General features: G+C 38.3%; 1 protein-coding gene across 5 annotated transcripts; it reads right to left on the minus strand.

Annotated features, from left to right (window-relative positions):
- Positions 1 to 5,419: 5,419 nt before the first annotated feature.
- Positions 5,420 to 70,742, minus strand: MTDH (metadherin). Of its 5 annotated transcripts, XM_019714983.2 has the most exons (13): positions 69,983 to 70,742; positions 53,055 to 53,156; positions 34,690 to 34,774; positions 33,793 to 33,963; positions 32,327 to 32,392; positions 30,290 to 30,526; positions 27,715 to 27,804; positions 24,932 to 25,030; positions 19,297 to 19,421; positions 14,220 to 14,327; positions 10,431 to 10,571; positions 7,837 to 7,993; positions 5,420 to 7,147 (listed from the first exon to the last, which is right to left on the minus strand). In XM_019714983.2, exons 1-13 carry the CDS (start codon positions 70,361 to 70,363, stop codon positions 7,077 to 7,079), a joined length of 1,833 nt encoding a protein of 610 aa, XP_019570542.1. In that variant the 5' UTR covers positions 70,364 to 70,742; the 3' UTR covers positions 5,420 to 7,076. The 5 variants fall into 5 exon arrangements, with proteins under 5 accessions (XP_019570542.1, XP_074173042.1, XP_019570543.1 ...); XM_074316941.1 differs by lacking the exon at positions 10,431 to 10,571; XM_019714984.2 differs by lacking the exon at positions 27,715 to 27,804 and having other exon boundaries at positions 69,983 to 70,687.
- Between the last annotated feature and the right edge of the window lie 73,437 nt (positions 70,743 to 144,179).

Raw genomic sequence — 144,179 nt, forward strand, 5'->3', positions numbered from 1 at the left:
TAAAATTTTCGTACCTGTTAATACCACTTGTGGAGGAGAGACTGTTCCATGACGTGACCAATGCCTGACCCTCAAGATAGATCTCGGCCAGACAGAGATTGCTTCCAATAAATCCCCTCAGAGACTGACTGACAGACCCCTCCCTAATGCCCCAGGAGTGCTGGTTCCTACTAGAACAGGTCCTTGCTCTGCCGGCACAAGCATGTAAGGCATTTTCCCCCTATCTGGGGTGAGTCATGCCCCAGTACCCCCATCCATCCAGCCTTGTCCTATATACTCCTTTAGTGCCTGCCACGCCTCTCGTATGTTGTTTCCTTAATAAACTCTTGGTATAATTGATGGAAGTTGTCAGCCTTTCTTTGGTCTCTTGGCCCCAGGAAATTTTCCCAACACATCTCTAAGACAATGTTGGCTAGCAGGTAACCCTGCCTTGCTCTGATTTTAATCGGGATAACTTTAGTACTTCACCTATTTTTTAATCTGAATTTGGAAGATTATTGGATTTGATCCAATACGTCTTCAGCAGTGTCATGATCACATACCTTTTCTGTTGTGTCTGCTCACTCACGGGCAGTGAAAGAATTCAGGAGTGAGACAGAAATGTAGATTTATTAAAGAAAGTGAGGGTTGGCTGAGCAGAGTCTGCTGGAAATTACTGCAAACTACTGGGTCTCAAGTCTTTGGTCTCAAGTTTTGTTTTCCTGTAGTTGGGGAGGGAGGGGGAAGGTATGGTAAAGCTGGTTATCATGAACTTTGCATATGTTACGTAGATTTAAGTAGGAGCCAGGAGAATGGATCCCTTACAGGTGCAAAACCTCTCCCCAGTCACAGGGCTAGCACTGGGCCTAAGGAAATAGAAACACTGAAACTGCATAGTAAATGTATAGGAAGCAGAATCATTAAGAGGCAAAGAAAAGAAAGCTTTCAAAAAGTCCTAAGTTAAATTGCACTTATTAATTTAAATTATAACACAGGTCCAAATCTCAAAAATAGATTTAGTGCCATCATCTTAACATTTTCTGCTTTAATTCTGTGATAAAATGAAATATGTTAATAGATTTCTGGTATTGGCCCACACTTGCATCTTCGGTCAGTGTTTTATTCTTTTGATAAATTACTGAATTTTATTTGTCAATAACAGAAATACCTCCTTGCCTAGTTCCAGTGCTAAGGCAGGTTTTCTTCAATCTTTCATTATTGTGGTCTTTTCAATATTTTGAGAAATGGGAATAACTACAATTTTTCCAGGTAATCCTGTGATATTTTTAATTATTACAGGCAGGGTGGGGACAGAGCCAGGAGTGCTATTTCCAGGCTCTTGGCCCCACGTGGAAAGGTGCTGGCTCAGGTAGTAGATGGTCATCTGCTGTGACTAGTTGGTCATCAGCTGTTACTGGTTAGCCATTAGCCACTGATGTAACTGCCGTTGCTAAGCTAGCAAGTGCGGAGTGTGGATTGAGGATTGCAGAGGCGGATTGCAGTTAGCAAGTGAGGTTGGTTGGCAGAGAAGCGGACAGTGGGTTGCAGATCATGTGTCTCCAACCCAGCCGCCAGCGAGACTATAGTGGTATGATCCCCTACCTATGGCTCTGTGGGTGTTCCTTTTTGGCCTCACCGTGTCCTGGTTCTTATGTGGGGAGCGGGACCAGAGACCCTGCGTGACACCCTGCATGACAAACTCTCAATCTCAGGAAGACCAGGAGGAGCTGCTGCCAGAGAGCTGGACCCCTGTGGAGGGGTGGAAAGACATGGGGAGTTCTCTGACCAGCATAGGCCAGTTCTCTGACCAGCATAGGCTGGAGAAAGCAAAGGTCATTGCGGCCCTGTGGGCTGGGAAGTGCTTGCTGAGGACCTTACCCCCAGGTTGGGGAGGACTTGGAGCTCTCACCCTGCGGAGAGGGTACACGTTGTGGGGCCGGTGCATAGCCCTGGTGAATGACTGTGGACTATGGGGAATTGCCTTCCATCCCTGATTTGATGGACCACGTGACTGTTTGCTTGGGAATGTGCCACCACGCAGTGGAACAGGTGGATGTTTGCTTCCTGTGTAAGCACCTTGGCTGTGAGCCATTATGGTTCCGTTCCAGAAAGACTGGTGGTACCCTGAGAAACCCTGGCTTTGCCCTGAGAATCCTGGCTGTACCCAGGAACTCTGGCTGTGCCCAGAAGGACTGGCAATGCACTGGGAGCCCTGGCTGTGCCCAGGAAGCCTGGCTGTGCTCAGAAAGACTGGTGGAACCCTGAGAAGCCCTGGCTGTGCCCGGGAAGTTTGGCTGTGCCCAGGATATTACATTCACCTCCAGGCTCCTCGCACAGGGCTCCTCGTGGAAGATGCTTTGTGGGGAGGGAGCAGCGGGGGCCTTGCTATCCATTTTCAAGGAAAGGCTGCCATGTTGTGTCCTCTACACAACTCCGGGGGCACCATTCATAGTCAGTCATTGTTCCTAATATGTTTCCCAACACATCAGTATAATGACTTGCGGAAGGAACGCCAATGGGGCTGCCTGACACTTTCCTGAGATGAAGGTAGATGTCACCTGAGACCCTTAGCCAGTTCTAGCACCAAAAAGAACCTGTGCCAACTTGGAGCATTTGAGAGCAGCTATTTTCATCCATGCCTTTCCCCCCTTGATCCTGTTACCAAACAACAAAGGTCAAGTTCATCCCCAATATTTCCCTACTGGTAATGTTCTACTTCTTAAGTGGAATGGTGGTTTCAAAGGTATTCATTTTATTATGTTATAATTTATGTACGTTACATATATTCATTTTGAGTGCTTTGATACAATAAATTAAAAAAGCACACATATACAAATAAGAATGCCATTATCATGGGATGACCTTGAATCTGCTTCAATTTTTCTTCAAATTAGTCTATTATAAACCTCAGCACTGTAAATATTATTATTAGTTAGCAAACACCTTACAATGCACAACATACACCTGTCTTAGTGCTAGGGGGTAGAAATAATTCTCCTGTTACATAGAATAGTAGTGATGCCTTTTCTTTTTTAAAGATTATACATCAGGGTGATTCTTCTATTGAAACTTGTTATAATCTATACTGCGTATAGGTGTGATAGCAGGCTACTATTTCTTTCAGCTTGTCTGAAATTTAGAGGTCAGAGTGGCAGAAATTTGTTCCAGAATCTATTACATAGAAATAGGAACCTTATTAGATGTTACTCTGAGCATCCAAGAGATTTCAAAATTTCTGCTCAGTTGGAAAAGCTAAAACCTGACCTTAAAAATGATGCTTCAGTGCAGGATACACAATGTATGTCAGCCCTGTGACAGACAACAGCTGTGTCTGATATCCAATTAATTCTCTGCCGCTTCTTCAGTAATGAATCCTGAAATGTTAATTTGGCCCATGATAGCCCATAATAAAGATTATTTCCCATCCCTCCTTGTAGCTAGGGATCAAGTGATTAAGTTTGGGTTGATACGTCTATGTATGTGGTGTAACTAGTAAGAAGTGTTCTTAAAGGAAGGGGGCAGAAATGCTGATAGGACATTTCTAGCTGGTGCAGCGATCTGTAGCCATGACATGAAAGCCGCGTGTTGAGAACAGGTAGGAGCAACACAGAAGGAACCTGAATCCTGAACCTGCGGTGTCGCAGACTACCATCCCAGACTTTTACGTGTGAGAGAAATAAACTTCTATCTTGTTTAAGTTGATATTGTCTGGGGACATAGACAAACTAATACATCACGCCAAATTTGAGTCTAGTTTCCTTAACCTAAAAGGTTAATACAATTGATGTATTAACCTTTTATACAGCTGGTGGCAGTTACATGTACTGCTAACATGATGTGAGATGGGAACTGTTTCCCAGAGAATATCATGTTTCACAAACAGGGGCTTTCTAAGAGGCACTTAACTCCAAGTATGACTTCCCACTGGTAAAGCCTGCAAGTGCACCTATGGTTTTAGAAAGAAACATCAAGAACATTAAAAAGTAACTGACTTTAGACTACCTTAGGATGCAAAATGACAGGAGTCCTTTCCCATAAGAGAACTATAACAAGCAATTTAAACAAAACAAAAATGTTTTCTTTTATTTACAATACTCAATGCATTTTACAAATAACATATTTGCATTCCCTAAGTCTTTTGGAAAGTAATTCCAGTTTGTGCAATGAGTTTACAGGAAAGACTTAAGACATCTATTAGACATCTTAAACCTAAATTCTAAATTTTGAAAGATATTTCACACTAGATTAATAGAGGACAGTTTTTAATTAAGAAAAACTAAACTCTGTAGTTAAATATTGCCCTTCAATATCTAACCCAAATACAAAGCAGATTAGCCTATGAAATAATACCATTAGATTCGGATGAATTTCCACTGCTCCCCCCAACAAAATGCATGCATAAAGTAAACATGGTAAGTTACATTGACATTTTATTTCAGTACTTTTTTTGGACTCTCTCAACTACTGTTTTGCTCAATCCAGAGTATAGATAGGTAGGATTTCTGTCTGGGGAAATCTTAAAACTACTCCCTGCTACAAAATTTTCATAAATACTTGTTTGTGGAGACAGGAGGGCCTAGGGTGATTTTAAGTAGTTTCTCTAGAGTCTTATTTGCTAATCAGAACAAGGTTCCCATCCAGGTCTGATGGAGCCTAAAGGGATCAGTTATTTCCCTACTAACAGTTTGGGGGGCATCTAATCCAAGCCTCCAGAGGACAATAGGCTCCTCTCTGTCCTCCCTAAATCACTACCTTGATTTTAGTGCCTTCTAAGTTGATGATGGGGAACAGTTTCTGTGTTCAGATTCCAGAAACTGCTTTCACGTCACACAAAGACCTTCCGGGACAGGTAAAGAGCAATGAACAACAATACTTTAATTGTGCAAGAATTTGTATCTCATGCAAGTGAAAGAGAATAAACGTATTCATTTTATCACTCAGAGCTATCCTCTCATAAAATCTAAAATCCATGTCTTAGTTCTTGAGCCAGAGAGAAGGAACAGAGACATCCATACTGAATCCACCCCAATTTAGCAATGCACTTCTCCATCTGCACACTTCATCTCTTCTTAAAAGACAGTGTCTCTAATATCTGGTGTAGGTGGATGAATGGGAGATACTAAGGTGGAGAATATAAGCTGGAGAAATAAAGTCCAACACTTGACACTGCCAACAAAACTCTAAAATAAAGAAAGGGTGAGGTAGAGTTGAGAGAGTTCAATTAAACTTTGTGAGCACAGATCTTTTGGCACATCCTAAAATTACAGACTCCCTATGAATTCTTCTTTGTCATACCTTTACAAAGTGCTGGCAACTTAGCAATCCTTGGATCTTTCTAGGAAACATCTATGTAAAGTTAACAGAATAAGTCACTGAAGAAATCCATTCCTGGCACTTTAGCATATTTACCCCGATATTGAAGCAAATAAAAACAATGCTATCCATTTGCTGAATTTATTTAAACAAATCAATTTAGAAATATTATAGAATTAAACAAAACTTCTAACATGTAAACATACTGCTATGTTCCTGAAACATGTTACCACCTGATAAAGAGTTAATAATCGCTTGTTAGGAAAGCTGTCCATTAATAAGGCCAGTCTTCAGCAAAACTAAAACCATTTTGTTCCTTTAGCTTTCCTAGTATGACAATGCAATACTATCAAACCACAATCAAATATAATGAAGACAATGTTGGATGGATAGATCAGTACCATTGGTGACAGCTAAACAGGGTCATTCTTGGCGCCACATAAAAACAAGCCAATCACATCAAATAAATCATGGCTTTTTTTCTTCATCACAATTCACTAAATGATGATAATTATGGTCCTTGTCAAACACGTTTGGTAAAGGCTATTTACAGTGTACATGGCTGAGCATGCACTATTTATAGTTACAAAGATACCTGCCAGTTTATTACAATAGTTACACAGTGCCTGAAAATGGTGAAACATCTCACACATTTAAATCAATACAGTTTCAAGCAGGAAACGTTCCTTATTTGACCATGATTGCAATAATTACATGAAAATTCTTATAAAAACACGAATCCCCTTCAAGAAATTGATGCATATTCTACGCACTACAGGTTAAGGCAGTAAAAAAATGTATTCCTGATAACTGGAGGTCTTGACAATGTCAATTAAAGCTGTCTGACTAGTTTTTTATTCTCCATCATATACTCAAACTTCTGTCTGTATAACTAGTTTGTGAAAGATCTCATTTTTAAAGTCAAAGAAAGTATTAGTAATGAAAAAGAGCTGATGCTGGAAAAAAGTAATTGCTAGGGGAAGAAAAAATGTAAGTTGCATTTTGCCTGGAAGTTTTCAAATCATAAAGAACATCATTTGTGAGTCTGATCCTTAAAAGCATAAAACAAATACATATAGCTTACCTTTCTTAATTTAAAATATACTGTACTTTGAACAATTCAAGTAATGAAGACTATCAAAAATAACTTCAAAAGCCATATAAGTGTCAACTACATTTTCAATGTTTTAATAAAGAACTTTTTAAAAATTGTAAACTAAACCATGACAGTTTAGTTAAACAAATGATAAATGACTTTTTATTTGCACTTGTGATTCCTTTAATACAAATTGCTACCAACAAATATGTAAAGATATGGCCTATTACGCATTTGATCAAAGCACTTTGACTTAAGCATAAAACAGATTCAAATGGTGTAAGTTCTGTGCATAAGATCCAAGAAGCTGCCTACTAATTAGTAGGCAACATTCTCTCTCAATCAGAATCCTTTATTCCTCAGCTGCAGATGAGATAGGGCACAATCTGTTGTAAACAGGGCACTGTTGTAAAACCAGGATAATATTCTTAAATTAAGATCATTTTCGTTAAATTGAAAAGACTTTTCCCAAGTGTCTTCCAACACTGTAGTATATTCTGCTGAACTCTTAATTTCATAAATTAACTTTCCTTTGATTCCATTTTTATGGTGGTTGTGTTCACAGTTTTGTTTTAAAAATTGGTTTAAATTTATATAAAACTCTGTACATGTTCACAAATTATTGCATAAACAGCATAATCTTCAAGACAGTGTTTGCAAACACATGTCCAATTCAGGAAAAGAAAATTCACGTTTCCCGTCTGGCTTTTTTCTTCTTTTTTATTTGTTTGGGAGATTCCCAGCTAGTTTCAGACTTGGCTAAAAGAGAAAAGAAAAAGAAAGAAAAGAAGAGAGAAAAAAGTTAGGATGGTAAAATACTGTTACGTCTCAAACATATAAAAGGAGTATCAATGAAAACATGCTTTGAAATCTACTAAGAATGCCTCAAATTTTATGTTTAAGTTTTTAAGTTCTAGTTACATGTTTTTAGGTTATTCTATGTCTTCCTTCCTCTTTTTCTTTCAATCCCAATGTAGTCTTTGGTTTACCCATATGAACCATATGGATAATATTTCACTAGTTTTGACCTATGATAGAAAACCATCATTTAATATGGCTCTATGTAAGTAATAAACATAAAAGTGGGTAAAATGGACACTAAAGGTAGCTGAGGGAGAACGGGGAAAAAAGGCACAGACCAATCTGTAGTTTCAAGAACATGTGCACAGAAAAGGCAGGGACCAGGAGGACCAGGGCAGGTACCAAGTAGTCCTCTGTGTAGGTCCTTGGCTGCCTATTCTCGCCTGGAGTGATTTCAGCAACTTGGTCCCCAAAACTGAGGTCCACAAGGTTCCAAGGAATTGAGAATTTGCAAAGGAAGAACAGGCTGCTCTATTAATCCATTAGACGTCTAAGATCAGAAGTCTAAATATCTTAGACTTCTAAGATATTAATATTTATGAACAGTACAGAGAACACACAAAAAAACCAAAGATGAGATTACTTACTCTGTGAAGGAGGCACACTATTTTGCTTAGTATTTGACTTGGATTTATCTGACTCTTGTAGCATTGGTGGCACTTGGGAAGAGCTCTTATCAGAATCACTTTTTGATAAAATAACAGATGGCTCGGTAGGAACAGCAGGTGGAAGAGATTTGATAGGCTATTTTGGAATAAAATGATAGATTTTTGTAAAAAATTTCCAATAAAATTAAGTATCATAGTAATACCAAGAGGTTGTTTAGCAGCAGGTAAATACTAAGGTGCTTTCCAGAAGAAGGACTACAACTCATGCATGCCCTCTAGTGACATAACTAAATAGATCTTTCCCTAAAATATCCACAAATATAAGTTGGGATAAAAATAGATGAAGATTTAAGATGACTGAATCTCAAGTAGGAGTAAATAATTCCATTTTCATTAACATTTATATTTTTCTTTTTCATTATAAATTGCACGATTTTATATTTGTTAGCAATTTAATGTTTCTGTCCACTTCTCACCAACTCTCAACTCCTCAAAACCTTTTCATGTGAAAGACAAAAAGAAAATAGCTAATTTCAGAACCATCAGTAGGTGATACCTCCTTTTCTCCTTTTCTAGAGGTAGGGCTATCTCAAACAGCAGCAGCAATAGCTTCAGTTTCCTACCCAAGGGAACAGATGGCCTTAGACAAAAGCTGACTATTGGCTACTAGTTTTGCCAGTTAAAGCAACTATTAAACTCAGGCCCAAATCTTTAGTTTTATCCAGTCTGGTGCTTAGGGCCTAGATTTGTGAACTTTGCTTCTCCTTTCAAATGGGAGCAGAAAGCAGGTAATCGAATTGATATACCTCACTGAGGTCTGTTAATTAATGGTTAGAACCAGGTAATAATAGATTCTCCAATATTTGGAGCGCCTTGAGGCTGTAATAGATGAGTAGGAGATCATTTCACCCTTTAGCTTTACCTGTGATCATTATTTTGAATACAGAAACAAGGGTAAGTAATGTTTCTCTTGCCCCTTGTATTTCCAGGCTCCATAGCTTCAAGAAAGCACAACGGGAAAGGAAACAAAAGGAAGAAGCTATGTGAGCCCAGGTAACTACTAGGATTGTTTCTTCCTACTTCAGGTATTTGAAAAGAAGCATTTCTGTTATTCAGTTTAGCTTTCTTAATGTTTCCTGTATTTATTTCGTACCCTAGTTTTATTACTTTTCTTTTTTTTTTTTTAAAAGGGAAATCGCTTTATTTTTTTCCCCTTCTTCTGCCTCCCCGCCGCACTCCAGTTCAAGCCATTGTTTCTCAGTCTAGTTGTGTAGGATGTAGGACACAGCTCCCTGGCCCATGCTGGTATTATGAGACTTGCGCTCCACTCCGGCTGAGGCAGTCAGTCGGCGGTTGGCCATTCACAGAAGCTCCTGCAGGCCACCAGCCACTCATGCTGGCCGCTGGCCATTCATGGCAGCACATGGTAGCCCACAGCAGCACACAGTAGCCTGCGGCACCTTACGGCAGCCCAGCTCCAGGCAGAGTTGTTGTTTACAATCTTAGCTGTAGAGGGTGCAGCTCACTGGCCCACATGGGAATTGAACCGCTGTCCTCAGCGTTAGGAACACGGCGCTCCAACCACCAGGCCGGCCCCATGTTACTTATTTTTAATCTCCTTTCCCCCCACACTGTTCTCTCACTTATGTATGTTAAATCACAAAAGGACTCAAATATTCTTTACAAGATGGCTTCTGAAAATAACTTAAGCAAAACATCAAAACGTCAAATGACGCTTTGTAGTCTTGCTATTAAACCTATGGACATATTGGGATTGCATCCTTTTACCTTAAAATATGTTTAGGGAAATAAAAGCATCAAATTCAAAATGAAAGAAAGGTTAAGATTTTGTTTTAATACAAGACTGTTACAAATTCTTTCTCTTAGTGGTAATTCAGGTTCTTGCCTAAAGATGTTTTATTATATATGTAAGTTCCACAAAGGCACAGATTTTTTTTGTCTGCTTTGTTCTCTGATGTATCCCCAAATCTAAAATAGTATGTAGCATGTAGTAGGTTTCCAATACATTTTTTTGAATGAGTAAATAAATGAACGATGCAACTCTAGTAGAACTTAACATATTTCAATATGATATAATTCACCTAAACAGAAATCAGAGTTTAAAGAGCTATGGTCTTTATGTCACTCGCCTAGACCTTTTGTAAAATGGTGCCTTTAGACACATCAAAAGTTTCCACAGAAAGCACATATGTATTTCAAATTTAAACAAATGTTATATTTTCAGAGGTTGGACCATAGTCAGATTATGTGTATGCTTTGGGGAAAATGAAATCAGTTACATTTTCTCTATCAATCCCTTGTATGCTTAGATATTTAACAGTACAAAATATAGTCTAGCAGCTCTGGTTTTGCTGTTATGGGACTTTGGACAAGTTTATTCAACTCCTCTAACTTATTTTATATAATGGATCCTTACCTTTTTTGTGGGGTTGTTATGAGGACTAAATTATTTTGATTATTTTAAATGCTTAGCACAGTACTTCAATAAAATATTAATTATGATATAAATCTCAAGTCATCAAAATTTTATTCCTTAAATATCAAAAAGTTACCTGGCTATTTTTGACGAGTGCTTCAGCTGGATCACTAGTGCTTATGGTTTTCAAAGAAAAAGTTTTTTCCTGTTTTGGACGGACTTTAGAGGTATTCACTGGAAGCTCTTCTCTGATCTCTTTTTCTAATTCTTGTGGGTCCTACAGAGAAAAGTAGTCTATTAATGATATAAATCACCCATTTTTACTAATTAAAATCTATTTGATTTGTTGTACTAATATCCAGAATATATTAAAAAAATAATTTTATTTCAGAAACTGTTCAAATAGCTTAAAAGAACATAATTATTCAAAGATTTAAAATACGTAGGTACATTTGGAACATACATTCATCATCCCTGTTTTCTGCAGGGATTGATTTAAATCAATAGTAAATTAAAAAACAATACATTCACATTCCAAAATGGGAATCACACTAATTTACTAAACCAACTCAAACAGAATAAAGTAAACTCGTATTTTTTCTTTAAAAAAAAGTACACAGTGAATAAGTTGATACTTAAACTTTAGACTTTAGAAATAGACAGGAATTTCAATTTTGGACATGACACAATCTATCTGTATATTCTCAAGGACAAATCATTTAGTTTCCCTGAACCTTACTTTTCTCAATTATAAAATAAAATTTGCCTAGATAATTTCTAAGGTCCTGTCCAAGCTTTAAACAGGTCTATTCTTAGGCCTTCAGACTTTAAAAAGCTTCAACAAAATAATTCTAAAGCACACTACATGCTTAGGTATGTGAAATAAGTAAAGTATGAACTAGAATATATTAAATAGGGCCATCACTGTGAATTGTACTGTTCTTTAGCAAACTCATACATACAAGTGGCCATTCTTTTTATTAATAAAACTGGCTAAGATAATCTTGAAAGTTTCCTTCCAACACTGATATTCTACAAAATTTGTTCAGGATGATAGTGGGTTTAGACAGTAATTAAAAATTTTGATGCGATCTTAAGCAACTAGGTTTGGAAGTATATATGTAAGATTTACAGTCTGTACAAAGAGAGGACATAAGTTAGTTCCATGCTAAGCTGAACTCTAATAGTAAAAAACCCCACCAAACACATACCAACAACTAAAACAACTTTAATGAAAAAAGAACAAATTCAAAAATGTAATCATTTATGGATACGATACCACGTGCTATATACCTCAGAAAGAACCTCACAGATATCTCATTTAATACCAAAGCAACCAGGCTGGCCCGGTGGCTCAGGTGGTTGGAGCTCCATGCTCCTAACGCCGAAGGCTGCTGGTTCGATTCCCACATGGACCAGTAGGCTCTCAACCACAAGGTTGCCAGTTCGACTCCCTCAAGGGATGGATGGTGGGCTCTGCACCTCCAACTAAGATTGAATACGGCACCTTGAGCTGAGCTGCCTCCCAGATGGCTCAGTAGGTTGGAGCGCAGGCTCTCAACCACAAGGTTGCTGGTTCAATTCCTCGAGTCCTGCAAGGGATGGTGGGCGGCACCCCCTGCAACTAAGATTGAACACAGAACCTTGAGCTGAGCTGCCGCTGAGCTTCCGGATGGCTCAGTTGGTTGGAGTGCATCCTCTCAACCACAAGGTTGCCGGTTTGACTCCCTCTAAGGGATGGTGGGCTGTGCCACCTGCAACTAACAATGGCAACTGGACCTGGACCTGGAGATGAGCTGCGCCCTCCACAACTACGATTGAAAGGACAACAACTTGACTTGGAAAAAGTCCTGGAAGTACACACTGTTCCCCAGTAAAGTCCTGTTCCCCTTCCCCAATAAAAAATCTTAAAAAAAAAAAATACCAAAGCAACCTATGTAGTAGGTAAGGAACTTGGGCAAAATAAAACAAACAAACAAAAAACAATTAGTAAATGGCAGACCTGAAATATGAAAATAGATATGACTCTAAAGTCTGTATCTAATTCATTGTATTTTATTTTTTTATTTTTAAGATTTTATTGGAGAATGGGAACAAGACTTTATTGGGGAACAGTGTGTACTTCCAGGACTTTTTTCCAAGTCAAGTTGTTGTCCTTTCAATCTTAGTTGTGGAGGGTGCTGTTCAGCTTCAAGTTGTTGTCCTTTCAGTCTTAGTTGTGGAGGCTCAGCTCCAGGTCCAGTTGCCATTTCTAGTTGCAGGGGGGCGCAGCCCACCATCCCTTGCAGGAGTCGAACCGGCAACCTTGTGGTTGAGATCCCGTGCTCCAACCAACTGAGCCATCCAGGAGGCAGCTCAGCTCAAGGTGCCACGTTCAATCTTAGTTACAGGGGGCGGAGCCCACCATCCCTTGCGGAACTCGAGGAGTTGAACCAGCAACCTTGTGGTTGAGAGCCCACTGGCCCATGTGGGAATCGAACCGGCAGCCTTCGGAGTTAGGAGCATGGAGCTCTAACCACCTGAGCCACCAGGCTGGGCCAGTTTTTTTTCCTCTTAGATCCACTGATATTAGTCACATTAGCCCTAATGCCCACCAATTACTACTAAAGAGAAAAAACTAGTATCGATAATGAATCGGTATCATTTATGAAGGGTTGTGCTTACCATGACAAAAAAACAAAACAAAAACTGAGCATTTATTTCCTTAAGAAGTCATGCAGAAACTTTTCCCAAAATAGAACAATAAATAGGAAAATTATATGTAGGCCTCTAAAAGTTTTGGCTATCTCCTACATTTAAAGGAATGAGGGGCTGGCCCAGTGGCTCAGGTGGTTGGAACGCTGTGCTCCTAACGCCGAGGTCACTGGTTCGATTCCCACATAGGCCCGTGAGCTCTTCCCTCTACAGCTAAGATTGTGAACAACAGCTCTCCCTGGAGCTGGGCTGCCGTGAGCAGCCAGAGATTAGCGTGAGCTGCCAGGAGCGGCTGGTGGCCAGTGTGAGTCACCGGCAACCAGCGTGAGCAGTTGTGCGCTGCTGTGCTGCCGTGGGCTACCGTGTGCTGCCATGAGTGGCCGGCAGACAGGGAGAGTTGCCGTGAGCTGCTGTGAGCAGCTGACCAACAACTGGCGACCGACTGCCTCAGCTGGGGGTAGTGCAAGGCTCATAATACCAGCATGGGCCAGGGAGCTGTGTCCTACACAACTAGACTGAGAAAAAATGGCTTGAACTAGAGTGGAGAGGGAGGCGGAAGACGGGGGGAAAAATAATGAAAACAATTAAGTTCATGATTGTAAGTAAGGAGTAAGATTTTCATAAGTTGCAATGTAATGGTGATATAGTACTTTCAAAAATAAATTCATGAATATTTCTAGTAGTCTAGTATGTCTGAAATTAAAATTTGTTTTCATCTATATTTTAATCTAAACATTTTTCCCCAGGTAGGAAAGGGCAAAGAAAAGGAAAATGTTGGAGCGATAGAAAGTTTCTATTAGAAGCCAAAAAAGCAGGAAAGAATACTAAGTGGAAGCTGACAAACTCAGAGTCAAGGAAAAGACTCTACTTGTTATGTACAAGGTTTTCTAATTGTGCTAAATTTCAGTTACCAAAAGGGAATTTTTGTATGTGTGAAGTACTATACCTCCTTTTCCATTTCACTACAATATAAACCAAAATGCATATGACTAATTTAGAATTTTATTTATTTACTTTTGGGATTACAAGTTTGATATGATTTTTTCTTAGAGCAACAAAGTTTTTATTACAGTATGATGTAGAAAATCTTTAAAACATTCTGTGACTTTCAAGTAAATTTGATGTCTCTCATTGTGTCTTTTATCTCTACATATTCTTAGCATCTGCATATTTTCTTTTCACATTTTAGCATTAGGTGCTTAATGAATGTTTGTTGTTTTGATATTTTTACCTGTGCAGGAGAGTTATCTTCACCCTGCTTCTTCTTTTTCTTCTTTTTCTTTTTAGATTTCCCAGTTGGAAGAGTTCCTTCTTCCTTTTCTTTATCATCATCTGAAACCTGATTTTTTTAAAAACAGCAAAAATGTTAAAGTGAACCAATTGGTTAAGTTTTCATTATTTAGAAAACTATTATGAAATAATTTCATTCATTAGGTTCAGTCTTTATCTCCTAAATACTAAATAAGAATTAGTAATAGGCAATAAAACTGATCTAGTTACATAATTAACAAATAAAGTACATGGAACTTCAGTCTCTTATTGTCTATGATCAATGACTTTTTATTACATCTGTCATCTCACTATAAGATCAATTAGCTGTGCAAACTTGGTTTTTAAAAACTCATTGGATAGGTAGTTCTGTTTTATTTCAGAGTTTAAATGCATCACTATTTGCATTACAATTGAATTTGACCCTATTAAGAGAATGACAAGTTACAGAGTGGGATAAAATATTTGCAAATCACACATCCAACAAACGACTTGTTTCTTGACTATATAAAGAACACTAAAAATTCAACAGTAAAGAAACAAATACATTTAGAAAATGTGCAAAAGGTAAGATGGACATTTCATGAAAGAGGATAGACAGATGGCAAAGAAGCACATGGAAAGATGTTCAACATTGGCCATTAGGGAAATGCAGATCAAAACCACAATGTAATACCACTACACACCTATCAGGATGGCTAAAATAAAAAATAATGACAGTAGCAAGAGCTGACAAGGATGCAGATCAATTAGATCACTCATGCACTGCCAGTGGGAATACAAAGTGATACAGTCACTCTGGAAAACAGTTTGGCAGTTTCTTAAAATATTAAATATGCAACTACCACATAACTCAGGGACTGTACTCCTGGGCATTTATAACAGAGAAATGAAAACTTATGTTCGTACAAAAACTTGTACATAAATATGTGTAGCAGCTTTAGTATTTACAGCCCCAAACTGGAAACAGCCCAGATGTCCTTCAATAGGAGAATGGTTAAATACAGGCATACCTCAGAGATACTGCAGGTTCGGTTCCAGACCACCAAACTTAAGCGAGTATCACAATAAAGTGAGTTGTAATCTTTTTGCTGTTGGAGGGTCTTGTCCTCAATTTGTGAAAAAAGGAAACATCTGTGAAGCGCAATAAAGCAACTCGCAATAAAACGAGGTATGCCTGTAAACTGAGGTCTTCAGTTGGTGCAAAAGTAATTGAGATTTTTGCAATTTTTAACCTTTTAAACCTCAATTACTTTGCACCAACCTAATATATCCAGATCATGGACTACTAATAAGAAGTAAAAAAGAACCAACTAATGATATATGTAATAATCTGGATGACTCTCTAGAGAATTATGCTCAGTGAAGAACAAAACAAAACAAAACAATAAACAAAAAACCCAACAGTACCAAAAGGTTACATATTATATAATTTTATTCACCGAACATTCTTGAAATGACAAAATTATAGAGATGGGAAACAGATTACTGGTTGCTAGGGAGGTGGGGATGGGAGAGGAGAGAGGGTAGCTATGAAAAAAAGGGCTACCTGAGGGATCCTTGCAGTGAGGGAAATGTTCTACTGTTAAATTCTGATAATGAGGCACAGGGAATTCTAATTAGAGAAACAGGCTTAGGTTGTACATTCATGAAACATTCAACAAGTACCAGAATGACTGCTGTGTATTAAGGTACTATACTAGGAAGCTTTTTTTTAAAAAAGTAGACTATATTTTAGAGTAGTTTTAGGTTCACAGCAAAATTGAGCAGAAGGTACAGACTTTCATATTCCCCCACTCCCAAACATGCAGGGGCTCCCCCATTATCAACATTACCCTCCAGAGGGGTATTTTGTTATAACCGATGAAACTACATTGACGTGTGGGGACAGAGTCCCAGAGAGCAGTTTCCAGGCTCTCGGCCTCACATGGAAAGGTGCTGGCTTGGGTAATGGATGGCCATCAGCTGTGGCTAGCTGGCCGTCAGCTATAACCAGTTAGCCATTAGCCACTGATATAACTGCTGTGGCTACGCTAGGGGGTTGGTTGGCAGGCAGAAAAGTTGACGGCAGATTGTGCATCGTGCAGCTCCTACTCTGTGTGTCTCGCCTGGCCACCAGAGAGACTGGGGTGCAGGAAGACGCCTTTGCTGGGGTACTGGGCGGATGTTTGCTCCCTGTGTCTCCAACCCAGCCACCAGCGAGAATATAGTGGTATGACTCCCCTATCTATGGCTCCGTTGGTGTTGCTTTTTGGCCTCACCATGTCCTGCGTTCTTGTGTGGGGAGCGGGAGCTGAGTCCCTGCATGACAACACATCATTATCATCCAAAGTCCCTAGTTTACCTCAGGGTTAGCTCTTGGTGTTGTACATTCTATGGGTTTGAAAAATGTACAGTGACAGGTATCCACTGTTATAGTGCCACACAGAGTACTTTCACTGCCCTAAAAACCCTCTGTGCTCTGCCCATTCATCCCTCTTTCCTCCAGCTCCTGGCAACTCTAGGAAGTTTTTGTAGGTCAATCTAAAACTCATTTTTTTCTTTTCCTCTCAGACTTTCATTTTACCTGTTAACTGACTGCCCGTCCCCCCACCAATTTATTTACACTCTTAGTAATAAATCCCATCAGGACCTCTCTCTTTCTCTGGTTTCTGAAGCTAAGAGGTACTACAGCCAATTAAAAGCCAACACACAAGCTACTTGTACCTAAGGTGCACCCCCCACCTCCTGCCAGGATCTGACACGCTATTAGTCAAATATCATTTAACTTTTACTTTATTCTAGATCCTTTCCCTTTCTGTCCACAGAAATGGTAAAGGAGGGGTAGACAAACTACAAATCGGGCCCAATGGCAGTTTTTATAGATAAAGTTCACTTCCATGTTGTCTATGGCTATTGCACTACTGCATGGCCCTTTAATAAAGTTTGCCAAACCCTACACTAAAATCTCTCCTACCATTAAAATACAAGAAATGTCCAACAAAACCCTTCGTGATACCACAGTTCGCTATTGTCCACTACCTCCTCTCCACTCCTATCCAAACTTACTCTAAAAAAAAAATCTTTACTTGTTACTATTTTTAAACCCTCATTTACTCAACTTACTGCAATATGGCTACTATTTCAAGATTTCTGATGAAACTTCTTTAAATTACCAGAGAGCAAATGTCTCAGCCACTGTGACCCAGAACTTTCCTTCCTCAGGTCTCTTTCATGGTCTCTTATTTCTCCTTAAAAGTTGGAGTTCTCCAGATTTCTATACTCATTCTACTGATCTTTTCAACTCTACAGATTTTTACTAGATTCACCCATCCTCAAAATTTTAACCACCATATACTAGTAACTTCCAAATACACATCTTTCCCCTAAGCTTTAATCTGGTACAACCAACTTCTTTGAGGCACGACTACAAAACATCCCATATTTAACATATCCCAAACTGAACCAACCACCTTTCCACCAATTAATTAGCTTTGGTTTTATATTCTCTGTTGGAGCACCACTTTCAGCCTCCCGGTTATCCATGCTACAATCCTAGAAGTCATTTTTGATGACTCCTTTTCCATTCAATTCTAATCACATGCTGTGTTATTTCACTTCAATTTATTTTTCAAAGCTGTCCTCTACTCCATACACCACTCTTCAGTGGTCCAGGACAGTAGTTTGGACTATTAAACAACCTCTAAATTGGTCTTCTTACGTTCACATATGCCTCCACTCTTTTTTCTACATGGATTGTTTACAGTAGCCAAAACAAAACAAAACAAAAAACACTTTAGCTTAAAATTCTTCCATTATTTAGAGGATGAAGTCCAAGGTTTCAAACATGACATACAAAGACTTCTAGAATCTGGTCCCTGCCTCCCTCTCCAGTCTCATTTTTCACTACTCTTTGCATCACATTCTGCTTTTATCTCTATGTACGTTGCCTGTGCTGAAACTCCCGTGCTTCCATAATAATACCCAAGACATACGGTAACACTACTTTTATCTGTTGATTGCATGTCTCCTTCCTCTGCTTCCTAACTGGACTTATAGGCTCCTTGAAGGCAATAATTCTGTATTATTTATCTTTGCTTCTCCACTAGCACAATACCTGACCCATGGTGGATGCTCAATTAATGTTTGTTGAATACTAATGGTCCTATTAGCTTCAGAACCTCTTTGACTTTTCACCCTTATTCCTAATAACCAGTAGCAAGTTTGATCAGTAGCTTTATGTCTCTTGTAAATACGACTTCCATTTATTTTTCAAATCTATCAACTTAGTTCTCTACTCTGATTCATATAATGTCTCTAACGCTTTCCCAAAACAGTACACAACAGCCTCCCAAACTGATCTTGTCTTTCTGCTATATCCAGTCTAATTTTCCTAAATCTAGTGATGATTAGGTTATCCTTGGTTAAAAGCTGTCAACAGGTTTCCATTACTTATAGAATTCCATAAAAATGTGGTAACGGTCAGGGTCATCCCTTTCATTTATTTATTTACTTACTGAATAAATGTTAACATGTTGCTAGAGCTACAAAAATAAACACTTCATGGGCAGCCTAGAAGGGGGAAGACAGACATGTAGATAATTGATCCTATCAGCAATTGATTCCACACATGTGTACTACTTACCTCTCCACCGTTTAAGTGTTACCTATTTTCCTGCTTTGGAGCCTTTTTCATGATGTTCTCTGTCTTGTCTGTCGTTACGAAGCCTTCCCTAATCTTTCAGTTGGAAGCAATTTACTCTTCTCTAAAACACACTGAGTTGGTAGGCTAGTATAATAATTCTAATAAAGAGGACAGGAACTGTTTGTTTTCTTATCAGTGTCTAGTGATTCTTTCCACATAAGAGTCCTCAACTTGTGGAAAGAAAAGTGACACAGAGAAGGCATGCAGGCATGACGACTGACATAAATATGATGAGAATGCCTCTCTGAAGGAATTCGACCACTAGATATACTTATAATACAGACTGTAACCCCCAATAACTCTAACATAGTTGGGTCCACAGAAATATAAACATACCGCCAATCCTTTTACTCACTTTTTGATCATCAGGAATTGGTTCCTGGGACTTGAGAAGCGAAGCTCTTTCTTCATCTACCCAGTTCCCCCACTCTTCTGCTGGAGCGTTCCAATCAGAGCTGGGATCAGCAGAAGACAGACCATCTAAAATTTAACAGTGTGAATTAGGTACCTATCATTTTTGCCAAAAACTAAAATGCAAGAACTAAAATTCCTTATGTTGAACTAAGCTATAATTTTAACTATTGTTCTTCTTTCTCCCAAGCACATTTTAAGAGCTAGAAAAAAACCAATAACATGATGGTAAAAACCTTTACCCAACTTCTGCTGGGCCCATTGTATGGCAAATTAAACGGAATTTCTGAGAAACTCCAGAAAACTTATGAGTTAACCATTTAATTCCACTCTCCCTACTTTGTTAGGTGTCCTAAATTTGCTCTTTTCACTACTTATGTCTAACTTGGTTTAGGACCTGGTCAACTTTTTGCCCTGATTATTATAACATTTTTGTAATTAATTTAATTTTTAGGGACAGAATTAGTCAGTCTTTAACAGCAGTGCCAAAATTATGCTTGCCATCTGTCATTTTTCACTCTACATTCTCACCTCCTCATGAACTTTTCAAGATTAGATTCTTCTTCAAATTCACCAAGTCATGGCAGAACACTTAACGTCTTCCTTTTCCTGCTCCTCTTTTAATACTTAACTTGTACCTTCTTACATTTTTCATCTTATTCAGTATTACTTTTATCATTCCAAAATATGTGAGTCACTTTCTGGGCTTCTACCATCCTATTCTCACAAATAAGTTTATTCTAGCCTTCCAAATTCCTTTCACTCTAGGAGGCAATGAATTTTACCTCCTTTGGGGAGCTGTCACTGGTTATTCTAAAAGGGAAAAACATTCTTTGGGTTTACCCTGGTTAAGTAAGTTGCTCTCAAAGTTAATTCTTCCCTCCTCTTCCAGGACATCCTATACACTCCCATATGTACTCCTGTAATGACTTATAGTCCGGTTTCATTTATACTAGTTTAAGATGACAGATATTAGGCTCTATTTCTAAAAGTTAACAAGTCATTCTAATGTTTCTGGAATTTCTAGTCTATTCCACTGTCTTATTCCTGGAGTAGTGCCACACATAACATTAACTCTGTAATACATTTTAGTATCTAGGACAACAAATCTGTCTGCATTACTCTTATTTTCTTTGCTATTCTTATTTTTCCCCATGAACTCTATAGAATTTGTTTAAAGGGGAGGTATTATGATACTTCCTCATGAAGGCTTTAAAACCCATGCTTTGGAAGAATATATAATGATCCAGGAAAAAGCTCACAGAAAAAAATCACAGACAAAATTATACAGTATAATCCCAAATTTATAGAAAGAAGAGATACAAGAAAAGAATACATTAATAATAGATATTTTAGTGGAATTACATCTTATTAAGCAATTATGCACTAGAACTTGAGGTAGGTAGGTACCAGAGATATAAAAATCAGTATGACATAATCCCTTCCCCACAGGGAGCTCAGTCTGTCTACTTAGGAATTGAGATAGGTCAGTACAACAGACAGAGTGATAGACTTTACAGTACAAAGTGATAGATTCTGTCACAGTGGGTGTGGAAAGGAAGAAGAGGGCAAAACCAGTAGAGGAGGGGGAAAGACTGAAAACGTAGGGAAAAATTTATTATAGTCTAGTGGAGGAAAAACATGATACAAGTGACTACAAGTATGAAATGTGTTACAAAAAAGGAAGTCCCTTCCTACATTTCTAAATGTACTACCATAGGCAGGTATCCTAAGCCAGTATTATGTAGTATTAACAGAGGTTAAGAACATGGACCTGACAGTCAAACAGATCTACATCTGAATATTGCTCTACCACGTAATAACTATGTGGCTTTGGTTAAGTTTCTGAATCTTAATGGGTGATATACAGTCTTTACAGGATTGCTGAGAGGATTATATGAGATACATGTTAAGGAGTTCATAGCAATGTAGTAAGTGCTCAGTAAATGTAGCTAGTTTTTACATATTACTGATGACATTAACAACAGAAAGCCAGTTTCTAAGTTATCAGGCATATACAATTAAGAATTTATTTTTCATAATCCTGATAAATCTCAATAAGATACACTTGGTATATCTTAATGTAGAAATCATTTTTACAAATATGGAATCTAGTAGATGTCTGGAACCAAGGGCTCATCTTACACCAAGTACTCATTAACAATACTGTTAGGAGATTTGAATGCCAAAGCTCTCCTTGGTTTTGCTTAAACCTCACAAATAAGAAACCCAGATTTGGAAAATTGCTGTCCATATGCCAGGTCTCCAAAGCCTCTTGCCAGAAAAGAAACTTCATTTTCTTTCATTAAGAAAACAAAGTTTAGGCAAATGAATGGGCAATATACTAACATTTAAACTATCTTCTTAATAAATATGGTAGGGGGTGGGGGATAAAAAGCTAGTAAAGTACTTAGTAAAATTATTTTTTCAAAGGCTTAGATGGCCATAAAATTTGAGGAATAACTGTAGCCTATGGTTTAACTTCTATAAGAACATTAAAGAAGCATAATCTCTATTGGCTTTATAAAGCTTTACTGGTGATTGTTCCATATTTATTGACTTCAGATTTTTTTTTTTTAATTAACTGGGATCAAATAAAACTACTTTAAAATAACAGGTCAATCATCTAAAACTAAAAACTGTCACCAGGAGACTTCTCAACACATAATTCTTAAGATTCCTGGGCCTAATGTGCTAATAAATTTCTTAGACATACGGTAGTTTCCTTAAAACTGTATTGTTTCATTCATAGTATAGTTCTCTCCATTTATAAACAGAGACTCACTCATTTCTCAAAATTTCCCCATTAGTTTGCCACTGTCTTTTCAAAGAACCATATTAGCTGTCGTTCAAAATGGTAAGAAATTTGTCTCTATTTAATTTGCTTGTGGAATGTTTTAGGCTTAAGCATCTCATAGCTAGTCTTTATTTTATCTCAATAAGAAAATGACAGTCAGCTGTTTCTTGTCAGAACTTAATTCAGTATTAACTTTAATACAAAACAATTGTGTTAAAAAATCATTCTCCAGTGTTTATAAAGATAATACTAATTAACTCCACTGAATAGACTAATTTTGCCCGTAGAAGAATATTAACAGCATCACTGCACTTACTAAATATTTACTATGTATCAGGCAGTGTTCTAAGTGCTTTTATATACTGTATCATTTAATCCTCTCAACAACTCTGGGTGGGGGTGGGGAAGAACTACAGTTTTCACAGATGATGAAACTGAGGCATAGAATGATCATGTACCTGCTAAAATTCAAACCAAGGTAGTCTGTCCTCAAAGCTCATGCTCTTAGCCCCTTCCCTATGCTGTAGCTAACTCATTCACTCTGATGTGCCAACAGAAACAGTTCTATCCAAAATCTGACCTTTTACAGAGGTTCTGATGATAATGTTCTTTTATGGCTAAGATAATTGATAGATTAACTAACACCTGCCTTTAAAAATGTTATCTTCTGTGCTTTAGCATCTTAACCTTATATTCAAGTGCCTGGGTAGAATCAATACCTTTTTGTCAGATAATGATGTCTATGCCTCAAACCAGAGGGTCAATATATTAATCATATTATACTGTTAAATGTAAAGCTAGTGTGTGTTTGTGCATGTATGTCATTATACACACACACACTTTGTAGTTCAGTGATCTCAAGTACTAAATCATGCATTCTACAAATTTAGAGGGAATAAGTAAATTCAAGTACCAAAATTAGACACATTAAAGATGGTAAGACAAAAAATAAAACTCATAGAGGAAATGACGTTAAACTTTGGACTTAAAAGACTGCCATACAGCCTAACAAACTTGAGAAAGACGGTATTCCTGATACTAAAGTACAGTCATGTGGATACATATTTTCAGTTTTTTATTTTAGCTGCCAATCATGTTTTTCATATTACAAGAATTCTAAGAAACATAAAAGTGGAGCTATTCTACCCAAGTTGAGAAGCCTAGAGCCTTGTTTGCTCCGATTTCCTCAGCCTCAACCCACAGCTGCCCAGGACACCTCACTGCTATTTTCTTAGTTACTCCTACTGTTCCTATAATCACTGTTCTATCCTGCACATACCTGATCATTCTTCCCAAAGTACAAATAGACTATTTTTTCCAAAAATAGTGCTTTCACATCCTTGTAATACCTTGTATTTATAAGATACTTTATAATTTACAAAGAGCTTTCATGTTTATTCAATTAGTTCATTAAAACCTCACAATCTATGGAAGTAGCTAGGACAAATTATTTGCTCCATTTTACAGCTCAATTAATCTAGATTCCAAGATAAGTGGCAAAGTCCAAGCCATATGAGGTACTATATTTTAACGTTAGGACTAGACTGGGATCTACCTTCTAAACTAGTCACTCTAATCCCCACCTCCCAGTTTTTAGCCAGCAATTCAAGGCTTTTCACAGTATGGCCCTCCTTAATCTACCTTTCCAACTTTACCTTCTTAATCTGTACGAATGGTACTTCAACTAATCTGTACAGAGACTAATTAATGTACAGACTGATCCTTGTGTTGTGAGCTTACCTTCATGATTACAATCATCACCAAGGCGGTGCCTGCCATGTAGTGGTTAAGAGTATGAACTCTAGAGCCAAACTACCAAAGTTTGACACCACCTTCTCAACTTAACTACGTAGTTGTACAGCCCGGGGAAAGTTCAATAACTTTTCTTTGCCTCAGTTTCTCAATCTGGTAAGTGTGGGGGAAAAAAATGTACCTCATAGAATTATTATAAGCATTAGTTATAAATACACACAAGACTCAGACCAGTGCCTGGCAAACAATCATGCTTTTATCATTATCACTACCAAACACCTGTGTAAAAAGTGCTGCACTAGGTACTGAGGATATAAAAGTGAAACTTCCTATCTTCAAAGGATTTCAACTCTACTTGAAGTAATGAAACATATTCTTAAAAAAATTTTTTTACAAAGACCAAAATGGTAGAAAGTCCCAAGAGGTTAAGTGCTAAATAAATAGCAGAAAATAATGTACTATAAAAATTCTGAGAATGGAGTAAATTCTGAGGTTTGGAGTTGTAGGGAAAAAAACCACAATCTTTTTTTTTTTTTTAAATTAGATGGTATGGGCTTTCTGAACATAAAAACCGTATTATTTTTCTCTTCCTATTTTTTATGACTCTTGCCTTTAAGCTTTTTATATTTTTACTGGAAATCAGGCTAAAAAATGGTTTTAAATGCTAAAAAAAACTTGCACACCTCACAAATTCAAAGCCATTCCTGTATATTCTATTTATTATATTAAAACTAGGAAGAGAAACAGAACATTCATTTAAAACAAAACTTTGAACTAGAGCAACTATAAGAAAACTTCATGTTTAAATATTGCCTCAATCATGAAAAGTGAATTTAGTTTTAATCCTATAGGTATTCAGTTTACAAGTAGTACATTTGGTATTAAATTACTGACCTAAAAGGTAAGAAATTAGGATTAAAATTATAACATAAAGTATGAATTCAGGGCACTAGAAAGAAGATTCTGAAAAAAAGAAACAAAAAACAAACAAAAAAAAACCCCCAAACTGATAATTTTTAAAAGGACATACTTAACCCAGACCATTCATCATCGATATAGGGTTGATTACGGTTAACATCCCACTGATAATCAGAAGTGGTAGACTGAGAAACTGGCTCAGCAGTAGACCCTTAAATGAAAACGAATGCAATAAAATTAAAAATGGAATTTTCTAATGATGTTTCATAACAATAGTTCTACACTCTGTACACGGACACTTAATTTTTTTTGTATTTCTCCTAAAAGGAAAAATTTAGACATTATAAAAAGAGTTAAGATAAAGTAGTATTAAGGGTAATTTTAGACTAAGCAAGATAATAACTTATCTAATTCACTGATTAGAAATATATATTTCCCTGATACCAATCCATTAGATTTTTGTCTTTTATAATATATTCTTCAAACTAGTTACCTACAAATTTCAAGAAGTCAAAAAAAGTTGTTTTACTTTTCTTCTTAATTGAAAATAATAAAGCACAAAAGAAATTCTGAATGTTTCAGGGTAGCCTATCCTTAGAACCCTGAAGGAGAGAACTAGAAAATGTCTGAGTTTGCTAGAACCTTCTGTCTAAGGAAAAGGTAAAGAAATAGATGGTTATTCTAGAGAGGTGAGGCAGAGAGAAGCCAAAGACAAGAGTTAAACTGCTAGTTTAGAGACCAAGTTAAATTTAGGTGCATTTAGTGCGAAGAGAATACAGCTGAGCCTTGAACAACATGGGTTTGAACTAAGCGGGTATACTTATGTATTTTTTTCCAATAAATACTGTAAATATTTTTTCTTATGATTTTCTTAATATTTTCTTTTCTCTAGCTTTATTGTCAGAGTATAGTATAATTCATATAAAATGTGTGAATAGACTGTTATCGGTAAGGCTTCTGGTTAACAGTAGGCTATTAGTAAGTTTTGGGGAGTCAAATTACACACGAATTTTCAACTGCATGGGGGGGGTCAGCACCCACCTCTAAAACCCTCTCATTGTTCAAGGGTCAACTGTATTTTCTTCTGAGTTTTTTCCGTTTTTATTTTTTTTATGGGGGGGTGAGAATAGGGGGGGTAAGAGTTGGGGTCACACAGTCCTTTAGGAATCTATGAAAGCTGTGGTAGATTACTAAATGTTCCAGAATTTACACACAATTTTGCATATAGTTTTGGGGGCATACAAGTTCACTGGTGCCAGATCAAAAACTGTTGCTCTATAGGATATATTCATTTCAGAATGCAAATGTAAAGCAGTGGTTCTCCGTCAGGATATATACAGAGGGTGCCAAAAAATTTATACACATTTTAAGAAAGGAAAAAAAAACTATTAAAATTATAATACTTAATATATACTGATAACAAAGATGAATATAGATCATGTGTATACATTTTCTGGCACTCCCAGTATATACCCTAGACCTTCTGAATCAGAATTTCTGTCTGTCTGTCTATCTATCTCAGAGTCCTTTTGGATTCAGAGCCACTGATATAAAGAAAGGAATGCCTGTTAGTATAGAAGACACATACAATCACTTCTGATCAAAGTCCTTACTAACTTGTAAATTTAACCTTGGTTATAAATAATTTTACTAGCATTCCACTAATGTAACTGCTTGATACACACACACACACACACACACACACACACACACACAATATATTCAAAAGCTTTATATTTTTATATACATTTTAACAGAGTAACACTGTAAAATTCATACATAATTAGCACATTTGCAGCTTAGAAGCACTACAGTAACACTGTTGCTATTTCTTTAGCCGCCCATGTTGCCTTCTCTGAATATATGAAGAGAATAGCATCGCTGTTGTATAAAGTCACCAAATGAAGGAAGCAATTAACTTATACCTCTGGAACAGAAATGTAGTCTATGAGACCAGGGGTTGGCAAGGTACGACCCATAGGCCAACTCCAGCCACCCCTTCTTTGTATAGCCCATGAGCCAAGAATAGTTTCACATTTTTAAATAGTTGGGGAAAAAAGTCGTAATAATAATAATAATTCAGAACCAGACTCAGTCCTCTGTTTATGTATCGTTTCTAGCTGCTTCCTTGCTAGTACAATGGCAGAATTAAGTAGTTGCAACAGAGACAGTGACCCACAAAGCCTCAAACAGTTATTATTGGGCCCTTCACAGAAAAAGTTTACTGACCCCTGTTCTAGAATGGTGACTCCAGACACTGTGGAACTATATAATTAGTACACTGGTCTATGAATCCCAACATGAACCAAGCATTACAAACTAAACATCTCTCATGATTAAGTAACATTTGTTAAGTACATATAGCTTCTCTATGATTAATAAAAGGCATATCCATTTAAGTTATGCTGAATTGAAAGTTTGTTAGTTAATAATGTACTTTCTAATCAACATATACTCAAAGTAGAGTTGTTATATGAATGTCCATAAAACCTGAAAGGCTTAGCTATAAACTTATGATGAATAAGGGCAAATAGAAATAAAATGCCACATTGCAAGGAGAAATATGGTAGGAATACACTAGTAACAGCAGAGTATCATGACCCTCAAAGGAAGACCTTCCATTTGCAGTTGTCTGTGTGCCAACGCACTTTCAGTTACGTTAGGCTACTGAAACTTCCTACCCCCACTACAGAAAGGAACTAAGTCACTTGCAGATTAAGAATTTAGGTCTTTCTCCCCCTTTTATTAAGGCCTCTGACACTTTTTATTACATATCTATTATTATTTATGTTGATAGCAGTACTTGACGCTGGTTATTTTTTCAAATACAAGTGCTAAAATTAATTTAAACAGAAATTTTTTTTGTTAACTAAATGAAAGACTGTTTTCACATACCAGAAACAGCAGAGTTAAGTGTGAGAGATGCAAAAGAAGCAGAATTCTGTTCAGAGGTATTCATTCCCCTATCCACACTAGACCAAGCAGCTGTTAAAATAAAGAACGTCACTTGGAACCTTCAATTTGCAATGAAACTTGAAAGATATGTACAGATTTAAAACTATGATAACAATATTTAAAGATAACCTTAGAAATTAGAACCACTTAATATATTAATAGTTACTATTTATTGAATGTCTGTTATGTGCTGGGCTCTTTACACCAACCATTTTTAATCCTTAGGGCAACACTGCTAGGCAAAGTTTCAGAGGAGTTAAGTTACTTGCCAGAAAACAGCTGAGCCAAGACTGGAACTTGGGCTGATTTCCAAAGTCTATGCTCTTTCCACTATAGCTACTAGCTACGTTATTATTTATCATAATTAAGCTATGACTTTGGGTCAGGCACTGAACTTTGTATTTGACTTTCATTATAGACAATCCTCACAACTACTTAAATATGAGGTTCATACAGGTTAAATAACATGCCTAATTTCCATAAAAGCTAGTATGTGGAATAGGGATTCAAATCAAACAGATCTATCTGAATTAGTCTATCATTCCACTACACCATGCTATCTTCTCAACATTTTCAAGAGATTTCTTACTTATATGAGCATTTTAAGGAACATATACATCCGTATACCAGTCATATCTCTCTCTTCTGATTCACTGCAAACCTAATTTAATATATCGTGCGTTCCCTTTCAATTTCAAAAAGGTCCTAGTCCATCTAGGCAGGAACTCTAATCTGCTGCTTAATTTTATCTGTAGCAACATTAAGTAAGTACCATCTGACCTGTGTCCTAATTATGAAAACGCTACATAGCTTTTATAAGTAAATTGCAAATATCTTAAAAGGTCAGAGTTCTTAACATTACTTGGTAAAACTTGACCATTTCTTTTATTAAATGAGAAAGGACGCTTCACAGCATAGAAATTTGTGCTTTCTTCACTGCTGAAAATGAAGCTGGGAATTTAGGGATTGTCTCTTCTTCCCAACAAATTTTTGTATTTCTACACAATTTTTGGACATTGCGGAAATGGGGCTGGGGTAGAGGAGTGGAGCGGGAGTGGAGAACAAGCTTAAAAACAATATTAGTAAACGACCTCAAGTTTGCATAAGTCTTTCTAAGCTTAAAAGTGATGGTAAAAGCAAATAACATAGGAAGAAAATTTTTTCCACTTAAACACTAAAAAGTCTGTAGTATCTACTGCTCCCCCAAAATTAAAAGAAATATATTAACAAAAATATCTGAAGCAAGCACAACAGAAAAAGTGTATGTTTAATGTACAGGAATCACAACTTAAAAAAAACAACAGTAAACAGGACATTAGACAAATGGGCAAAGAATATGAATAGACAATTCATAAAAGAAATAGAAATGATAAAGTTGTGAAAAATATTCAACCTCATTAGTGATATAAAAAAGGTAACCAGAACAATTCTGTATTTTTTGCTTACCAAATTAGAAAAGATTTTTAAAAATATGAATACTCAACCTTGGTTAGCATATGACAAATGGCATTCATATTGTCACTGACATATAAATTAGAACAACTCTCTTAAAAGAATACTTTGACAATATGCCAAATAGCATTGTAAACATTCATATTCCCTTTAACCTAATAATATCACTCTCAAGAATCTATCCTAAAGAAATCACCCCAAAGCAAATATATTCAATGCAATGTTATTTATAATGGCTAAAAAAAAAAGTTATTTCTCCTATAACATGGTAGTTATTTATGTTATACTTATACAATATATTACAGGGCCATCAAACAAAAACACTTACAAAAGGTAAGAAAAATATTTATGTTACAATATTAAGTGGGAGGTGGGAACATAAAAATCATATCTGATTTGGATCACGTTAAAAAAAAAAATTGTACACAGAAAAAGACCATAAAGAAATACAAAAAACAGTGGTTGGCATTGGGTGGTGTAGTAACAGTGGATTTCTCCTTTTCTTTTTAGTTTTCCATATTTAACATGGATTTCTTTTCTATAATACATACAACACACCTGAAATTAAGTTGCTTTTAAGTTGGTGGCTCAACAGCAAAAAGCTTCTCAACTACTATTCTTTAAAATCCAGGGGGAAAATTAATTATAAATAGGCATTTTATAAACAGTAAAACAGTATATAAATGGATGTTATAAACTGTACTTCTGTTTACTGATTTTTATTTAAGCCCACTATAACTTGAAATTAACCAAAAAGACTGCACACACATTATACTTATTATGTCACTGAAAATACAATTATACCAGTTAACTACATCGATAATCAAATGTGATAAAGTATGTGAAAACACTAAGAGCAAATAATAAACGCTATTATTTACTTATTTAGTTCCCACTTTGCTCCATATGAAGGATCTGAAATGAGTTAATTATTCCTATTATTTCTGTATGGCATTACTAATTTTTCTACTCATGGATCTTTTTTTCATTCCTGGAAAATTCAATATGTACTATACCAGATAAGCAATTTTAAACGAACTTAAACATTTCTAACCGTTCTTACCAATGCCAGAAAATATTGAACGGTCGCTCCAACTCCTTCCCCAGTCTTTTCCATTCGCATTAGCATCTCCAGTGTCTTGACCCCAAGCAGACGGCTCAGTTTTCCTCTTGCCCGCAGAAGTAGGTGGAACAGAGTTCCACTTCTCCTCACCTGCACTGATCTGAGAGGAGACTTTTATAGACTTTTCATTCCAGCCTCCTCCATTTACAGTGAGGTTTTCATTCAGTCCTGAAGAAACTTAAAGAAAATAAAGATTAAGAATTGATACATGACTCCTTGTTATGGAATATTTTCAAATTTTTATGATTGCTCAGTTTATATTTATCGCTCACTTCCCTCCTACTGTCCTCTAAATAGTTGGAGCTTTAAAGATAAAAATGAAGAATTTAAAAAGCGACATGACCACCATGAATGACTTTTATTTTAAAAACAGCAGGTTTGAACTTTATATATACTGTTTTCAACAGCAGAATGACTAGCTCAAAGAAAGTACCACAGAACAAACAGGAAACACGTTCTGCTATACTCAGAATACTTACCAACTAAGAATATAAAGACTTCTCCTTAGTTACATGTTTTTTCTTTAAATGTTTACATATATTTTATGTATAAGGCAATAATTCTAAAACCTGGCTGCACATTAAAATCAATTTAAAAATTCTTAAAAGTAGATACCGGAGCCTCAGCCCAGACAAATGAAAATCAGAAACTCTAAGGGTAGAGCCCAGGCATCAGTACAGATGTGTGTATATATTTGTATGCAGGTATATGTACATATATATATGTCTCTTTGTATATGTAAATACATACAGGTGTGTGCATATATAAGGACATGTTTCTTTTTAAATACATGGTGCGTTGTTTTTCTAAGCTTCCTAGATGATTGTACTGTGTAGCCAGGATTGAGAACCATGGGAATACAGGAAGCAGACAGTGCCCAGAACAAGCCTAAAATGGGGTGACTTTTCATTCCTGAATTTATGTTTTACTACAACACTATAGCTTTTAGGTAAGGTATATCACTCTACTTAATTCAATCTTTATCATAAACAAGTAAATAAAGTATATTTTTTCTATTTGTGAAGTACTGTATAACTTCATTTTATTTATTTGGGAAGGGGAACAGGACTTTTTATTGAGGAACAGTGTGTACTTCCAGGACTTTTTTCCAAGTCAAGTTGTTGTCCTTTCAATTTTAGTTGTGGAGGGCGCAGCTCAGTTCCAGGTCCAGTCGCTGTTGTTATTTGCAGGGGGCGCCGCCCACCATGAGTCGAACCGGCAACCTTGTGGTTGAGAGGACACACTCCAACCAACTGAGCCATCCGGGAGCTCAGTGGTAGCTTAGCTCAAGGTGCCATGTTCAATCTTAAAGGGAGTTGAGGAGTCGAACCAGCAACCTTGTGGTTGAGAGTCCGCGCTCCAACCCACTGAGCCATCTGGCCACCCAGGAGCTGAGCAGCAGCTCATTGATTTCATTCTAGTTGCGGAGGTTACAGCTCGCTGGCCCATGTGGGAATCGAACTGGCAGCCTTCAGCGTTAGGAGTATCGAGGTCCAACCGCCTGAGCCACCGGGCAGGCCCAGCACTGTGTAACTTTATAATCCATTTACTGTGAAATATTTGATATTATTTAAAAAGCAGAATACCAAAGATTATTGGTATTAAGGCTTTTTTCTTAATACACAGTGGAAAAGTCTACATTAAACACAAATCCAAAAAAAAAAAATCCCTTTTCTCCAGTGGCTTAAATTATGCAAGCAAGAACCAAAACTACATATAAACTATTACTAAAAGAATGTTTTTACATATGGGGGAGGTGGAAACAACTAGAACATACCAAAGACTGTTAGAAGTGTGAGTGATTTTTCTTTTTATCTATTTTCCAAAATCTCTGGACTGTGATTATGTTACTTTAGCAATTAAAAATCATTTTAAGCCTTTTTCACCCCTCTGTGTCATTCATGTGAAGAAAAGGACATGTACGTAAGTTTCCATTTTGATGGGTCTTCAATTTAAGTTACATGTAATTTCTCTCACCCTGAAGTGTAGAATCTCCTCTTCCAGACTTAAGGTTGCTAACTTGAACATTTAGATGAGAATCACCTGGTTGAAATAGAAACAAAATTTATTTAATACTAAATAGGCCACTGTGCACATTAAATCAGTAGTAACATACAAATTAATTTTACTTACTCTTTAAAATAAATTGCTCCTTCAAGTACTAAATTCTTACACTGGAAAAGAGTCATTTTTACTCACAACGTATTTCACATTTCCTTAAGGAATTGAGTTCTTTAGTAACCACGCTCTTTGTTAACTAAAATGCAAATAAAGGATCTGAAAAATTTCTAAGTAAATATAGAATCTGCTGTTCTATAATGGTTACCAAGATTCTTTTAAGTAGGAACTGGAGAACTGGGCTCTGCAATTGGATTCAACTTTGTCACTTCAACAATACCAGCTGCCTTTTCAACAATCCTGGAAGCGAACATATCAATTTAAGAACTCTGCCAGTACTTGGGGCCAGGACTTATGAAATATGGCAAGAGGTGAAATATGGCATGTTATAACAAAGATACGGTTTCTCTGATACTAAAAAGCACAATGATCACAATGTATCAAAAAACCAGCATGACAAAGGATTGTGCTAGCAACAAAGGCATGCATAAGACAATGAAAGAGGGCTCCCAACAGAAACACAAAAGCATGGCTAATATGAGATAGTGAAAATGGATCAGTAGAAGTCATTGCTGTACCAAAGCAACAAATTCCACTAAGTCATCAAGCAAAAAAGTAAAAGGCTAAGAAAGTAGTCTAGAGACAAGTGTCAGGTGGGGAGGCATTTAATAAAAAGGTGAAGGAAGTAAGTCAATGCCTTGAAGCACGTTGAATAGTATCTCTCTGTAGACTAACATCTCCAGGGTAAAAATAATGGCACTGTAAAGAGCTACCAAGAAGCCATCAGTGGTGGATAGTTTGAGCATTGGAGATACTTGGGAAGAACATTACCTCAATAACCTTTGAAGTTCCAGTCTAGCTTTATCAAACACCTATGGCATTCTCAAAAAGTTGGGGCAATAAGAAATCCTGCACTACCCAGAACATGCTTGTTTCTTCATCTTGGAGTGAAAGCACCCAACGTGCAGAATGATGACAAATAATTCCACTTAATAAATGTATTGTCCACTGTAAGAAATGGAGATGTAAGAGAGTTGGGGCAGAGCAATACACGTGGGAAAAAAGAGGCAACATCATTTTCTCATGTGACTCAAGGTGGAAAGGCAATTTTAATTCAATAGGCCATTCATTAGGCAGTATGTAACAAGCAACACTGCTGTTATCAGGTAAACTAATACACGGTCCACAGTGCTCACACAAAGAAGGGTATATCAGCCAATGACGCAAGCAGTTCAAAATAGTCAGATTTTGGCGTAATGATATTTTGTACATCTGATTAAATGGAGTTGGATTTGAAGAATCACTTTTATGTTCTACTAATATACCTTTATTCTTCTTGGAACCAACAGGAAATGATGCAGTTGTCAGTTGCTCAGTGGTAACTGTGATGGTATTTTCTATCCCAGGGATAGCTGAATCCAATGAATCAGTCTGCACCTTATCACGTTTACGCTGCTGTCGTTTCTCTCTGTGACTAATTTTAGTTTCCCAGGCTCCTGACACAGCCCCAGAAAAAAAAACAAAGATATTCAGTAAGGGGAACACAAAAGAGTTGTAGCTTTTGAGGGGGAAATGGGGCAGGGCAAACAAGATATCATGATAAATTTAGATATTAAACTAACAACCAAGAGTGCTGATTATATTAATTTATCCTAAGATTTATTCTAACCTCATTATGTTGTTTTAGGCAGCTAACTGCCATTATTTATTCTCATAATTTTTAGCAAATCTGTCATCTATGATTTAGGAAAAATGATATAGAAATCATCGTGTATATCTTTATCTTGCTTGATATAACTGATAGGAGTGTTTTATATAACTACTAATAAATGGGTTTATTAGGTGATAACAATTAAATGGCTTACTCAAAAATTTTGTACACAGCTTTCTAGAGACAGCATAACTAAGAACAATGAGGGAAAAACCCAATCTGTTCTTCTTGGAAACAAAAACAAAACAAATGGCTTTTCAATTGCTCAAGATATTGAGTTAGACCTTAAAATTTAAGGCAGCTCCTTTTAGGGAAAGCACTATTAGATTCTTAAATAATTTAGATAAAAAAGTGTTTCCTAAAAATGTCACAGAACTGTACATTAAAATCTATAGTTATTAAAAAGAAGAGCTAGATACAAGATTAAGCAAAACAAGTGCAGCTTTGTTATAATGCACCTTGGTAAAAAAGGATTAAATTTTTTCTATAGTCCTTTCACTTGCTCAAGTACCTTCATCAACTTCCTTTCCATCATGGCGTGAACTGTTTTGCACTGCTTTAGCATCTGACTTTGATTTCTTCTTATTTTTCTTTGACTGAAAGTAAAATAGAATGTTACTTAACATTCAGTTATGTTTCTGAAAAGGTAAGGAGTCAGTAAAATACGTAATAAAATGTATGATGCTGACAACCAAAAAGTTTAGTGTTTGATTAAAAAACTTAACATATTAAATGGCAGTAATACGAGGTTACCATTTATTGAGTGGTTACTACGTGTTAATAAGTACTTTACACTCATTTTATTTATTCCTTAAAAAAACTCAATGGAGAAGGTATTACCCTGTTTCCACAAAAATAAGACCTAGCCGGACAATCAGCTCTAATGCGTTTTTTGGAGCAAAACTTAATATAAAACCCAGTCTTGTATTATATTGTATTTATTATATTATATTATATTATATTATATTATATTATATTATATTATATTATATTATACCCGGTTTTATATTATAGGAAAATAAGACCAGGTCTTATATTAATCTTTGCTCCAAAAGACGCATTAGAGCTGATTATCTGGCTAGGTCTTATTTTCGGGGAAACACGATAGTCCTATTTTAGAGGTGAAAAAATGAAGACAGAGTTGTTAAATATTAAATGTTAAATCTTCTGGGTCACATTAAGTTAGTAAGTAGTAGAGTCAAATTAGGAAATAGGTTTATTTGGCTCCAAGTCTGTGCCCTTAGATGTCATGCTACCCTAACTTAAGTCATAAATGAACTACTATAACATGCTGTTTTTAGAGCAATAAAATAAAAATCTATTGCTAGTGTTCAGAGAGAAAATTATGTACTGATTATTGGTTTTGGATTTCATAAAGCAGACTGTTGGCATACCCTATGTATAATAAATTAATGAACCAATTGTACAAAGTAGACATTTTGTCAGTTTCAAAGTAATATGAAAATACCTAGGATTTGTATTTGGTAGATGTTTAATAATTCATTTAAGAAATAAATACACACACAAAATATGGACATTTTGGAATGGCCTTTCAAATCCCTTCTGATAATATTATTTTCTCTTTTCAAAATCTTGCTAAAAACTTCATGAAGCCATGATTTCTGTATTTAGATAAATGCTTCCAGAAGAGAATATTCATAAAATAGTGATTTTATTTATACTTTGTAGTCACTTATTTATTTATTGAAATTGGCTACGTATGTATTGTTGTGCACTATCTTGTAGTTTACAACTAAACAGATTGTATCTTCATAAGTCTTTTTTATGGGTAAGCAGTATATGGGTTTGAGTAAGCAATAAATGACAGCTAACTGCTTTTCCTATCAATAAACTACTTGCAAATATTCTCAAGTGGCATGACCTCTTTTTTTTCTGGCATGACTTCTTAAAGATGATTAAAAATTATCTTTGACTATGGAAATATATAAAAAATTATTAAAAAATTTTCACATTCCCATAGTTGATTTGCATTTGTTTGTTTCACTGCATGTTCTTACTATCATGAACATGTATCATGTTTAATGTACTGCTTTATTACATCTACCAAGCCAGGCTCATAACTACTTTTTTAAAATTAAGATATCACCCACATAACACAATACCCTTTTTAAAGTAGTGTAGTGGTTTTCAGTATATTTGAAGTTGCACAATTATCACCATTATTGAAGTCCAGAACATTTCCATGATCCCAAAAAGAAACGTGGTACCCATTAGCAGTCCCTCCCCACTGGCACCCACCAAGAATTTTCTGTCTGTCTGTCTGTCTCTCTCTGATATCCGTTCTTAAGTAAGGATAACACATTGAGCACCTGTCAATACAGTCCAGAGCACGGGTCAGCAAACTTTTTCTATAAAGGATCAAATAGTAGTAAATACATATATTTTAGGCTTTGCAGGCGATATGGTTCTACATGTACCAGCCACACAACTGCTACTGTATCATGAAAGTAGCCAGATACAGTATATAACTTAATGGGTGTGACTGTATGCCAATAAAATTTTATTTACAAAAATAGGCAGCTGGATGGATTTGGGAAGCCAGAGTTTGCCAAACCCTGATTTGGAGAAGCACTGTCAAACATAAATATAATACCAGCCACATATGTAATTTAAAATTTTCTAGCAGACATATGTTAAAAAGTTAAAAGAAATAGGTTACATTAATTTTAATATTTATCCCAACACATCCAAAATACTATCATTTCAAATGTAATCAATAAAAAACTATTAATAAGATAGTATGAAAAAGAGTGCTAAATAATCACGTGACAAGTAGCTACCCTGCTGTACAGTACAGAACTACCTAACAGTAGGTACCCATTTTACATATAAAAAAACTGAGGCCATAAAGAGATTAGCCAGCTCTCCCAAATATTCTGCTACTCTTCTTACATTTAACTTCAAATACAAATTTAATCATACATTAGGGGCCAAATCACTCTAAACCCTTTTCTCCAACTGTTACCTGGGACAAAAGTTCCTACCATGTTTCCCCAATAATAAGACTAGCCAGACAATCAGCTCTAATGAGTCTTTTGGAGCAAAAATTAATAAAAGACCCAGTCTTATTTTAGTGTAAGACCCAGTCTTAATTTAGTATAAGACCGGGTATAATATAACATAAAATATAATTACATAATATACTACAATACCAGCTTTTACATTAATTTTTGCTCCAAGAGACGCATTAGAGCTGATTGTCCGGCTAGGTCTTATTTTCGGGGAAACACAGTAGTAACCTCACATAATAATCTTTTAAAGATTAAATAAGATGTGAAAGCAGATTGCTAACTACAAAGCAGTACACATAAATAAGATTTCTTTTTTTCTTCCCCCCTTCTTCCGCCTCCCTCCTGCCACTCCAGTTCAAGCTGATGTTTCTCAATCTAGTTGTGTAGGACACAGCTCCCTGGCCAATGCTGGTATTAGGAGCCTTGCTCCCCCCCCCCCCCCCCCTTTTGAGGCAGTCTGTCACCAGTCAACAGTCAGCCGCTCACAGCAGCTCACGGTAGCACACAACTGCCTACAGCATCCAATGGCAGCTCACGGCTGCCTGCTGGCCACTCACACCGGTCACCGGCTGCTCAAGGCAGCATACGGTAACCTGGGGCAGCACTCAGCAGCCTGTTGCAGCTCATGGTAGACCATGGCAGCTCATGGCAGCTCACGCCAACCTCCAGCTGTTCATGGCAGCCCAGCTCCAGGGAGAGCTGTTGTTCACAATCTTAGCTGTAGAGGGCGCAGCTCACTGGCCCATGTGGGAATGGAACGGGCAAATTTGGCATTAGTAGTGTGGCGCTCCAATCACCTGAGCCACCGGGCTGGCCCTAAATAAGATTTCTTAAAGGAGGGAAACCATGAAAAAGGGATACAAATTACATTCACACTGAAATATACCATGATTTGTCACTAAAATCTGTAGAAAAACAAGAAGGATTATTTTGTTTTTTGGCTTCAGTCTTGTTTTATTTTACCATTACCATTAAAAGTAACTAAAAAAGAATATCCAGATGAGACTTAATAACATTTCATTAGACTTTAAAATAAATATGCATACATACTACTAATTTGCCCAGCCATCCAATTGAGGTGAAGGTCTCACTTCTGAGCAGCTCCACTACGTCTAACAGTCTGGCTTCTTTGTTACCATAGCTTCCCCACCCCAACCCCCACTTGTTGTCAGGCTCTACCACTGAGCTGGGTGAATTATTAAACTAGCCTCTCTTAAATAGTCTTCATGCAATCGAGATTTCTTAAATACCTACTATGGATCAGATACTGTTTTAGAACCTTAGTATATAGGACTGAATAAAAGTTTTACTTATGGAAACTGTGCTATAATCTAATAGGAGAAGAGACAGGTAAATGAGACATTAGGAGAAATTCTTATTTTCAAGGGCTTCCCTCCCAACATATCGATATCAGTCCAATTAATTCACATTCCCATTTAAAAAATTCCAGACAAGGTGGCCTCTGGATTGCAACCCTCCTCAGCTCTTCTCTGCCTGGTGCCTGTGCATCCCGCTGCTCCTGCTGGCTGTACTGACCCTGGTCCTGGCCGTGAGCCCGGCAAGGTGAACCACAAGGTGAATGAGGAGGATGTGGAGGAGGACGTGCAGCAGGTGCTCAGCTTCGCCCTGAGCCAGTACAGCAAGGCGAGCAATGACGCCTTCCACAGCCGTGCCATTGGGCGGTGAGCACCCACAAGTAGTCATGGCTGGGATGAACTACTTCTTGGGCTGGAGATGTTGAACACCTGTACCGAGTCCCAGCTCAACTTGGCCAGTTGCCCTTCCACACCAGCCACAGCTGAGGAAGAAAGCACTCTGCTTTTTGCAGATATAGTGTCCCTTGGATGGGCAGGATCTCCACGGTGAAGTCCCGCTGCCAGGTTCACAGAGGACACTGACAGGCGGGGCTGCGCTGACTGCCTCTCATTTGCAACCTCCCCCCACCCAGATCCTAAGCCTTAGATGGGTGACCCCACTCTGCTGGAGTTCCCTCAATGTGCTGGTCTCAGGAGACAAAGTAGAAAAGGTTTCTTGAGCATTGTTTGCACAGCTGAGTGGCTCTAACTTGTTTCTTTCTTTCAATTGCTTTCCAGATGCACCTGTCCCTGGTGCACATGTGCTGCTCCTACTTTACGCAATAAAAAGTAACGTACCTAAAAAACCAAAACCAAACCAAACAAAACCCCAGACATCTACCAGCTATAAAGGCTAATAACTTCCTTATATGACACAAATTAATCTCAACCTTATATTCTTTTATTCACATAATCATTTGGTTCCAACAAGACTGTCATCTCTAAACATTCCTGTCTTTTGCCCACGTACTGACTGCGGATTTTCTCTCAAAATAAAGTGCTGCAGCCAGGACGTATAGGGTACTAAACCGTTTCCCTACGGATTGATGTTCAATGCTTGAAATGACCTGTACTCGTTATTTTTTCTTAACCCAGCTCAAGTTCCAGAAACCCCGTTTATTTCACCCCATCACTTCCCCCCTTTTCTCTCCCCTAAACTTAAGTAAGTAAAATTTTTGTGGGGGCAGAGCCCCATAAAGTAGTTTACAGGCTCTCGGCCTCACGTGGAGGAGTGCTGGCTCGGGTAGTAGATGGCCGTCAGCTGTGGCTGATTGGCCGTCAGCTGTAGCCAGTTAGCCAATTAGCCGCCAATATAACTGCTGCGGCTACGGAGGAGAGTGGAGGAGAGTGAAAGAGAGTCATTGGTGGGTTGCAGACAAAAGGGACAGCAGGTCGCACGTCCAGGGAACCCAGCCTCCAGTGAGACCGTAGTGGTATGACTCCCCTACCTATGGCTCCGTGGGTGTTCCTTTTTGGCCTCACCATATCTTGCGTTCTTGTATGGGGAGCGGGAGCAGAGACCCCGCAGGCCTCCCTGCACGACAAATGGCGCAGCGAGCAGGGTCCCCCGCATGACAATTTTGTATCTCTAAACATTTAAAATTGCCATGATTTTCATCATGTCACCAATTTCCTTGTGACATTTCCAATACTGTTTTACTGTGCGAGTGTTCTGGTTTTCTTTTAATGATAACAGAACTTCTTGAAAGCAAGAGAATAAGAGGTTATTTCATTATATTTTCAACAGAAAATTTATTTTGCTTTATTTGAATGACTCATGACAGGTACTGATATATAATACAAAGATGAAGAAGATGTCTGCTCTTGAAGTCTGTGTAGCATCAGATATTAGCAAGGGCTCAGAGGTAGCACAAAGCAAACTACCCTTAACCAAAAACCTCCAACATTATTTGAAATAGATTGTCACTTAAACATTAGAAGTGATTCGAAAAATTTGTTTGTAAAGGAAATCTTTTCCTATTGGCTTCCATTGTAACTTCACATTTTTTCTTCTCTCCATCTCATACACACCTCTGTAAATAGTACAAAAAGTTTAAACTCTAATATTCTCATTAGAAGAAATCCATCAGTGTTATATGTTAAATATATATGTATACGTATGTATACACATTATCTGTGGGTCTATACACAGACACACAAACGTATATATGAACAAATAATATAAAGACTCCTGAGAATGAGTGTATAGATGTAGATATGAACAAAACTAACTTCATCTCTGTGTCCCAGATTTCATTTTTAAGTTTCACGCTGTGACCTCTGACCAACTTCATAGTCCCTAGGAACCATATCAAAGCCTTCTAGTTGATGATTATCTGTGTTCCTTAAAATGTAGCCATCAACTATTTTCGTTAGCAACAGCCAAAATGGCAAGACAACCGAGATAAATATCAAACTGGTAATAGTAGCGATCATAAATAATCACCTGTCTATCACAAAACCACCAGGAAGTATGGCCCCTGGCACTACTGCATTCTTTGCCCTTGTGTCTTTTCAATCCTTAGTACCCGAGTTATATATACAAGGTCAGAAAATTAAGTTTGCGAACTTGTTGCAATGATATTGTTAACCTTTCTAGATATCAGAGGGGATTATTCATTATGAATTTGTCCCAAGTGGACAAAACAGTTAACCAAGTTTACTATTTGGAAGTGCTGAAAAGGCTGCAGGAAAAAATTGGACGACTTGAACTTTTCACCAACAATTCATGGCTCTTGCATCATGACATGTGTACCAGCTCATACTATACTGTCTGTGAGGAGTTTTTAGCCAGTAAACAAATAACTATATTGGAACACCCTCCCTCCTCACCTGATATAGCCCACAATGACTTCTTCTTTCTTTACTCGAAGATAAAGGAAATATTGAAAGGAAGACATTTTGATGACATTCAGGATATAGTATTACGACAGCTCTGATGGCCATTACAGAAAGAGTTCCAAAATTGCTTTGAAGGGTGGGCTAGGTGCTGGTGTCAGTGCATAGCTTCCCAAGGGGGGTACTTCGAAGGTGATCGTAGTGATACTCAGCAATGAGGTAGGTATGCAGCACTTTTTCTAGGATGAGTTTGCGAACTTAACTGTCAGTCCTTGTACTATTAAAAAAGTACTGTTAACCCGTCTGTAGGCAGAGAATAATTTGCACAAAAGTGCTGGGCCGTCTGTCTGCTCCTGCTCAATTTTCCCATAAGTAAATTACCCTATAATAAATTCTGTTATAGTCTATGGAGTCTTTCAGGTCGAAGATACCCTCCCATTACAATGGCCATTACACCTTTGCCTCACCGTCGGGCAAACGAGTTAAAGAGATAATGAATACACACAGTATTTAGCCGCTTGGGACTTAAAATATTTGCACTTAGAACAGCAAATGACTTGTTTTTAAAATTTAGACAATGAAAAAGATTTGATAATTAATCATTAGATCCACTATTGCTTTTTTAAAAAATGCTAAAGAATATACACAAAATACAATGGCTTGATAAAGTATTAAGAAATTTTGATGCCTATGAAATTAGATAATTCTAAAATCTCATTAGGAGTTATCCAAAAAAGCAAATAAGCAGCACCACTACCCAGATGGCAGCCCATGTATGGAACATGAGGTTACTCAAATAAAATGTCCGAGTAAGCATGCCAGGTAGAGCAGTTTGCTGCTCACTCCTACAGCGGTGGGTTAAACAAGCTTGTTGCTCTTATGAGAAAAAAATTGAGCATATACTCTAAAGTGTTTATTTGTAAATTTTATACATATCCTACTACTGATAGTATACACATTTGTAAAACAACTATTTTTTATTTTTTTAATTTTAATTTTTTTATTTTTTAAATTTATTGGGGTGACAATTGTTAGCAAAATTACATAGATTTCAGGTGTACAATTCTGTATTACATCATCTATAAATCCCATTGTGTGTTCACCACCCAGAGTCAGTTCTCTGGGTTCCATCACCATATATTTGATCCCCCTTACCCTGATCTCCCACCCCCCACCCAAAACAACTATTTTCAGCAAGAGCAATACGATCGACTATGCTTCAATATTTTTGAATAATCTTCTAAATTCATTCATTTTAATACTTGGTATTAAAACTGTCATATCTGACAAAGGTAAAGAGATCCCAATGGAGGACATATATTAATACCATCATGACACAAATTCTTCAATCTAATACTCTAAGTATGCAAAGGTTTCTGTGGAAATTTAGTAAAACGTACTCTTCCTCAACACCAATCAGTTGTTCCTGCCATCGAATCTGAAGATTCTACTTTCTGGGGGTGTTGTTAACAAATGGATTCACTAAAAAGATTCAGAAAGCTTTAAAAGACTGGTGGTATTGCTGTCACTTACTATATAGCTCTTTCTAATAAACTGAATTAAGTCTCAAAATGACTCTACGAGGCAGATGCTATTGTTTCCACTTTACAGATGAGAAAAGGGAAGCACAGAGTGATTAATCAACTCCAAGATCACATAATTAGTAAAGCGCTGGGGCTGGGATTTTATCTCATATAAGTGTGCTCCAGAATCTGGGCTGCTATGCTATTTTTCTGTCAGAAAACTGCTCCCAAGCTGTTAAATTGAGCAGATATGAGAATTTTCATAAGTAAATGACAAATCATTTCAAATTACAAAATCACATAATGATATCAACATCTTAGAACATATTCTTCATTGCATGAGTTTCTTTAAAAAAATCAGCTACTTTCTGACCCCTTGTTAAACTTTCCTCAACATTGAAGTGACAGATTAAGTATATACTTTTTGCAATAGTATCAACTAAGTAGACAACAATTTGTCATTTGTTATTATGAAAAAAAATATTTGAAACTCTGGGTTTTTAGTAAGAGAAATGTGTGGCTCACTTTTAAAGCTGTACACTAAACCATCTTCTAACCACATAATACATAACTACCTTATAACCAAATAAATAACCACCTTAATAACCAAATATTTAGGCTGGCCTGGTGGCTCAGGGGTTGGAGTGCTGTGCTCCTAATGCTGAGGCTGCCGGTTCGATTCCCGCATGGGCCAGTGAGCTGCGCCCTCTACAACTAAGACTGTGAACAGCAGCTCTCCCTGGAGCTGGGCTACAGTGAGCAGCCGGAGGTTGCCGTGTGCTGCTGTGGGCTGCTGTGTGCCGCCATGAGTGGCTGATGGCCAGCATGAGTGGCCGGCAGCTAGCATGAGCTGCCGTGGGCTGCTGTGTACTGCTGTGGGCTACTGTGTGCTGCCATGAGTGGCCTGTGGCCAGCATGAGTGGCCGGCAGCCATCGTAGCGGCCAGCAGCCGGCGAGAGCTGCCGACCAAAGACCGGCAACCAACTGCCTCAGCCAGGGATGCACAAGGCTCGTAATACCAGCGTGGGCCAGGGAGCTGTGTCCTACACAACTAGACTGAGAAACAACGGCTTGAACCGGATGGGGCGGGGAGCGAAAGAAAGGGGGAAAAAACACACACCAAATATTTATAAAAGTATTTTGCCAAAATGTAATCAATGAATCTTCTCTTACTTTTTTAGAAATAATGTAGTGAATGAATTTCATGCATGGTGCTTGCTATATCTATAACCTTATCTCTATACCCTCCAATTTTTTTCTTGGTTTAATTCCAGTCCAGTCCAAGTGGCCCTTTATCAGTGGTTTTTATTCAGTTTTTCACACAAAATTTTTTAATTAAATAAGTGATCTAATGTTGAGAATGTATCTCTGTGCATCTCATTTTCAGCTGCTCACCAAAGTAGTTCATTACGCATTTCATTATTGAAACAGAATCTAGCAAGTAATGTTAGAAATATCTGTACTTTCTCCCAATTTTTTTTTTTATACTTTTATTTATTTTTAAGTGTGTTTTTCCAGGACTTATCAGCTCCAAGTCAAGTAGTTGTTTCAATCTAGTTGTGGAGGGCACAACTCACAGTGGCCTCACGTGGGGATCAAACTGGCAACCTTGTTGTTAAGAGCACAGTGCTCTAACCAACTGAGCTAACTGGCCACGCCCTGTACTTTCTCTCAATTTGCAATTTACTCTGCTATACTAACGTACTCAAATCATTAGTAATGTTTTTATGCTGCGCCCAACAGTATATGTTGGTGAAGGAACGTGTTTTGGTTGACTGCCACATTGTTTTTTGCTAATTCTACCATGGAAGAAAGAATAAGTATTTCCCCATGGCATGTCTTTCCCTTTAAGCAAGAACCTCAAGAGAAGGTTCTAAATATTTATAATCACATTTAATAAAATTCTGTCATATTGAATACTGCATAAGTAAACATCTCTGAAAAACTGCAGAGGTCGGTCTTCACATTCTGAGTGCTTAGATACCCTGCTAATTTGGGATAGTTTCAGAATATCTTTAGCTAAAATCTCAAGGCACAGTATGTATGGGCAAGGTTTTTTACCAAAGTAGAAATACATTCCTACTTCAAAAATCTTCCTTAATTTCAATTTTGGGGGACCAAATCATCTTAACCTCATGATGTGGCTAATAACGTTCTTAGTAGGAATACTAGTGTCTATTCTCTTTTTCCAGTTGTTTACTTGCATTATTATCATCTGCAACCTGCAGCTTCTTAGCAGTCTGTTTACTAAGTTTAGTTTAAACTGAATAATAGAATCAATTAACCCATGGAATTGAGCACACATATGTTGCAATCTGTCAACTATGCTATGTAAGGAAAGAACCTGTGGGAATACTTTTTCAATTGTAACTCCCCATCCTTCTCAGGATTCCTCCTATACAGTGTCTTACTACTACCTCCTCTAACATCCCAAATGAGGGTGCCAATGACTAGCCACATATAAAATATGAGTAAAGCTTAATTTTTTAAATAAAACACTAGGCATAAATAGAAAGTCTAATATTTTCTTCCTTCATCCCAATGGATATTCTTGTATACTCCACTTTGAAAACTGGTCATAAAAACACGTGCTGAAGTAGTTCTAGGACTAAAAATAATTTGCTCTCAAATTCAAAGAACTTAAAATATCAAAAAAATGATGAGTTGGTTATCAAATAACCCACACAAAAACAACTTCCCAATTAAGCTCACCCTTTAATTTCTTAACATGAATGAATATTCCTAAGATTAGACAACACTCAAAAAATAAGTGACATCACTTATTAGAGTGGCAAAAGGTGTATGTTGGCAGAAAAAGTAGATCTACTCAAATGGCTAACTGCTCTTTTAGAAGATTTTTGCCATTTTAAAGAATTGCAAAGTATAAAGAAAGGCAGGGCAGTCCCAATTCATGCTGAAAAGATCAACTTAGGGAGTACAACCTAATATTTGTTTAGCATCAAAACTAACATAAAAGGATACTGTACAAATACTTTATTTTGCAATTAGCTAGTTATACACAAGCTTAAGTAGCCAGTTTCTAAATGTAATCCTTATTCAATCTATTCTTTATTCTGGAAAGTACTGGTCCTTAAAATTTTGGTGAACTGACATCTGCAATATTTATTGTTCTATAACCATCAAGAGTCTCTGCTGGTAATGTCAGGAGTGGTAAAAGAAATGAAGCATGAAAAAGAGGAATGGTGAGTATTTTCTAAAGGTTAGAAGTGGATATTATGATGCTGTAGTCTGCAGACTAGTGTCTGGTGTATAAGTTTTTTCACTAACTCATGGCAAAAACTGTTCTATTTTTTGTTCTTTCTACTTCCATTGTTAAAATTCCCCCCCCCTTTTTTTGGGTAATGGTTGATTTCTAAAATGTACTTGACAAAATTAAAAATTGTTAGTAAAATTAATTTGAAAACTTTGCAACTGCCACTTGAAAAGTCTGAAAATCATTGCTTTAGGATCAATTTCATCCACTTTCTATCTCAACAAATATGGCAAGCCCTATTTTACACTGCCCCACATTTTGCCACTATTTATTTTTCTCACTTGTCTCAAACATACAGATGAGTTGGGCATGGTTAAATGGCAATGGATGGTGGGTGGTCCAAGGGGCACACTAAGTACTTTTCTCTACTTTGTCTATATCAGCAGTTCTTAACCTTAGTAACCTGGGACACAATGTCAGGATGAGATTAATTATGAAAAGTATCACTAATCTTTTTAAAAGTAGAGAGGTTTGCAACCAATTTCCCTGTTTGGGGGGGGCAGGGTGTAATTTAAACTATAGTCAAGATTATTCCACTCACTAGTATGTGATACATTTCCTGAATGGAAGGAAGGAGTAGTTACAGGTCCAGGGAAGTGCCCACAGCTTTCATTTGACCTCTTTCTTTTTACCCTGGTATTTATTTTCTTCCACAGCACTTATCACCAACTGATGTTAGAGAATATATTTGTTTGTTTTTAGTTGTTTTCCCCCACTAAAATTCATGAGAACAGTGACTCTTTTTTCAACCATTTTACCCTGTTTTATCAACGTTTGTATTCTTAGTGCTTAGAATAGTACCTTGCACACAGAAGCATTCAATTAATATTTGGTTACTCAACGAAAAGAGTGTAAAACAAACTGCATTACATATACCCCTGTCTGCCCAACTCTCACTGTCCCCCCAAATAAAACCTCTGAGCTATTATATTTGTATGCTTGTCCCATCATCCAAACCATTCAGTTATTTAAATATGTTTGGTGTGAGCTCATAAACGATGGTACACTGCACAAGCAGCACGCTATCAACTCACAATCTTAAAAAGTTTACAAGAAACCTTTCTTAAGAACTCCTTTTACTATCTATCCCTGAATTCTTTCCCAGCTATGGTTCTCACATTTCCAAAAGCCTAATAAATTAATTCCACTTAGAGAACCCATTTGCACCTCAGTCTTGGCATCTTTAAAACTAAGTTCACCATTTCACTGCATTTCGATCCCCTCTTGCCACTTCCTGCCTGGTACAACGATAGTATCATGGAAAAATGATGGTCTAGGGCAGAAGTCCTGGTTCTGGTCTCAGTTCTGCTATTCGTTAGGAGTTTAGACAGAAAAGTATTGGGGCAGAAAAGAGGTCTCCTTAGTAAGATATTCCTTCTTTTTATATAAACTACTTTGTTTACCTTAAACGGGACCTTGAAAACTAATTCCTTGGGGAACCCAAGAAATGACGAAGCTATAGACCCTGTGGCACAAGGGAGTCTGTCAAGAGATAAAGACCTAGAGAATCAGACCATATCAAAGCACTACAGATAACGAAACATTTTAATGAATCTGAAGGATTATATTAGGAATAGTGCAAAAGCAACCAGACAATAAGTGAATGAGTATGTATGGCTGTGTTCCAACAAAACTTTAAAAAATAGGCAGAGACACAGAATGGCCAGCAGATCATGGTTTGCCAATCCCTGGATTTAAAACTACAGTTTCTGAAATATATTATTGAAGGTAAAACACAAGTACATGTAAGTTCATTGGGCATGCAGGGAGGGATTCTCTTTTTTCTAAGAGGTGCTATAGCATATGCTTGTTTAAAATCTATGCTGCCTCCGAATAATTTTGTCTTTGGTCTTTTAAACACGGACCATCTAGAGCAATGGTTCTCAAACTTCTTGGCCAAATATATGGTGATAGAAGGAGAACTGACTCTGGGTAGTGAACACACAATGTGATATATAGATGATATATTACAGAATTGTACACCTGAAACCTGTGTAACTTTATTAACCATTGTCACCCCAATAAACTTCAATTAAAGAAAAATAAATACTTCTTGGTCATAGGATACTCTTTTAGACTCTTAAGATGTTATTGAGGGTGTCAAAGTGCCTTTGTTTATGTGGGTTACCTATTGATATCTACCATATTATAAATTTAAACTAAGAAACTCTTTAGATATGTATTAATTTATTTCAAAATAATAACTAATTACATATTGTATAATTATAACTATATAAATAACTGTATTTTCAAAAACAAAAAACATTTTAGTGAGAAGAGTGGTATGTTTTATTATATTTGCAAATACCTTTGATGTGTGGCTTCGTAACAGCTGGAGTCGCGTATTTGCTTTTGCATTCAATTTACAGATATGTTATTTGATTGAAGCACATGAAGAAAATCTGGCTACATACACAAAGATATGTAATTGGAAAAGGGAGGAATCGTTTTTTTAGATAATTGTAATATTATTTGATATTACACCAAAGATTAGTAGTGGCCAGGGGCTGGGGCTAAGGGGAGGAGAGGGGAAAATAGGGAGTGACTGCTGATGAGCACAACATTTCTTTCTGGGAAGAGGCTACTGTTCCAAAATTATATTGTGGTGATAGGTGTACAACTCTGTAGATACACTAAAACTGCACATTTAAAAGAAGTGAATTTTATTACCATAAAATATCTCAAAATAAGGCTGTTTAAAAAGAAAGAAAACCAATGTGTCTGGAGCTTGAGAGGACAAGAGTTAGGAAAAGAGAGTGAGGTGCAAGCAGGACTTTTAGATTATGGTCAAGATTGTGGAGTAAAAAAGCGGAAGTCACGAAGGGCTTTAGGTTGAGGAAGGAAAAAATATTACACCAAAACCTGTGAGTTGGTAGTTTCTTAAAGATTGTTGCAATATGGAATCTGAAACTGCATCTACGAACTTTCCATATTCTATTACATTAAAATCCACTGGTCTATCTTGCACTTTGAATGACTCTTTTTCACTTGCCTGATTTTATAACATGCAGGCATTGGTCATTTGGAAAATACTGGTTCATTGAGTTATATACATCTTCCAAAATGTTACAACATTCCATTATATACGATATTTTAAAAATATCCCATCTGTTAGTATCACAACTGATCTCATCAGAAATTCTTTAAGTAATGGGATGTTGTCAAGCTCATGGTAGTGAAATACAAATTTTCCAAATTTTGAATTTTTAATTGGCAACAAATCATTTTATCATTTGCAACAAATACCATCAGTCGTTTTTCTTGAAGTGACAGGATCATCTTGATTATTTTTGAGGAAATGTCTGCAAATACCCAACTATAAATAACCATGGCCTGTCTCCCAGTTGTTCAAGTAAAAATGAAGTAACATAAAAATAAGTGGTTAGTCCAGCTTGCAACTAAATTGCACAAGGGTTTTTCCTTAAGACAACCATTGTTCTTCAGTATGCAGCATACTTTATGCATACTTCCCATTTCATCATACAAAATAATTAAAAAGCATGTATTCAAAGGTCAAGATTTAATAAACTTAATAATTATTTTTACTGCTTCATCAAAGACACTCTTAAGTGAAACTAGCAGGGTTTTTTGTTTATTTGTTTGTTTGTTTTTAATGAGTGCATTGCAATAAAGAATAACATCACTAGTAGTTTGGTGTCACGGCCTTGATTTGTGCTGAGTCAGCAGTTTTACCCACCAGTGCTTTTGCATCATAAGTGCAAATATCAACACAGTGAAAAGGGTAAATAATGTTTTAGTTATTATAAAAATAGTTTTGTTTTCTGGGACCACTTCTTAGGGGTTCACTTTTAGAACTGCTGCCTCAGGGAAAGTGAGAGAGCATTACTTACTAGCTACGTTATCTTGGGCAATTCACTAAACTCTCTTTAATGAGCTGTAAAAAAAAAAAAAAATAGTACCCTCCCCCCGAGTTGTTAACCAGGGTTAAGAGATGTGAAAGTATTTTGTACACTGTGTAACATCATAAAAATATAAGAGCTTATTAATACATATAATGAATGATACCAATATTTCAGCAGACACAACTGACATCCTCTTGAACAATCTGATGATGACCAAATTTTATACGTTTTTGTTTCTGTTGTTTCTAACAATTTTTACATTTTTATATCAATTCAGACCCTTACAATCATAGATGCAAGACTGATGTGTCAATCATAAATGTTGTGCCATGTTTTACATCCTGATACACCCAATCTATCTATATCCCCACCCCACTGTGACCAGTTAAACTTGTCTAGGGCTTTTCCTTGAGCATGTCTGAATATGTTGTTTTGTTTCAGCTGAATAATGTCTTATTGTGTTCATTTGTTTCCTCCCCTGGCAAAATTGGTCTCCCCCCTTCTACTTACTAAAATACCCCCCCCCCCCCCGTAAGAGTCCAATTAAGTCCATCTTCTGGCTACCCACACATGAAAATCTACCCTGAATACCTGACACTCAATGCCTCATGTCACCTGGTATCTCTCTTGCCCTTGCCTTTCATTAACTAGACTGTAATCTCTCTGAGGGTAAGTGTATCTTACATTTCTCTTTATTCCCTTCAGCATCCAATAGCACAATGCGTTCAGCCTGGCTTATGGTTGGTCCTTTGTATACTCTACTAGAGACTAACATCAATGAAGCAACCACCTTCACATCCAAATAAAGACCTTCCTAGACCCAAGATTTGTAACTCTTGTCATATACAGTTTTTAGACAAAGTTTTATCTATGAGCCTTATTCAAGCCTCATAGGGCAAGGTATTCACTATCACAGCTTCAAGTGAATTATTGCAGCTACTGCACGGGCAAAATCAAACAGGCAACAAACCAAAGGTAGAAGCTTTGCACTGAAAAAGCAACAGCAACTGAAAGAAGGAGGCACTGTCAAGTGATAAAAAGTGCATGGGGCTTTGGCATCAGAATGAGCAGGGTTCAAACGCTAGTTCAGAAACTGGTGAAATCAAAATCTTTCTATACCTCCAAGCCTTTATCTGTAAAATGGGGCTATTACTACCTGCCTGGCAGTTTTTGAAAGGATCAGAAATAATACAGAAAAGTAAAAAGCACAGACTTTGAAGTCAGATGGGTCTGGGTTAGAAATGACTATACTTTTAACAGTTTAGGTAACTTAAGCCTTAGGTTTCTTATTTGTAAGATATAGGTATAATGCCACCCCCTCAGCACTCTTGTGAGGATAAAATAACGTGTATGAATATTCTATAATGTCTTAAAGGCATACCCAGTAAATGCTCAATAAGTTGTCTCTACTAGGTACCGTGTTTTCCAAAAATAAGACCTAGCTGGACAATCAGCTCTAAAGCGTCTTTTGGAGCAAAAATTAATATAAGACCTGGTCTTATTTTCCTGTAAGACCGGGTCCTATATAATATAATAATATAAAACCGGGTATAATATAATAGAATATATAATATAATATAATATAATATCCAGTCTTATATTAATTTTTGCTCCGAAAGATGCATTAGAGCTGATTGTCCGGCTAAGTCTTATTTTTGGGGAAAAACGGTACATGTAAATATGTTCATACATGTATACATATCTCACCTTGCACAATGCCTGTCTTATTATAGATGGCACTTAACAAATGTCTATTATTATAATTATTTCCTATCATAAGAAATTTCAGAATAGTTATAAATTTCAAACTGTGGTTTTACATCCTGATAGACCCTATCTATTTATGATTAATCAATCAAAGATAAATAGTAGTTCATTAATCATTTCAACTACAAATTTTACAGAATAATCCAGGGAGTGGAAGCAAGTGTAAGTATAAAATGTTCACTAGTAGAAAGTCCAGAAACAAGCAGACACTAGATGTGAGAAGTATAGATATATATTAAGCATATAAACTATTCACGGTATAAATTCACAATCCTTAAATTGTATGCTTATGTGTTAATACAAGTCATTTACTATTTATTTTTCTGCTAAAGACAAAGTCAGACATAAATGTCTTTCCCACAACTATCCTTCATATTAAGCCATCCTACCTGCAGCTGTCTTAGCCCTACAGCAATTTCACTGGAGGGAGAATTGATCTCACCAGTCCTTCTGGATATTTTGAAATTGCAAGCATTAAGAAACTGGAGCAACCATTTCATACCACTATTCTATGGCGCTGGAGCTGCTGCACCCTGGTTCCTAGAAACCACTTACCTATCTATGGTGGTTTTTTATTTGTTTATTTTTCCTGAAAAATATATGCACAGGATTAAAAAAGGAGGGTGGGGGAGTATTTAGTGTACCAAAAGGTATTAAATGAAAAGTCTCTCTCTTCCATAGCAGGTAGAAACACTGTTAACAGTTTGTTATACATTTTGCCTACTTTATAGATTAAGTCAAGTAAAAATTGGTCAGTTCTAACATTGGCAACTGGAAAATGAATAAAACCCCATGTCAGACTGGCTTATTTGAAAACTCACAAGTGCATATCCATCCAAACTTTAATAGTGATCTGAGTATAGAATAGTCTCCTTTGTTAAAAAAAGTCAAACTATGTCTAATAAGTAGACGATTATGTCTCCATCACAAGAGAAATCTATTTTAACATTTAATACCATAGGGCAATTTTGCTAAGCTTTTAATGTCAGAAATGTACTACTATTAACAAAAGTAATACAATTGTTTTCAAATACTAGGAGGTATGTTACATATCTGGAACTTTCACCACCCATCCGTCCACTACGATAACTGGATTTTCAATTTTCCTTAAATGGTGGGCTGTGGGGGGGTGGGGGTGGGGAAGGGAGAATATGTACAATTCTGTGAAATAGCATCATTTTTATATGTCACTCTCTTAAGAGTTTTATATGTTCCCAAACTTACCTTTTCATTTTTCTTATCTGTCTCTAATGGCTGCTTTGCTGTTACACTTCGAGGAGTTCGGACAACTTCCTCTTCAGCCACTTCAACAGTCCGCCCATTTGGCTGCATAGGCAACAAAAAAGAATCTTGTCATCAAACTGCTTGGCAGATCCAACCAAAGATCTGTACTCAAGAAACAGAATATACTACAATCAAATTCTACCCCCGATCCAAATTAAAAAAATTTTGTACAGCCATTTTATCTAATACTTGATGGACTATTTATTCTCCTACTGTGTTTTATAACATAATAAGAAATTTATAAACAAAATTCTGTACCACAAATGAATTTCCTGATCTCATCCTGGTATCAGTCCCTCAAACACAAAATAATGGAATGGAAGCAGGAAAAAGGAGAACTAAACTATATTTGCACTGTGACCACCAATTAACTGTGTACTCTCAGAATACTTCACTACCTTTGAGTTTTATTTCTACATCTATAAAATGATAGGTATGATCTATTCAAGTGGGTAAACTTTTTCAGTAAAGAACCAAACAGAGCCATAGATGATACAAACAAATGAGTGTGGCTGTGTCCCAATAAAACTTTATTTACAAACACAGGTGGAGGGCCAGATTTACCTATGGACCACAGTTTGTTTGCCTCTGTATCAAATAATCTCTAATGTCCCCAGGTATTTCTATAACTTAATGATTCTACTGTTGTAGGATTAAAAAGTTTATGAACCCACTGCCACAGCTTAAAAAGGCTAAGCGTTCCTAACATTCCTAAAACAAAATGATAGCTCTTAGAGGTGTTCATGAGTAGAATTAAGTCTATGAATCCTAAATTTGGTTTTTAATCATAATCATTAGTTTTGAGGATTTATTTTCTTTTTAAATAAGCATTTCCGAACCCCATCACCAGAAATGTATTTAGATTCAGGAGTTTGAAGAATGGGGCCCAGTACCTGTACTCTTTTCTTAAAATAATTTTTTTTATTTTTCAATTTCAGTTGAAACACAATATTATATTAGTTTCAGGTGTACAACATAGTTAGACATTTATATAATTTACAAAGTGATCACCCCAATATAGTAGTACCCATCTAATACTATACATAATTACTACAATATTATTTACTATATTCCTTCTGTTATACTTTACATCCCTATGACTACTTTGTAACTACCAATTTGAGCTTCTTAATTCCTTCCCCTTTTTCACCTATCCCCCAACCACCTTCCCATCTGGCAACCATGAAAATGTTCTCTGTATCGATGAGTTTATTTCATTTATTTTGTACTTAATTCCAACATATAAGTGAAATCACATGGCATTTGTCTTTCTCTGACTTGGTTCACTTAGCACAATACCCTCTAGGCCCATCCATGTTGTTGCAGATGGCAAGATCTCATTCTTTTTCATGGCTGAGTAATATTCCACTGTATGTATATGTATATACATATATATGTATATGTGTGTATACACACACACACACACACACACACACACACACACCGCCTCTTCTCCATCCATTCATCCATTGATGGACACCCAGGTTGCCTCCTCATCTTGGCCATTGTAAATAATGCTGCACAGAACATATGGATGGATGCACATTCCCTTGTAAGTAGTGTTTTGGGTTTCCTTGGATAAATACACAGAAGTAGGATCACTGGGTCCTTCTTTGTTTTAAAGTCTATTTTGTCTGGTATAAATATTGTTACCCCAGTTTTTTCCCCCCTATTTCTGTTTTCATGAAATATCTTTTTCCATCCATTCACTTTCAATCTGCGTGTGTCTTTCAATCTAAAGTGAGTTTCTTTTAGGCAGCATATGTAAGGGTCTTGTTTCCTTATCCATTCAGCTACCCTATGTCTTTTGATGGGAGCATTTAATCCATTTACAATTAAATAATTATTGATAGATACGTAGTTATTGCCATTTTATTATTCATAGTTTTGATCTTTTTTTTTTCCCCATCTTAAAGAAGTCCCTCTAACATTTTTGGTAATACTGGTTTGGTGGTGACAAACTCCTTAGCTTTTTCTTGTCTGGGAAGCTCTTTATCTGTCCTTTGATTTTAAATGATAGCTTTGCTGGGTAGAGTAATCTTGGTTGTAGATTCTTGCTTTTCATCACTTTGAATATTTCCTGCTAATCACTTCTGGCCTGAAAGTGTCAGTCTTATGAGAACTCCCTTGTGGGTAATTGCTTTTAAGATTCTCTCTGGGGGCCGGCCCGGTGGCTCGGGCGATTAGAGCTTCATGCTCCTAACTCCGAAGGCTGACGGTTCGATTCCCACATGGGCCAGTGGGCTCTCAACCACAAGGCTGCCGGTTCAACTCCTTGAGTCCTGCAAGGGATGGTGGGCAGTGCCCCCTGCAACTAAGATTGCACACGGCACCTTGAGCTGAGCTGCTGCTGCGCTCCCAGATGGATCGGTTGGTTGGAGTGTGTCCTCTCAACCGCAAGATTGCCGGTTCGACTCCTGCAGGGGATCGTAGGCTGTGCCCCATGCAACTAACAATGGTGACTAGAGCTGGGCTGTGCCTTCCACAGCTAAGATTGAAGGGACAATAACTTCACTTGGAAAAGGCCCTGGAGATATACACTGTTCCCCAATAAAGTCCTGTTCCCCTTCCCCACTTAAAAAGTCTTTTTTTTTTTAAAGAAATATTAAAAAAAAATTCTGTCTTTAACTTTTGGCATTTTAATTATGCTTTAATTATGCCTCAACTTTCTATGTAAAAACTTGGTGTGGGCCTCTTTGGGTTCATCTTGTTTGGGACATTCTGTGCTTCCTGGGCCTGTATGTCTATTTCCTTTCCCAAGTTAAGGAAGTTTTCCATCATTATTTCTTCAAATACGTTTTCAATTCCTTGCTCTCTCTTCTGGTACCCCTATGATGCAAATGTTGGTATGCTTGATGTTGTCCCAGAGGCCCCTTAAACTATCCTCATTTCCTTGGGTTCTTTTTACTGTTCTGATTGTTCTCTCCTACCTTATATTCTAAATCGTTGATTCAATCCTCTGCTTCATCTAATGTTCTGTTGATTCCCTGTAATGTATTCTTCATGTCACTTATTGTATTCTTTATTTTTGGCTAATTCTTTTTATTTTTCTTATCTCTTTGTTGAAGTTCTCACAGAAGTCATTGAGCATCCTTATAACCAGAGTTTTGAACTCTGCATCTGGTAGATACTTGTCTCCATTTTGTTTATTTCTTTTTCTGGAGCTTTGTTGTTATTTCACCTGGGGCATATTTCTTTATCTCCCCATTGTGGCTGCCTCCCTGTGTTTGTTTCTATATAGCAGCCCTACCTAATATATAGAAACAAACACAGGGAGGCAGCTACAATGGGGAGATAAAGAATTAGGTAGGGCTGCTATGCCTCCCAGTTTTAGTAGAGTAGCCTCATGTAGTTGGTGTCCTATGGGGCCCAGTGGCGCAGTCTCCCTGGTCACCTGGGCCAGGTTCCAGGTATGTCCTTATGCAGGTTGTTCGTGCTCTCCTGTTGTAATTGAGCATCTATTGCTGTTGGCATGTCAGTGGGTGGGACTGACCCTCAGGTTGATTGGTTGTGAGGACTGGCGTGACTACAATGGAGGAGGTTTTGTGCAGGGGCTGACCCTATGGAGCAGGATTCACTTAAGCAGGACTCTGGTGCCTGCCCAGTCTTCCCTTTGGATGTGTCTTTTGTAGAGGTGGTTGGGCGGTGCTCTGGTGTGGTCTGAAGCTGGCCACCAGTTGTGTTGGAACTGGGGCTTCTTGGGAGGAGCTCTGTTGCAGGCCAAGTTCAGCCACTGCCTATGCCTTGCCCAGGACCACTTGGTATGAGCTACAAAGTGATCTGCAAATGGTTGCCACTTGTGCTGGGGGTTGGAGGTGCCTCGGAGAGGCTAAGCTGTGAACTGAGGCTGGCTACCTGCTGCTAGTGCTGGGCTTGGGCCTGCTCAGCAAGAGGTATGGGGCACACTGAGGCTACATACTGCTTGTTTGGGGATTGTGAACCTTTGAGAGATTTTAGGAAAGTCTTCACCATGAGCCAAGACAGGCCATTTGTATGGAAAAGCCACAGGAAGCGGCTTGTAGGGGGTGGGTGGGGTGGTCCACAAGTTGGGTTGGGTGGGACCTGAGAGAATCACCAGTGCAGGATGAATGGTGTCATTTCGCTTGATAAAGCACTCAGATATGGTGGCCACCTGTGTATGCACGCTGGGAGGGGGAGGACTCAGCAAGGAGCAATGGATTCTGTCAGCACTTCTGTCTGGGAGAAAGCTGCCCCTACAGCCAAACAACTCAGTTCTTTCCCGTTTCCCTATGTCCCTGGTGCTTTTTGAGTTGTGCCCCCAGCATGTGGCTCAGAGCAAGCGAGTCTGTCATTGACTGAGTCCATGCACTGGCCCTTTAAGATGATCGCCTGAGATTCCAGCAGCCCTCTTTCCAAGTGGCTTCTTGTATATGTCCTTAGTTATGGGACTTCTGCTCAGCTAGACTTCAGGTGATTCTCTATGATGGTTGTTCTGTAGTTTAGTTTTAATTTTAATGTAGTTGTGAGAGAACACAAGCATAATGTTTACCTACTCTGCCATCTTGACCAGAACTCTTTGGACTTGAATTTTTAAATATTTTCTTTGAAGTCTCTTCCCATCAATACACTAGGTCCTGAAACTAAGAAGCCCAGCCTGCGGTGCTGCACAACTCCAGGGGAGTCTGTATCCCCACCTGATCTCCCAGGTATCTGTACTGTAACGTCTTTTCTGGATCCTATTGTTTCACTTGCCCATTCTCATCTTCAACACAGTAAGTTAGTAAATCAATATACTAGTTTCAATTGCTTTACTTCCAGTTCTCACAGAATAGACTTACATCAGATTACTAATTACAACAGAGCTATACAATAAAACGTGAAAATTCAAAGTTTCTATAATGTGACTATCAGCATTTGTTCAATATTATCAGGGATATGCATTAATACTCTAAAACCCAACTTGTAGGCTTCCCAAAGATTCATGGCACAAAAATCAAAAGAAAGGCTGTCTTTTAGCTGATTAAATTCCTAATTAATCCAAATTTAATCTGCCAGGTATTGAGCAACTTGCTCAAGTTGGACAGCTAATGCCAAAACCAGGTCTTCTCACTCTTGATTTAGTTTTCTTTCTTCTGTCCTGTTTTGCCACTTTAATGCTGCCTCTTCTAACCTTTGAGTGTACATATGGGGGTGGGGGCAGTGCACAGAGAAAGGTAAGAAAGTCCAGAAAACAGTTCGGGATTAGAGCCATATCCACCTCTGGAATCTAAAACTTTGTTTAATTCAATATCATCTTTTCAATATCACCATCTTGTCAATCTGCAGGCTATTTCTTAGTTCACACTATCCTCTTTAGCCAAATTTACTTTTTCTGATTTCCTGTGGTCAGCCTCACCTTTCTATGTAAGTCTTACCAACTCAGGATCTTGAAGCTCCAATTCGTTTCCCATCTCTAACTGGCAGCTCAGAAGGTTTACATCTGCAAAACCTTCATTTAATTAAGCCCTTTTGGAAACTCTCCATCATAGTCACTTATATAGCACCCCCATTTTACTCATGTAAATGACTACATTGAGTCATTTAAATTTATTTACTAACTGATAAAAGATGAGAACTTAACTGGTTGAAAACTATCTTAAAAACCTACTAAATCAATGCAATTCCTTTGAGACCAACTGCAAACACTGTTGATACAGCCTCCCAAGTGAAAGATGAAACAATCTTTCCTTTTTTTTTTTTAATTGGAGAACATTGGGGAACAGTGTGTTTCTCCAGGGCCCATCAGCTCCAACTCACTGTCCTTCAATCTAGTTGTGTCACCATTTTCAATCTTTAGTTACAGGGGGCGCAGCCTACCGTCCAATACGGGAATTGAATTGGCAACCTTGTTGAGAGCTCCGTGCTCTAACCAACTGAGCCATCCGGCGCCCCCACAATCTTTCCTTTTAAGCAATACAAAATCTGAAGTCCTCAATCAGGGAACACAGTTTTCATTTCAAAGGCTCTGAACTGATCAGCAAGGCAAAGGTAGTCCCATGCTCCAACCTGTGCCAACTTTCTTCTTCACAACATCAATTTATGTAAAGGCTTTAACTGTAGCTGTTCTCTCTGGTCTATGCAGATTTCTCAATTTTTCACTAACTCTTGGGCTTTCTATAGCTCTCATAATCTCTGGGATTCCGTAAGTCATCAACAACTCCCCACAAATCCCCACCTGATACCACGAAAACAAAAAGCCTCCTATCCCAAGAGAGTAAAGTCAACAGAATTCTTGGGTAGCAGGAAAAAAGGATACACTATGGTGGTTGTACCCCTCTTACCCATCAGCAACACTCATCTGTCTGCTTATTCTGCCATTACTAGTTGGTCAAGAAGGCCTTGTCCTGGAAAATTATTAATCACATTTAAATTAGCAAATCCCTAAATGAAAGCATATTATATAGATCTGCTCACATGAAAAGCAACTAATTGCAAAGCCAATGTGACTACCAATCTGGGTTTTATATGACAGCATTATTTTCTGATCATGGAGCCTACATGGGCCTCTTATTGTACCAGTTTAAAATTCTCTGGAAGACCTTGAGGTGTTTCCCTCCAGGGCCAACCAAAGTTAATTTCATATATAGCATACAATCTACATTTTAAATTAGACAACCCTCGAATGTCCTTCAAATTTGGTGAAAATCAACCAGCAACAGAAAAATGATATAATCATTTCTTATATGGATAAATTCCTTGTAGGCAATGCCATGTCTGCATTATTATTATTATTATTATACTGTCCCCCAACACCCATCTCAGATCCTTTTTTTTTTTTTTTTAAATTTAATTTGTTTCAGTTTTTTATTTTTTTATTTTTTTTATTGGGGAAGGGGAACAGGACTTTATTGGGGAACACTGTGGACTTCCAGGACTTTTTTCCAAGTCAAGTTGTTGTCCTTTCAGACTTAGTTGTGGAGGGCGCAGCTCAGCTCCAGGTCCAATTGCTGTTGCTAGTTGCAGGGAGTGCTGCCCACCATCCCTTGCGGGAGTCGAACCAGCAACCTTGTGGTTGAGAGGACGCGCCCCAACCAACTGAGCCATCCGGGAGCTCAGTGGCAGCTCAGCTCAAGGTGCCGTGTTCAATCTTAGTTGCAGGGGGCGGAGCCCACCATCCCTTGCGGGACTCGAGGAATTGAACTGGCAACCTTGTGGTTGAGAGCCCACTGGCCCATGTGGGAATCGAACCGGCAGCCTTCGGAGTTAGGAGCATGGAGCTCTAACCGCCTGAGCCACCAGGCCGGCCCTCAGATCCTTTTTAAAATGTATTCACAAAAGAACATTGTGTGCGTGTGTGCGTGTGTGTTGGGAGGGGTAGTGATAAGCCAGAATGAAGACACATGGCTGACAATCAGGAAATTAAAACGGAGGAGGGGTCCACGTACTATTTCCCAGAAAATTAGACCCAGCCGGACAATCAGCTCTAATGCATCTTTTGGAGCAAAAATTCATATAAGACCTGGTCTTATTTTACTGTAAGACCTGGTACAATATAATATAAAATATGATATGATGTGATATAACATAACATAGCACTGGGTCTTATATTAATTTTTGTTCCAAAAGACACATTAGAGCTGATTATCCAGCTAGGTCTTATTTTCGGGGAAACACTGTAGTAGGAGAGCAGGGTCTTATTAAACAACTCCTGATTTCAAGGAAACAAAACCCTTCATGTGAGTCAATCTTCAATTTATTAATTCCATACAATTCCACAAACATTTATTAAGAACATAAGTACCAGGCACTGGGCTAGGGACCTCAGGAACAAGGACATATGAAAGAAATTTGCCCTCTAAGCGTTTGAAAGTTCAGAATAATTGAAGCTTAATAAGACTTTTACTTCATTTAAGCAGCCTTTAGATATTTACTAAATTGATTCTAAATTGTAAAAGAATCTATATCTAAGGTAAGCACATATAAGGTTTAACATTTGACATCTAAAATAAACTATTTAGGGGCCAACCCAGTGGCTCACGCGGTTAGAGCTCCATGCTCCTAACTCCGAAGGCTGCCAGTTCGATTCCCACATGGGCCAGTGGGCTCTCAACCACAAGGCTGCCAGTTTAACTCCTCGAGTCCCTCAAGGGATGGTGGGCTCCGCCCCCTGCAACTAAGATTGAACACCGCACCTTGAGCTGAGCTGCCTCCCAGGTGGCTCAATTGGTTGGAGCTCGTCCTCTCAACTACAAGGTTGCCAGTTCGACTCGGCAAGGGATGGTGGGCTGCGCCCCCTGCAACTAGCAACGGCAACTGGACCTGGAGCTGAGCTGCGCCCTCCACAACTAAGATTGAAAGGACAACAACTTGACTTGGGAAAAAGTCTTGAAAGTATACACTGTTCCCCAATAAAATCCTGTTTCCCCCCCCCAAAGAAACTATTTAAATCCTATTTTTACTTAATTATGCAAATTTTATTTTTAGCCACAAAATGTAAAAACCATGACTTCAAATTACTTGGAAACTTCTTAAGTTTAGAAAGTAGAAGGACAGTCTACCAACTACCAAAAAAAAACGGAATATGAAAAGACCATGGACCTTGGAGTAGCACAAACCCGAGATTAAGGCCAACTTCTATATTTAATCACTGCAACTTTAAGCATTTTCCTTGACTTAACCATTAATTCCATCATTTGTAAATATGCAAAGGAAAATATGTACTTATATAGGTTTCTTGTTAAAATTATAGTAAATGAGAGAACATGTGAAAGCACACTTCATTTGCTCAAGAAACAGTTTCTTCCCTTCAATATCCTTTCCTCTCCAAAGCTATGATGGCCCATATCTCATTGTCATGTTCCAGCATTCAGGTTAGTTTTCATATTACCAAGCTCAAAATAAATGTTAAGTTCTGATGATCAAGAGGGTTGAAAACAGTACATGTATCCATCAGGCCCAATGCTCCAGACACAAATCCTTTGGAGAAATTAACACAAAACAAATGATAAGTAATTATAGCCTCTCAGAGGTTGTAGTTTCATCATTTTCTTAAAAAATCACTTAATATTCATTTGTGTTCATTCATGAACACAGTGGAGTAACATGTAGAAAGAACCTTTAATACCTTGAAACAAAGACAAGTGAGGTACAATCCCTTCCCTCAAGAAGACAGGTATACAACAGTACACAGCACTTACTAAATTACAAGACAAAAGTTATACCTCTTCTCCCCACACTATCCCTTAAAGGAGGAGTATGGGTTTTGAAGGCAAGCTGAGACCAGGGATGAATTCTCAAATGTGAGTCATCCTGGACAAGTTATTACTTCACAAGAGCCTCAATTTCCTTAGCTACAAGTTATACAGAGCATATAGGAAGCGTAGTATACATATTACGTCCATCTAAAAAAGGACAAAAGGCAAGCAAGATATAGAAATTCAAGAGGTGTCATCTTTAGTAGATAGATTAGACTATCAGACAGCCTTACAATAACTAATAATTTTCAAGAATTTGCCATGTGCCAGGAACCTTGCTAAATGCTTTATATGCATTCTCATTTAATGGACAAGAACCAGTTGGTCAGTTTCTTAGTTTTAGTTGTGAAGAGTTCTCATACAAATTCAAGATAGCACAATTTCTCGTCATTTATTTGAAAGCACAAACTGTGTTTTTTCTTCTCTACCAAATGTGCACATATTACATAAACTAAACATACACATAAACCATAGATTCAGTCATATAGTAACTTACACAGCATTTTTAAATTCAACACCAAATTAAACTCTAAATAACTGAGAGAACAATCTTACATACCTATAATTCAAAACCTTGCTATATATCCTCAGATATCTCCTTTAGTGGTAAAGATCCTTGTGCTTTCTAAACACATAGCCAAAAACTCAACTCTCTTCAGGGATTTCCAAACTACCTGCTGCTGACGGCACCAGGGATGCTCAGGGCTACTTTTAGAGGATAGAGAGCACATGCAATACCCGCCACACGGCCAATTTATGCTCAAGGTGAAGTTTGAAAACTAAATACAACATGGTTTTCAAGGTTTTACGTCTGATGGGCACTGAGGTAAGGACTACAGGTGATACAGCAGGCACATATCCATGTACTTCTTTCTTAGGTCCTGATGGATGCTTTCTGGTATATTGGCATTCTATGGGACAGTTTGAAAACTACTAGCATAAGTGGAGAGAAAACACAGTAAAATTTGAAACTGGTCGAATAACACCAATTCCTCATTTAGATCTCTTGATTTTTTTCGAATAATACTAATAATTTTAAAATACTTTCAAGGCTTTCACAACTTCAAGAAATAGTACATTAATCAATAATGTCGAAGCACAACAAAAACAAATGTTCAGAGGGTTTATTGCTACTCTTGGTATCTAAGACTAGTGCAACTATTAAAGATATTCTCTGTCAGAAAAATTCTGTCAGACCCCTGGCAGAATAAAATGACAAGATGAAAAAATCCTGTCATATAACCAAACAAATGGAGCCAATTCTGGAGCTTCTGTGAAAGTCATTATAACTTTCAGCAGAAACTTCTGATTCTAAAAGTAAAATTTAAAAACAACAAAGAAAGTTGTAACTCACTGGGAAAATTGGATTTGCTCTCTGAATACAATGTAATATGCTGGAACATGCTACTGAAACCAGAGAGGTACAGTGGAAATAACACTAGAAATCAGAAATTAGATTTCTGGAGTCTTTGAAACTTTTTTGCTCTATGACCTTGAATAAATCACTTAATCTCTATGAATCTCAAGATTTCTTTTCTGTAAAATCAGGATTATTTGTTTTACTCAGGATTTTTTAATCAAATGATTACCCTGCTAAGAATTAAAACTAAGGGAGCCACAGACTTAAGACTTAAAGCTAAAAAGAAAACCCTGTGGGTGGCAAGTGATATATTAGGTTAGTGCAAAAGCAATTGTGGATTTTGCAATTATTTTTCACCTTTTAAACCGCAATTACTTTTGCACCAACCTAATAATTTACCTTTACTAATAGCTGGGATAATATGACAAAACTATTACCTAAGAATAAAAAACGTAATTTTATTGGCAACATTTTAAAAGACAAATTTATTTAGCCCAATAAGACATTATCCAATTGAACTGTGAGATGTCATTTTAGCTACTTTGTTCACCATTTAGTTCAACAAATAATTATCAAAGGCCCTTATATGCCAGGCATTGTTTGCCATTATATGCGAAGGCTTACAATCTAGTGGAGGGGAAAGACTCCAGAAACGTAACTGGATAAATAAATAAATAATTTACAAACTGTGGTAACTACAGTAAAGGAAACACACAAGAAGTTGAGACAGAAAATAGACGAGGATACATATTTCAAATTGGATGATCAGGAAAAGATTTTTCTGGGAAGGTGAGATCTAAAGGCTGATTAGATCAGTGAGGACGAGATTGTTCCAGAAGTGTTAATAATAGCTCATGTAAAGGCACTGGGTTGTGAAAGTGTTTGAAGAACTGAAAAAAGGTCACTATAGTTGGAGGCAACAAATGAGAGGAAACCAACTCAAAATAAGCTTAGAAAGAAAAGCAGGTGCTGGGCCATATAGGAAAGAAGTCTAGATCTAAATTCAAAAGTTACTGAAGTGTGGGTTTTAGACAAGATGGTGATTCATTTATTTAAAAGACTCCTTATTAGGGTTTTGAGAAAGGATTGGAGACAGTCAACAGAAGCTACTGCTGTACAAGTGAACCAGAGTGACAGTAGAATGAGAGTAGTCAGATTGAATATATATATATTTTGGGATGAAATTGATGGTACTTGCTGATGGATTATATATGAGGTGAAGAAGATATGAGGAGGTGAGGAAAAGGGAAGAATCAAGAATGATTCTTAGATTTTTGGCTTGAATAACTGAACCAGCAGCAGTCATTTACCATTTACGGAAGTGGGGAAGACTGGGAGAAGGCAGGGAATTGAGTTCTGTTTCAGAGATGTTCAAGTTTGAGCCAAATGTCAGATTTCTAATTGGAGAAATCAAGCATACACCTACTACACATGAGGTTCGGAGATGAGAGGAATGGTCTGGTTACAGATACACACTAATAACACAGTTGATTCCCATTATTTGGGGATTCCATATTGGTGATTTCGCCTTACTAAAATTTTTCTTCCCCCTCCCCCCCATCTGGTTCAAGCCGTTTTCTCAGTCTAGTTGTGTAGGACACAGCTCCCTGGCCCACGCTGGTATTACGAGCCTTGCGCTCCCCTGGGTTGAGGCAGTCGGTCGCCGGTCGGCCACTCATAGCAGCTCACAGCAGCTCTTGCCAGCTGCCGGCCAATCATGCTGGCCACCGGCCGGTCATGGCAGCACACAGCAATCTCTGGCTGCTCATCTGAGCCCAGCTCCAGGGAGAGCCGTTGTTCACAATCTTAGCTTTAGAGGGCGCAGCTCATTGGCCGATGTAGGAATCGAACTGGTGACCTCGGTGTTAGCAGCATGGGGCTCCAACCACCTGAGCCACTGGGCCTGCCCTAAAATTTATTTCTAACCCCAAAATCAACACTTGAGGTACTTTCCTGATCACGTGCAGACATGTGGAACTTCAAAAAAATCTGAGTTGCCCTCCAGGCATGTTCTTAGGGAATGCTCTGACTTCTTGTTTTAGCTCTCATAAGAAATATAAAATAAACACAGAAAAAAAGACTAATTTTAGCCGGAGAGCTAGAAAAGACTTTATAGTAAAGGTAGCAACGTAGCTGGGCCTTAAAGGATAGGTAGAAATTATAGAAAGAAGGACCTTTTAATAGAAAAAAATATATGAATAGAGCAACAGAAGTCTGGCTAAGGCTAATGTCTTAAGGATAATGGTAGGAGATAAACCTAAGATGAAGTAAAATCATGAAGAGGCTTGAATGCCATGTCATAGATTAGATTTTATTTAATAGGTGATAGGGAAACTACTGAAAAGATGTAAACATGAAAGTCACATGATTACAGATTTAACTGGCATGAGTGGGTAAAAAGGATTGGCAACAAAGAGATTGGAATCAGGAAAACCAGTTAGGATGCTGTAAGAATAGCCGAAGCAAAAGGTAATAAAGCCCAAAAGTAGGGCAGTAGCAGTGAAACTGGAACAGAAGTAATGACTACAAGGCACTGCATACTATTAGAATGGCTGTAGAAAGACGGACCTTACAAAATTTTAGCCAGATGAGGCAAACATAGGCATTTTCCACTATAAAAATAAAAAGGTGGCTCATATAGCTGTTTACCAGAAAAGAAGAATAGGAATAAGTTGTAGAAATATTTTGATGGGACATCTTACCATATTATGCATTTGATAATTATTTATTGAGCACTGTGCAAGGTTATACAGGAGCAAACAAGACAAAACACTACTCTTTCATTCACTGAGCTTATAGATATAGACAACTGCATTATGACAAATCTTTATGATAATTTCCACATTAATAGAAAAATAACTTGTTTACTAAAATGACTTTTCTTTGAAGTTGATCCTCGTTATGTGCTTCCAGTTGAAATTCAAAGCAACAATTGTTCAAGACCAGTTATTGGAAATCTCATATCCATCTAAATCATTGCTCAGATGAAGTCAAGTGAAAAATATTTACCGAGAGCTATTTAATGCTCACATTGAATGAGGTGTCATGGAAAATGCATGCAAGATAACAATGATTTCCCAAAATGCCAAGAACTAAGATCAGGGAAACGTGCTACCCTCTTCACTTTAATAGGGGAACAAACTACAATTCATGCGCTTAAAAGACCTATGGCAAGACATTATTAGAAGATAAAAACCAAAGTAATATAAGAATTTCAAAAAACGTTTATGAATAGGTTTTAAAAAGTCAAACACCACCCACTCTAAAAACAAAAACAACCTACAAGAAGCAAATTTTGAAAATTTGTGTTGCAAAATTTGGAATATTTAAGAAAACTGAAAATAATGAAATAAAAGAAAAAACTGTAGTAGTTTACATCACTGAATCACTTGAATAAGTATATCCTAAAATGTTTATTAGAATGTAGTAATTAAGGGATGGATTAAAAGATTAAACATGATTCTACTTAGAAATCTCTTATACTATGGTTCTTATGGCTCTGTTCCAGGAAGTGGTTTTCAAACAGGCAAAGATTTACCAAAGGAGCTTGTTAAAAATGCAGATTCCCTACCTAGGCTGTTAAGAGATTTTGAATTTATAAGATCTGTGGAGGGGCTCAGGAATCTAAAAATTTTAAGAAGCATTCAAAGCAACTCTACTGCAACTAGTCAGAGATAACACTTTGAGGAATCCAGCAGTGTTTTAACTCAACGAAGATCTTCAATTTATAAACAAGATAAGCTAAACAAAACAATGTAAATGCCTTACTCAAGTTTAGAGTTCCCCGTTCTTGTTAGGCTGACAGTTAAGTTTCTTTCCCTGGGCCTTTGCCGTTTCTTCAGCCTCTCCCACTATCTTGCTCTAACTGATTTCCAAAGCCAAATTCTGTGATTAAGTCTTTCATTGCCATACTTGGGGTCCCACTGTTAATTTCTGTGAGTATACCTTTTTTCCACAACTGGAGTGAAAAGCTCCCTGGGGAGAAACTGAGCTTTTACTTTTGTATTTCCTTCATAGTGAGACATATGAATACTGAATTTCTTTTCACTGCCTTCAATTTGGAAGCTGTATCCTGCTTTTCTGCAAGTAAATACTTAACACAGTGCAAAGCATATGAGTACTAAAAAAAGGCAGCTTATACTTCTTAGCCCTATAACGCAGTGCTTTTTTAACTGTGGGTCATGCCTCACAGGCAAATGTGAAACCAATTCAGTGCGTTACAAATATCATTAAAGAAAAACAGAATAGTTTTATATGTGTGAGGGAGGGTACTATAATGTAAAATGTATTTCTTACTGTAGGTTGCAGTCAAGAAAAATCTGAAAGCCACAATTTTGTAAATGTCGATAAACTTCTCCAACATCTTTACCATTAGGTAGGCAAAGATATTTTCTCACCCAATTAACATCAACTATTAGTTGTTTTTCCCATTCTCCACTCCCCAAAGCTAATAAAAGATCTGTTTATTCATTCTCCCCTTCCTTCACTCAAATGAAAAGGAGAAAGGATAAGTCCGAAGTCTGATGAGCCTTTTCACAGTACAAGTTTCATTGGAGTCTGTGTTCTTCAGATGAGTCATCTGAGTGCTATGATGCACTTTGGATGGGGTTTTGGAGCTCAAGTCTATCTGAAATTTTAGAAGTCTGAGACAGGGCTTTGAAATTTTCACAACTTGCTTCATCTACACAGGGCTTAGGCTTGAATACATGTGGTTTTTTTCAAGATCACCTTTCCTCATCTTGGAGCCACGTTCTCTACTTTCATTGTAACATTACTTTCTGGTAATCCTTAATGCTGTCTACAAATGTAATTATATATGTTCCAAATCAGTACTGTTTTCTCTTAATTAAAGGTAGTATGCATAATGACGAAGTTGTACCCTTTTCTGGGTTTTGTATGTATCTTGCATCTTCAGCAGGCAAAATGTGAATACTTACCTAGGCATAATAATGCACTGTGACCTGTCAAGTCTCTAACATAGCCTTATTCTTTGTACTCTTACCAACAATACTTTCATTACTTTAGTTTGAACTCAAATCCTACTTCCTCAGATAACTTTCCTAAATCCCTCCGATGGAACAGTCTCCCATCCTCCAAACCTCATTAACATTGCTCAGACTTCTACAGCACCTATCAGTCTATGCAATATTATAACTATTCATGAATCTGTCTCCTACACAAGTCTCCATGATTGACCCTAACTCCTATGTGTCTACCTCCCACTGTCCACCAAACACCAGAGTGAATTTTGCATAGTAGGGCCTTGGTTACCTTTACTTTACTGCACTGAGAAGGTGAAAACCTTAATTAAGTGGATATAAAACACAGGTTAGGAACTGTTTCTAGTTCTACACACCATTCATACTCTATTTGCTCAACTGTAAAGTATTTTTAAAAATAAATAAAACCATGAAAGATATAATGTAAGAACCCTGGGGAAATGGCAATAAAGAATGCAGACATAAAATACGAGGCATGATAAAACGGATATGATGCTCTCTGTATTTCCACACGTGGTCTGGTAAATCGGTGCATGAATCCCTCACTCTGCACCATTCTGCCCTGTCATCCATCCCCTTTTACTCTATTTCGAAACCTCATACACCCCTTCGCTGAACTTGCCTTAGCTCTCTCATAGGTCCATGTACCCCCCAAAGTATATTAGGTAACCGACTCTCTCTTGCCTTGCTCCTGTTCCTGCCTCCACTGGCCACATTCACAGAAATAAGAGTGGGCAACCATTTCCCTTTAACAGTCCCAACTAAAATGGAAGCGCGTCTAGACCTGGGTACCTTTAATCCTCTGTAAGCCCCAGAGTTTTTAGGTCACTGCGTTTCCTCCAGTGGCTACCGTCTCAATGTGTGACTTGAACTAGACATCTGTCTTCCAGGCGCAGTCTTTCCATAACTTCCCAACACCATGGTAAGGTCCCCTTACACACGCACCCTACCTCGTAGGCCTCAAGGAGAGTTGGTAGTATGTAATTCCGGCCGGTCAAGTCCTGAAAATGGCTTGACCTCTGGGCGCTTTCATTTAAACATACCCCAGAACGACCATCTAACTTCCTTCGTTGAAACTGGTCCTACACTTCCTCACCCGACCTACACTGCCCGAGTTCCCACCATTCTCCCAAGTAACTTGTCCAACCGATCACTTCCTCCATCTGGGGAATTCTGCGTTCGGGATCTCGACTAACCTCACTCTTTTCCTTTTCCATTCCCGGATGGAGGGGATGGGGCTCGGCCTCCCACTCGCTCGAGGGTCTCCACGCCGGCCCCTCGCCCCTACTCTATCGTCGCTCCTCCCCTACTCACTTTGGGCTTCTCGGTCAATTTCTTGCGGTTCTTCTTCTTCTGCTCCTCGCTCCTGATAGTCTTCAGCAGGACCAGGTCATCAGGGGCCGGGGCCGGCGCGGCCGCCGCCTCCTCCCGCTTGCGGGGCGGGCTTCTCCGCTTCTTGCGGGCGCCGGCGCAAGCCGCGGCCCAGCCGTATCCCAGCAGGAAGAGCAGCAGCAGCCCGAGCGCGCCCGTGCCTACCAGGATCACCCAGCCCGGGTACCGTTTTGGTTCCAGCCCCAGGTCGAGGCCCAGCTCGGTGCGCAGAAAGCCTAGGCCAACCGAAAGCATTTCCCGCAGCCTGGCCGAGCCCTCCTCGGCCTGCTGGGCCAGCTCGTCCGGCCAGCTCCGTGCAGCCATCTTCCCTCCCGTCAGAGGGAGCGCAGGATGACGCTGGGGCGCAGAGACGCCGTGGAAGAGTCAAGGGAAGCAAGGAGGGGCCGGGCCGACCGCCTCAGGCCGAGCGCATCGCGGCCGCCCCTCGCGCCGGAGCCGGGGATCGGCCGCTGCCGCAGCCAGGAGGAGAGGGGGCTCGCAGTTCCCCCTTGTCAGCTTCACTCGGCCGCCGCCAGGAAGAAGGGGGTGGGGGCGGCGGGAGGAAGTGTCTCCAGTGGCGGCCGCTAAGCGGCGTCTCGGCGCCAGTGCCAGGCCCCGCTGTCTTCCCCCGGCGGAACAATGGCGGCTTCGGCCAGGATCCAAGAAGCGCGCAGGGTAGACCAGGGAGGGCCGCAGGTCACGTGGGAACCGGTGGGCGGGGCGGGTGTCACGTGGGCGCGGCCCGGGCGAGGTGGAAGCCGTTGGGGCCGCGGCGCGGCTGTCGTGGTTGGCGGTGACTCTTTCGGGCCTGGTGGAGGATTCGTGCCTGGGGATCGGTGACTGGACGGGAGACTGGGAGGGGTTAACTGGCGGAAGCCTCCGCGGGGTAGCTGGTAGCCCTAAACTTGGCGACGTGGCACTTTGAATGAGTCCCTGGGAGGGGCTCACGGGGAAGCCGGTGGTGGGGAAGAGCGGGGAGGAGGGTGAAAAGCGAGGAACCGGGTCACCGGGTCTAGGTCAAAGTCTTTCTAGTACGACTAGGTTTTCTTCATTCTATTTCTGGGAGTGGTAGTGGAGTAGAAGCGGCTTTTTACCCTGGGTCGCCGAGCGAATGGATACTTTCAAAATGGGTTCAACTGAGTCTGAGGCCGGCCACTCTTCTTACATGATCTAGGTGTAATTCACAAAATCGGTATACTTCTGTTCAGGGCCAACTAACGCACATTGAGTGTCTACCATTCACCTGCCTGGCTAGGGCCAGGTCCTGTCGTACTGTTCATGCATCTTGCTTGCTCTCGCTGTTACTCCCCAGAATTCAAAAATGGGAAAGTCCGTAGGCGGCATCATTTTCCTAATTTGTAGCTTTAATAAGAAATAACAGGAGCACATTAGATTGTATTTACATGTAGAAGTAGCTTCCTCGTTGCACTTTGAGCTTTTATACAAGACCACAAAAGGAGTTTTAAAAAATTCTATTTTTGTATGCTGTGTTGACCATCTCTGTGTTGACCACCTCCTTAGAGGGAAATGAATTACCTTTTCAGATTTTAATTACTAAGATGATGCTTGAGGGCCAGCCGGGTGGCTCAGGCGTTTAGAGCTCCGTGCTCCTAACTCCAAAGGCTGCCGGTTGGATTTCCACATGGGCTAGTGGGCTCTCAACCACAAGGTTGCCTGTTGGACTCCCACAAGGGATGGTGGGCTGCGCCCCCTGCAACTAGTAACTGGACCTGGAGCTGAGCTGCGCCCTCCACAACTAAGATTGAAAGGACAACAACTTGACTTGGAAAAAGGGCCTGCAAGTACACACTGTTCCCCAATAAAGTCCTGTTCCCCTCCCCCAATAAAATCTTTAAAAAAAAAAAAAAAGATGATGCTTGAGGATTACTTTAGGCTTTTTACATTCCATTTGCTATAAGCAAACTCCGGTGTTTTATCATTAAATGATAATTAGCATATAAGCAAGTGTCTTAAGTGAACTAAATATAGGCTTTCTCAAAGAATAGGGAGTGTAAGACTAATTAGACCAAATGTCAAAAATGTATTTTGACCTACTTTGCAACAGTGTTATAATGCATTGTGTGATTAATGGGTGAAAGGGAGTTTTGTGAATAATAAACTACTCCTGCTAAGCTTTATGCAGAATTATAGTTAAGGACTGTAAATTACAAGGACAAAAATTTAGATGTCATCGGGATCTGCGTTAGGTTCTAAAAGATTCCAAATTTCATTATATTTATGAAATTAGATTTATAATCCTACGTTTATGTTTTGTTTCCAGATACATTAGTGTGGTGATGACTTTCCTGAGAAGTTCCACTGCCCATTGTAGGTTAACACCTGTGGATTTATGATTTAAGCTATTATATCAGGGTTTGCCTGTTCCCTTGGCAGCCTAGCAAGTATTGTGTAAAATCATATCATTTTTTCCATGACTGTCCTTTAACCTTAAAAAGTAAATACATGTTTACTGTATTAGGTACTACAGATATAATAATTTTTCATAAATAACTTTCTAGTCATCTTTCCACATATTTATATTTTAAAAACAAAACTGGAGTCATATACTATTTACTGTTTTGCATTTAACGTGGTCATGAACATTCATGTCAGTTGATAAAGCCCATCTGGTAAAACTCAGGAATACACCTGTAGTCACACTAAGTTAGATTTATTGCAGCAGAATGAAGTTTAGGTAAAATTTAAATGAAGCAATGCTTTGAAAGATTCTAAGCAAAGCATACTGTGTGTAAAGGAGTTAATATCACAAAAGGGCCCTACCCTTTGACTTTATTTAACCTTAATTACTTCCTTAAAGGCCCTATCTCCAAATACAGTCAAATTGTGGGTCAGTGCTTCAACATATGAGTTTTTTTGGTTTTTTTGGTGGTGGGGACAACAAACATTTATTTAGTCCATAACAGTTCAGGAAGTTCCACTCAAGTAGCTTATCTTTGAGGGCTGATGAAAGAAAAATGTTGACTTGGGCCTTCAAAGTGTATACTATTGCCATTATAAACTCCTGGGTTATAAGATTATACACCTGTGAGGGTGGTTTTACAGTACAATGGAATACAGTTGAGGAAAGGGTAATTTTCAGAATAAGTCTAGTAAGAATTGTAAATAATGAAATTATCTGCAGAAGTATCCTAAGCTGAAATAAATGTGTTTATAAATGTGTTACTGACCAGGATATTTGGAAGTCTCTTAGATATGCTAAGAACCTGTATGAAACTAAAAACTGGTTGGGACATGAGGGTAAGGGCCAGGGGAAGCAGAGAAGTTTGAATATAATAACAAAAGTGAAAATTGGAGTATTTAGTAGAATGCCATGCAGCCAAAAACATATCAAAGGATATTTACATTCCGAAACCATGTATATAAAGTTTAAAAAAGCAGTTATAGATAAAAATGTAAAAGCATACATGGGAATAATGAATACCAAATTCAGGATAGTGGTTATTCCTAGGAAAGGCAAGAGAAAAATGGGTTTGGGATGAAGTATACAAGGAGTTACAAATGAATCTATAATGTTTTATCTCTTAAACTGGATTATGGGTACAGGAGTGGTCCTTATATTATCTCTATTTTTTGTATGCCTGAAATGCTTCATAATTAAATTTAAGTGACAAAAAGTAAATACTAATACACTGGTACCTTGGTTTTCTAACGTAATCTGTTCCAGAAGACTGTTAGAGTTCTGAAAAGTTTGAAAACCGAGGCACGGTTTCCCATAGAAAATAATGCAAAATGGATTAATCCATTCCAGACCTTTAAAATCAACCCCTAAAACACCAATTTAGCATGAATTTTACTATCTAATGATACCATAGAAACATAAAATGATACACAATGAAAGCAATAAACACAATATACTGTACTGTAAAAGCAATAATAAATAATGTAAAAACTGTACTATAGATGATAAAAATGAAAATGTAATTTTTTTCTTACCTGCAATGATGATAGTCATGGTTTGGATTGGGGGACTCCCTTTCAGAATCACAATAGGTGACTATTCTTCAGGTGTTCTGTAGCCCTCTTCCAGAATCACAATAGGTGACTGTTCTTCAGGTGTTCTGTGGTCCTTTTCCAGAATCACAGTAGGCGAGTGTTGTTCAGGTGTTCTGTAGCCCTCTTCCATAATCACTGTAGGTGACTCCTCTCCTGCCATTCCTTCCCTTGATTTTTTTACACCACTGACACCTGGTTTAGACTCACTGGATCTTTTCCTCACTAAAAACTTTTCAATTGACATTTGCTTTTTCTGATATTTTAAAATTTGTCTCAAGTGAGACATAGCATCATCATTGAAAGTGTTAGCGGCATGACTTACAGCAGCTTTATCAGGGTGATATTTTTCAACAAAAATTTGCACTTCAACCCGTTTTGCACACATTTCTTTGATCAGTGCAGTAGAAATACTTGCTCTTCCCTCCTCCTCTGAAGACAATTCCTCAGTTGCGCCTGTTGCTGCTCCGTCAGAATGTTCTGAAGTTCTAATGTGGTGAGTTCAGTCCTGTGGTCCTGCACTAACTCCTCCACATCATCACTGCTCACTTCCAAGCACGTGGACTTTCCCAGAGACACAATGTCCTCAACAATAGGAGCATCCTCTTCAACATCCTCAAATACATGTTCAGGGTCAGCTTCTGGCCACAATTCTTCCATGCTGACTTCATCGTTCTGTGAGACACATCCCTCCATGCTTTGTCTACGAGATGTAAGCAATGTAGAATATTGAAATGATTCTTCCAGAACTCTCTAAGGGTTACCTCTGTCCGAGGTCATCTCAAAGCACCTTTAGAACAGTGCTTTGGTGTAAAGCTTCTTAAAATTAGATATGACCTGCTGGTCCATGGGCTGGATACGAAGAGTCGTGTTGGGGGCCAAAGACTTTACATTGATAAAACTGAACTCTTCCATCAACTCGTCCTCTAAGCCTGGGGGGTGAGCTGGAATATTATCCATAACAAGCAGACACTTCATTGGAAGATTTTTGTCTTGGAGGTATTTTTTTTCACTTCGCTCAAACACTTCATGAGCCAACTCAAAAAAAATTTGCCCGGTTATCCAAGCTTTGCTGTTTGCCCTCCACGTCACATGCAATTTGCCTTTTTTTAAAATTAAGGTTTATTGGGGTGACAGTAAAGTTACATAGATTTCAGGTGTACAATTCTGTGTTACATCATCTATAGATCGCATTGTCTGTTCACCACCCAGAGTCAGTTCTCCTTCCATCACCATATATTTGATCCCCTTTACCCTCATCTACCACCCTCCTTCCCCCTTACCCTCTGATAACCACTAAACTATTGTCTGTGTCTATGAGTTTTTCTTTCTCATTTGTTTGTCTTGTTCTTCTGTTGTTTTTCATTTATAATACCACATATCAGTGAAATCATATGGTTCTCTGCTTTTTTCTGTGTGACTTATTTCGCTTAGCATTATAATCTCAAGATCCATCCATGTTGTCACAACTGGTCCTATTTCATCTTTTCTTACCACGGACTAGTACTCCATTGTGTGTGTATACCACAACCTCTTTATCCATTCATCTATCAAAGGACATTTTGGTTGTTTCCATGTCTAGGCCACCATAAATAAAGCTGCAATGAACATTGGAGAACACTTGTCTTTATGTATAAATGTTTTCCGTTTTTTTGGGTAGATACCCAGGCGAGGGATTGCCGGGTCATATGGTAATTCTATTCATAATTTTTTGAGGAACCTCCACACTGCCTTCCATAGCGCCTGCACCAGTCTGCATTCCCACCAACAGTGTATGAGGGGTCTATTTTCTTCACAGCCTCTCCAACACTTGTTACTATTTGTCTTGATGATAGCCATTCTAACTGGGGTGAGGTGATATCTCATTGTGGTTTTGATTTGCATTTCTCTGATGATTAGTGATGTTGAGCATTTTTTCATATGTCTATTTGCCATTTGTATGTCTTTTTTAGAGAAATATCTCTTCAGGTCATCTGCCCATTTTTCAACTGGGTTGTTTTTTGTTGTTTTTGTTGCGTTGCATGAGTTCCTTGTATATTTTGGATATTAGCCCCTTATTGGAGGCACTGTTTGCAATATTCTTCTCCCATTCAGTTGGTTGCCTCTTTATTGTGTCGATGGTTTCTTTTGCTGTGCAGAAGCTTTTAAGTTTGATATAGTCCCATTCATTTATTTTAGCTTTTACTTCCCTTGACTTTGGAGTCAAATTCATAAAATGCTCTTTGAACCCAATGTCCATAAGTTTAGTACCTATGTTTTCTTCTATGCAGTTTATTGTTTCAGGTCTTATGTTTAAGTCTTTGATCCATTTTGAATTAATTTTGGTACATGGTGACAGATAGCAGTCCAGTTTCATTCTTTTTTTTTTCAGTTTCATTCTTTTGCACGTGTCTTTCCAATTCTGCCAGCACCATTTATTGAAGAGGCTGTCTTTTCTCCATTTTATGTTTTTTGCTTCTTTGTTGAAAATTATCTGTCCATATTTATGTGGTTTTATTTCTGGGTTCTCAGTTCTATTCCATTGGTCTATGTGTCTGTTTTTCTGCCAATACCATGCTGTTTTGATTATTGTTGACCTGTAGTACACGCTAAAGTCGGGGAGTGTGATACCTCCAGCATTGGTCTTTTTTCTTAAGATTGTTTTGGCTATTTGGGGTCTTTTGTGGTTCCAAACAAATCTGATGATTTTTTTGTTCAATTTCTTTAAAAAATGCCATTGGGATTTTGATGGGGATTGCATTGAATCTGTATATTGCTTTGGGTAATATGGCCATTTTAACTATGTTGATTCTTCCAATCCATGAGCACGGAATGTCTTTCCATTTCTTTGTGTCTTCTTCAATTTCTTTAAAAAATGTCTTATAGTTTTCAGCATATAGCTCTTTCACATCCTTGGTTAAGTTTATTCCTAGGTATTTTATTCTTTTTGCTGCAATTGCAAAAGGAATTGTTTTTCGTATTTCTTTTTCTGAGATTTCATTGTTAGTATACAGGAAGGCAATGGACTTTTGTACATTGATTTTGTAGCTGGCAACTTTACTGTATTCGTTGCTTGTTTCTAATAGCTTTTTGGTGGAGTCTTTAGCGTTTTCTATATATAGCATCATGTCATCTGCAAAGAGTGATAATTTAACTTCTTCATTCCCAATTTGGATGCCTTTTATTTCTTTCTCTTGCCTGATTGCTCTGGCAAGGACTTCCAACACTATGTTGAAAAGCAGAGGGGATAGGGGACAGCCCTGTCATGTTCTTGAACGTAGAGCAAAGGGCTTCAGTTTTTCACCATTAACTATGAGATTAGCTGAGGGTTTGTCATATATGGCCTTTATTATGTTAAGGTATTTTCCTTCTATACCTATTTTATTAAGTGTTTTAATCATAAATGGATGTTGTATCTTGTCAAATGGTTTTTCTGTATCAATTGATATAATCATATGATTTTTGTCCTTTATTTTATTTATGTGATGTATCACATTGATGGATTTGCGGATGTTGAACCATCCTTGGGCCCCTGGGATGAACCCCACTTGGTCATGATGAATAATCTTTTTAATGCATTGTTGCATTCGATTTGCTAGAATTTTGTTTAGGATTTTTGCATCTCTATTCATCAGAGATATTGGTCTGTAGTTCTTTTTGTGTTGTCCTTACCAGGTATTGGCATCAGGGTAATGTTGGCCTCATAGAATGAGTTAGGGAGTACTGTCTCTTCTTCAATTTTTTGGAAGAGTTTGAGCAGGATTGGAATTAGATGCTCTTTGAAGGTTTGGTAGAATTCACTAGTGAAGCCATCTGGTCCCGGACTTTTGCTTTTGGCAAGGTTTTGGATGACTGATTCAATTTCGTTACTGGTGATTGGTCTGTTTAGATTTTCCAATACTTCATGGTTCAGCCTAGGAAGGCTATATGTTCCTAAGAACTTGTCCATTTCTTCTAGGTTATTGAATTTGGTGGTATGTAGTCCTTCATAGTATTCTTGGATAATGCTTTGTATTTCTGTGGCATCCGTTATAACTTCCCCTTTTTCATTTCTGATTTTGTATATTAGTATCTTCTCTATTTTTATCTCAGTGAGTCTAGCCAAGGGTTTGTCAATTTTGTTAATCTTTTCAAAGAACCAGCTCTTTTTCACATTAATTTTTTCTATTGTCTTTTTTTTCTCTATTTCATTTAGTTCTGCTCTGATTTTTATTATTTCCTTCTGCTGACATTGTGTTTCATTTATTCTTTTTCTAGTTCTTTAAAGTGTAACATGAGGTTATTTATTTGGGATTTTTCTTGTTTCTTGAGGTAGGCCTGTAATGATATAAATTTGCCTCTTAAAACTGCTTTCACTGCATCCTCCAAATTTTGGTAGGATGTATTTTCATTCTCATTTGTTTTTATGTATCTTATGATCTCTCCTCTAATTTCTTCTTTGACCTGGTCATTCTTTTTTTTTTTTTTTTTTAAATTAAATTTATTGGGGTGACAATTGTTAGTAAAATTACATAGATTTCAGGTGTACAATTCTGTATTACATCATCTATAAATCCCATTGTATGTTCATCACCCAGAGTCAGTTCTTCCATCACCATATATTCGATCCCCTTACCCTCACCCCCCCCACCCCCCCACCCCCCTTACCCTCTGGCAACCACTAAACTATTGTCTGTGTCTATGAGTTTCTGTTTCTCATTTGTTTGTCTTGTTCTTTTGTTGTTTTTGGTTTATATACCACATATCAGTGAAATCACATGGTTCTCTGCTTTTTCTGTCTGACTTGTTTCGCTCAGCATTACTCTCTCAAGATCCATCCATGTTGTCACAAATGGTCCTATTTCATCTTTTCTTACCACGGACTAGTACTCCATTGTGTGTGTATACCACAACCTCTTTATCCATTCATCTATCAAAGGACATTTTGGTTGTTTCCATGTCTAGACCACCGTAAATAAAGCTGCAATGAACATTGGAGAACACTTGTCTTTATGTATAAATGTTTTCCGTTTTTTTGGGTAGATACCCAGGCGAGGGATTGCCGGGTCATATGGTAATTCTATTCATAATTTTTTGAGGAACCTCCACACTGCCTTCCATAGCGCCTGCACCAGTCTGCATTCCCACCAACAGTGTATGAGGGGTCTATTTTCTTCACAGCCTCTCCAACACTTGTTACTATTTGTCTTGATGATAGCCATTCTAACTGGGGTGAGGTGATATCTCATTGTGGTTTTTATTTGCATTTCTCTGATGATTAGTGATGTTGAGCATTTTTTCATATGTCTATTTGCCATTTGTATGTCTTTTTTAGAGAAATATCTCTTCAGGTCATCTGCCCATTTTTCAACTGGGTTGTTTTTTGTTGTTGTTTTTGTTGCGTTGCATGAGTTCCTTGTATATTTTGGATATTAGCCCCTTATTGGAGGCACTGTTTGCAATATTCTTCTCCCATTCAGTTGGTTGCCTCTTTATTGTGTCGATGGTTTCTTTTGCTGTGCAGAAGCTTTTAAGTTTGATATAGTCCCATTCATTTATTTTAGCTTTTACTTCCCTTGCCTTTGGAGTCAAATTCATAAAATGCTCTTTGAACCCAAGGTCCATAAGTTTAGTACCTATGTTTTCTTCTTTGCAGTTTATTGTTTCAGGTCTTATGCTTAAGTCTTTGATCCATTTTGAATTAATTTTGGTACATGGTGACAGATAGCAGTCCAGTTTCATTCTTTTTGCATGTGGCTTTCCAATTTTGCCAGCACCATTTATTGAAAAGGCTGTCTTTTCTCCATTGTATGTTTTTTGCTTCTTTGTCAAAATTATCTGTCCATATTTATGTGGTTTTATTTCTGGGTTCTCAATTCTATTCCATTGGTCTATGTGTCTGTTTTTCTGCCAATACCATGCTGTTTTGATTATTGTTGCCCTGTAGTACAAGCTAAAGTCAGGGAGTGTGATACCTCCAGCATTGTTCTTTTTTCTTAAGATTGCTTTGGCTATTTGGGGTCTTTTGTGGTTCCAAACAAATCTGATGATTTTTTGTTCTATTTCTTTAAAAAATGCCATTGGGATTTTGATGGGGATTGCATTAAATCTGTATATTGCTTTGGGTAATATGGCCATTTTAACTATGTTGATTCTTCCAATCCATGAGCATGGAATGTCTTTCCATTTCTTTGTGTCTTCTTCAATTTCTTTAAAAATGTCTTATAGTTTTCAGCATATAGGTCTTTCACATCCTTGGTTAAGTTTATTCCTAGGTATTTTATTCTTTTTGCTGCAATTGCAAAAGGAATTGTTTTTCGTATTTCTTTCTCTGAGATTTCATTGCTAATATATAGGAATACAATTGACTTTAGTACGTTGATTTTTTAGCTGGCTACTTTACTGTATTCATTGCTTGTTTCTAATAGCTTTTTGGTGGAGTCTTAGGGTTTTCTATATATAATGTCATGTCATCTGCAAAGAGTGATAATTTAACTGCTTCATTCCCAATTTGGATGCCTTTTATTTATTTATTTTGCCTGATTGCACTGGCAAGGACATCATACACTGTGTTGAAAAACAGAGGTGATAGGGACAGCCCTGTCATGTTCTTGAACGTAGAGCAAAGGGCTTCAGTTTTTCACCATTAACTATGAGATTAGCTGAGGGTTTGTCATATATGGCCTTTATTATGTTAAGGTATTTTCCTTCTATACCTATTTTATTAAGTGTTTTAATCATAAATGGATGTTGTATCTTGTCAAATGGTTTTTCTGTATCAATTGATATAATCATATGATTTTTGTCCTTTATTTTATTTATGTGATGTATCACATTGATGGATTTGCGGATGTTGAACCATCCTTGGGCCCCTGGGATGAACCCCACTTGGTCATGATGAATAATCTTTTTAATGCATTGTTGCATTCGATTTGCTAGAATTTTGTTTAGGATTTTTGCATTTGTATTCATCAGAGATATTGGTCTGTAGTTCTCTTTTTTTGTGCTGTCCTTACCAGGTTTTGGTATCAGGGTAATGTTGGCCTCATAAAATGAGTTAGGGAGTACTGTCTCTTTTTCAATTTTTTTGTAAGAGTTTGAGCAGGATTGGTATTAGATCCTCTTTGAAGGTTTGGTAGAATTCACTAGTGAAGCCATCTGGTCCCGGACTTTTGCTTTTGGGAAGGTTTTGGATGACTGATTCAATTTCGTTACTGGTGATCGGTCTGTTTAGATTTTCCAGTTCTTCATGGTTCAGCCTAGGAAGGCTATATGTTTCTAAGAACGTGTCCATTTCTTCTAGGTTATTGAATTTGGTGGCATATAGTCCTTCATAGTATTTTTGGATGATCCTTTGTATTTCTGTGGCATCCGTGATAATTTCCACTTTTTCATTTCTGATTTTCTTAATTAGTGTCTTCTCTCTTTTTATCTTAGTGAGTCTAGCCAAGGGTTTGTCAATTTTGTTAATCTTTTCAAAGAACCAGCTCTTTGTCACATTAATTTTTTCTATTGTCTTTTTCTTCTCTATTTCATTTAGTTCTGCTCTGATTTTTATTATTTCCTTCTGCTGACATTGTGTTTCATTTATTCTTTTTCTAGTTCTTTAAAGTGTAACATGAGGTTATTTATTTGGGATTTTTCTTGTTTCTTGAGGTAGGCCTGTAATGATATAAATTTGCCTCTTAAAACTGCTTTCACTGCATCCTCCAAATTTTGGTAGGATGTATTTTCATTCTCATTTGTTTTTATGTATCTTATGATCTCTCCTCTAATTTCTTCTTTGACCTGGTCATTCTTTAAAAGTATGTTTTTCAATCTCCATGTATTTGTGGTTTTTCCTGCTTTCTTTTTTGCAGTTGATATCCAGGTTCAAAGCCTTGTGATCAGAGAATATGCTTGGTATGATTTCAATCTTCTTAAATTTGCTGAAGCTAGTTTTATGTCCCAATATATGGCCTATCCTTGAGAATGTTCCATGTACACTAGAAAAAATGTATAGTCTGATGTTTTAGGATGAAGTGCTCTATAAATGTCAATTATGTCCATTTCATCTAATGTGTCCTTTAGGGCTGCTATTTCATTATTTATTTTCTGTTTGGATGATCTATCCATAGCTGTCAATGATGTATTTACATCCCCTGGTATAACTGTGTTTTGGTCAGTTTCTCCCTTTAGTTCTTTTAGTAGTTGCTTGGTATACTTCGGTGCTCCCTGATTGGGGGCATAAATATTATTGACTGTTATGTCTTCTTGTTGTATAGTCCCCTTTACCATTATGAAATGTCCATCTTTGTCTCTTGTTACCTTTTTCACCTGAAGTCTGTTTCATCTGTTATCAGTATGGCCACACCTGATTTTCTCTGGATACCATTTGCTTGGAGTGTCAATTTCCACCCTTTCACTTTGAGTGTATGCTTGTCCTTGTAGCTGAGATGTGTCTCTTGGAGACAGCATATGGTTGGGTTTAGTTTTTTGATCCAATCTGCTACTCTGTGCCTTTTTATTGGTGAGTTCAGTCCATTTACATTTAGGGTGATGATTGATATGTGAGTATTTCCTATCATTCTATCTTTGGTTTTCTGGTAAGACTGTGTCTCCATTGTTTCTTTGCCTTTGTTGTTGTTGTCTGTTATTTCTGTTTGGTGGTATTCTACGATTTTCCCCTCTGTTTCTTCTTTTATTATGTTATATACTTCAGTTCTGGATTTTTTTGTGTGTGGTTACCCTTTAGTTTATGTAAAAGAAAGTTTCATTCCACTCCCTCCTGGCTTGTAGAGTTTCTGCTGAAAAATCTGATGATAATCTAATGGGCTTTCCTTTGTAGGTTACCGTCTTCTTTTCCCCTGGCTGCCTTGAGTATTCTTTCTTTTTTGTTAATTTTTGACAGCTTCAATACAGTGTGCCTTGGAGAAGGCCTGTTGGGGTTGGGGTAATTCGGTGTTCTATTTGCTTCTTGGATTTGAGAATCCTGTTCTTTCTACAAGTTTGGGAAGTTCTTGTTGACTATTTGTTTGAATATACTCTCTGTTACCATCTCTCTTTCTTCTCCTTTTAGTATGCCCATTATTTTTACGTTGCTCTTTCTGATGGAGTCAGAAAGTTCTTGTAGAGTTCTTTCATTTAAGTCTCAAGTCTCTTTTCTCTTCCATCCATGTCATTTCCTGGTTTCTATCTTCTATGTCACTGATTCTTTTGTCCATCTGGTCAACTCTATTACCTAAGCTGGCTATTTCATTTTTCATTTCTTCTGTTTAGTTCTTAATCTCCAGAAATTCTATTTGGTTCTTTTTTAAAATTTCAATCTCTTTGGTAAAATGTTCATGCTGTTCTTTGATTTTGTTTCTGAATTCATTAAACTGCCTGTCTGTGTTTTCTTGCATCTCGTTGAGTTTTTTCAGAACTGCAATCTTGAATTCTCTGTCATTTAAGTCAAATATTTCCATGTCCTTAAGTTCTTTTTCTGGAGACTTTTCATTTTCTTCCTGAGCTGTCTTGTTACCTTGGTTATTCATGCAATTACTGGTTTATTATTTCTCTTCCCAGACATCTACAGGAGTGGGTTCTGCAACAGGTTGATAGGAAGAGGTCTTTCTTTTGTTTTCCAGTAGGTGTTGGTAGAATGTTTTATTTTCTCTCCGACTGCAGCCTTTTTTCTCTCTCACGCTGTAGTATTACATTTTCTATGCACTATTCCAGTTTCTCATGCAATGGGGGTTTCTCTGGAAGGTGGGCTTCTCCCCTGTGAATAGTTCACCTGGGTCATAGGGCACCACCACCATGGGGGGATATGGAGAGCTTCTGAAGTTCCAAATCTCTTCCTGCACCAGATTCAAAGCCCATGTGTTTCAGTAGCTTTGTTTACTTCTGCAGGGATCCACCCATATAGGTGGGGACAGGCGGGGTGGGTTGTTAGAGGTGGCCCAGAGCAATGGTGATGACCACCACCACAGCCAGTCCTGCTTCCATGGCTCCCTCCCCTTTGCTGGAACTACTTGGGCTGTGAGTCCGTTTCTGCGGACCACAGTTCTCAGAACTGCAAATATTCTGTTCTTTTGCTCTTACACTGCTACTGTTCAGCTTTGGCACTGGGCAGGTAGGGGCAAGGCAAGCTCTCGGAGCATAGGGAAGGGGCGGCTAGGCTCAGTGCCGAAGGCTTCCTTTCTCTGCTCCTCACTGAGGGCTTAAACCACCGTTTTCAGCCTTCTTCCCTCAGTCTTTGCTCTGAGGTCTTTGCTGTGAGTGTTGGGTTTAGCCATGTTATATGCTGTCCCTTCAGTCCTGTGGGCCATAAGCGGAGCCCTGGCAGTCCAAGTTCTTCCCTCTCCTGCAGCTGCCGGTAGTGCTGGAATGCACCGAGCTTGGAGCACTGAGTTAGATCTGCGTCCTGTGCCAGTGTGGCCCTGTCTCTTCACTTCTCCCTTTCCTGCTCCGCACTCGCACAATTTGCCCACCTTTAGGTGATTTCAGTAGTGCACCTCTAAGTCTTGCCTGTCTGTTGTACAGGGAGTCTTTTGTGGAGTTATAGTTGTTCAATTTGTTGTAAATTCCAGGGGAGATTTCAAAAGGCTTACCTCATGCTGCCATTTTTATGACGTCATCAACAAAATTACTTTCAATGTAAATGGATTAAGTGATCAAAAGCATAGGGTGGCTGAATAGATAAAGAAACAAAATCCTTACATATGCTGCCTACAAGAGATGCTGCAAATTGAAAAATACACAGACTGAAAGTGAAGGGATGGAAAAAGTATTTCCTGAAAATGGAAAAAACGTAAAAGAAAAAATCTAGGGTAGCAATATTTATACCATCCAAAATGGACTTTATAACAAAGGCTATAATAAGAGACAAGGACCCAGTAATCCTAGTTCTGGCTATTTATCTGAAGAAACCCAAGACAGTACTTCAAAAGGACGTGTGTATCCATATGTTCATTATTTATAATGGTGAAGATGTGGAGGCAACCTGGGTGTCCATCGATGGATGAATGAATAAAGAGGAGGTGGTACATGTATGCAATGGAATATTGTTTGGCCATGGAAGGGAATGGGTTCTTGCCATCTGTGGTGGCATGAATAGACCTGGAGGGTATTGTGCTTAGTGGAGTATTTGTCAGAACAGAAAGACAGATGAAATATGATTTCACTTATATGTGGAATCTAAGAACAAACACACTCACAGATACAGAGAACATTTTGATGATTTCCAGATGGGAGTGGGGTTGGGGTGGGTGAAAACGGGGAAGGGATTAAGAAGTGTAAATACGTTGTTACAAAGTAATCATGGGGATGGTGGGGTATAGCACAAGGAAGATAGTCAATAATATTGTAACTATGTATGGTGTCAGATGGGTACTATATTTATCCGGGTGATTGATAGGAGGGAGTTGGGGGACAGGGTGAAAAAGGTGAAGGGATTAAGAAGTACAAATTGGGGGCCAGCCCGGTGGCTCAGGTGGTTGGAGCTCCGTGCTCCTAACTCTGAAGGCTGCAGGTTCGATTCCCACATGGGCCAGTAGGCTTTCAACCACAAGGTTGCCGGCTCAATTCCTCGAGTCCCGCAAGGGATGGTGAGCAGCGCCCCCTGCACCTAAGATTGAACACGGCACCTTGAGCTGAGCTGCCGCTGAGCTCCCAGATGGCTCAGTTGGTTGGAGAGCGTCCTCTCAACCACAAGGTTGCTGGTTCGACTCCCACAAGGATGGTGGGCTGCGCCCCCTGAAACTAGCAACGGCAACTGGACTTGGAGCTGAGCTGCACCCTACACAACTAAGCCTGAAAGGACACACAACTTGAAGCTGAATGGCACCCTCCACAACTAAGATTGAAAGGACAACAACTTGACTTGGAGAAAAGTCCTGGAAGTACACACTGTTCCCCGATAAAGTCCTGTCCCCCTTCCCCAATAAAATCTTTAAAAAAAAAAAAAAAAGAAGTCATGGGATATAATATACAGCATAGGAAATACAGTCAATAATACTGTGATAGCGTAGTACAGTGTCAGATGGTTGCTGGACTTACTGGTGATCACTTTTTTAGGTATATAAATATTGAACAACTATGTTGTACACCTGTAACTGACATAATGTTGTATGTTAGCTATATTTTTTAATAAAAATCTTTTAAAAAACATTTTGATGAGGAACTGAAGAGGGAATTGTCTACGACAACTCGTAGGTTTCTCACTTCCAATTGGACAGATGGTGGTTTCATTCACTGAAATGAGGAATATTGGGAAAGAACTAAGTGTGGCAAGCCAAGATTAGTAACTTGGTGTTTTGCACACTGATTTTGAAGAGTCCAAAATATCTAGGTAAAGATATCAAACAAGCAGGTAGATACACGACTGTGTACTCTAGAGGAGAGATGAGAGTTGGAGGTACCTGTTGGTTTCTTTGCTACAATCACTTTCTATTCCTCAGTCATTTCATGCTTCTACTCTTACAAGCCCCTTTCACTTGCTCTTTCTTGGGCATAGAGTTCGTTTCCTGATTAATTCCTGATCAGTCTTTTTATCTCATACGAAACACCATTTTCTCCTCAGAAGCTGTGCCCAACCACTAGATTAGGTCACTTTCTCATGTTACATATTTTTGTAGCACCACAAATTTCCATAGTATTTGTGAACATGTAATTTCACATTTATTCATATCAGTATTTTTTCTCACCTTCTGACTATAATTTCCACGAGAACAGGAATTGTGTCAGGTTTTGCTCATCATTGAACTATATAACTTGCACCTAGCATAAACGCCTAGCATAAATGATAGATGCTCAGGCGATATTTAAGAGTAGTTGATATTAATGTGAATTAAAAACAAAACAATAGCTATTTATACATGGTGCAAACAAAGATATATTCCTAATTGAAGGCATCAATATTTTGTGGAGGAAAGCTTCTAAAATGACCCCTTTCCCCAGCTCCTGCTATTCACATTCCTTTTGTAACCCCCCCTTCCCCCCCAAGCATGGAAGAGACTTGTGACTTGCTTCTAACCAATAGACTATGGCAAAGGGTGATGAGATGTTACTTCTGTGCTCATATGACTTAAGATTGTAGTTTTCATCTAGCTAGTAGACTCTTTTTTTTCTTTCTCTTGCTGGCTTTGGCGAAACAAGCTTCCATGTGGCAAGAAACCAAGGGTGGCCTCCTACTAGCAGCTAGTAAGAAAGGAAGACCTTCAGTCTGACATCCCGGAAAGAACTGAATCCTGCCAACAACCACATGAATTTGGAAACAGATCATCTGCTGGTTGAGCATCAGATGAGGCCCCAGTCCTGGCAAACACCTTCTGAAGGATGCTAAAGCAGAGCAGCCACTTAAACCACATCTGTATTCCTGACCCACGGAAACTTTAGATGGTAAATGTGTTGTTTTAAGCTGCTTAATTTGTGGTAATATTATATAGCAATAGATAACTAATTTTGAGATTTGGGTACCTGGTAATGGAGTGCTGTTATAATAAATACCTTAAAATGCAAGAGTGGCTTTGAAACTAAGCAGCAGTCAGAGGCTGGAAGAATTTTGAGGAGCCTGATAAAGAAAGATAAATTGCCTGTGATTAGAAATATGGGCTTTGAAGACACTTCCAGTGAGGCTTAAAGGGAAATGAGTAGCATGTTTTGGAAACTGGAGGAAGGGACACTTTTGTTACATAATGGTAAAAAATGTAGCCAAATATCTCCTGCAATTATATGGAAAGCAGAACATGTAAGTGATGAACTTTGATACATAGTTATGGAAATTTCCCAGCAAGAGTGTCAAAAGTCCCACTGGGTTTCTTCTCGAAATTTATGGTAAAGAGCGAGAGGAGAGAAATAAATTAAGAGAGGGAGGAACTATGAAACGAAAGGAGCCAGGACTTGATGATTTTGAAAATTCTCAGTCTCTCCAGGTGATAAAAGATGCTGAAACTACGAAATGCCTTCCAAGGACTGACTGGAAAAGTGGCATAAGGGGAAACGCTGAGAGTGTGACTACCCAACCTTAAAGCTTCAGAAGGCTCAAAGGATAGAATATTCAGTCACACAAAAGAGACTTGAGAGAGATTAAAGGTGTGCGTCAAGGAAGTTTAAGAGCATTGTTCCTCAGTAAAATTAGGAGGGGCACAAGGTAGAAAAGTTCTTACCTAGAAGAGATTTTTGGATGGTGCTCTTATCCAATGGAATGAACCCCAGTGAAATTCACAGAAGGCTCACAAAGTTTTTGAGAATATTGTATGACCACAAACACTGCCATTTTGAATGGAAAGGGAGAAAGTAGAAAATAAAAAGTAGCCATTGGACTTCCAAAATTCTGGCCAGAGGCAGGTTGATAAAACTGTTCAGCTGCAATCTTGTACTACCTTTCATGAAAAAGGAAGGAAGATTCAGACGTGGAACTGAGTCCAGAGGATGGAGAAAAGACCCAGAGAGAATTATTCCTAGACCTTGAACCCTAATCATGGAACTTTCAACATTTGCTGTTGTATTTCAGAACTGCTCTGACCACTGATGCCTTTGTACCTCCCATTTTCCCCTTTCAATTTCCACCAAATTGAAAGGAATTGTACCCCAGGAGATATACTTAACAAAACTACAGGCATACCTTGGAGATATTGCAGGTTTGGTTCAATATCACAGCAATAAAGCTGGTATAGCAACAAAGCAAGTCATAATTTTTTTTTTTTTTGCTGCTGGTGGAGTGTCTTACCTTCAATTTGTAAAACACAACTGTGAAGCACAATAAAACAAGATATGCTTGTACATCTCAGGAGCTTCATCTACACCTGGACTTGATTTAGATGATGAGATTCTGGACTTTGAGCAGATGATACAATGAGATGAAATTCTTGAGAGCCTTAGGAAAGGATGAATGTGATTTCCATATGGAAATGATGTTAATCATTGGGACCAGAGGGTGGACTGTGGTAGGCATTTCCAACATGGCCCCAGTGGTCCTTGCTTTCTGGTATTTATGGCCTTGTGTAGTCCCATCCATCCTCCCAAGTAACTTGCTTTTAAGAACCAGTAGACCCTCAACATTGAGGGTGTGCCACTTCTGTGATCAGATTACAGAGGATTCTGACTTCCATCTGCCAGCAGATTTTCTCTCTTCCTGGCTTTGATGAAGAAAGTTGGCATGTTTGAGAGGCACATGTGGCAAGAAATTAAGGGCAGCCACTGGCCAACAGTCAGCTGAGAACTGCAGCCTTTAACCCAACAATACAAAAGGAATTGAATCCTGCCAACAACTATGTAAGTGAGCTTGGAAAAAAATCCTTCCACAGTTGAGCCTTCAGATGAGACCCCAGCCCTGTCTCATGCCTTGATTGCAGCCTAGTGAGAGATCTTAGAGGACCTGGTTAAACTATGCCACGACTCCTGATTCACAGAAACTGAGATAATAGATATGATAGGTGTATTGGTTCTATTGCTATATAACAAATTGCCTAAGTTGGAAAAGATGGGTAAAATTCGGTGTTTGCAAGGCTGTGAGGAACAGACGTTCTTATATAGTGTTGCTGAGAGTAAATTGGTACACAACTTTCTAAAGGCAATTTGGCAATATAGATTTATTTTTTAAATTAAAAGCTCAAAAGGTAAGTGTTTATTGACTTAGCAAAGTTCATTGCTAGGAAATTATCCAAAAGAAATAATTGGACAAATATACAAAAGTGACATCACATAGCCATTACATTATAGTTTATTATCTCAAAAAATTGGAAGCAAACTAAAGAGGTGATTGCTTGAATACACTGTGATGTATACAAGAATAGGAACATTATTCACTCATTAAAGAGTATGATATATATTTATGAATATCAATTATTCACTGACATGGAAAGCCATGCTGGTAAGTGAAAAAAATCAGGTTATGAAATAACATACTTAGTGTTAGTTTATTAAAATTTTAGAACATGTATATGTGTATACATGGATAGACATCTGGAAAACTATTTCCCCAACTCTTTAGTTTATTATTAGCCACCTATAGCAACTAGGATTTGGGGGTGTTTTTATTTTTTTCTATATACTCTTTTGAATTGTTTGAATATTTTGTATGAAAATATATTATTTTTTTTAATTAGAATAAAATAAGGCTTGTTTTTCCTTTGTTGAAACTTCATCTACAGAGTGACTGTGCAGCACATCATACAAAGTCGGACAATTAAGTTCACGAACTCACCCTAGAAAAAGTACTACATACCTTGTTGCTGAAAATCACTACAGTCACCTTCGAAGTACTCCCCTTGGTAAGCTATGCACTGACTTCAGCACCTAGTCCACCCTTCAAAGCAATTTTGGAACTCTTTTTCTGGAATGGCCATCAGAGCTGTTGTCGTATTACCCTTGATGGCCTGAATGTCATCAAAATGTCTTCCTTTCAATATTTCCTTTATTTTCCGGTAAAGACAGAAGTCATTGGGGGCCAGGTCAGTGAGTAGGGAGGGTGTTCCAATACAGTTATTTGCTTACTGGCCAAAAGTCCCTCACAGACAGTGCCGTGTGAGAGGGTGTATTGTCATGATGCAAGAGCCATGAATTGTTGGCAAAAAGTTCAGGTCATCTAACTTTTTCACACAGCCTTTTCAGCACTTCCAAATAGTAAAGTTGGTAACTGTTTGTCCAGTTAGCATAAATTCTTAATGAATAATTCCTCTGATATCAAAAAAGGGTTAGCAACATCATTGTAACAATTTTGCGAACTTAATTGTCAGACCTTGTATATACTCCCTCAAAAATCATAGAAACAGGGCAGCTGGTTGGTTCAGTGATTAGAGTGCAGTGCTCATAACACCAAGGTCGCCGGTTCTATTCCCACATGGGCCAGTGATCTGTGCCCTCCACAACTAGATTAAAGATTACGACTTCACTTGGAGCTGAGCTGCGCTCCCCCACAACTAGACTGAAAACAGCGACTTGGCATGGAGCTCATGGGTCCTGGAAAAATACACTGTTCCCCAATATTCCCCAATAAAAATAATTAAAAAAGCATGGAAACAGAATGGTTTGCCTATATGCCTAGGGAAGCTGTTGTATGTTGGTGACGTTTTAAATCTGAACAGTGACTAACAATGGAAGTGGGATATAAATTATACAAAATCATTCATTGTCTCTAGCAGGTAAAGCTGAAATAGTGGGAACATTGTATGGTACACATTTGGGCTTCACACATGAGCCGGGTCACAGAAGGAATTTGTTCAGAGAGGCCAACTTCTGTTTTCTGGAATACTCTTTTCTTCCTTCTTCCTAAAATAAGTTTTTATTCATCCTTTTTGTGTGTGATACATTTTATCGGGTAATATTGGGGAACAGTGTGTTTCTCCAGGGTTCATCAGCTCCAAGTCATTGTCCTTCAATCTAGTTGTGGAGGGGGCAGCTCAGCTCCAAGTCCAGTTGCCGTTTTCAATCTTTAGTTGCAGGGGGCGCAGCCCATCATCACATGTGGGAATTGAACCGACAACCTTGTTGTTGAGAGCTGGCACTCTAACCAACTGAGCCCTCCAGCCGCCCCTTTGGAAGCTCAGCGGCAGCTCATTGTTTTCAATCTAGATGTGGAGGGTGCAGCTCACTGGCCTATGTGGGAATCGAACCGGCAACCCTGTTGTTCAGAGCTCACACTAACCAACTGAGCCATCCAGCTTCCCTTTATTCATGTTTTAAAAAATTAGAAAGAAGCTCATTATTAACCTATAGAAAAATTTTTCCTAAGAGGATTTTAGAGGTAATATATATATTAGTATAATTTAAATTAGGAATGCATCCTGGGAAACGTTTCCAAAGAGTTGTAATATTTATTTAAGTGTTGTGTTTCATTGAGGCCCACTTTGCTGAATAATGTTGCTACTAAATATGCCAACCCATGTCATTATTAATATAACCAACGGCTTCTGAAGTTCAGTTAAATTTTAAGATGTATTTCTGAACCTGTGAAATCTTTATTACTAAGAGAAAAACTTGTTTAGAAGGTGAGAAGAGTCCTGCTGGAAGACAAAAAAAAAAAAAAAATCATACCTCAAAATTCTTTTAAGACCTAATATCCATAAAAATGAGTAGCTATTCTGGTGGCTGAGCAGAAAAGAAAGAAACAGAGGTCATTGCTGGGAAGGACCAAAGTGTTTATGTAAATTAATAACCTCAGATACTCAAAAGTTGACAAAAGTAGTGATAGTGTAATTTAAAAAATAATTAACTTTGGCAATAAGTTTGTTATTCCAATGTGACCTTGCTACATCTAATATATCCTACATTTGATGACTTACTTAAACTCAATGGGCTCTCTCTTTTTCTTCTCTCTCTCTATATGTATGTATGTATGTATATATATATATATATATATATATATATATATATATGTATATATATACATGTGTGTATATATATATATGTATGGTGCAAGTAACAGTGACTTGCACGTATGAGGTATGGTTACTATTTGGAGAAATTCATTTTGTCTATACTGTAACCCTTAATCCTGAGGCATTTTATGAATATATATGTGTACTTTGATTGCTTCAGCATAAACCTGTTATCTTTACCAAAAAAGGACATTTTGGATAGATAACATCTTTTTGTGATAAATATATTAGGACATTATTGTCTTGAAAAATAAAAACAAACAAAAAAAACCCAGTAATATAGAATACCTAATTACTTTAAAATAATATTTCATAGCTATATTTCATTTTGGGCAAGATAATTATCAGTTTCCTACCCTTCTATGAGCATCAAATGAATCATCAAATGAATCATCAAATGTGTGGAAGTGTGGGACCAATGCAAATTTACCAAGCAGACAATTACTTTATGATTTCTGTTCCTAAGAGGTTATTTAGTCCACTGTGTGCACTTTGTCTGCAATTAGAGTAAGAATATCCCATCGGTGCTTTAGTTATAGCCTCCTCTTCCAAATAGACTTCAATCATAGGCAGGAAGATCTAAAGGGGAGATTAACAAACTTGGCCTACAGTTATGCTTTAAGAAATAATAAAGTTATTTATTAAAACAGTAACGTGTACTTGTGATCAGGAGTAACAAGAGCAGGGTTTGAAGTAGAAAAAGAAGTGGTGTGTCTTTGGAGACTTACTTCACTGGCACTGAGGGCTGGTATTAGAGTACAGTGCCTACCTGGTGGAAGTAAGAGTAACAGGATGTCTTGGTTCAGGCTGACTACAGACTGAGTGGCTTAAACTCAGAAATTTGTTTTCTCACAATTGGGTGACTGGAAGTCTAAGATCAAGGTGCTGGCAGGGTTGGTTTCTCCTGGGGTTGCTCTCCTTGTCTTGTAGACAGCCACCTTTTCTCTGTGTCGTGTAAAATGGCTTTTTGCTTGTGCATGTTTGGAGCGAGAGAGAGGTCTCTGGTGTCTCTCCCATTTCTTATAAGGATACACATCCTATCAGATTAGGGCCCACCCTTATGACCTCATTTCACCTCAGTCACTTCCTTAAAGGTCATATCTCAAAATACAGTCACATTGAAGGGTAAGGCTTCAATATACAAGTTTTGGAGGGGACACAATTCAGTCCATAACAGGATAAGATCTGGGGTTCTATCGAGTCTTTGAGGACAAGAATATCATAAAATTGATTTGTTAGCATCCCTTGCAACAACATAAAGTCCATGGGGGCAGGAAGGATGTCTGATCTGTGCACTGTAGCACTCCTAGCACTCACTGCAGTGTCTATTAGTATAAGTATTTGTTTAGTGAACTATTGAATATAATGATTGGATAATGGGGTGGCAGAGAAGCTGTTGCAGTGGTCTGAGATGTGAGGTACCAAGTGCCTCAACTCAGTGGTGGTGGAAAAGAAGTGAAAGGATGACAATGAGTGACAATAAGAAAGTGGGATAAAAAGGAAGAAAGAATCATGGATGACTGACATTCTGTGATTGAATAACATGGTGATCACTATCCCATTAGTGAAAATAGAGAAGTTAAGAGAGGTTAATTGATTACTATGAATCCTCATTTTGAAATGAGATGCCACTTAGGACTTATGCACACTCTGTGAAACTGAAAGTCCGCATAGCTTCTTCAGATCTCCCTAAGGCATTCTGAGGCCATGTGATTTCTCTTTTAGCAACATTTAGGGCTTCTGTTTTCTGAATTATCACTCTCTCCTGATTTTGGTAGCCCAAAGAGAACTAGGAAGATTAGACACACACAATTCTTCTCTTCTAATAATATACTTCTACCTTTACTGTCTTTTATTTGTGGTAACCAGAGTAAAATAGAAATTATGGTCATATTGGGCATCACAGTGAAAGAAAACTCCTAGGCACTAGTGCTTTTTATTTCAAAATTATTTCTCTTTTCCCGACTGCTTCCTTTTCTTTATAATTCTAAGAGAAATGACTAAAACTTTCTCACTTACATCTCCAGCTGAGTTATTTATGAGTGAAAATATGCATCTAATAGCAATCTACTTTCTGAAATTGTTTTAGTTACAACAATCTCAGTTTATATCAGAAATTTTTTTTCTTTTTCTTTTTTTTAACAGGACTTTATTGAGGAACAGTGTGTATTTCCAGGACTTTTTCCAAGTCAAATTGTTGTCCTTTCAATCTTAGTTGTGGAGGGTGCCGTTCAGCTTCAAGTTGTTGTCCTTTCAGTCTTAGTTGTGGAGGGTGCAGCTCAGCTCCTGGTCCAGTTGTCGTTGCTAGTTGCAGGGGGTGCAGCCCACCATCCCTTGTGGGACTAAAGGAATTGAACTGGCAACCTTGTGGTTGAGAGCCCACTGGCCCATGTGGGAATCGAACCGGCAGCCTTCGGAGTTAGGAGCACGGAGCTCCAACCGCCTGAACCACCGGGCCGGCCCTATCAGAAACTTTTTGAACATGTGTATTATCTCTTTTGAACCAACTATTCTTAGCCAGCTTTAAAACTGAAACTCAAAAGGTTGTTAAATATAAAGTTGGAGTACTTTGTTTACACCTGCCAAGAGGATTTAACAACAGGGAACTGTTTTTTATGAATAATTGGAATGACTTCTTCTAGCTTTCACTCTACTTGCTCCCCAAAAAACAAATTCAATGTTCAGGTTCACTTCCCCTAACAGACTGTGTTCTTCATGAGTAGACAGCACTGTGCATAACCTTGAGAATAGGATTTGCTCACTAGATTTGGATTTTTGTGATTAGCCAATAAAATGTCATTTTGAACAATTGCATTTTAATGCCCATCAATTTTAGCAAATTTGTCATCCCTCTGTACAGAAATGTGTATAATTCTTTGAATGTATTATTGCTCTTTATAAATATATCATAACAACTAGTGTAAATAAAATAGCAATTAGTAACCCAAAGGATACATTCTAAATGTAATACAATTGAAATTGAAATTATAGGATGTTACAATTAGGATACAGATTAAGCTGCTTTAACAAAGACAGAGGTTTAAACAACACAGAATTTTCTCATTCAACCGTCTGACTCATTTCTCACCTAATATTGATATGTCAGCTCCTTCCATTCTGTAATTCCAGCAGTGTCCCTAAAATATTAACCTCATCTGCATGGTCCTAGATGAATTGTCACCATGTCTAAGTTCCAAGCACAAAGATGGGAGGAGTAGAATAAAAAGACACATCTTCCATTTAAGGGACACAATCAAGAAATTGCGTATGTCACTTCTGTTTACATTCTATTGGCCAGAACTTAGTCATATGGCCACACTTAGCTACAAGGGAGGATGGGAAATATGCCCAGCTAAAACTCAGAATTTTGTATCTTAAGAAAATGAGAAGATGGATATGGCATGCCAAAGTTGTGACTCTTCAGTCTCAAATCAATATTCATTGAACTAACCTGGTTGACTATGGCTTCAACTGTGAAAGAAAAAACAAAAGGAGGACTACGCGTCATTAGCAAAATGATGAAAATCTGTTGTCGAAAACTGAATCTAGTAGATGAGTATAATTAACTATTTTACGGATCTCAGCAATGGATGCCTCCTTATAATTTGTTAGTATGTTGTTTGATTTGCAAAGATTTGTCCTTTGAATTTATTTACAGTAACACTTTGTATAAAAACAATGAACAACCTATCTGTAATGAAATTTCTGGCTCATCTTTTGTTCTGAAATGTTACGGTAGAATCAGTGTTACTGAGAAAATTCAATGCTCTGAGTGGCCAAGTTTTCAGTTAAGAGTATAGCATGGTGGGTATGACTAGACAGAGCTTCTCTGTTGAACCATAGAAAGTGCTTTCCCTTTGTGCACAGGACAGACTCTGTTGTCAGGCATCATCAGTGTCCACCTTAACCAGAGCTGCTCTGGAGGGAGGCACTGTTCTCCAGGCCCCTGGTCAGTGCTCTGCTGCAGCCCTGGGAAAGGGGAAAGAGCACCGCTTGAGAGCAAGTGGTATGTCACTGCCCCAGCCTGGGTCCAAGTGGACTGGAGGAAAAGACGAATGGAAAGGTCAGGAGTCCCAACTCAACAGAAGAGTCACGTAACACTTCTCTGCTCAGGTCCATTTGAGAACCTTAGCAGGTGGTGAGGGAATGACTGGGGTGGCCATCTCTTTCAGCACCAGAGCCACTATGGCTTGAGGTGTTTAATGCCACACCAGGAATAAGTAACCATATGTTTGGACTTCTTTGAGGAGTCTTCCAAGTCTCACCCAGACATATTTTGTGCCGTAGTCTACTACAGCCATTAGGGAATTCTAACAAATGAGACGTCAGCTTATTTCTGGCTCCAGTGGCATGAATTTTCTGCCACTGAAGACCTTCCTTTATGTTAAGCAATAAAGGTGAAGATGTCTCTGAAAGCCACAGTCTCTTACATTTTCTGTGAGGGCAAGGGAGTGTGATGTTGAATCTGTAGGCTTCTTTAGCTCATAACCATTTATAATTGACTTGTTTATCTGATTAACTGCTGCCACATCAGGAGTAAGCGAAGTTGGAATAAGTTTGTCAGCAACTATACAGTCTGCATGCCCAGGGGCTGTTTGGAGGATGATAAGCCAAGGAGGGCAGGGCCTGGGTGTTGTGTTGCACAAAGGCAAGTACTTGGTGACTGTGCACCAGAAAAACAGGAGTGGCATGCAAGTCTCATCCAGTGAACTGTATTCTCCAAGGCTGCTCATACTCTGGCTTCTAATGTCTGGGTTGGGAGTCGTGAGCATTTTTATGGTGGTCCAAGTCACTGTGGTTTAATATATTACAGATTTTTTCCTCTAAGGATTTGTAAGTTTTTCAGTTAGTTATATACCACCGCATTTTCAAAACTATGATCTTTTAATGGCTATATTATGATGAATTATGAAGTAGGTTAAAATTTTTATGCTATAGTGGGTATAGACAAGAGCAAGCCTTTGGTGAGCTTAGTGTATCTCTGTGCAAGACCTATAGCTTATGAAGAGTATGGAACTTTAATGTGTCTATCTAACCTAAACAAGTTAAAAAAAATCCAACTACATTTCTTTTTTCAAAAGGATTTTAATTGAAATATAGCTAACATGCAATATTATATTTGTTTCAGGTGTACACCACAGTTATTCAACATTTATATACTTAAGACGTGATCACCATGATAAGTCCAGCAACCATCTCACACTACTATGCTATCACAATATTCTCTGTGCTGTATATTACATCCCCATGATTATTTGTTTTATACCTGGAACTTTGAACCTCTTATTCCCCTTTATCTTCCCCCCTTTTTAATTTTTTAATTACAGGTGACATTCAATATTATTTTACATTAATTTCAGGTGTAGAGCATAGTGGTTAGATATTTATATAATTTACAAAGTGATCCGTCTGACTAATACCTATCTGGCACTATACATAATTATTTCCATATTATTGATTATATTTTTTATGCTTTTTTTACACTCCCATGACTATTTTATAAGTACCAATTTGTATTTCTTAATCCCTTCACTTTTTCACCCTGTTCTCCAAACCCCTCCAGTCTATCACCCTGATAAATCTAGTACTCACCTGACACCAGACATAGTTATTACAATATTATTGACTATATTCCTCATGCTGCACCCTACATCCCCATGACTACTGTGTAAGAAACAATTTATACTTCTTAATCCCTTCCCCTTTTCACCCACCACCCTAACACCCCTCCCATCTGACAACCATCAAAATGTTCTCTGTATCTATGAATTTGTTTCTGTTATGTTTATTTATTTTATTTAGACTGCACATTTAAACAAAATCACATTGCACATGTCTTTCTCTGTCTCACATACTCCACTCAGCACAATACCCTCCACGTCTATCCATGCTGCTGCAAATGACAAGAACCCATTCCCTTCCATTGTATATATGTGCCACGTTTTCTTTATCCATTCATCCATTGATGGACACCAAGGCTGCCTCCACATCTTGACCATTGTAATGAATGCTGCAATGAACATATGGATGCATATATTCCCTCGAAGTAGTGTTTTAACTTTCTTTGGATAAATACCTGGAAGGGGGTCCTCCTTTGTCTCTTGTTTGCCTTTGTTTTAAAGTCTATTTTGTCTGGAATAAGTATTGCTACCACAGCTTTTTTTGTTGTTATTGTTTCCTATTTCATGAAATATCCTTTTCCATTGTTTTATTTTCAGTGTGTGTGTCTTTGATCTAAACTGAGTCTCTTGTGGACAGCACATGTAAGGGTTGTTTTCTTATCCATTCAGCCACCCTATCTTGATTGGAGCATTTACTCCACTTACATTTAAAGAAATTGTTGATAGATATGTAGTTATTACCATTTTATTATTCATATATTTGATCTTTTTTTTCATCTTAAAGAAGTCCCTCTAAGAATCTTTTTAATACTATTTGTTGGTGATGAATTCCTTTAGCCTTTTCTTGTCTGAAACGCTCTTAATCAGTCATTCAATTTTAAATGATAGCTTTGCTGGTTAGAGTAATCTTGGTTGTAGGTCCCTGCTTTTCATCACTTTCATTATTTCATGCCAACCCCTTCGAGCCTGCAAAGTTTCTGTTGAAAAATCAGTTGACCTCCCTTGTAGGTAATTAACTGCTTTTCTCTTTCTTTCTTTCTTTCTTTCTTTCTTTCTTTCTTTCTTTCTTTCTTTCTTTCTTTCTTTCTTTCTTTTTTACTAACTGCTTTTCTCTTGCTGCTCTTAAGATACTCTCTTTGTCTTTAACCTTGGACATTTTAATTATGATGTGTCTTGATTAACTTCTTTGGGTTCATCTTGTTTAGGACTCTGAGCTTTCTGGGGTTGTATGTCTATTCCCTTTACCAGGCTAGGGAAGTTTTCTGTCATTGTTTCTTTACATAGGTTTTCAATTACTTGCTCTCTTTCTTCTCCTTCTGATACCCATCTGATGCGAATGTTGATATTCTTGATATTGTCCCAAGGACCCTTAAACCATCTTTGTTTTTCTGGATTCATTTTTCTTTTCACTCTTTTGTTTGGGTGTTTTCTGCTACTTTATCTTCTAAATCGCTGATTCGGTCCTCTGCTTCATTTAATCTACTGTTGATTCCCTCTAATGTATTTTTCATTTCAGTTGTTGCATTCTTTATTCCTGACTGGTTCTTTTTTTATGTTTTCTATCTCCATTTGTATGTTTCCTGTCTCTTTGTTGAAGTTCTCACTGAGATCACTGAGCATCCCTATAACCAGAGTTTTGAACTCTGCATCTGATAGATGGCTTGTCTTCATTTTGTTTAGCTTTTTCTGGAGCTTTGTTCTGTTCTTTTTAATTGGGACATGTTTCTTTGTCTTCCCATTTTTGCTCCCTCTATGTGTTTATTTTTATTTATTAGGTAGGGCTGCTATGCCTCTTGGTCTTAGTAGAGTGGTTTTATGTAGTAGGTGTACTGTGGGGCCCACTGTGCAATCTCCCTAGTCACCTGAGTTGGGCACTCCAGGTGTGTTCCTTGTGTGAGTTGGGTGTGCTCTCCTGTTGTAGTTGTGCATTGGTTTCTGTTTGTACGTCAATAGGAGGGATTGACCCTTAGACTGACTGGTTGTGAGGATTGGCCATGACTACAGTGCAGGAACTGTTGTGCAGGAGCCCTATTCACTTTAATAGGGCTCTGGTGCCTGCCCAATCTGCTCTTTGGGTGTGTCGTCCTTGGAGGCAGCTGGGTGATACTCTGGCTGGGTCCGAAGCTAGCCACAGGCATGCCAGCCCTGTGGTTACCCAGCATGAGCCACAAAGTAATCCACAGATGGCCACCACCTGTGCTGGGCTTGGAGGTGCCTCGAGAGGCCAAGCCTTGAACAGAGGCCGGTTGCCACCAGTGCCGGGCTTAGGGCTCCTCAGCCAGATGTACAGGACATGCTGAAGTCAGATGCTGCTTATTTGGATTTTGTAAAACTTTGAGAAATTTTAGTAAAGTCTGAATTGTGAGCCAAGACAGGCCATTTGTATGGGAAAACTACTGGAAGTGGCTTGGATGTGCTGGAAATTTGGGTTGGGTGAGATCTCAGGGAATCATGAGGGTGGGGCAAATGAACAGTGTTAGCTGTATTGATGGAGACTCAAAATGGCAGCTGCCTGCATCTGCACACCAGGATGGGGGCAAAAAATGGCTTACTCCAGTTCCTATGTCTGGGAGAAAGCTGCCCCTCCTGTCCTTGCCCTGAAGCCAGACAATTCAGTTCCTGCTCATATGTCTCTGGTGCTTTTGGAGCTGCAGCCACAATGCTGGCACTCAGAGTGAGCGAGTCTGTCAGTGAGTAAATCTGTGCCATGGCCCTTAAAGAGGAGTGCCTGGGACTTCAGCTGCCATTGTCTCACTCAACCACAATCTCTGCTGGTTTTCACAGCCAGAAATTATGGGGACTTCTCTCCCTGGCAGTGGAACCTTGGGCTGGGAAGACTGGTGTGGGCCTGGGGCCCCTCATTCATCAGAGGAGACTTCTGCAGCCAAGATATCTCTCCCAATTTTTAATGGTCACAGGTGGGTATTGGACTAGCCTATTCTGCATCTCTGCCATTTCTACCAATCTCAAAGTGGCTTCTTCTATATGTCTAGTTGTAGGGTTTCGGTTGAGCTAGACCTCAGGTGATTCTCAATGATGATTGTTCTGTAGTTTAGTTGTAATTCTGATGTGGTCATGAGAGGAAGCACGCATAGCACTTACCTACTCTGACATCTTGACCAGAAATCCCAACTATATTTCTTTATGTATATGTTTATAACCCTTCATGGAATTAAAGATAGTTTTATTTTCCCCTTTTCTTTCACCTCCTCCCGCCCCACTCCTGTTCAAGCCATTGTTTCTCACTCTAGTTATGTAGGACATAGCTCCCTGGCCCACACTGGTATTATGAGCCTTGCGCTCCCCCCATCTGAGGCAATCAGTCGCCAGTCATGGGTTGGCTGCTCACAGCAGCTCTCGCCGGCTGCTGGCCATTAACGATGGCTGCCGGCCACTCATGCTGGCCGCCCGCTACTCACGCTGGCCACCAGCTGATCATGCCCCTCACGGTGGCACACGGTAGCCCGTGGCAGCACTCAGCAGCCCGAGGCAGCTCATGCCAACCTCTGCTGCTCACGGCAGCCCAGCTCCAGGGAGAGCTGTTCACAATCTTAACTGTAGAGGGCACAGCTCACTGGCCCATGTGGGAATTGAACCAGCGACCTTGGCATTAAGAGCATGGTGCTCCAACCACCTGAACCACTGGGCCGGCCCGATAGTTTTTTTTAATAATATAAGAGAAAGCTGTCAATCAAAGGAAAATGCACTGGACCTAGATTTAGAGAGCCTAGGTTGTTGTTACAGGTCCTGCTGAAATTATTTTGTGTTTTTAATCTATTGGATACATAGTTAATAATTTACAATGAGAAATGCACCATCTGCGTGATCAGAACATTCATATTTATTGACCAAATGTCTAATCCCAGTAGGAGAGTATTTGAGAATAGGTATAATATTACTTCTGATATAATTTCTCATATATCTTAGTTCATCTTTAATAATATTAGATGTTTGGCTAAGATCATCCTTAAGTTTCCTTTTAATTCTAAAATTTCCTATTGCATTGGTCTGCATCATGGAAAGGGGAAGACTCACATAGAACTTAGAAAGTAAATGAGCTCAGTGCCAGGCATTGTTATAAGCATTTAATTTTATTTAATTCAATTTATGAAATAGGTATTATTATTATCCCCTTTTTACAGATGAAGAAACGGAGACCTTGAAGGCATTAGATAACTTGTTCAGTATCCTACAACTGGTGAGTGGTAGAATTGAGATTTTGAACACAGGTCTGTGGGATCCAGAGTTTGGGGGCTGAAATCTATTCCTTTTAACTATTACAGAGTAGCAGTGTTGAGGAATGTTTTACTGCCTAAGAGCAATAAACAGTCTGACAATAAGTTTTACTTTTTAAGAAATTATGTAGTTGCAATATTTCTTTACATATTTCCAATCCATACATTATTACAAGTTTATAAGATTTGAAAATAGGAAATGTAAAGAGGCTTCTGAATATAAATAGCAAAATAAAACAAGATTAAATAATATTCCTCCCAATGTAATGAAATGAACAGTAGTAAAAAATTTTTTAAAAAGACAACAATTCATAAATGGCATCCAAATAAAGGAGAATGACTTTACATCATAAACTTCAAAAAGCGATGGCAAAGGAGAGTGATAGAAGTTTTGGAATAGCTCTTCCTTCACACCCATTATGCAGAAATATTATTGAGAATTTGGATAATTTTTATTAATGTCTTCCAATTTGGACAGAACCAGTCTGAGGGAGTGAGGAGGTAGCCCTGGGAAAAATAAAGGAAAAATGCTTCACGTGCAGCTGATTTACTTATTCCTATGGGGCCTTGACAGAGGTAGGAAGGGCCTCCATGGCTTCTGATCTTCTAGGTCTCTGTGGGGAGGAAGTAGGATGAATGAGAGGGATATACCCACAGCTGAGTGGGGTGGGCACTGCTGCAGGATATTTAACTGGACTTCAAAGGACAAATCAGAGCTCTTCCCAACCTAGTATGGATCTCCTCTCAAAACCTTCTCCCATGCCCTTAGGCTAAAGATAAGTAGATTGAAAGCAACTCCAACATATTAAATTAATACAAATGGGGCAGACAGCCTGGTCTTAAATAAAGTAGAAGAATTATATGAGACCAAGTAAGAGATCAGGACATAGCTAGCTAATGAAAAATGAAAAGAAGTGGTATGACAAGTAAGTAAACACATTAGTGCAGGAAGAAGAAGAAGGAGAAAGAAATGAATAAGAAGAAAAAGAAAGAAACAACATGGTATTAAAAAAACCCCAGATGTTTTAAGGAGGAGAATGGGTTTTAAAATAATAAAAATATACCTTCTCCAAACAAACAAGATTTCCTGAGAGTGCTTTAAAGTATGGAATGACTTTATAATACTATTATTCTGTAAAACTCGGCTCAAAACTGAGATAATAAGACAACAGAATGAAATGAACAGGGAAATTTCAGAGCTAAGGAAATTAATTGAGACCCGAAAGAGCACCCTTATAGATCTAGTAAATAATTTAGGAAGAGCAAAGAATAGGATAGTCAATAGTCAACATATACATAAATATAGTTGGGATTTCTGGTCAAGATGTCAGAGTAGGTAAGTGCTATACGTGCTTCCTCTCACGACCACCTCAGAATTACAACTAAACTACAGAACAATCATCATTGAGAATCATCTGAGGTCTAGCTCAACTAATTTTATAGTCAATGACTGAAAATAAAATTATTGGCATGGAGGAAATGCTTACAATAATCAGTGAATATAGACAAATGAACAAAGAGGTTAAAATATGTAGAAGGCCATCAATATGGAGGACAGAGACCATCCAACACAGACAACAAATAGAATAGGAAAAAGTATTTGAGTATGTAATAAAAGAAACTTTTCCTGAACTAAACAAATGGGTACAAGGGCACATTATGTGCTAGAAAAACTGATACAACACAATAAACATCAAGGCATACTTTTGTTAAGTTATTGACATTTAAAAATAAGAAAAGAATGGGGCGGCCGGATGGCTCAGTTGGTTGGAGCACGAGCTCTGAACAACAGGGTTGCCAGTTTGATTCCCACATGGGCCAGTGAGCTGCACCCTCCACAACCAGATTGAAGGACAATGAGCTGCTGCTGAGCTTCCGGAGGGGTAGCCGGATGACTCACATGGTTAGAGTGCAAGCTCTCAACAAGATTGCCCTCCACAACTAGATTGAAGGACAACTTGGAGCTGATGGGCCCTGGAGCTGATGGGGTGAATTTACCAGTTAATCCCTATTTTCCACCTTATTTCAGCACATTTGGGGGCCTGCCTACCCCTGCCTTTCCCGTACTCTTTAGGAATTAAAATCTCCTGTGGTGAAGAATCATTCATCTGAAGTCAATAATTCATAGAGTAAGATGAAATAATAATTGATCCATAGATATATTTCTCTCTTTTGTTTTGTAAAACATATTTTTCTCTGGCATAACAAATGGTATTTTCCCATACTATAATGATAGAAATCTGTTTCCTGGCAAATGCGGGCACCACTGCCCCAAATTTTTCTTAATTTGGCTGTGACCAGGGCTTTAACTCCAGTGCAACCATAGGTGATACACAGAATGACTGTCATGAAAGATCCCTTGCACCGTGTAAAAACACTCCAGTGAAGCTTCTCCTTATGTGGTGTCTTATTCTATTTAAATCCTTGAGAGATTAGCTGCTGTCACCTCCTAGCTATTTCTTTGGCTTAGTTTTAACTTTTAGTACTTTAAATAAACTACGGATTGGGACTGAACCAGAGCCAAAAGAAACAGCTGATTGGCTATGAAGGCCCCTTTGGGAGGTTCTGACTCTGACCTTAAAGGCTGAGCTGGTCATTCTAAGAAAACTGGGGGTAGCCCGCGGGTCTACTCTGATGGCTTTAGGAGGGACATCTGATGGACACCGGAAGGACTGGTACTCCAGCAAGAGATCAGAGATTAGGTACTGAAAAGGAACTGCAGAATTTTTAAATTAAGTTAGTATTTCCACACGCAATTATCATATTAGTTCTTCAGTAACCTGCTGAAGACAAAACACACTACTTTAGAAAAGCAAAACTGCCTTTTATTTAAAGTAAATCCTGCAGCAATTGAGAGAGACGCCTTTCACCTTAGGTTTTGAACTTCTAAATATTTCCATATTAGGAAATGGGAAAGAATAAAAGCTGGGTTGTATGATGGGGGAAATGAAAATGGGCTGGGAGGTGATTATATCTACTTGCCACCATTCTCACTGCCACCATCATACAGTCATATCATTTGAAAGGAAGAATCGAGGCTCACACCATGTGAACTCCTTACACCACATCAAAGGAAGAACTGAAGTTTGATTCCTGATTGGATATGGGAACAGAAAAGGAATCAAGCTGACTCACTTGAATGGCAGGTAATGTCATTAACCATGGACAAGTAGCGGGGTTTAAAAACAAGGTGTTCAGTCCTGCTCCCGTATTGCTTTTTTTGGTAATACCATTACAGTCGGATCATTTCCTCTAGTGAGATGAATTTTCTCTGTCTTAGCAGTACTTACAATAAAAATTATCTTAAGAAAACCTCTTTGAAAACACCATGACAAGTTATCCAGTGCAGATGAACTTCTTGTTCATAAGATTTTTATCATGGAAAAAATGTTGATGAATTTGTGTAAAGCCAATCACAATTAACCTACGAGGTCTGATAATTAAGTTCGTGGACCCATCCTAGAAAAAGTACGATATAACTCACTGCTGAATATCATTAGGGTCACCTTCATGGTACTCCCGTTGGGAAGCTATGCACTGGCACCAGTGCTTATTCCACCCTTCAAAGCCATTTTGGAACTCTATTTCTGGAAAGGCCCTCAGAGCTGTTGTTGTATTACCCTTGATGTCCTGAATGTCATCAAAATGTCTTCCTTTCAATATTTCCTTTATCTTTGGGTAAAGAAAGAAGTCAATTGGGGGCCAGGTCAGGTGAGTAGGGAGGGTGTTCCAATACAATTATTTGTTTACTGGCTAAAAACTCCCTCACAGACAGTGCCGTGTGAGCTGGTGCATTGTCGTGATGCAAGAGCCATGAATTGTTGGTGAAAAGTTCAGGTCATCTACCTTTTTTCACACAGCCTTTTCAGCACTTCCAAATAGTAAACTTGATTAACTGTTTGTACAAATTCATAATGAATAATCCCTCTGATATCAAAAAAAGTCAGCAACATCATTGCAACAATTTCACAAGCTTAATTGTCAGAACTATTGCTTAACTTCAAACTTCAGCACTGAGAAAGGTAACATACTTCAGGGATATATAGGCAATGATTTATTTTTTAACTCATTGAACATCAATAAAAACTCTCAGTGGAGATTGTTTTCCTCATTCTGCATGCCATTCTATGACGTCCTTTCAGCTTATATCTGAGGGTGGTATTATTAGGCATGGAAAGTACATCCCACATTTGCTTGTGTTTAATTAATATCCAATTTATAATTAAAAATTAGAAAAATTTGTTTTTCTTAAGTCCCCATGTCAAATTTGTTATGTTAATACATCTAGTGAATTTTTATGAAAATTAAGAAAAATTGCTTTCACTTTCTTTTTAATGTTATATTAGTTTATAAATTAATGTGTTCCTTTCATTTACAAATAGATCAATTATTGAATTCCATAAACGTTTAAAACTATTATAAATTTAATACTGTGAAAGAAAAACAGCAAAATGGAGTTCATACTGCCAAGAGAGCAATCTGAAATGGATTTGGGAGGCCTTCAGGAAGCAGAGCTAACACACCCCTCTCCATGTGAAACTACACTTTTGAAATGGGATAAACCAAATGGCTACATCCTGATACAGTTCCTGGAACTGGCTCTGCATTGAACTCTTTATTAAGAAATAAAATTTTTACCTAGCAATAGACATAAGCAATCAATCATGTATAACATACTGTAAGTTAGCTTGCCAGCACCAATCTTAGCTCTTTAAAAATGTCTTATGTAACCCCTCTAAAAGGCCCTCTTTTTCTGTCTTTATAAACTCTGTCCTTTTCTTTCCCATTAGGAACACAGTTGGGATTCTACTTTGTAGAATTGCAATTCCTAGAGACCCCCAAATAAAGCTTTTGTTTGCCTCATAGTTCTTGGACAAAATTGACTTTACATGGTGTCAGAAGTGGGATCAAAAGTGACTTTCCTCCTACTCCAGCACCTTTGTGGATTTGTGTAAGGTACATATAAAAGTCCATTGCACTCTATCATCTTCTTGGTGGACCCTGATCATTGTGGTAAGTCCTCTGAGCTGCCTGCCTTGTTTGAGGTTCAGGATGTATATGGGTGTCCTCTGTTACTGGATTTTTGTCTGCAAAATTTAAAATGCCTGTCTGATGAGCAATTACTCTATTGAAATATAGGAAGTTTACTTTCTAAGGAATGGCTGCTGAATAGCTACCCTCTGATTTCTCCTGGATTTATGTACAAAATTTATGGGCCCTCATCCTGCATCTTTCTATCTTGCTGGATTATAATTACTCAGGATGCTTTATAGCTAAACTGGCCAACTTGGAGCTCTTTTGAAATCCCCAAGTTAGTTTGTCTGTGTACTCAATTGGAAAAAGACTACAAGACTAAGCAACCTGAATGGAAAGTGTATCTTAATTGGCATTTTGAGGCCTGCAAACATATAAATGATTCAAAAAATTATTTCCCTTCAAAACTCAAATTCTAAATTAACCAAAGCAAATTCAGAATTATCTCAGTGGGTCACTAAACTTGAGGAAACTTTTAAATGTCGGTCTGATGTCTCGTTATCTGCACCTTCTGCTCCTTTGCTGCTTTGCTGCCCTCTCCCTCTTTTGATGAAGATAAACCTGAGGCTCCCTTAGATCCTCTGGTCTTACTATCCCATTTAAAGTTAAACTGTTGGATGGGCCTGGCCCCAAATGACAAACCCATATTACTTATACCCCATGGATTAAAGGTGAGCTACATACCATTACTAAAGATTTCCCTAATCCCATAGAGGAGCCCATTGGGTTTGCTAGAGACTATCTGCTCACTATCCAAACATATGATCCAGGGTTCTCTGACTCTATCAGTTTATCCATATGCTCATGGGAGAAGAACATCCCAGAGGGTGGTTAAACAAGAACGGATGGCAAAATCCTATGAGAGACCTTTCCTATTGAGGGTGACAAGCCATGAACAAAACCTCAAAATTGGCTAAATGGTTCCATGAAAAGATACCTGAGGCTTTGCCTTGAGTTATTGGTTGGAAGAAAATTTTAAAATATGTTCCAAAACATGATAACATTGTTTTTGATTACTATGATAGATTTGAAGAAGTTTTTAAACAGTATTCCAGCATAGATAAAGTCAATAATGGTACCTCAATGCTTTTAAATTCAGCTTTTGTGGAGGATCTACAAGATCAACTTGCACAACCTATAAAAAAAATTACAACTTAATTGGGCCACCATGCAAATCCATGATTTACTATATTATGCTGAGCAGCTCTCCCAAGCCTGAGTAATGAACCTGGAGTTACAGCAATTGATGGCTAAATCCGCCTTTCAAGCCCCGCAATGCAAACCACCATTCAAAGGGGTTTATTGTTACTGCAAAAGCCTGGACATTGGAAAAAAATTATTTAAAGCTCAAAAGACAATTATAAGGCCAATGGTCCATAAAATTTGAGAATCCTCCTCAAGGATTCCAACCTATGTTTCTCAGCAGTAGGGTTGCTCTGAGGATCAAAAGGTTTTTTTTCTCATGCTCCTCACTAATTCTTTCATTGAAGTTGATCTGACTATTGGAATTGAGGTAACCAAGGCCCTGGTTACCAAAGCTACCATATCAATTCTTAACCCCACCAGCCTTGCCATTCCCCTTCCTCAGAGTATTGAAACCATACAAATGGTGGGAATTTCCAATCAACCCGTGACCATCTCCAAAACCCTTCTAAGTTCTTCTTCAACTTGGATCTATATTCAAGGAACCCACCAATTTCTGTCCCTATTCATCTCCTAGGATGAGATTTTTCTTGACTCACAAAACCCACATTTCTTTCTTTCAAAGGGGGAAATATTTTTACATCTTTTTTTTTAAGATTTTTTTTTTAATTGGGGAAGGGATACAGGACTTTATTGGGGAACAGTGTGTACTTCCAGGACTTTTTTTCCCCCCCAAGTCAAGTTGTTGTCCTTTCAGTCTTAGTTGTGGAGGGCGCAGCTCAGCTCCAGGTCCAGTTGCCGTTGCTAGTTGCAGAGGACACAGCCCACCATCCCTTGTGGGAGTCGAACCAGTAACCTTGTGGTTGAGAGGATGTGCTCCAACCAACTGAGCCATCCGGGAGCTCAGCGGCAGCTCAGCTCAAGGTGCCGTCTTCAATCTTAGTTGCACGGGGCGCTGCCCACCATCCTTTGTGGGACTTGAGGAATTGAACTGGCAACCTTGTGGTTGAGAGCCCACTGGCCCATGTGGGAATCGAACTGGCAGCCTTCGGAGTCAGAAGCATGGAGCTCCAACCACCTGAGCCACCAGGCCGGCCCTATTTTTACATCATGAAGTTCTAGATAATGACCTTCAAGAGGACTGCTGTATAGCTATTCCAGTTTTTTTCAGTCACTGGACTGAAAAAGCTGACCCAAACCCTTTTTGAGATTCCATTCCAAATGAAATTTCATTAAAAAGTGCCACTAACATCAGTCTCATTTATTCTGTACCAGTGATGAAAATTTAAATTGAGAAAAATAAACCTCTGCCTAACTTCCATCAATACCCTTTAAATGCAGAGGCCATTCAAGGAATCAAACCTATCATTGAGGAATATCTCAAACAAAGCCTCATCATTCCTTGCACAAGCCCTGTTAGAAAACCTGTCCTCCCTGTTAGAAAACCTCACGGTAGGGGATGGAGATTTATTCTAGATCTAAGAGGAATAAATGACATAGTCATAACTCAGCACCCAGTTGGCCTAGAATTCATAACTTACTCTCACCCATACCACCAGAAAGAAAATTCTTTTTGGTTATAGATCTCTTTAGTGCTTCTTTAGCATCCCTTTTGATCCTGAAAGCCAATGTTATTTGCTTTCATATGGAAAGGACCACAATATAGTTGGATAGTAATGCCTCAGGGCTACACTGGAAGTCTGACTGACTTCTCAAACTTTAAAGGCAGATGCTGCCAATGCAGAATTCCCTTATCAGCCCACCCTTTTACAATATGTGGATGATGTCCTCCTCTGCTCACCTTCTGAGGAAGCAACACTTGAAGATAACCTACAACTCCTTTAAGAACTAGGAAAAAAGGGACATAAGATATCTCCAGAAGAACTTCAGTTACATAAAACTCAAGTTAAATCGCTGGGATATTTATTTGTTTATAAAGATTTCCTCTTGGATTCCGATAGGATTCAGGGTATTTTAACTTTTTCTTTCCTCAAGACTAAAAGGCAACTCAGGAGTTTCCTACGTTTGGCCAGATATTGTAGAAATTGGATTCCTAATTTTTCTGTCATGGCTCAAACTTTATAATCTCTTCTTAAGGCTGACCAGATATGGACAGAGGAATCCTAGAGAGTCTTCAATGAAATAAAAGGCAATCTTTATGATCCACCTGCTTTAGGACATCATAATTATCAATTGCCCATTTTCCTTTTTGTCTATGAAAGAGAGGGAAATGCCATAGGTGTCTAGACTCAATGCATGAAAGTCAACAAGCCCATTAGATACTGTCGTAGACATTAGATCTGGTAGGCAGAGGTCTCCCTCCCTGTATGAGTGTTATTGTAGCCACTGCCAATTTACCAGAGCATATAGAAGAGATAATAATGGGTTCTCCACTGACTATGTGCCTCACTCATTAGAAGCCCTACTTAACCCTCATCATACTCAGCACCTCTCTGCTAGCAGACTAACCTCCTAGGTGTTCTTTTATTGTCTTCATCTAATATGACTATTACTCATTGAATACTCTGAACCCTACTATTTTCCTTCCTCTACCTTCCAAGGAAACCCTTCATGACTGCCTGAAATTAAGACTGACTGCTAACTCCTCACATTGATTTACAGGAAACGCTTCTTGAAAATGCTGAATTAATTTGGTTTAATGATGGTTCTTACCTAAGAGAGGAAACAGGCCACTATCAAGCAGGCTATGCAGTTGTCTTTCTAAATGAAACCACAGAGGCCAGTCCAATGCCTCAGTCAACTTCTGCTCAACAAGCAAGCTCTATGCATTAATTTCAGCTTGCAATTTGGCCAAAGTTAAAACACTTAGCATTTATACTGATATCAGGTATGCCTTTGGTGTTGCCAATGACTTTGGTATGCTCTGGAAACAGAGAGGATTCTTGACTTCTTTCAGGCAAAAGATACAATAAGTCCTTATGTTATAGAACTCTTAGAGGTTATCTAATTACCTAAATCTTTAGCAATCATAAAAATCCTGGACATTCAATGGCAAACATGATGGAAGGCAGGGGTAATCATTTGGCTGACATTGCTGATAAGTTAGCAGCACTGAAACAATCTCAGCCCCTAATAGAAATACTTATGCTACTGGCTGAAGCAACTGAGGATTTAAAAATAACATTATGGAAGCACAGCATTTATCTGTTCGACAAAAGATAAAGAAATTATTAGCAAAAAGCTGTAAATTTGGCTCTAAAAGAAACTTATGAGTAGGTCCAAATGATCAGCCACTCCTCCCTAATTCCATACAACATCATATCTTAGAATATACACATGACTTAACTCACTGGAACACTGACAAAATGGTTTTATGGAGAAAACAATACCACTGGAAGCCATCTCTAAAGATATCCTGTCAGGTATACCAAAAACGTCATATCTGTCCAAAGCACAATTCTGGAGAACCGTTCATAACTATATGGGGCATTTTCCCTTGCCTTTAGGATCCGTTGAGATCTGGCAAATGGACTTTATTCAGTTGCTCCTTCTCAAGGATACAAATATGTGTTAGTAAATAATTTCTATGTCTTCTCATTGGGTGGAAGCATTCCATGCCACAAAGCCACAGCCTCAGCAGTAAGTAAAATACTCCTTCCCTACTTGGGGGATTCCCTCAGAGCTTCATAATGACCGGGGAACTCATTTCACAGGACATATCATACAATCTGATTGTAACATCTGGCTGATTTTGCAATATTTCCATTGTTCTTATCATCCCTAGTCCTCTGGTCTTGTAAAAGAAACTAATGGGATAATCAAAACTCAACTGGCAAAACTCATAGAATCTTTAATTTGCCTTGGTCTAAGGCTCTTCTCTTGGTATTGCTCAACCTAAAATCTACTCCCCTTAACAAACATAGACTGTCTCCTTTTGAAATTATGACTGGCAGGCCCATGAGATTAGATCAAGGAATGTATGAATTTCCCTAGCCCTTCCCTCCATGGGAGGACACAGCAAAAAGATGCCAATTATGAATCAGGAAGTGACTCTCACCAGACACTGAATCTTTTTTTAAAAAGATTCTTATTAAAATATAGCTAACATACAATATTATATTGGTTTCAGATGTACAGCATACTTATTCAACAGTATCCACCTGGCACTATACAGAGTTCTCACCACATTATTCATTATGTTCCCTATGCTAAAAAAGTGATCACCTCATAAACAAGACAAATAGTAACAAGTGTTGGAGAGGCTGTGGAGAAAAAGGAACCCTCATATACTGTTGGTGGGAATGCAGATTGGTGCAGCCACTATGGAAAGCAGTGTGGCGGTACCTCAAAAAATTAAGAATAGAATTACTGTATGACCCAGCAATCCCTCTCCTTGGTATCCCCCCAAAATCTGAAAACATTTATCCATAAAGACACGTGTGCTTCAATGTTCATTGCAGCTTTATTTATAGTGGCCAAGACATGGCAACAACCAAAGTGTCCTTTGATAGATGAATGGATAATGATGTAATACAGAATTGTACACCTGAAATCTATGTAATTTTACTAACAATTGTCACCCCAATAAATTTAATAAAATTAAATTAAAAAAAAAAAAAAAAAGAAGTTGTGGTATATATACAGAATGGAATACTATTCAGCCAGAAGAAAAGATGAAATAGTACCATTTGCAACAACATGGATGGATCTTGAGATTATAATGCTAAGCAAAATAAGTCACACAGAAAAAGTAGAGAACCATATGATTTCACTGATATGTGGTATATAAAACTGAAAACAACAAAAGAACAAGACAAACAAATGAAGAAACAAAAACTCATAGACATAAACAATAGTTTAGTGGTTACCAGAGGGTAAGGGGAGAGGAGGGTTTTAGAAGAGAGTAAATGGGGTCAAATATATGGTGATGGAAGGAGAACTGACTCTGGGTGGTGAACACATAATGTGAGCTATAGAGGATGTATTATAGAATTGTACACCTGAAATCTATGTAACTTTACTAACAATTGTCACCCCAATAAATTTAATAAAAAAAAGTGATCACCATGGTAAGTCCAGCAATCATCTGACACTGTACCACACTGTCACAATATTATTGGCTATATTTCTATGCTGTATATTTCATCCCAAGACTTATTTGTTTTATATCTGGAACTTTGAACCTCTTCTTCTTCTTTACATTCCCCCCCGCTTTTTAATTGTTCAATTAGAGTTGACATTCAATATTATTTTATATTAGTGTCAGGTATACAGCATAATGGTTAGACGTTTATATAATTTAGGAAGTCATCCCCCTGATAGTACCCACCTGGCACTATACATAGTTATTACCATATTATTGATTATGTTCCTTATACTTTACATCTCCATGACTATTTTATAACTACATATTTGTATCTGTTAATCTCTTCACCTTTTATACCCTGCCCCCAACCTCCCACCTATCACCCTGATAGATCTAGTACCCATCTGACACCATACATAGTTATTACAATGTTAATGACTGTATTCCTTATGCTGTACCCTACATCCCCATGACTACTGTGTAACCAATTTGTACTTCTTAATCCCCTCCCCTATTCACCTACCTCCAATTCACCTCCCATCTGGCAGCCATCAAAATGTTCTCTGTATCTATGAGTTTGTTTCTGTTTTATTTGTTTGTTTATTTTGTTCTTTAGATTCCATTTATAAGTGAAATCATATGATATTTGTCTTTCACTGTCTGACTTACTACACTCAGCACAATGACCTGCAGGCCCATCAGTGTTGTCACAGATAGCAAGATTTTGTTCTTTTTTACAGCTAAGTAATATTTCATTGTGTATACATATGTATCACCTCTTCTTTATCCATTTATCCCTTCAGGGACATTCAGGGTGGCTTCATATCCTGGCTCACGTAAATAATGCTACAATGAACATATGGATGAGCACATCCTCTCAAAGTAGCATTTTGGATTTGTTCAGATAAATACCCAGAAGTGGGATTACTAGGTCCTTCTTTGTCTCTTGTTATAGTCTTTGTTTTAAAGTCTGTTTTATCTGGTATAAGTATTGCTATTCCAGATTTTTGTTTGTTTGTTCTATTTTCTTGAAATATCTTTTTCCATCCCTTTATCTTTAATCTGTATGTGTCTTTCAATCTGAAGTGAGTCTCTTGTAAGCAGCATATGTAAGGGTCTTGTTTTCTTATCTATTCAGCTCTCCTATCTTTTGATTGGAGCAATTGAATCCATTTCCATTGAAAGTAATTGTTGATAGGTATGTAGTTATTGCCATTTGATTATTCATATTTTTGATTTTTTTTTTTCTCGTCTTAGAAAAGTCCCGTTATGATTCCTCGTAATACTGGTTTGGTGGTCATGAACTTCTTTTTCTTGTCTGGGACACTCTTTATCTATCCTTTGATTCTAAATGATAGCTTTGCTGGATAGAATAATCTTGATTATAGAGCCTTGATTTTCATTACATTGAATATTTTGTGCCAATTTCTTCTTGCCTGTAAAGTTTCTGTTTAGAAATCAGCTGACGGTCTTATGGGGGCTCCCTTGTAGGTAACTAACTGCTTTTCTCCTGCTGCTTTTAAAATTCTCTCTTTGTCTTTAACTTTTGGCATTTTAATTATGATATGTCTTGGTGTTGGCGCCTTTAGGTTCTTCTTGTTTGGGACTCTCTGTGCTTCCTGGGCTAGTATAGCTACTTCCTTCACCAGGTTAGGGAAGTTTTCTGTCATTATTTCTTCAAATAGGTTTTCTATTCCTTGCTTTCCCTCTTCTCCTTCTGCTACCCCTATAAGGTGAATGAATGTTGGTATGCTTGACGTTGGCCCAGAGGCCCCTTAAACTCTCCTCAATTTTTTGGATTCTTTTTTATTTTTGCTGTTCTGATGGCGTGCTTTCTCCTACCTTATCTTTTAAATCGCTGATTGGATCCTCTGCTTCATCTAATCTATTGTTGATTCCCTGTAATGCATTTTCATTTTAGTTATTGTAGTCTTTATTTCTGACTGGTTCTTAATTGTTTTCTATCTCCATTTTTATTTTTTCTATCTCTTTGTTAAAGTTCTCCTTGGAATCATTGAGTATCTTATAACCAGTATTTGGAATTCTGCACCTGTTAAATTACTTGTCTCCATTTTGTTTAGTTCTTTTTCTGGAGCTCTTTTCTGTCCTTTTATTTGGGACATGCTTCTTTGTCTCCCAATTTTGGATGCCTCCCTGTGTTTGTTTCTATGTATTAGCTAGGTCTCCAGTCTTTGTAGAGTAGCCTTATGTAGTAGACCTTATGTGAGCCTCATTGGCACAATCTTCCTGGTCACTTGAGCTGTGCACTCCAGGTGTATCCCTTGTGTGGGTTGTGTGTGTCCTCCTCTTGTAGTTGAGCTTTGGTTGCTATTTGCACGTCAATGGGAGGGATTGACCCTTGGGCTCACTGGTTGTGAGGACTGGCGTTGACTATAGTGGAGGAGTTATGGTGCAGGTGCTGACCCTACAGAGCAGGATCTGCCTTAGTATGGCTCTGGCACCTGCCCAAACTGCTTCTTGGGTGTGTCATTCTTGGAGGTGGCTGAGTGATCTTCCAGCTTATTTTGAAGCTGGCTGCTGGGGGTGGGGGAAACAGCCCCAGGGCCACCTGGGCGGTGACCTGCTGCAGGTCAAGTTCAGCTGAAGCCCATGCCTCACCCAGAGCCACCCAGCAGGAGCCACAAAGAAATCTGCAGATGGCTACCACCTGTGGCATGCCTGGCAGTACCTTGTGAGGTCAAGCAGCAAATCAAGGCCTGCTGTCACTAGTGCCAGACTTAGGGCTGCTCAGCCAGAGGTTCAAGACATGCTAAAATCAGATGCTGCTTGTCTGGGTTCTGCGAACCTTTGAGAGACCCTAAGGAAAGTCTGCAGCTTGAGCTAAGGCAGGAAGTTTGTACAAAATGCCACTGGAAGCGGCTTGGGTATGCCCAAAAGTTGGTCTGGGTTGGGTCTTGAATCACTGGGGCATGGTAAATGAATGGCGCTAGCCAGCTTGATGGAGACTCAGATATGGTGGCCACCTGCGTCTGCACACTGGGAAGGTGAAGGGCTCCACAAAGAAACAATGGCTCCAGCCAGCTGCTCTGTCTGGGAGAAAGCTGCCCCTCCAGCCTCCATCCTGAAGTCAGACAACTAAGTTCCCCCATATGTCCCTGCTGCCTCTCCAGCTGCTGCCCAAGTGGTGGAGCTCAGTGTCTGTGATTTCACTGGTGAGTAAATCCATGTGCAGTCCCTTTAGGAGGAGTTCCTGGGAATGCAGCTGCCCTCCATCTTACTCAGTCACAATCTCTGCTGGTTTTCACAGCCAGAAATTATGGGGACTTCTCTTCCCAGCACTGGAATCCTGGGCTGGGGAAGGGCTGGGACCTCTTGCTCCTCCGGGGGACCTCCATAGCCAAGATATCCCTCCCAATTTTTAATGGTCACGTGTGGCTGTGGGATCAGCCTGTTCTGTGTCTCTGCCCCACCTACTAGTCTCGAGGTGGCTTCTTCTGTATGTCTTTAGTTAGGGCTTCAGTTCAGCAAGATTTTAGATGATTCTCAATGATAGTTGTTTTGTAGTTTAGTTGTAATTTTGGTGTGATTGTGAGAGAAGGTGTGCACAGTGTTTACCTACTGCACCATCTTGACTGGAAATCCCAGCACCTGGATCTTGAACTTCTCAGCTTCTAGAACTATGAGAAATAAATTTCTGTTGTTTATGAGCTACTCACTCTATGGTATTTTTGTTATAGCTGCATGAACAGACTAAGACAATACAGCTTTCTAAATGTTGTTCTCTTAATTGTCTAAATACTGTTTATAAATGTAATCAAATTCTGCTACACAGTCTAAAATAAGTAAAAAAAAAAAAAGACAAATGGAAAATTTCAATAAGTCATAGGGCTAATACATCAGTTTCTGTAATATGTCAGATACCTTTAAGCATTTCAAACACCTTAAATTGCAAGATTTTTGGATATTTTAAAAACTTATTCCTAAACTTAACACCAAATAATTAATAATGGGTTTGGTTACTTCACCACCCTTATTCTTATTTTAATGCCTTCTTACTATTATAGAGTCATTTATGCATTGAGCAGATTTACTACCTCAGCTGGGCTGGGGTTACTGGTTCTCAAAACATCCCCACTGGATTACAGATTAAACCAGTTCTTCTCAAACTTTTTGATGTTAGGAATGCTTTCATACTCTTAAAAATTATTGAGAAATCCAAAGAGCTTTTGTTTGTGTGGTTATAACTACTGATATTCACCACAATAGAAGTCAAATCTGAGAAATTAAAACCATTTATTGATTCATTTAAAAATAAAAATAAATCCATTACGTGTTAACCTAAATAATACATTTTTATGGAAAAAGTTATTTCCAAAGCATAAAATATTCTTTAAAAATTATTGAGCAAAGTGGCATTATTTCACATTTTTGTAGATCTTTTTAGTGTCTGCCTTAATTAGAGAGAGTTGGATTTTCATATCTGCTTCCACATTCACTCCATGTTGACATTACAGGTCGTGTAGTCTCTCGAAAACTCCACTGTATACTAAGGAGAGAATAAGAGAGAAAAAGGCCAAGAATTTATTAGCATTATAAAAAATAATCTTACCTCATAAATGACCCTGAAAGGGTCTCAGACACTCCTGGACCACACTTTGAGAACCACTGAGTTAGATAACAATGAGTTAAGTAATCAGGCCAGGATCTGGGTGCTACGTGCCAGGATAGTTCTACCTAAGCCACAGATTAACATGCAGAGTGCCCTTGCACATGGGATTTGTCTGCTGTGCCAATGGGGGAAAGTCTGTTCCTTTCATCATGTGTCCCCTAGGCATCTTTTAAGTTTTATCCCTAATTATTTTTTTCAACATTTTATCATCTGATTTAGGAAGATGGAAATCTTTTTACTGCACGATTAGAACTCACTGAACTCTCCACTCTCTCATGTAGATTATAATAACCCCTTTCCTGTCTAGTTGAACTGTGCATTGTTTTTGTATTTTTCTTTTCTGGCTCTTGACCACAATTCTGTCATCAATTTATTGCTAGAGCCCTAAGTCCTGTTCTCTTGCATGTAATAGTCAAGCATCCAGACACCACATGTTGTCTGTATTCAGCAGAAGTTAGTTGACCTTTTTTTAAGAAGTTGTAGAAGTAACTCCTTCATTAGTCAGGAAATTTGACTAGACTAATGATCTCAAAGTTCTTTTTTTATTTGAAAATTCTATGCTATTCCTGCTTTATCCTTTCAACCCCCCAAAATTGTGGGCTGCTCTCAGGACCACTGGAGGTCAGGATGTCTGCTTGCTTTCCTGATATTCAGTGTCTCCTTCATAACAGAAACCCAATTGTGGTAGAGGATTACTGTGTCCAGGTAAAAAGACATAATTCTCTGGATCCTTTGCAACTTGGGGTGTCCTTGTGACCTAGTTCTGGCCAATGAGATGTAAGCAAAGGCTACAGGATGGGGATTTTGCGAAAGTGATTATTTCCCTTGCACAAAAAAGGAACACTTAGAAGAGATGTGTCTTTATACTGCTTCCTGTCTGGAAAGTAGATGTAATACTTGGTGATGGGGTGGCCCTCCTAGCGCCATGAAGGACTGAATAGCAGGAAGCTAAAGGAGGCTGAGGCCTTGATGATTTCCAGGAAGAAATGCATGAGGACTGGTGTACCTCCTTCTGGACATCTTTACATGACAAAAAGAATCCTTCTTTAAGATACTGTAATTGAGTTTCTGTTGCACGTGGGCTAAATTCATTCTTAATTGTCTAATGCGTTTGCTACTAGCTAGTTGTAGCAGCTAGTGTACTCTCATAGTGCCTGTCATCTCACCACTTGAGTATTCTCGAAGAGGTTAATAGCATGACACAGTGCAGAGTGACTTCCGTATCAACCAGAAGAGGGCTGGCTCTGTATCACTAGCTGTGTGACCTCAGGCACATTTCTTAATCCCTTTGAGCTGAAGTCTTCTAATTCATCAAAATGAGATGAAAATTCAATATCTCTTTGTTGTTGTGAGCATTAAGAGAGGTAACAAATAAAATCCCTAGCACAGTGCCTTGTAGATTGAAGTAGGCACTCAACAAATGCAGGCTCCATTTCTCTTTTCCTGTTTCAGAAGTAAATCAGTTCCATTCATAATATTCCAGACCTATCTCCTAGTAGTTTGAAGCTGAATAACAAAAATATAGCAGGATTTTGGTACGCTAATGCTTAGGCAAATATTTGTACAATAAGCCAAATGACGTGAGTTTGCCTGTGACAACTGGCAGGCTGTATAGATGAAAAAGGTGGTGTCCTGATGACCTACGGAAGCACTGAATGGTGATCCTTGAAGGGTAGGCGATTAATAAAGATGATGGTGATGATGACAGCAGCTAATATTTTTCAAGCACCTACTATGTGCTAGTCACTGTGGTAAGCACTTTATATGTATTATCTTATTTTTAACACTCACCAGTTTATGGATAAAGAAGTGGAAGCTTACAGAGATTAAATAAATTGTCCAAAGTCACCCAGTGGTAGTTGGGACTAGACTCCAGCTCTGTCCAACTCCAAGGTTATACCTGTGAGCACAGCCTGCTGATGAGATGTAAATTAGTGGTGAGCTGAAGTCGGTTGTGAGAGCCTATTATGTATATCTTTTCTTAAATTTGTGTTCAGTGAAGTCACCTTGGTAGCTTGAAATCATCCACAGTGAGAGTATTTACAGCACAACAATTGATAAATGCTACAAATCGGTTCTCTCCCCCACTTCCCTGCTCTAGTTGCTGGTTGTTAAACACCTACCAGCACACGACTGGATGGAATCTAGCTGCTTTAAAAAGGCTATGGATCAGGAAATAGTGAATCTGGTGGATAGCAGATATTAAAGTATTGCGTAAGTCAGGCCATGGAAGCTTCTTGATCATTTATACTGAGTTATTTGCCAGGCAAGATAGATTCCTGTGAACAGGAAAATATGAGCATTACCCTAGGGGCTCTAGAGGGAAAGGAGTCAAGCTGGAGTGAGGGTCTGAAGATCTCAAACAAAAAAGACATAATGTACATACATTTCCCCATTTATTTTAAGATCCTCTTTTTGAGTGCCTTCTCTGTGCTGGTACTTCTATGTGTCACATTAAGAAATATAAATAAAATAGAATCCCTTCCCTTGATGAAGCAAACATATACACAAATAATTACAATGGAATGTGAGAAAGAGCAATAAAAAGCAATGCGCATAAATTTTTAGTGAGGTGGAAATTTATTAGTCATAACTACTGCAAGTAGCCCTTTTAATTCTTCATGAATCTTCTGAGTGGGGGTTCCTTTATTATGATGAAGTATATGAAAAAATAAAGGCTTAGATTATACAGACATTGTCATTGTGTTGTCTCAAGCAGTGATGTAAATGTGCCAGCTATAGAGATCAGCAGTACCCCCATTAACATCTGTTTGCCCAAGTAAGTTGTTAAAGAGGACCAACTTTAGCTCTTTTAGGTTGAATTTCTTCCCTCTCTTAGGAGCCTTCATGTCTCTTCAGGTTGTCGACCGGGAAAGGATCTGGTATGTCAATTAATGTTCATTGACAAACTGCTTGCCTGTCCCTACTGTACCATTTCTGTCACTGTGTTACTTAAACATGTTTTTAATCTTTTAACTTCAACTTTAGAAGAAAATGACTTTTCTGTTGCTAAAGGGCTTTCAGCAAACTGGAAGACAGATGTTGGGAGATAAAAGAAAGTCTTTGAAATCTACGTCATATTAAAAAAAAACAATTTAAGCATTTTAGAGAGAATAAAAAGGGATGAGAAGAGGCTGGAAGAGAATGATTTTGGAAGTATTTTGCTGTTAACCTAACCTAAGCCTTTACTCTGGAGGAAAAGCCAGTGGCTCACCCAGTCACTGGAACTGGTGGAGAATAATACCTGGGAGCTACACTTGGTGTCATTGGGCTTATCCCCTGCTGTCATCAACTTCTTCCAGGATACCAAGGCCTTCTTGACTGATAAGAGCAAGACTTCCTTTGAGATGCTCCCCATCTTCACTTTGCTCTTTTTCTGAGCCTTGTTGGGTTCAGGCAGTGGTATGTTCACCAGAGCCAACTGTGAACATTTCAAGATTTTTGTGAGATAGTTGTTAAAGACAGCCATTATTAAAAACTAAATTATATTCACTTATAATTAAATAAATTATATTAAAATAAAGATGCTAAATATTCAAAGCTCCTCAGTCCTGAATTATTTAATTACATTGTATTATTACTTATGCTCTTGAGGTAATTTATGTCTCATATCTATATGGCGGAAAATTATATAATGGTGTGCTACTACTGTACATCTCTTTCCAGCTCTGTGTTCTTCCGTGATGTCACATTGGTAGCTTCAAATTGGCACGGTGCTCCTCAGGAAGTTTACATCACGAAATCTGCAAATGCTACAAAGCAGGGCCTGATTTATTATTTCGTTGATTGTTTAAACTTAAGAAAGTGATGGAGAAAATGTTATTAAAGTAAATCAATCTTAAAAGTATGTCATGTCTGTGAATAGCATGAAAAATTCAGGAAATATTTTTCTAGTGTTTGAAAACTATTACCTTATTCAGCAAAGAATTCATTAAACATCATTGATGAGTGAGTCCAGTTCTGACATATGTCTTTGCTGTTTCACTTTCATCTTTTATAGATGAAAATATGTGCCCACACTCATTTTGGAACTACAATCTTTCCTCCATTGAAACCATACCTTGGCTACAGATACAAGAGTTCACCAAAATATCAGTGAAAGCATTCCATGGAAATCAATTGCCTATATGGAATCTACCATAAAGACTATTGTACATCTTATTATTGGTCAACTATGTGCTACACATACTTTATGTCAGTAAAAGTTATGACAAATCTATATACGTACATATACACAAAAAGTTTTGACTCAGTGTGGGTTGTTAACCCTTTGCCAGCACATTGCGGCATTCCAGGCCTTCCCTTCTTAGCATCAGAGCTCACTGCATCAGAGCTCAAGAATGAAATGTGTATTTCAAAAATCTAGTGTCTGTCTTCTCTGCTTAGATTATAAGCTCCATAAAGGCAGAGAACATTTCTAGCTTATCCATAGAATTTCCTCAGAGCCGAGGCCAGTGTCTGGCATTTGGCGGGTGCTTGATAAATATTTTCTGAATGAATGGATGGATGAATGAGTGAATTTGAATCCTAACTTTCATCTTCTTGCTGCCCAAGATTCCCTTACATTTTCTCTTACATTTAATATTATTTTAATTAACACTGAATGGCAAATTTTGCAATTTCTTTTTTGGCATCTTACAATGAATTCATTATGCTTCTTTTCTTCTGATAATAAAGTTCTGAGTAAATGGTATCAAAACAATGTATCCACATCATTAATAGCCTTATATTATTTTATCTAAATGACTTTTTTTTTTTTTTAAATGACTTTCATTAAACAACTCATTATGCAGTATAATGCAGCATTTTTCAAACTTTTTGTCTATAACACAAAGTAATACTAAAGCCATATAAATGGAAACTCTAATGAATATGTACACATATGTGTATGCATGCATAATGCAATATATATGTATGTATATTTTGAACAAAAGTTCCCTAAAACAATACTTAATACATGGAATGCACTCTGATATTTTCTACCCTGGGCTAGTCTGTTTTATTTTATCTTTTAAAAATTCCTGGTTGTAACCCAATAAGTTGATTTTGGACTTAGTGGGTCTCCACCTGTTTTCGAAAAACACTTTTCTTTGAATACAGCTCTCACCAAGAAGGCAGGAGATTCTGTTTCATTGTTGACTAATGTTGGGCAATTTACTGTTCTGTGTCTTCATTTCTCCATTGGTAAAATGGAGAGATGTCATGAAAATGAGCATGATTTCTGTGAGAATATGGTCGAGGAAGAATAGGCCATGCGATGGTAATAAATGAACCTCAAAATTTCCATGGCTTAGCACAACAAAGTTAATCTCTTGCTCCATAGAATGTTGATGAAAGTTGGTGACTTTCCAGGGTATCTGTCCTCCTTGTTGTGACCTACCAATTCAGGTTGCTCCCATCTTGTGAACATGTGGCCTTCATCTCAACATGTGGCCTCCAGGATCTTCAGAGCAGGGAAGGAATGAGTTGGAGGGTAGCACTGTCTCCTAAATTCTTCCTCCTACAAGTGACACCTTTCTCCTTCCAGCCCACTGGCCAGAACCAATCACATGACCTGGCATAACTGCAAGGTAGGATGGAAAATTTGGGAGACAACATGGATATTCTATCAACACTAAATATTTTAGTGAGTTTTCTGGTAAAATAAATATTCAAATTTTGGTTCCACTTTTATATTCCCTCATAGCACTCTATACTTTCCTTTCTAAGAGTTATTATAATTGTAATTACATTAGTTCCTAATATCTTATTGTCTGTTTAGTTATTTGTCTCTCCCCAAACTTCATGCAGGCCAGGACCCTCTGTCTTATTCATAGTTGTATTCCCAGTGCTTAGGACAGTGCTTGGCATATAATATGGTAGTTTGTCAAGTTTAGTGCTATATTTGTTAACTGAATGACTAAATATCTAATCTACATTGCTTTGACCTACAGTGGGGAAGAGACTTATGTAAGTGAGTGATAAATAGGTGCTTTTGTAAACTGCAAGTAGGATGATAGCACCTACATTATCAGTAATCTGACAGTGATGTTAGACTTCATTTGCAGTTATACTTCTTTTCTTTCAGCAATTCAATATCTATTATTTTTCTGATTGCTTAACAAATATTGACATTTTCTCTTTAATATTTTGGAAAATTGAGAAAAATTTTATCAATAATTTGAAAAAATTGATATAGAAAATCTACTGCAACAATTTTAGATTTCCTAACTCATCTGCACTTATATTACTACATATTTTCTCAGTTTTATTGTGTGTTTTTTTTAACACTTTTGGGCATTACTAGAGAATCTACATAGGGTTTTCTCTCCCCCCTAAGGTTTTTATTTTTCAGAAAGAGCATTTGCATTAAACAGTAATTGATTCTGAATTTTCTTGACTCTTTTAATATTTTGCCTGTTATTACCACGTGGAAGGCTTGAAATTCAGTAAAACTGCGATAAAAAAAACAAACTCTGACTATATATCTTTCAAGATAGGGAAAGGGTTATTGAAAATCTATTCTGCACCCACTTTCTCCATGAATCTTGTGGCATTTAAAAACACCTTCTTCTTTTTTTTTTTTCTTTTCCCCTTTTTTCCACCTCCCCGCCCTCCACTCTGGTTCAAGCCGTTGTTTCTGTCTAGTTGTATAGGACACAGCTCCTGGCCCATGCTGGTATTATGAGACTTGCGCTCCCCCCGCTGAGGCAGTCTGTCACTGGTTGTCAGTTGGCTGCTCACAGCAGCTCACAGAAGCTCTCACTGGCTGCTGGCTGCTCATGATGGCTGCCGGCCACTCACACTGGCCACCGGCCTCTTATGGTGTCACAGGGCAGCCCATGGCAGCACACCGCAGCCCGCATCAGCTCAGCTCCAGGGAGAGCTGTTGTTCACAATCTTAGCTGTAGAGGGCGCAGCTCACTGGCCCATGTGGGAATGGAACAAGCGACCTCCGCATTAGGAGCTCCAACTACCTGAGCTACTGGGCGGGCCCAAAAAATCACCTTTTTTATGATCAAGTATTTTATCTCTGGTGTCTGAAGAACACTTGTGAATATTGCATCTTTGTTTCTTTGAAAAGAGTAAAGAATTAGGCTGTTCTCTTGCTATTTAAAAAGTGATTTCCTTCCAGAACAGAATGTTTAGGGGAGATAAGAGTTTTCAACCTCAAAGCTATATATTCAGTCAGAGACTCATTGTCTGGGTCATTAGATACAAGCAGAATGATAAAAATGGCTTGCCTGAGTTACATTCAGGGGAAAAGATAATACTGGCCTTAAATTAGACCAGGGATGCACTTCAGACCAGTTTTCAAAGACTTGGTAATAAGTCATTCTAAGCTTGGTATATTATGTTGCTGAAAAGTCCCCTTTAATGTCTCAGTGAAACACTTTAATTCCTTTGAAGTCATGGATGATTTGAAATTGATTCACTCCTTGTTAACCTTACCTAGTAGTTCAACAGGTACTGCAAAAATGAATAAACAATACAGTGCTGGTGTCAGCTTGACCAGTGTGTGCCCAACACTTCCCTTTTTCCCAGATGGTCTTGCAGGTTGGCCAGCTGGGCCCCTGCCAGCACCTTCTGATGGCTATTGGAAATGGACCAAATTTCATACATCAGAGGATCTAAGAAGCAGACTGCATTCCATTGTTCAAGTTTTTCTATTCAAATTCATATTCCCTTAAGGACCATATGTCTTTTTGCCTGTCTGCAAGTATTATTCCTAGCTTTTCGTTCTTTGAAAGGCTCAGTAATACATTTTTGGGGATAATGTGTTGGCTTAAATAGGCTTTTTATTATGAATAGAAGTAGAGATATATTTTCCTTGGCATGGCGTGGACACACTATTGTTTTTCCAATTATTTTTGTTATGTATTTTGGAAATTAAAAAATTTTTAAGTGACTGAAACTCAGATGCCAATTGTCCCATGACAGCTTCTGTTCTCATTTCATTTAAAGCTAGACACAGGACTCAGCAGTATTAGGCAGTATCCAGAAAATTGCTTATAGGACTGTGGTGAATATGCTGAATTTGAATCTTTTTTCTGGATATGTAAATTAACCTCTCTAAGCCTCAGTTTCATTATCTCTAAAATGGAGATGATGGGAATAGTACCCGCCTCACAAAGTTGCTGTCATGATCAAAAAAATAATTCATGTTAAGTGTTCCATAAATTGCAGCCGTTTATTAGTGGGCAATACGGATTTTGGAAGACTTTTTATTAAGGAAAATTTCAAACATGTATAAAAGTAGAGAGAAAAGTACAATGAAGCCCCAAGGTATTCATTTCCCAGCTTCAAGGATCATCACTTTATGGCCAATCTGATTTCATCTTATTTCCCACTCCTTTCCCCAGGATTCATTTGAAGCAAATCACAGATTTTATATCTTTTTACCCATAAATATTTTAGTATATGTTTCTACAAAATAAAGCCTTATGGTTTTTTTTTTTTGGGGGGGGGTGTTGGACACAGTTTATTCCACTTCATGCAGACACTGACCCACACTCTCGGGGGCTTAAAAGTAATACATTGAATCACACGGTGTCTGTCCCCTACATCCCCTGGAGACACAGAAAGGCACTTGGCTGAATAAACCTTATGTTTTTAAATAACTGTAATACCATTATCACATATTAAAATGAGTAAAATTTCTTTGATATCATCAACTATCAAGCCACTGTCCAAATTTTTAATTTTCTCATAAAGATCGTAATTTAAAAAAATTATTTTACTTATTTGAATCTGGATCAAATTAAGGTCTACACATCATGATTGTTGATGTCTCTTAAGCCTTTTTTTTTTCCAATTCTTATTTATTTTTTAACTTATTATTATTATGTTTTTTGGTGACTTAAAACTACGGAAATGTATTCCTTCACAGTTCTGAATCCCAGAAGTCCAGAAGCAGTATTACTGGGCTGAAATGAAGGTGTTAGCTGGGTCTTACTCCCTTTGGAGGCTTTAGGGGAGAATCTGTCCCTTGCTTCTTCCAGCTTCTGATGGCTCCTACATTGGCACCCCTTGACTGGTGGCCACATCATTCCAATCTTTGCCTCCATCTTCACATCACCTTCTTCTTTCTGTGTTTCTGTGTAATCCCCCTGCCTCTCTCTTACTAGGTGTATATCTTTTAAGTCTTTTTTAATCTTTTATTTTCCTCACCCTCTCCATTTTTTTCCTCTTGCAATTTAATTGTTGAAGAAACTGGTCCCCCATTGTGTGTGGCATGTTCTCTCGTCTCCTATGTTTCTTGTGGACTGGTAGTTAGAGCTTAGGCTTTGTCAGATTCAGGTTAAAAGTTTCAACAGGACCACTTTGTAGGTCACGTGGTCTGTGATGTGCAGTTGTCTCTCTTTGTGATTCTAGCAGCCATTGATTAATGCCTAGATCCATTAATTTGCTTGAGGTTGCAGAATGGTGATATTCTAATTCTGTCATTCATTCTTCATTTCTTTTTTAAAGATTGGGGGAGGGGAACAGGACTTTATTGGGGAACAGTGTGTACTTCCAGGACTTTTTTCCAAGTCAAGTTGTTGTCCTTTCAATCTTAGTTGTGGAGGGTCCCGTTCAGCTTCAAGTTGTTGTCCTTTCAGTCTTAGTTGTGGAGGGCACAGCTCAGCTCCAGGTCCAGTTGCCCTTGCTAGTTGCATCCCTTGCAGGTGTCGAACTGGCAACCTTGTGGTTGAGAGGACATGCTCCCACCAACTGAGCCATCCGGGAGCTCAGCGGCAGCTCAGCTCAAGGTGCCGTGTTCAATCTTAGTTGCAGGGGGCGCTGCCCACCATCCCTTGCGGGACTCAAGGAATTGAACTGGCAACCTTGTGGTTGAGAGCCCACTGGCCCATGTGGGAATCGAACTGGCAGCCTTCGGAGTTAGGAGCACAGAGCTCTAACCGCCTGAGCCACTGGGCCGGCCCTATTCTTCATTTCTTAGCTGGAATACTATTTGGTTACACAGTGGTACAATTTATATAGGAAGGGAGGATAAATGCTTGATTTTCTCCCTTTATCAGTTTTCAAGATAGTAAGTTGCTCACTAGTATCCTCTAATAGTGACTACTAGGTTTTTATTTTGCTTTACTATCTTTACCAACTCATGAAGTAAACCTATTTGATGTGTTTAAATTCATTGCTGTTATTATTTGTATCAATGTTCTAATGGTCCCAGGTCTTGTCAGTAGAACCCCTTCAAGTTGGCTCCTGAGCCCTTTTGATGTGACTGCAGTCTTTAATAGCTTCTTTGTTGTCTCCTATGACAAGATGTTCCAAGCTCATCTTTTATTGCTCCTGCTCCTACAATCAATCTTTTCTAAGGAGCCCTTATTTCTGTTAGTGGAAATAGTATTTTAGGTTCACAATTGGGGTACTAGTGTTCTCATTGCTGCTTTTGTTTTGGTCATTGTTTCTAGAACTTTTCATCAGATAGAGCTAGGAAATATAGTTTTTGTTTTAAAGATAAAATACATCGTTTGTTCATGCTGATACTTCATATTTAAATTCATGACTATAGGATTTTTATTTAACCTCTTATAATTCATTTATTTCCTTCCTTCCTTCCATGCCAAGAATCCCAGTTTTCGGTAATGCCGGGTATTTGAACATCACATAACTACTCACTTGTTTTATACATAGTTGTAGATGCAACAATCTCAGATACTGACAGTATAAACTCCAAAACTTAAAAAAAAAGAAAGCAATATCAAGGGAAATTGTATAGCATGCTATGACTTATATGAGAATGGGGTATAAAAATATATTTACTTATATTTAATAAACATATACCATTATATTTTAAAACAACAAAAGTATAATCATAAAATAAAAATAACAATACCTACCCATGGGAAGTGAGGAAATAAACTAGAGAAGAAACAACAGAAATAAGACTTCTTTAGATGTGCCTTATTTGGTAGATTTAACTTTGGATCATGTAAATATTTAAATAATTTATACTTAAATTAAGAAAAAGCAATCTTTAACATCAAACAAAGAAAGGAAACAAATGAACATAAATGTGTATCCAGTTGGTGGCATAACTACCAGAGAGAGGAACCATTCTACCTGACTTAAAAACAGCATAATTTCACTGGCATCCCCTGTGAGATACATTATAAGAATTAAAGGAACTATTAAAAAAAAACTAATAAGGAAATCTTTAAAGTATAAATACCTTTACAATTTAAATCTTTTGTATCCAAACCATTGAAATCTGTGGTCTTGGCTTATATAGAGGAAATAGTTAAACAAATAAACAAACAAATAAAACTCTTTGATTGGGAAGTAGGAATATTGTCCTTTAAACAAACTCCCTAGAAAGTAATCCAATTAAGAGTGACCATTCACATCAGCAGTTTTCAACTCTTTTGTCTTTCTTGAAAATCTTCCTGCAGCTAAAATAATCTGGTTGTCATCCTAACCAGGAATTACTTGCTCATCTCGATTTCAGTGCCATGAACACACACTTCCCACATTTGGAATGTTTTCTGTTTCCAGCTGCTTTAGTCAGCAGTTGGCTTAAAACTCACATTCTCCAGGAAGCTTATCTGACCAACACCACTGTGTTAGGATCCTCTCTGTACTCCACATGCCTCAAATTTAAGGTTGCCAGATTTCGAAAATAATAATACAGGATGTCCAGTTATCTGAATTTCAGATAAATAACCAACCAATACTTTTTTCCTCTTCATTTTAATATGGGACATGCTTATAATAAAATTATCTGTTGTTTATGACATTAAAATTTAACTGGGGTCTTGTATTTTATCTGGCAACTCAAGTTTCAAGGTCTTGAAACACAGATAATCTCCAAACATTGTTACACGTTTATTACGTTGCTTCCAAAATTGTCCATGAGTTATTTTATGTGTATATTTTGCTCTCTAAGTAGATTATAAACTTCTTGAAAGTAGAAACTGTGTCTTCTGCTTTTGTAGTTCACCCCTCCCCCACTTTGCTCCCTATATTATGTTGTCGTCCGTTCTGAGCTGTTTGACAAATGAATAAATCCTCAAAGTGAGCTTTGTTTTTGATTACAGAGAAAAATCTTTGATTTAAACATAAAACATGATCAAGCTAATTTAAAAATTATTTTTAAACCAATCAAAATTTCTAAGGCTGATTAAAAATAAAATCAGAACTTATTTTCATTTATTATATTTTATCCTTACAAAATTGTACTATTATAATACCTGTAATACACATTTACATTAGTTAAATTTAATAGCTGCTTCTTGCTTCCCTTAAAAAAATTGTAGTAGTAGTTGCTTTTAATTGCTTTAATCACTAAGCCAATGCAAAAAAAAAAAAAAAAAAAAAAATTTCCTTATGCCAGAATCAGTGTCTGTCACGTCATACTCTTAGTGACGGCAAAGCTGGGGCCCTTTAGAATCAGCAGAGGGAGCCAACTTCAGTTTTGATTTCTGTCTGCTAAGAATTAACTGATTTTTACTGCCAAAGGTTCAAATGTAGAGACTACTATTTGAAGGCCATTTATTTGTTCTTAGCACTGTGAATGAGGACATAGATAAAAAAGTTAATTGAGATAACTCAATAACCAGTATCAAGTTTATGTTAGCAACTGAGAGGGGTGCAATTAAAGCTCACGCCATGAATTGAAGTAATGAAAGCAGTGTAATTTGTTGTTAATTCTCTAAAAATGTTCTGGTGTACACCAGGATTTTGACACTTTAATCTTGGTTTCTGAATGAACTGGCAAGCTTATAAAGAGAAAACAGCTAAATGTTTCATTACTGGAACAGGGACACAGAGAAAAAGACAAAGAAAAAGTAAGGGAAACTGAGCTGAGGGGTGGGTGGAGGAGGAAAAGGAGCTCTTCTTTTTATCTAAAAGGAATAAAAAGGGAAATGATGGTAGAAAGACAGAGAAGTGGTGTGACTGGAGGGAACCTAATCAGGGGAATTCATTTTTTTCAAACAAGAAGTGATTTGGGGGCCTGTGGTAGAAAGAGGGGAAGTAGGAATGGAGGAGGAAAGTTTTTTATCCCACCTGGAGGACTGGAGGTGAACAGTGAAGTGGGACTAGAGCAGAAAGCAGGGCTGTTTGTGACTTTTGGAGCAGTCCTGGGCTGGGGAGGACGGCCCTGCAGCAACACGCTAGAATTGAGGATGGGTACAAGGTGTGACCAACAAATATGATAAGTATTTAAATTAAAAGAAAAAGTATTACAGTAAAAGACACATTGCCATTAATCCCACTCAAGTACCCTTGCTTCGAACACACTTATCCTATTGTTCTTGCCATTTTCTGAAGCAGTTCTGGAAGTCCTCTTTCATGAGTGTCTTTAGTTGTGCTGTCGTGTCTGCCTCAATGTCCTGAATCGATTCAAAACATTTTCCTTTCATGGTCATTTTGACTTTTGGGAAGAGCCAGAAGTCGCATGGTCCCAGATCTGGTGAATAAGGTGGATGAGGACACACTGTAATATTTTTATTTGACAGAAATTGCTGTACCAGAAGCGATGTGTGACATGAAGCCTTTCTGTTGTGATCACAAAATATGGAGAATGCTGCTGCCAAGTGCCATATAATGGAAAGGCAGGGATCTTCAATACGGGAAGTGGTGCTTCAAACCTTAGTAACAGTGTGTGACAAATTTCAACTTGTTTGGTGCAGTCAGTCGGGTATGAGCTACGGTTGAGAGAAGGTGTGTTTTAAAGTGTGCTGTAAATCATCCCCATCATGACAACACTCCGTGTCACACATCACTCCTGGTATGGCAATTTCTGTCAAATAAAAACATTACGGTGTGTCCTTATCCACTTTATTAACTAGATCTGGCACCGTGGGACTTCTGGCTCTTCCTCAAAGTCAAAATGATTCAGGACATTGAGGCTGCCAGGACAGCACAACTAAAGACACTCACGAAAGAGGACTTCCAGAACTGCTTTAGAAAGTGGCAAGAATAATGGGATAAGTGTGTTCAAAGTGAGGGGGAGTGTTCTGAGGGGGATTAATGGCAATATGTCTTTTACTGTAATAATTTTTTAAAAATTTAAACATTCTCATATTATTTGATCACACCTCGTATAAAGAAATGTACAAACAATTTCTCTTGAGATGAGAGATGGAATCAAATTTTTAAAAAAGGAAAATTAGATTCACTGTAAACTTTATTTTAAAACAATGATTTTGGTTATTAAATAAAATCATTTTAAAACAATGATTTTGGTTATTAATTAAATAAAAGATCTTTTGTTTTTTCTTAGAAATATGGTATGGCAGGAAAGCTACGGATCTCTGTGTATTTAGCACATAGAGTCACCATCAGAATTTTTCTCCCCAAATGATTTAATTAAAATATCACCTGCAATCTCAGATACTATAACTATTGTAACATTTTAATAATGTATCCTTCTGGAAAATGCATGTGTCCACATATAAATATATTGGATATTTTTAAAAGTAGTGGGATCACATTGTTTGTAAAATGGTAGCTAACACCTGCTGAGAGCTTGGGATATGCCAGTCACTGCTCTCAGGGCTTTCCCTGTAAAACTTCATTTAATCTCGTAACAACCCAGTGAGGTAGTAATATCGTTTCCATTTTATGGGAGGTTAAGATTATACAGCTCAAGATTATACAACTAATAGTTGGGATTTGACCACGTGACTCTAGATCCTGTGCTTTTAACCATTATAACAAATTATCTTCTATATTAGTGTTCTGTGATCTGCTTTCTTTTTACTTGAAAATAGCATTAAATGGGCATCTTCTATGTCAATATAGATTTTCATGATTAGTAAGGTGTCATAATGTATGTACTCAATCCCCCACTTATGAGGTTGTTTCACAGTTTTTGCTATACATTGTTCATTTATTCTATTATCTTTCATAATTTATTTCTAAAAGTGGGATTTCTAGGTTAGAGGCTTTTTTGTATGTAACATTGTGATTCACTTTGAGAAAGATTCTAAGTGCGTGTTCCATAAGCATTGAGCGTTTAGGGCTGGGAAACTAACTTTGAAGTTGGACTCACGGGTCCTTGTTGCCACCTAGTGGTAGCTACACTGAGATCATTCAAGAACACTCAAGGGAAGGATCTTGAGCAAAATGTTCTCAATTTTTCACTATTGTAAATAATACTGTAAGGATCAAACTTATTCATATTTCAGATCACTTCCTTATGGAATAGCTTCAAAGAAATTCTCTACATTGTCAAAAGATAAAAACATTAAATGTTTTTCTCATTGTGAATGCAAGACAGTATAAATGCATGAAAATTACATTAAAGAAAAATAAAATAACCTGTAATTTCATTAGCCAGCAAAACCACTTTTTAGGGACCATTTAGGTCCCTATTTATTTTAATATTTTTACAAATATAATTAGTGTTATAGGTATATGTAGTTTAACAGCTTGCGTTTTGGGGAGGGGGTTATATTTTACTAATCTGACTTCTTGGGACCCTTAAAATCAGAAAATTTGCCTTATTCACTGTTGCATTAGTAACACCTACAATAGTGCCTGGCAAATAAATACCAGTTACCCGAGCAAAATTTTGCAAGAGCTGAAATTAGCATTTTGTTTCTTTCCACCTTTTTCCTCTCTGTATCTCCCTAGGCTATGAAACTCTTTACCCTACCTGAAGAAGAAATAGTTTCAATACTTTTAAATTTGTTGATTATTTCAGGCTATTCTTATCTCTGCTCTCCTCCTGTCTTTTTTTCCCCCTTGTGTCTTTCTGCAGTCAAGTGGAGTAAGAGACAACAGGAACCCTCCAAATGAGTTTAACTAGAAAATTTGCTGTAAGAGAGAAGTAGGCAGCTAAGCGATTCAGTGGGGAGAGCCCTGTCCTGGTGGTCAGAAAAACCAGGTGTGATCAGTAGGTTTTAAGGTTGTCCTTTAACCAACGCCTTTGTTTTCTGTTGTGTAAAACTAAAGAAGCTGGCCTTCTAGGAGCTTGTGCAGCTTGAACCATCTAGGAGTCTATAATCCTAAAGTTTACATGAGGCAGGCTCACGGGTAAGTGTCATTATGAAGACAGAGGCAGATGGGTGAGAAATGAGGCACCAGAAGAGAAAGGAAGAGGCAGGGCCAGCTGCACGGGTGTGTGACCCGCTCAGTGCTGTAGGATCCAGCTGCACGTCAAAGGGACCTGTGCTTGGTTTAATGGGCTGCTTTGGCTATCTTAACATTTTTAAAATACTTTTTGAACAAAAGGACCTCATATTTTCATTTTGAACTGGACCTCACAAATTATTAGGTGGTCCTGGGTAGTGGACAGGATGGAGGTCGGGAGACAGAGAAAACAGACTTGTGGTATAGACAGGAGAAAGAGAAGAATGTGAAAACAAAGGGGCTTGGTACTTCTCCTACGTAGTCGCTCCCACCCTAGGTGTTGAGTACCCAGAGTCCCCTGAGCCCTTCACAAAATGCTCCACCCGTTACCTGCATCCTGGGGTTCCTATCAGCCTCCTTTATTATCCCACAGCCCCAAATTAGCTCTACTTTCCAGTGTGTACTGCTCTCCCCTTCACAGAAAATTATTGTGCCAGGAAATGTTTATTTAGAGTAGTTTTTTTCCTTTCTGTGAATTCAGCATAACATTCACCTAAAACACTAAATATTTTGAGGTTTGAACTTACGTCTAATTTGCCCAACCCTTACGCATTAGCCTGCAGAATACGAAAACTCAAGAACAGCTATTAAGTGAGGGCAGAGAGTGGCCACCCTTACTTACCCCACTCAGGTGTTCTTTTTTCATCCTAGACACACAAAAAACAGCCATGAGAGAATGCGAAGGCATTCTTTCAAGAGGATTTGTGGCAGCTCATTCTTTGCAGAGGGAGGGAGGCCCTGGAGGCTGGGCGACAGCAATCTAGAAATTAAAGTAGGGCTAGAAAGACATAGAACATAATATCTAAATTTAATCAGTTGCCTTTAAAAGATTCCCAGACATTTAACTCTCACAGCTGAATTGACAGATTACCTCTTATCATTAGGAAAAATTGAGGGGTAAGTTACTATGGAGGTAATTTAATAAGTATTTATTGATCTTAACATGCCAGGTGCTGTTATATGAGCTTTAAATATATTATTTTATATAATCCTCACAATAGCCCAGTGCGGTGAATGCAGTCACTGGTCTCATTTTACAGACGAGGAAACTCAAATACTGAGATTAAAAATATGTCCTAGGTCTCAGTAGTAGTGGAATCAAAATGCAGACAGCTTTCTGAGGGCAGTAAGTGTGATCCTCACTGGAAAATGGAAATAGCTAAGTTCTCCTTTACTTGACTCATTCCTAGACATAAGCAAGATGACTTATCCGAGTCTTCAAGGCCCTACCCGGTCCACTGAGCGTCCCCTGATTCTATGTGTCTTGTCTAGAGTTGGGGGTCTGGGTATGAGAGTTTACTTAGACATCTTATTTTAGATTCTTAGATCTCCCTCATCTTATGTTTCATCTCTAACGGGAACAGATAGAACAAGATGGTGTGTAATGGGAGTTCATTGTAATGTCTCTATTTTCATGAACCTCTAACTGAAATTTAGTGTTACCTTCAATGACAAATATAGGCCAGATACCACAGTCGTGTTAGTAGTATCTGAGACTTTCTTATCAATAGAAATCACAGATGTTTTCATTCACATTACGGTAGTTGTAGAAATTTGCAAGTATCATTTACTCCCCTCACAGCTTTGAAATTATAGTAGTTATGAGACTTGTGGCTAGATCTTGTTATTTAATACATATTACTATATCACAAAAATTTAAATATTTTGTAATTGTGGTAAAATATATAACATACAATTTTCCATTTTGGCCATTTTTAAAGTATAATTTACTAATGTTAATTATAATATATTCACCCTGTTGTGCAACCCTCACCTGTAAAATATTTTGTAAAATATTTTGATGGCTATATTTTTATATAATAGGTTTCTCTGTAATTCTATTTGTTTATATTAATATTATTCATTTAAAAGCATTAGTCGCAGAAGGGGTTAATGGGCTTCACCAGACTTCTAAAGGGCTCTGGGACACAAAAAGATTAAGAATGCCTGATCTATCGGGTCTTTTCACTTTTAACATACTGTGATTATATGATTTTAAAACAACCAAACTTTCTATTAATAAATGGGGATTATAATATTTCTCTGGTACCTTTGGGGATCTCCACTTAAGGTTTTCGTAAGCGAGGTAGGATACCCAGAAGGCAGGCCGGCACTGAGCATTTCCTCCAGCTCACCATTAATATTCTTGGAAGGACTTCAGAATGTCAACCACTTCCAGGAGGCCTAGGGCCTAGAGGAGGGAAAAGATAGACAATAACTAATATTAAAATGTGCACTATATAGCATATAGTGATGATATGTGCTGGGAAATAAATGAAGTAGAGAAGGGAGACGGGGAGTGCTGTAGGGGGTGGGTTGGATTGTAATAATCAATACGGTGGCCAGAGAAGACCTTACTGAGAAGGTGATGTTTGATTTAGGATTTAAATGAGGTTGAAAGAGTGCACAGTGCAGACATCTGAGGCCAGACATGCCAGGCAAAGGGAGCAGTGCCAAGGTCCTGAGGCAGGAGCACACCTGGCATGTTTAAGAAACACCATGAAGGCCAGTGTGGCTGGAACAGAGGAGTGAGGTGGAGATGGTTAGGAGATGACAGACTGATTACAGAGGTTGGCTCCTGGGGGGGTCTTTAGGGCACTGGGCTTTTCACTTTGAGTAAGATGGGAAGCTACTGAAGGGCTTCAAGTAGCGAATAAAAATATCTGCGTTAAGTTTTTGCAAGATCAGTAGGAGGACAATGTCTAAAAGTGCAGAGACCAGTAGAAGGCTGTTGTAATAATTCAGGAGAAGTGATGGTGGCTAGACCATGATGATGATGGTGGAATGGGCAAGAAGTTGTCAGATTCTGCATCTATTTAAAGGTGGAGCTGATGGGACTTGCTAATGGATGGATGTGGGGTATAAAAGAGAGAAATCAAGGATGATTATGTAGAGTTTTGGAACAAACCACCCCAAGATGTGACTCAATGGTATGTAGATTATTTTGAGCTAAAGGCAACTAAGACCTCGTGGGCTCAAGAAAAACTTCTGCTTCCCCTTTACCTATTTACAAGAATTTAAGTTAGGTCCATGATAAGAGTTATCACCAGAAGAGTTAGCCTGGTCCATGATAAGAGTTATCACCAGAAATGACTTTTTCCTACCTATTTGGGAGGGCAAACTACTAATTACAGAATATATGTTCTCCCTTCAGTGACCGTGCATTACCTCATCCCTAGCTCTGTATGTCACATATACCTCAATCTCCCTTTCTATCACTGAACCTCTTGTGCATACGGGGACTCTGACTCTCTCATGTCTGCAGAATTTCCATACATATGTATGTATTAAATTTGGTTGTTTTCTATTGCTAATCTGTCTCATGTCTAGTTGATTATTAGACCAGCCAAAGAACCTTGAGGGTAGAGGACAGTTTCTTCCTTCTCCACAATTCCAAGGCTTTCGACTTGACAAATGGGAAAGATGGAGGGAGTTATTTGATGGGTGTCTACTTTATGTGAGACAAGAGTTAAACCTCTGGGGGACAATAGTGAATGGAGTGTAGTCCCTGCTTTCAAGCAGCTCACAGTCCAGTGGGGGAAGGCAGAAAAACAGGCAGCTATCCCACCATCAGAAGCTTGGGAGTGACTCTTTGTACAATCTTGAAAATTACTCATGTCCCTATGTCTCTTGTCCTCATTTGTAAAATGTAGATAATAATGGTACGTGTAATGAGTAGCTGTGCTGAATAAACAAAACAAAGCATGCAAAGCACTTAGCACAGTGCCTGGAACACAAAGTGCTCAATAGATGTTAGCTGTTATTCATCATCATCACGCATTGGCAATTTTTGGGTGTAAATTTTATTTGGTGCCTGAAGGGCAACTCTATTTTCTAATAATAATCCTTGGGTTAGAATTTCATCAGTTGCACATTAAGTTTCTTTCATCTTGTCAGTTGATGGATGTCAATGTGATAAAATAGGAGAAGCTTCTGAAATAAGAACTGATTTATATTTATATCGTGATTCAAGTAATAATGGGGCATGGAAGTTTAGTGGAAAAATATCATAAGAATATGTTCTATCTTACTGGATTTGAAACAAAACCATAAGCAGCATATGCAATTTACAGTATCAGTTCAAATGAATTCATGCCATAAGGAATATCCCTTTCATCTATTCTGCTTAGAACCCTTTGGTGGTGTTATTTCAAGGGGTTCAGACTTCTAGATTTGATAGTATAGTAAATTATCTGTTGATCTCTTCAGCAAAGAGGGTTGGATTTTAAATATTAGTTTAATTAAATATAGCTTAGTTTAATTAAATATAGCAACAAACATTCGATTGTTCCAGTACCATCTTTGAAAGACATAGTAATGTACACCCAGATATAATCACATGAGACCCTGGTTACTGTTCATAGAGCAACTGAGGAAATAAGGGAGGGAAATGAGGAAGAATTTTTTTTTTACCAGAGGCCCAGAGCTGGAAAGATCCTCATTTCTTACTTCCATAAACCGAAAAATCTATCATAGTCCCTGGTATAGTGTTTTGTGCACTCGGTCAACTCTTAATTACTTCCTGGGTGAATGACTGAGTGAGTTTGAGAGCTAACTTCGGCAGGGACAGGTACATATATATATAAGCTTTACATACATGTAATGACACTATAGATTTTAAGAGCAGGTTTTTTTTTTTTAATTTTATTGAGGAATATTGGGGAACAGTGTGCCTCTCCAGGGCCCACCAAGTCGTTGTCCTCCAATCTAGCAGCGGAGGGCGCAGCCCAGCTCCAAGTCCAGTTGCGCTTTCAATCTTTAGTTGCAGGGGGCGCAGCCCACCCTCCTATGTGGGATGGGTCTCACTCTTGGAAGCAGGGACAAGAACTCATTACATTTTCTGTGTTTCTTAGGGCCTTGCCTCGAGTGCAGTTGCTCAGGATCCCTTCTCCAGGGTCTGTGGACACCTCACATCTGCTCCACAGATGTGAAGGACCGCTGGCACTAACCATGGCTCTATCAGTGCTCTGGACTTCATGACTCAGCTCTGTCAGTAGCATGGGGCTCCAGCCGTCTCAGGAAATCCTCCCTACCTGTCTGAGAGCAGGCCAGTTCTGCCTGACCTCTCGATCACTCTAGCACAGAGCAACCGAGGCTAAAGTCAGCACATCTGAGGTCAGTGGCTAATGCTCTGCTGAGCCATAGTGGGGCCTGAGGCAGAAGAAGAAATGTGGGCCCTCATATACACTTATCAAAATGGCCTCCTAGGTTTGAATAGTCTATAAAGTCCTGGGTTGCTCAACCTGTTGCATGCCATTGTCAATTCTCATAAACCCGTCCAGGGGGACTTGACAGGTGGATACTGGTAATAGCAGGCTGATTGGAAATGACTGTTCCCGTTGCAAAATAATACAGTCAGAAAACAAGCAACTTGTCTTTATTTAAAATTGTTCTATTTTTCTCACCATGGAGTTTCTGGCATTCGTTTGGATTTTTTAAATTTTGCACTAAAATATTGTTTATTTTGGTTAATGAAGGTTTTTGTTGGCACCCCTTAAATTTTGAGGCAACTGAGGAAAGTGCCTCACTTGCTTCATCCTAACCTCAGCTCTGTCTGTTGCTTCCCATTGGGCTTCTCCTCTCTGTGTTCCTTTATCACCAAAAAAGCTAAATCCACCTTCTCCCCTCACCCTTCTTGACCTCTCTGTACCTTTCCCATCTTATTGTTCTGCAATTGTCTCAGCCCTGGGTCTTTCCATGTTTGTCCTCCTTCTCAGTACACACCTTGTAAGTTTATTCCATCATTAGCAAACTCCTTGACATGTTACATATTTTCAGATTTGTTTTCCCCCATCCTGGCCTAACCAAAATCTTGCTCAGTGCCCAAAGATACCACTTCTGCAAGCTTCTTAGTCTCCCACCCAAGGATCACCAGTGGAGGAGGTGTTGGTTTCCTTTTGGCTCCCCTCAGCCATTTCTTGGTTACTGGTTCTCTATTCTGATGTAAAAGGACATCTTCCTTTGAGGCTCAGGTATCCAGGTCGACCTCCCCTCCTTCTGGGGGTCACCCACTGCTTAGCTGGAGCTCATCTACCTTATTCACTGAAGACTGACACAGAGCTTACTCTTCTTGGCAAAGAAGCCCCCCACAATCTAGGATATTTTGATGTCTTATCCCAAACTTCGCCTTGTAGTTCCTGAACTTCCTCAGACTTTCACCTCTAATCATTTGCAACCACCTGCTTCCTGGGCCACATCTTCAATTGCATTATCACTAGAAATAACTACTAAAGTTTAACATTAATTTTTTATCCTTTCACCTCAAATATCTGTCATTTTATCTTTCCATGGCTTCACTCCCACGTTAACTCTTTCTCCACCTCTTCTCCACGACCTCTGACGCTTGATCACTTTTCTCTGGTCTTTTCAGCCCTCTAGGCTTTCTTCAGTACCTGCCTGACTTTAAGGTGATTCACTGAAAGTACTCTACCAATTCCTTTGCACCCTGACCCTTCTATAACACTCACCCATATAATTCAAACCCTACATTGATCTGTCTCCTCTCTTCCTATAGATGTAAGGTTGGATTGCTGGAAAAAGACAACATGGTGCAGCCTTGTAAGGGCTAACTTAGGCAGGACCAGGTACAAGTCATCATTAGCTTGGTCCTCTGCTGTGGTCCTCCTTCCCATAGTATCCTCCTCAGGGTACAGGCAAGGACTGAGGTCAGACAGAGGTTTGTCTTGTAGATCCCCAGGCCACATTATTGACCACGTGGCATCCCATGGAAACGTGACCGTGGGACATGTGCTGTCTCAAAGCAGGCGCAGGGGCGTAAATGCTGACAGGATTTATGTACCGTAAGTTGCATATTATAAATCTTTCATAAGCACTCCCCACTTCAGCCTACTCCCAATCACCATGACAACCCACAGCTCATAAAAGCAGTGATTGCAGGGAGGAGTATCCAGTAGACTAAAGGGTTTGTAAATTGTGCCTTTGCCACCATTTACAAGGTCTTGTCCTTAGTAGTCCCACTGGTGATCTTCTTTTCTTCTGGGTTTTATATATTCTTTGGAATACAGCATCTAAGAATTCCTCAGATGGATCTTGGGACCAAAACATCACTTTGAATCTTATAAATCTTCTTTAAATCTAATAAACCAAAAATTTCATAAATCTTAAACCTCTCAGCTGGGAATACCTAGCTATACACCAATCAAAAAGGAACCTAGAACACATTTTGGACTGAAGTGACTATTGGACATCATTAAGAATTGAATTACTGACACAGAACTACCATCCAAATGAAAACCAGGCCAAGTTTGAAATAACTACTGACTGACACCTATATCCTTTAAGCTGAGAGCCTAGTATAAGTTACCCCTATTTCCCCTGGGTAGCCCCACCTTTATATTGTCTACTGAATTGAGAGCCAGGAGGGTTGCCCTAGAGCCAGTCACAGTAAAAGGCAAGGGGACCCTGAGTCCTGGACAGAGAATCATTTGGAAGATGTGGCAGAGACTGAGGGGACTCTACAGGTGCCAGTGAAGGCCAAGGTAAGGCTGAAGTAGCCAAGGAGAGCATCCGGCCCTGGGTGAGTTGAGAGTCCAGCCCATGAACTACTCCATTTGCAGAAGTGGGAATTTGTGGTATGCTGCTAAACTAGTGCTCTGTGGGGGGGAAAAAAAAAGAAATAAATTCACGTGTTTGCTGATTTCTGTGGTGTAAATACTTCTACTGTGATGAATTGCAAGCCCTCAACATGATGTTACTGAACAGAGTTGAGAAAAGATGTATATACTTGATTCTTGCCAGCTGACATGAACTGGCTGCAACACCTCATCATCATTGGGTCAAGCAGTGCCCAGAGGGACAAGGGACCCCATCACCACAGAGGCCAGGGTTAAGGGACCCCATAACCCAGCAACAGCAAACAAATACAGATGTTGTCCTAACAACCTCTTTCCCACTTCCTGTGAAGTTACATAAGCCATAGTTAAAAGAAGTCTACATTTTCTATGCATGTCTGAGTTGAACTGAGAGTAAATTTGTGACACTCCAGCAAAGGGATAGAATCTAAGCTCATTTATACAGCATTTAGTTCTAAATGATATACTCCTGACTCAGTTTCTAGATTCATTTCTTATTCTTTGCAATATTCTTAATTTACCTGTATAACTCTTATGTATTTTAAAGACTAACTCAGGCATCAAAAAGCCTTCTGTGATTTCTTTAGAATTCAGTGTTGTCCAGCAGAACTTTCTGCAACAGTGGAAGTAATCTCTATTTATACTGTTTTATATGGTAGCCATTAGCCACAAGTGCTTTTGAGCACTTGAAATATGGCTAGTGTGACTAAGGAATTGCATGTTAAATTTCACTTGATTTTAATTAATTCAAATTTAAGTAGTCACATGTGGTTAATGTCTGCCACACTGGGTAGTACACTTCTAGATTGAGGTAGGTACCCCTTTTTGTGCTCATAAAATACATTTTGTGTTGCTCTAACTTTACATTTACCTTGTTGTGTTACGTTTCCTGTTTTTCTTTGCCTGTCTTCCCCACCAGATGTTGCCATCATTGAGGGAAAGGATTTGCTTTCAACATGGTAGACCCTAAGTAAATGTTGTTGACTGAGTGAATAGTGTGGCATCTTCCTGACACCAGCATCTGCCTCTTGGGCCGCTATAGGCTCAGCTGCCTGATAGGGCTTTACCCTCAGGCCATCAACTAGACCTGACTCTCTTCTGAACTCATTTCATTCCTGTTGAACTTCCACACATGTCGCTGGCTTTCTTGGCATAGCAACTCACTTTCTACTTGCCTTACCTCCACCTAGAGTAGCGTGTAAGACTCTACTTGGATTATTACTTAAGATACTCATCTATTCCTTCCTGGACTGATATATTGGTCTCCTTTATCTTCTGGATTCATGCTTCTATAGGCTTGTCCCTACAGTTATACCCCTCGACTTTATGTACATACAGCCCTATTTTAACCTATATCACGAGCCGACGTACACTTGGCCTAGTTGTTGCCCTCTCTCAATCTTTTCCAACTTGCCACCTCTGAAGAATTGAGTTTGACTCCCTGGTTCATAATACACATTTTGTTTTACCATCATTGTTCTTACTCTCAATATAGCTACGCCCATCCAAGAGGTTCCCTAGGCCCTTTAAAACTTGATCTTGTAATTAGCGTAAGCCTCTCTTATACCCTGGTCATTTTACTTAACTTTAAGATTTAAAATAAGCCAGGCAATTAGCTGAGTGGAAATTATATGTATTGTTCACTCTTTGTTCTTTTAAAAACTAAAAATATATTTAATAAGTATCCAAAGTGTATATTAAATAACATTTTATATAAATGATTATATAATTTTCTCCTCTAGTTTGCTCATGGGGTGATATAAACTAATTGACACTCAAATTTAAACCAGTCTTGTATTCTTGGAATAAATCTAATTTGGATGTGGTATGTTATCCTCTTATAACTAGACTTGGTTAGCTAATATTTTGTTTTGGATTTTTATATCTGTGTTCATAAGAGAGACTGGTCTATTTTCCTTCATTCTTGGAATATTGTCTAGTTTTGGTATCATGGTCATGAAGGCTTGATAAAATGCAGTTGGAGTATAAATACTCCAGCTGTCTTGCTGCTTGGGTGAGATAACTCTGGAACATGAGGTATTCCAGATGTCCCCTATAGACGCTAGGCCCAGACACTCACAGTGGCAACTTGTGTGATAACCAATCCTCTTTTCAATCGCCTTCCCTTCCTTGTCTCACTTCCCTACTTCCCTACTAGTGTTTCCTGGAATCACCTCCTTATAGCCAAATCCTTCTCTTAGAACCTACTTCTGGGAGGAACACAAAGACAAGATTATGGGCTCTCAATTCTTAACTCTTTTGGTAGCTGTTGGATGCCTTCAAACAGATGTATATTGTCTTTTATTCAACCTTTGTAGCTGTTCTTGGTGAGAGAGTTGGTTAGGTATAATCTAGTCCATCATGGCTGAAAGTAGAAATGCTTAATGATATTCTGTTTAAACGTGATATATCTATCACAAAAATGAAACACATGCTATATACAATTTGGTAACTTTCCTAACA

This window comes from Rhinolophus sinicus, linkage group LG12, assembly GCF_036562045.2.
Source record: "Rhinolophus sinicus isolate RSC01 linkage group LG12, ASM3656204v1, whole genome shotgun sequence".
In the NCBI taxonomy this organism is placed as follows: domain Eukaryota; kingdom Metazoa; phylum Chordata; class Mammalia; order Chiroptera; family Rhinolophidae; genus Rhinolophus; species Rhinolophus sinicus.

Coding starts and splice junctions, on each gene's coding strand:
- MTDH (XM_019714983.2), bottom strand. CDS start 70,363: ATGGCTGCACGGAGCTGGCCGGACGAGCTGGCCCAGCAGGCCGAGGAG. Junction 34,775..53,054: donor CAGATAAGAAAAATGAAAAG/GTAAGTTTGGGA, acceptor TTTTACTTTCAG/TCAAAGAAAAATAAGAAGAA. Junction 7,994..10,430: donor CACTCGTCAAAAATAGCCAG/GTAACTTTTTGA, acceptor ATTCCAAAATAG/CCTATCAAATCTCTTCCACC.